This window comes from Scaptodrosophila lebanonensis, unplaced genomic scaffold, assembly GCF_003285725.1.
Source record: "Scaptodrosophila lebanonensis strain 11010-0011.00,11010-0021.00 unplaced genomic scaffold, SlebRS2 tig00000061-arrow-pilon, whole genome shotgun sequence".
In the NCBI taxonomy this organism is placed as follows: domain Eukaryota; kingdom Metazoa; phylum Arthropoda; class Insecta; order Diptera; family Drosophilidae; genus Scaptodrosophila; species Scaptodrosophila lebanonensis.
Window position 1 is genome coordinate 2,144,942 of NW_022060554.1, and position 117,241 is coordinate 2,262,182.

Here is a 117,241-nt window from a genome sequence, read left to right on the forward strand (position 1 = left end):
CGGCGCGGCAGTATTGGGAAACCACAAATGTCGTCGGACAAAAGGAGTGGCAACTCGCGCGATTGACAGCTGGCGCGGGCCGATACCGAGTACTCGTGCGTGAGGTGCGAGGACCAGTGCTACCAATTAGGAGGGTAGGAGAAGGGGAATTATCGGTTCCATGAAGAGTGGCAGGCCGTGCCCTTTGTCAAGGGCAGAAGGAAAGCGAAAGTGAAGGAAGTGACATGCAGAAAATTTTCAGGCGCAGAAAAGTGTTGAAAGTGACCGAAAATATTTACATAAGTGGTGCAAATTGGAGATCCAGGAAAGGGGAAAAGGAGAGTTTAGACCCAGGTTGTACACGCAGAGGAAAAGGAGCAGAGCGCAAAGACAGACGAGGTAAGGGGCACAGAAAATGAACCAGGCGCAAGTACTAATGGTGCTTTATTCAGTCCACCAGGCTAAGGGAAAGAGAGTGGGGGCAAGTCGCCAACGTACGAAGAGGCAAGTCGCCAACGTTCTACGAGACAAGCCGCCAAAGCGGACAGGGTGTACCGGAGGAACTGCGTGCTGGAAGCGAGAGACTGATTCTGGGCTAAGTACCACCTTTAGAATCTAAGTTTATATGAATACTCCCACTGAGACAATTTAAAATTATATACACCACATACTCATACATATTCGATCCATAAACCCACGCATATGTACCATTCAAGCAAATACCATAATTATATACAACCATACGCATATAATCCATTTAATATAAAGCCCATAATTATATAAAGCCCACCCCTACATAGTCCATTTATATACAGCAAACTCCAATATACAACACCAAAAGAAAATACACATGTATGCCATAGACAAAATTCAAAATACACACCCATTCATATACAAGTCACATAACAATACAACACACAGAACAATTAACAATTTTCTGTTACACACATAGCCCAAACGATCACAACATAATATAAAACATTAAACAGAAACACAACACCAAACAAGTAACCATATTGTAAACAAAAATTCAAATGTATACTTAAAAAAAAAAGGAAAAAAAAAAGAAGTAAAAGAAAAATGTATAAAATTTAATGTAAGTAAAGGATGTTGTAATGTGTATTGGAGCGGCGCAGTTTTTTTTTGCTTATCTCCTGGTAATGATATCCCTCATAACCACATAATCTCATACTCGAGTATAGGTAGGTTAGGAGGTTCGGAAATCCAATAAGTTAAATAGGCACAAAGAGCCAACGAACTGCAGCGTCCCAAAACTCAATGGCTTAAATATAAAAGTCTATTTTTATTGTAATAAAATTTAAAATTTGAACATGAATCTGGAGTAGAGTCCATTTATGGGGTGAGATAGAAGTCCCGGAGCAGAAGGAAAACCAAAGCAAGCATGTTAAAGGGAGCCGGCAACAAAATGCCAATACCGGCTCAAGGTAGGGAGGGCCACGCGGCTACATGACACCAAAGTAGCCACAACTCCACCCAAATTCCACAGGCGTCCCTCAGCCGACAATATGAGTAGGTGTGTTTGAAAAAAAAAAAAAATTCATTGTTGGTCTGCCGCACCCCTGTCGCGGTCGAATCTGACCCTGAGCCGATGGCTAGCCGGCGTAACGACAGGGGATGCACTGGCAAAGGCAGACATAACAAGATGTTATTATTTAAATTTCCTGTTAATTGCGTTCAAACTTCGATGGAATTATTGTATTATTGGATTCAACTATCGATATTTTGATGCTCTAGCACATAGAGCATCCGACACATGCCCATCTCTAGCATCTCAGCTGATCGCATATTTACAGCGACTTACCGTTTTAGAGTTAGCTAACAAAGCTACAAATGTATTCTGAACAAATCTAAGAGTCATTTACCGTTAAGCCTATTTTGTGAGTGTATTCATGCGATTTACAAAAGCAGAAACACACCTTTTATATTAACAACAATCATATTTGGAATTGAAGACACAAATGAGTGTTGAATTCAAAAATTTAATACATACTTATATATGTATGTATGTATATAGGCGGATAACGCCTGCATGAAAAATTTAAATGTATGTACATATCAGCGTTGCCGAACGCTCCGATTTTGGCGGGACGATCCTATTTATAAATCAAAATTAAATGTCCCGCGTCGGACTTTTCGGGGATAACTCGACCGTGCGTACAACGTGCTGAGGAAGCACACAGTTAAGTCAGGACTGGCATTCCGCCCGGTGCGTAACGAAGATATGTACATATGTATGTATGTACGTATAACCATACATAGTACTTATTGTACTATATTTGCTATTTGGAAAATGAACTCTTTAAAAAACTTTAGAGAGCGTCGAAAGAAGAATATCATATAGTAAATAAACTTATAATTATAAGCACATTTTACTTAGCCCAGCAAAGACGGGCGAGACCTGCTAGTAACTAAATAAAGTAAAATGGCATTAGCGATTTATTTGTCGTCGCCAATTGACAGAAGTGAGTCATAGGTGGCCGAGACTGTGTCGATCAGGCTTCTCAAAGCTGGCGCAGATGGCTGGGAAATCTTTTGCAGATTGAAAAGTGTCGATATGTTATCGAAAAATATTAGGCAGTCATTATCGTACACCCGCTTTAGACTTTCAATGGCTTTGCTATAATTGTCTTCCGTAACTTGGAAGGCGCGAACGGTGCCTAAAGCGTCACCAGCATAACATGATATTAGGTGATTGAATTTTTATACTCTGTACATAAAATGTGCAAGAGTATATTAGGTTTGCGGGAGCTGAAAATGTAACAGGCAGAAGGAGGCGTGGCAGACCCCACAAAGTATATATATTCTTGATAGGCATGACGAGACGAGTCGATCTAGCCCTATAAGAGGTAGAGACACCAAACTTTGCACAAAGATGCGTTATATGTGTACGCTGTGCAAGTTTGTTTTATTTTTTTGATTCCCCCCCACTTCCCCCCTATGGGCGTTTTCCTGATTTCCCATTCGTATAATCGCCTATATCTCGGAGACTATAACACCTACGGACACCAAATTTGAGTCCCAGTGATGTCCTGCCTTATGTGAATATGCAGAAAATGTGTATTTTGGAATTTCCCTTCTTCTGTATCTTTCGCTTCAATTTTGCTTTGCAATATATTTGCAGTTTCCATATGAGTTGTTAGAAGCTCTAACCTGCATTCTAACTCGATTGGCTCTAACGAAATCGAGCCTTCCTTTTAAGTTCTTCGATCAAGTCCTTACTCATATTGATTTAAGGTTTTAACCTTTGATCGAACGAAAATTGTCGAGTGACAAACAAGAAACCGAAAGTAATATGCTGTTCTCAGCAAGTGTAGTGGCTAAAAGTGGCTATGAATATTTATGTATGTATATAACAAAATCAAACAACAATAAATTTTGCACTTTAAATAAGTGCCTATAGCGGTTCACTTTTATTTAATACTAGCAGGTCTTGCCCGCCTTTGCTGGGCTAAGTAAAATGTGCTTATAATTATAAGTTTTTTACTATATGATATTCTTCTTTCGACGCTCTCTAAAGTTTTTTAAAGAGTTCATTTTCCAAATGGCAAATATAGTACAATAAGTACTATGTATGATTATACGTACATACATACATATGTACATACATATCTTCGTTACGCACCGGGCGGACTGCCAGTCCTGACTTAACTATGTGCTTCGTCAGCACGTTGTACGCACGGTCGAGTTATCCCCGATAAGTCCGACGCGGGACATTTAATTTTGATTTATAAATCGGGACGTCCCGCCAAAATTGGAGCGTTCGGCAACGCTGATATGCACATACATATAAATTTTTCATGCATGCGCTATCCTCCTATATACAAACATACATACATATGTATATAAGTATGTATTACATTTTTTAATTCAACACTAATTAGTGTCGTTTATTCCAAATATGATTGTGAATGTAAAAGGTGTGTTTCTCACTCACAAAATAGGCTTAACGGTAAATGACTCTTGGATTTGTTCAGAATAAATTTGTAGCATTGTTAGCTAACACTAAAACGGTAAGTCGCTGTAAATATGCGATCAGCTGAGATGCTAGAGATGGGCATGTGTCGGATGCTCTATGTGCTAGAACATCAAAACTATCGATAGTTGAATCCGTCGATACAATCAATAATTCCATCGAAGTTTGAACGCAATTAACAGAAAATTAAAATAATAAAATCTTATAATTTATTGAGATCAATTAGAACAAATCATATACAAACATACATATCTACATCTGCCAGCAACGCGAAGCAGAATATGCGTAGGTCTGCTTTCGGTTTCTGCTTTACTATCGCTTACGCAGTCGTTTGAAATTAACAGGCGTAAAAAATCAAAACGAAGCGCGAGCCAATGACTTGCAGTTGTTGTTTTTCGTTATTATTTATTACAATCAAACAACAGTGCTCGATTGTCCAATGTATACATACATACATACGAATGTACATGCAACATACTGTTGCTTGTTCTGTGTGTGAGTGTGTGTATAAGATGTCCCCAACTATTTGATATTTGCGTTCTTTGTAATTTGTTGTTGCTGCATAAAGTTACTAATGAAAACCCTAATGCCAAACAACGAAAAAATTACTTTTAAAAATGTTAAATAATTTTTAATTAATTAACATTTCTTGCTCTGACAGTGCAAGACGAATGAACATACATATACATACATAGATGTATACATGTACATAGATGTGTACATATGTATGTGTGTACATTCACACATTAGTGTCTCACATTTTGCTTTGGCTATTTCAATCGTTTGCACGCATCTACTGTGAATGTATACTTAGCTGTTCCCAACTGTTTGATATTTTGTATTGTTTGTTCTGCCTGCATTTGTAAAATGCATATTTTGAAAATCATTGAACGCAAAGTTGTAGATTTAGTCCCCAAATTTGAAATCGATCGGAAAAAATTTATAACACAAGCTTTTCATTTGAAGAGGTGAATAAATATTAAAATCCCAATAATTCAAGCTCCACCACAAAATTTCGAAAATCCGAGTATGCAGTTTTGTTTGTATTCTTTTATAGATAATAAAAATCAAATTTAAAGTTCAGCGGTACAGAAATGCAGAATTTTCAAATAAACTTTGGAGCTCGTTTTCCACCCTTTGGAGCTTGAGTTTTCCAAAATCCCTTCTTAATGGGCACCTACACTATGATAGGATACTTGAGTCCAAATTTCAGCTTTCTAGCTCTTACCGTTTGGGCTGTGGGCTGTTGACGCTGTTTCCTCTTGTGCCCCAGAAAAGCCCTAATAATTCAGTCTCTAAGAAAATATTCAAAAAACCAAGTATGCAACTTTCTTTGTATTCTTTTATTGATTTTAGAATCCAAGTTTTAAGTCAATCGGTTGAAAAAATACGATTTTTCAAACAATCTTTGGAGCTCTTTTTCTCCCTTTGGAGCTCGAATTTTCCTAAATCAATTTTTATTGCGCACCTACACTATGATAGGATACTTGAGCCCAAATTTCAGCTTTCTAGCTCTTACCATTTGGGCTGTGGGCTATTGACACGGTTTCCTCTTGTGCCCCAAAAAAGCCCCAATAATTCAGTCTCTAAGAAAATATTAAAAAAACCAAGTATGCAACTTTCTTTGTATTCTTTTATTGATTTTAGAATCCAAGTTTTAAGTCAATCGGTTGAAAAATGACGATTTTTCAAACAATCTTTGGAGCTATTTCCCCCCCCCCCCCCCCCCCCCCCATTGAAGCACGAATTTTCCAAAATCCCTTCTTAGTGCACACCTTAACTATGATAGGTTCCTTAAGCCCAAATTTCAGCTTCATAGCTCTTGCCATTTGGGCTGTGGGCTGCTGACGCGGTATCCTTTTGTGCCCCATTTTTTTCAGTCCCCAACAAAAATTGCAGGAAACCAAGTATACAGTTGTTCTTGGAATTTTTCTGAGAGTATAGAAACTCAGTTTGAAGTTAATCAAATAAAAATTGTAGATTTTTCATACAAACGTTGGAGCCTCTTTTCCCCCTTTTGGAGCTGGAATATTCCAAAATCCCTTCTTAATGGGCACCTACACTATGATAGGATACTTGAGTCCAAATTTCAGCTTTCTAGCTCTTACCGTTTGGGCTGTGGGCTGTTGACGCTGTTTCCTCTTGTGCCCCAGAAAAGCCCTAATAATTCAGTCTCTAAGAAAATATTCAAAAAACCAAGTATGCAACTTTCTTTGTATTCTTTTATTGATTTTAGAATCCAAGTTTTAAGTCAATCGGTTGAAAAATTACGATTTTTCAAACAATCTTTGGAGCTCTTTTTCTCCCTTTGGAGCTCGAATTTTCCTAAATCAATTTTTATTGCGCACCTACACTATGATAGGATACTTGAGCCCAAATTTCAGCTTTTTAGCTCTTACCATTTGGGCTGTGGGCTATTGACACGGTTTCCTCTTGTGCCCCAAAAAAGCCCCAATAATTCAGTCTCTAAGAACATATTAAAAAAAACCAAGTATGCAACTTTCTTTGTATTCTTTTATTGATTTTAGAATCCAAGTTTTAAGTCAATCGGTTGAAAAATGACGATTTTTCAAACAATCTTTGGAGCTAGTTCCCCCCCCCCCCCCCCCGATTGAAGCTCGAATTTTCCAAAATCCCTTCTTAGTGCACACCTTAACTATGATAGGTTCCTTAAGCCCAAATTTCAGCTTCATAGCTCTTGCCATTTGGGCTGTGGGCTGCTGACGCGGTATCCTTTTGTGCCCCATTTTTTTCAGTCCCCAACAAAAATTGCAGGAAACCAAGTATACAGTTGTTCTTGGAATTTTTCTGAGAGTATAGAAACTCAGTTTGAAGTTAATCAAATAAAAATTGTAGATTTTTCATACAAACGTTGGAGCCTCTTTTCCCCCTTTTGGAGCTGGAATATTCCAAAATCCCTTCTTAGTGGGTACCTACACTATGAAAGAATACTTGAGTCCAAATTTCGGCTTCCTAGCTCTTACCGTTTGGGCTGTGCGTTGATCACCAATCAGTCAGTCAGAACAAACTGTTTTATATATATAGAGATTAGTACGATATGCGATTTATATTTGTGTTAATTATACTCAACTACCTACCGTATTATATTATGGTCACGTATGTGCCAAAGGTTGAAAGTTGAAGGCCGAAATAAGCAATTCGCTGGTTAAATTCCACTTTCTAACTTTAGCACAGTACCTGTGAAGTCGACTTTTGCTCAGGAACTTCCCTTTGGTCGACTTGACTCATCCTCCAATAATCCAGTTGACGTGGCAGCAACACAACACAATCCGCAGTACAGCAACAACAATACGACCGACGCGGTTCCCCACAAATTAAATTATGAAAATTTATATGATTTTATATAAATTATTAAGAACAAAGAAAATGGGACGCTTGCTTTTGAACGACTTTAATGCGGAAAATTATGAAATGATTGGGCGACAATTGTTCTTGTATTTAGATCGACTTTACAACTAAACTTCAAATTCGGCTTACATGCTAAACTAAGCCTAAGGCGGGGAAAAAGAGGGCACGAGACGTCGCGACGTCCGCAAACGGCCGCTCTCGCGCTCTCTTTTCGCCCTAAACTAAAATTCAAATATTTATCTTAAACTATCCTAATCTAAAGCAGCATCTGCGCCAAAAGTATACATAAAACACCAGCATACACACACATCATCCAAAACAGCCGCACAATAGAAATGCCCCATTGGCCAAATGGAACATTACATTTTTCGAACATCACATTTTGCTGAGTTAGGTCAAAAGTTAAAAATAAAATATACAAGTAATTGACGCATTTCTTGTTTCAAATAAGTACCAAATAACTGTGTATTAATTAAACAAACATGGCGAAAATTGGGTTTCGCCGATTGGGCAAGTCTGTTTGTTAGCGAAAATGTGAATGGTCAAAACTGCCACTTAATCATTCAGTCATACCATACCATACCAGGGAAACAAATTGTATGTACATTTTTGTATTTTCTGAATTCAATTTCAAATGCTAGTTTTTCGCAAGGGAAAACATAGATTGTCACAACAGTACTCAATTTTAAATTTATGGATATCGTGCAGAATTCCAAATGATGTTATAAAAATGTTACAAATATATTTAATTGTTAAAAAGCAATATAAGTGGAATTCTTAAATGGGATCAGATGCTCTTCTCAAACATCGGTGTTGTAATTTTTCTACAATTAGTTGGTGTTTCTGATACTTTGGGCGGGCTAATTTTTATGCAAAATGGATATTTGTTTTTTAATTAACTTAGTGCGTTACAGAATTTAAACACAATTAGTCAGTCAAATGTAATAGTCGACAGTTAGCTGTTGCTGACGGCTGAGTGCTTTACAAAAACAACTGTAGCCGAAACCAGCTGAGTTTTCTGTGGCACCCCGGATAAATATAAATGAGTGCTATTAGAAGCTCTTAACTGTTTATATCATATCGGCTGTAACATATGTACTTATATATTGTCACATTTACTATTTCTATGTGTTGGCGGTTTCACAATAGTGATGCCGAAGGATAAATTATGAGCTTAAGTATGCTGGTGTCAGCCCAATTTGGATCATAAACTATGACCTGATTGTGCTTATTATGCCAATGCCAATGGTAAAACAATATGGGTGTACAGGTTTATGTGTACTTATATGTATGTTATGTGTTGCCAAGCTATTTTATTGAATGTTTGTTTGCGTCGCGTTGATGAGATGTCATATACTCATTCGCGTCGCAACAGTGCGTGTTTCTCTCCCTCCCCCCACAATTCGTAATTTTCAATACCTCCCGTAATTCTTCGAATTTTGTAATCAAATTTGGCAAATACCTCCAGTTAATACCTATGTTAATTAAGAAAGTTATAGCCATAATTATAATTGCTGCCCAAGCGCTACCCGCAGCTGTTGTTGTTGCTGCTGCTTAGGTTCAACATTGTACTGCAAACATACTCACGCAGATACGAATAGACACTCATAGACATGAATACACTCACATAGATACATTTGCTTTGTAAATGTGAAATTATACACCATTTTTTAAATTTCTATAATTATTTTAAACACGTGTACAGAGTATTTCAAAGTCAGGCCACCCGACTGTAGCTTCTCTACTTGTTTTGAATTTCACTTCTTTATTAAGTTAACACATAAAGAATTAAAAAAGTAAGTATGTCAATTACGAGTCAGCAAGACATGATTATATTAAACTATGTACATATTGCACAATAAGTTAATGGGATGCACTCGGTTTAATTCAATGAAGCACTTTGTGATAAACAAAATTTTTTATAATGCGCTAAGACAACGGTTGATTTGCCGGCACGTAAACATACCAACTGCCACGGTTTTTCTAAGTTAAGAATCAGTCAAGGATTGGTCTTGTAATTGATTTACAAATCATGGCGAATGCAACGCGAATCGGGAACTGAATTTGTTGAAACTCAACGGACATATCCGTTGAGATCATTGGAATTCTCGGAATGAGAAAAAATCGTCTCTAAATGTTCCAGTAAATATCGTCTCACGAACTATGTTACTCATCAGTTTTCTTATCACCGAGCGCATAGTTTTAGTTGGCTTAGATTTCGAGTTGGTTTAGTTGTAAATTGTGCAGGGGTACATCAGGCACATCCAAGGAGCTTAAAAAGTCAATTAGATAATTAATGGTTACATCTTCGTCTGTTACACAGTCAATAGATTACAATGTGTAACGTAGCTCAACCCCGGGTATGCTCGCAGGCCAGAGTCGTTTTAAAATTTATGTTTTGGTTCCAAAAAAAAAAGGTGAGACGGTCAATGCTGCTGGTAGGCCTGCATGGTAGGCCTGCTGTTATTGCTGCTGTTTGGCTATCGCCGTGTGGTACCCCCGCTTGAAGTTGCGCTGAGCTGCTTCCTGCATCCTCATGCCGTCGCTGGCGGTGCCTCGCGCGTGATGCGCGATGTCCACGGTCCGCCGACTCTGTGCATGTGGCATGTATGCGCCCCGCACTGGCCAAACGAGTCAACCGTTGTTGGCGCTGCCATTTCTGGTCCGTATAAGTTAGCAGTTGCCCTACGGTTGCATGCCACTGCGATGCCAACACAGCATCGGACCATCCGCTTACCCACAACTACCTCGATAACAACTCACAGTTCCATGACAGTTACACCTCGTATCTTCGTCCTGTTCTGGGAACCGTTTCGGCCGCCAGTTGAAAAGCCAACGGCATGGAACAGTGCTACCCGTCTCGTGTACTATGTTTGGGCTGCGGACTTCTGCAGCTTAATTGCACAACGCTGCACGCTGTCCTCTACATGTGTTACGACGTCACACGCGGGCACGTGTCGTTTGTGAAATCGACTTATTGTTTCGGCCGTTCCTCCTTTGTGCCTGTGCGTTTATGCAGCCTGGCCTTCTACGCATCCTGCCATGTGCAGCTTCCCGTTTAACGTCTGCCGGTTGGTGATTGGACATTAATTCTGGCCATGCCTGTAATTAATGTGGTACAAGTATAGGTTTAATTGTTCTCACCTGGGCAGAACTCTTCCGCACTGACGCTGCTGTCGTGATACAGTTGCGCACCGTCCTCCAGCCACTGGCCATAGCCATACGATGACTGGAGATATAAAAGTGCTAACTGCTCTGCGGCGTTGGACAAGTGGTACTATTTGACCAGAACTTTGTCGTCGATTCGGAGACACCCTTCACGCTTCCTCAAGTTGTATTGACGTGATTGGTCTTCACTGGCCAGCTCTTGGTGGCTTCAGATTGCGCCGTGTTAACCGCCAACTGAGCTTCTGGCAGGTGTTCGTCTAACAGAGCATGTTAGCAAGCAGCTAGCTGTACGATGATGGTTTTTATTGTTCAGTTCCTGCCCTCAGTTGGATTCTCTTGCTGATGTATAGCGCCGTCGTCTAGTGTTGAATGCCAATCTCGCGGCTTGTAAATTGTGCGCTATTGTCGGTGATGAGCTGCCTCGGCGCGACGAACCGGGCTTGAATCCGTTCTCGCAGCGCCAGTTTCACTGCCGCCGCGTATTGGAACCAGTTCTGCCCACTTGCTGAACTTATCCACGAGCACAAGAAGATATGCGTTGCCCCTTCTAGACCATGGTAATGGCCCCAAAAAGTACGCGCATATGACGTCCAAGTGCGCAGAAGTGTATGGAGTGCAGAAATTATTTGTTCGAATAATGGGTATGTATAACTGTGACTTGAATTGTGGTGGAACATTTTTAGATAACTGAGACATGACAATTTTTTTCTAGCCTCCGTGTTTGTTTGAACCACATTGTAGTTCGAAAGTGAATTATATTTAAAGTCATTCATATTAACTTATTGATAAATATTGGTTGTATTCAGAAGTCGGACAAACGTGTTTTCAGAAGTTGCGGAAGCCACTCCGCCGAAATTCGTGTTTTTTCCATAACTCCCGTAATTTTGGAAATTTTGTACCTAGATTTGGCAAATAGCTCCAGTTCGTGATTATGAGTCCATATGCCCTTCCTTACGATAGGTTAATTATGAAGAAAATTAATAAATATACTCTCTGCCGAAGGTCTGTCCACAGCTGTTGTTGTTGTTGCTGCTATGTCTTGTTCCTGTACTGCATACATACACGCATATAAGCACTCATAAACACGATGATGTATGCTGTTGAAACTGTACATAAGCATGTCATCACTTTTGTATGTACATATGTATGCATTAAATATATTTTATTTTATTTAATTTATTTATTAAATTGTTTTTAATATATATATTTTTTTTAATTTTCCTGTTCTGTGGAGAGTACAAGGTATTTTACTTTCGGGCTAGCTCGACTGTAGCGTTCACTCTTGCTTATAAAACCAATGCCAGATCAACCATATGGTAACTGTGTGGAATTATATATTTATCCGTCTGTATTGACGTTAAGCTTTTAGATTTTATAACTTCTTCGCCTATGCCTTGAATATTGATTCTATTGTCATTTTGAATGTTATTGAAATAATCAGAATTCTCTTTAAAAATTGAAATGTCTGCACCTGAATCTATTAAAAAAAACGCATTTCTTTCCTGTTCCTACATAATTAAATGATAAATGATGAGTTTCCTGAGACATTCTGGTACAATCTGATATTATTATCGTTCTTATTATTGCCCCTGTTCCGGTTATTATAATTAATTCTACTTGCGTTACCACGATCTCTATAAATTTTGCCACTATTTTGATAAATATTGTTATTATTGTAGGTATTCCAGTTAATCAGGGGTGTCTCCGGTGGTTTCGGCTACAGTAGCTTTTGCAAACTCCAAAAAATACGTTGGTGCCACAGAACTTCGTAAGATTTCATTATTTCGTACTTCTTCTCCAAGCCAGCTGTGAGACACAGCTGACTGTCGACGCCCTGTAACACACTCAGCTGTCAGCAATAGCTGACTGTTGAAGACGAGTATGTTTGACTGCCTAATTGTGTTTAAATTCTGTAACGCAATAAGTTAGGTAAGATGCCTGGTCCTTATTGTATATTTAAATGGCAGTTTACTACCATTCACATTTTTGCTAACACGCAGACCTGCCTAATCGGCGACATACAGTTTTCGTAAGTTTGTTTATTTAATACACAGTTATGTGGTACTTATTTGCGTCAATTATATATTTTATTTTTAACTTTCATTTGACTCACAACTTTAAACTTAACTTAGCAAATTGTGATGTTCGAAAAATTTAATGTTCCATTTGGGCCAATGGGGCATCTCTATTGTGCGGTTGTTTTGGATGCTGGTGTTTTAAATATACATTTAGTAATTTGCTAATTTAATAATATTTACGGGGATATGCAAATTATTTTCGATGCAGATTGTTCAGAAAATTGATAAGGTTTATATTCCAATGATTAATACATGGTCCTCTCATGCTCGCCTTTATTGATCATAGAATCAATTACTTCTCTAGTACTTAAAGTATTAGCATGTTCTTCCGTTATATCTTCATCGATAAACGACGCTTTAACCTGCTTTTGTAATAATGGGAATTTTTGTCCATCGAATTCGTGTACTGCACTTGATAGTTTTTAAGATTGACGGTATCAATATATACAAATTATATCTTCTTATGCTTATCAAAATCGATCTTATTCTAATCAAAAAATTTGAAACGTATGACCACTACATTTATTTATTTAACTTTCCCCTTGGTCGTGTACCAACGTACGCGCCTGATTAAAATATATCCTTGCATGTTTGATCAGTTACCACCTGAACAATTCTATTCTGGGCCAGACATTTATATGACCTATTGAAATTTTATTGAATTTCATTTAAGACAGAAATATTTGGCCATTCCAAAACCTGTCACATGCATTACGCAAAAGTACAGCGTGTTAATTATTACAATTTTAATTAATGGGTTTATTAAGCATAGACATAATGGTATGGATCATTAGCAACTTTATCAATCATATTTTATTCTTATGCATTTGTTATTTAAATTTTATCCAACTTTTATCCTTACTCAATTACTTATTTTTAAGTCATCTATAATGTATTTTATATATCTTGAAAAACAAGCTAGGTGACATCAGTACTACAATGATGATTAACAGCGTGATTAACAAATTTAAATCTTGTTTTCCGACTTCAACTTTATTTATGACATTCGCACAATGCCCATTTTGGCCCAATATTATAATTTTCCTTATTGTATACAATGTCTCCGTTTTGGATGTAACTTAAATATATCGTGTAAACTTACAATTTCGTTTCTACTTTTTCGTATTTATTTACAGGCTATATCAACAGGCCGATCAGCAAGATCGGGCAGAAATGGTTCCGCTCAATTTTACAATTTTTGTCTTAGTTCATCATTTATGCATTAGTCGCCGGATGTGGCACGCTAATGGTTGGCCTGGTTGGCGCATGCCACGGTATGCCTCTCGTACTCGTTGTACTCAACAGGGGACTTTTTTGTTCCTTCGTTGGCGCAAGCGGCTGTTGTTCAGCCGTGTATTTATTTCCTGCACTGCTGGCACGTGACTTCACAATGAATGGAATTTAATTTTCCGTCGCAGTCATTCGGACAACTTTTTCCGTACTTCGGAATTCTGTTTCGCGGTGGTGCGAATACCAATACCCCCAGTAAGTGGTTATGTGTGTGTGTGCCAAGTTTCACTCTGATAGACCGATTTAACAAGAAGTTATAGCCATAAATATATTTGCTGCTCAAGCGTTGCCCAAGCGCTGCCCGCAGCTGTTGTTGATGCTGGTGCTTTGGTTGACTGCAAATCTGCTTACACAGACACGAATAGACGCGCATAGACATTCATACACTCACATAGACGCAATTTCTTTGTATATGTGCAATTATACACCCTTTAAGTGAGTTCGAATACCGAAGGAAGTAAAATCGATTAAATTTTTTTTTTTTTTAATTTTCTAATCTTTTTTAGTTTTATTTATTTATTTAAATTTCTATTATTATTTTAAACATATGTACAGAGTATTTTAAAGTCAGGACACCCGACTTTAGCTTTTTAACTAGTTTGTATATTAAATGAATGAGTTGCGGTGTTGGGAATTGCTGTTTTTATACCCTGTACCCGTAGGGTAAAAAGGGTATATTAGGTTTGTTTGCAAAGTATGTAACATGCAGAAGGAAGCATCTCCGACCCCATAAAGTGTATATATTCTGAATCAGCATGACGAGAGAAATCGATCTAGACATGTCCGTCCGTCTGTCTGTCTGGATGAACGCAAGGATCTCAGAAACTATAAAAGCTAGAATAACCAAAGTTGGCATCCAGATTCTCCTAGGTCCGAGTAAGGACGAGTTTATTTTATTTTTTTTTAATTTTCCCTCCCTTCCCCCGCTACAGAATTTCGTCAATAGCGTCCACATTTCAAATGCTACTTAAACCAAACTTTGCACACATAATTTATATATAATAATCTACTGTTGTTCGAATTCAATTCGGTCAATTCTAAGAAAAGTTATTAGCAAAACAAATTCTCGCCAGTACAACCCCACCAAACTGCAGCAACAAGTTCGCTCTTCTTCTTCCTCTTTTTGCTGCTGCTATGGGCGCATATAACTCAGTGACGGAAGTTTACCTGGGTACAGGGTATTACACTGTCGGGCTTGCTCGACTGTAGCGTTCTCTCTTGTTTAACTTTAATATCAAGAAATCGAGTTCGGCTTGTAATTTTTGTACCGTTGACCCGCTGGTGGCGGTGTACTCGAGAACAATAGCCACTTTAAGTGAGCTATTCTATTATTTAATTTTGATTTCCCACCTCCGCGTTTTCCCATCACTCGCACTCTACTCACTCAGTTTTCCCATGTTTTCCTTACTTCTTACTTCCTTTACTGTTTAGTCCATAAAAGAGACTGCTTCCTTCCTTAAAAGACAGCAGGTTCACAATTTGAGCTGTTACTAGTGTTCCATTTATTTCCTGGCATGCATGTTGATAATCGCGTCCCTTATCCTTAGGATCTTTTTGTCATGGTCGCCATGTGTTAATATCAAAGTACACTAAGACATAAAGAGACTAAGACATCTTCTTTCGTTTGAATGTTAACTTACCCAAAGGCTTCGTCGCTGCTTCAGCAGAAAAGTCGGCGGCAGAGTAGCCTTATGTATATATGTATGTATGTATGCTTATATATAATATGTAAAGTGAATATGTATTGGTGAGAGTTATGCACACATGTCTCATGAGCGGGGTCAAGGCATGAGAATACTGACGCAGCTTTGATTGCGCTAGGTACTTGACTTATGCTTACGTAGCGACAAAGTGTCGTTGTTTAAATTATGTTTATGTAGCAACAAAGTGTTGCTGCTTAATATATTTGACAAGCACTGGATATAGTGCACTCTCCACATATGCGCATGCTACAGTATATTATTTCTAGCCAGGGCAGTAATTCAAGCGGTTTTAGAAGCAAACTCCGAGACAAATATAACAAATAATTTTCGCACCTGATTAACATTTGTTGGTGACAGTGATCTTACTAGTGCATCAATTTTTGTTTTACTTGTTCTAATACCGTCAGTGGACACTTCCCGCCCTAGCAACTCGATGGTCGTCTGAAGGAACTTGCAACAGTGATTTTACCACGGTATCGAGCCTTTCGATACCCTCTTCTATAGTTCTCGACGGAATGAGGACATCATCTAAATAGACCAAAGCTTCGTGACCCTTTAGTTTTCCCAAAGACCGATCAATTGCCCATTGGAATACGGCAGGTGCATAAGCAAGTACAAGTACAAGTATGTACAAATAATCAAAATGTCCGTCAGGCGTGACAAATGCAGTTTTCCCTAGTATGCCTTGAACTGTCGTAAAACGTACAATTTGCGACTTGGCCGGCATTATCGCTAGCACTCTTGTCTTCTTTTTTCCACCTAGGGCTCGCGTTTATTTGGGAGCGGTCTTAATTTCAGGGGCTCTCTCTGGTACGGCCGATGCGAAGAGAGGTATAGCTTGTTGTTCGGCTTTTCTCTAATCGACGACATACGGTCTATCAAGCTCTATACCAAAGTCGGCAAACTTTATGGAATTCTAATGCTGACCTCAGTTATGCACCCAATTACTATCTTGACTATGTTGTCATCCGGTATCTTGAAGGGTAGTCTATTGACCTGTGACAGTTTCGCCAGGAAAACGTCGGTGTACGTATCGTACTCTCGACTCTCTGAATTGGCCCCAGGCTTCTTTATTATATCGGACCCACTAGAAAACAAGTGCACCACGGAGGAACGCAAGTCCGCCCAACAATAATTGGCACTTGTTTACTCAAATACTTTCACAAATGAGGTTCGTGCCCACAATGCCATCTATTGTCGAACATGTTGACACGAACAGACGCAAGATAGTAACATTTCTATTCTTCACGAACAAAACGTCGAACACTCAAATATAATCCCATCACCTGCAATAACGTCGAACATTTCGTCGAGCCCAAGAAATTCAGGCAACTAATTCTAATGTGGATTGCCTGCTCTAAAAGTAGCGTTTATACACTCACCGTTTTTCATGCCTAATAGAAAATGTACCAGAGATTATGAAAATTTTGCTATCAAAGAAATCGGAAATATAGTTCAGGAGATATATGCAGTCAAAGTTGCCTTATTTTTAATTTGCAACAATATACTTGTTTTTATTCAAATACTTTCAGGTATAATATTAACTAAATTATGTTACGAATCATTGCTGATTTGCATTGCTAGGTGTAATAATTTATTATTGCTTTATTTAATGAAAAAATTGTCCTATTTGGCCGACATCTAATATTGTGGAACCAAATTCTGCGTAAAATTAATTTTTTACTTTTCCTGAATTACATATTCATTGATCCACTAATTTAATGGTATATTACCTACATTTTTGGGCAGCAGTGCTCCACTGTGAATAAAAATAGAATAAAAATTAATGAAAAATGCAATTAAATAATAAAAATATATATAATAAATATTTAAACGAAAATGATCGAAATTTATCATTAGCCATATCCGTTCGTTGGTAGTTACATTCAGTTAGTGATTATGTGTCCGTACATATGTATATTAAGTTTCATCATGATATGTTAATTATGAAGGACCATAAATGTAATCTCTGTCCAATCTCTGCCATGTACTGCAGGTACATGACACATAGACACGATTCTTATGAATATGTATGTACATAAACATTTATGAACATATGTTTGTGTTGATAGTTAAACAGATTTTCAAACCTGCTGAACCAGCAAATTATCAATTAGTCACTTCGCCCAATGTACATATGTACGCTTTCCCTCTCGCTTTGTTAATAGAGACGGACGCCCAGATCGTGGCTTTGATAACACCGAACCTGAGTAAACATAATTATTAAACACCCTCTGACATGATGAATGAGTTCTGCCCACCACCTGTCCAATTTCTCTATAAGATTTGCCCTGGACACGCAAATTAATTATTAATTTTCGAGGGTCAGTGTCGATCTCTTTTCCTGATGGCGCCATGGTTGTGATTGATCAAAAACAACTTCAATGCATAGCAAAAGTCTTTTGCAAACTTCAAAAAAAAGAAAAAGTGCAACTAAGATAACTGTAATTGCATATTCTCTTATTCTACACAGTTTAGTCTGCTTGTACGCAGACTTTTGCGGGTCCATTTTTCAAAAAGGTTTTGTTAAAAAATAGAAATAAAATATATTCATTGTTATATTAATATTAAAAAAATGTAGTTATTAAGAAAAATGTCGAATCTAAGCAAATCAAAAACATTTACTTCAATAAGTTGTATATATTAAAAGATATTCACATTTAAAGCTAAAATTTGTCTATTTTTTTGTGTATACGCAGAGTTATGCGGGCAAGTGTATGTATCTTCAATAAGTCTTTAATGAAATCGTAATTGTTCCTTTCCATTGTTTCAATGTTACAACTCAGTCGTTTCTATTTTGATTGGTATGTACAAAAGTTGTATAGTATTCATATGATATTTGTTTTGTTTTCAAATTTGTGTCGACGTCTCCAAATTTGTCTAATTTGTTATCGGTCAGACTTCTTTTCTTTCTGCGCACGTTGCACGCGTAGAAATTTTGGAATAATTGTTTTCAAGAAAACAATTTTTAGCTTGTGTTGGTTATAAGGTATAAACTTTAATTCTAACAAAATTGCAATGCAAATTAATTTTTGGGTAAACGCTTCTTAGTGTCGAACTGTCGCGCTGTTTATTTAAAGGCCTGTAATCTGAAGTGGAAAGTGTAGTTTTTGAGTTACAACTCAATTATTAAGTGCAACTTTGGTTAAAATATTCTAATTTATATTAAAATCGTTTATCATCTAAATTTTTATAAAATATCAATTTATACTTTTAGCATATGAAAATAGTGTTCAGATACTTCGCTCATTCTGTACATGGTTATCCTTATTTTATGTATGTATCTGTATGATTTATTGCTTTTAGTGTATTCATCGCCATAAGCCCGAAGATTTGCATTTCACATAGTCACAACCCATCAAAATACAGTCGTCATAAAGTGTATCGCAGTCGTCGTGGACCAGGACGTACTTTACAAAAATGTCGGGAGAGGAAACGTCCGCTGATCGCAATGTAGAAATATGGAAAATTAAAAAATTAATAAAAAGTCTTGAAATGGCACGCGGGTGAGTATATGAAAAACCGTTTAAATGCGTAAAGTATGTATATGGAGTAGTTGAAGTTCGACACGTGGCGTTTTGTTGTTAATTTTAAGACTGCAAATCGTTTTCTTAGCTTTGCGTATATACATATATACCTAATTAATTTTTGCTTAGGAGGTCTTAATGTGCACCTTGTGCACCTGCTTTACTTACAGAGTTAATTCAATTTTGTTGTTCAGAAATAGAGCGCGATTCACATAAAGAAAGCACCGTGACGTAAGAAATAGACTATTGTACACGACACATAACTATGCACATGCATACATAAATATAATACATTAAGAGCACATTTATTAATTCTATCTATTCAAAAACAATCAAATATAAATACATATGTATGTCAAGTTATCTTTATCTACACCGATGCTATGTACATACATATGTATGTGCATATATACCTTTCACTGTGCCTTACAACAAAAACTATTGTTCTGTGGACATGCAAGTTACATACGTACATACTTTTTACATCTTTTTTTGGTCATCCGTGGTTAACTTACTCGACAGCTATGTACAGGGTGTGCCATATTTTATGTCGGTATGGTATACATTGAATATCTTTGAAAATCAACAACCGATTTTCAAGTCTGTGTCCAACAAAAAGCAGCGAAGTTTTCACTGCCATACATAGCTCCTAAATCTGTAGTGACTGGAACATACCTCAGTAAAATTAATATTTGTGCAAAATTTGTTTTTGATACCAATATTTTAATAGAGGTATACAACGGTGGACAAAAGTATTTTGACATTAGAAAAATAAGATTGCTGCGGAAATTTTTTATGATTTATTGAATTCAGACATTTTGACGACTTTTAAATTTATAAAGAACTAGCGTTTCCGGCTTGCGTTGCCGCGGCACTTGTAGTGCTTTTTAATATTTCCAACGTCACATCTTGCCCAATACGATTACGTCCTTGATTGAGTACTCACTGTCGTCCACCTTTCGTCGTCTATACAGAGGATGTCCATCGCCCCCTATTGGTGTTTCTTGGCTTCAGATTTGGATGCCCTTTCGAGTATTTGCCAAAGCCGCCACTCCCACTCTTGTTTTGTTTCTATGGCTCTAGGCGTAGATGCAAAGAGCTTGCAAACGTTATTCGCGTTCATCGGAATTTTTTCGAATTCGATTTTACAGTGTTATTTATTTACGATTGAAACATTGACAAACAGAGTAAAAAGTGACTGTAAAACAAATTAAAATGACCAGAAATAAGCCAGAAAACGATGCTTGATTGAGTTGACGAATCGCCACAAAACTTCACAGGCTTACCAACGGGACTATTTTGAATATTGCAACAAAATTTGATCAAAATCGGTTGAGCGATTTCGGGGTCTATACGGAACATATATATATATATAAATTCAAACAATGATAATTTTTCATATTACAGTTTCGAAACTATACAGGGGTGCGACAGTAATCCCTTCCGCCCAATTTTCGCCTCAAAACCAATTCTCGGTGCCACAGAAATTGTGTCAAATCTTGTTTGCTTTGCTAGGAGTTTTGATTAAAAACACTAACGAAATTTTTCCAAATATAAATAATCATTGGAATATAAACCTTATAGTTTTTCTGAACAATCTGCATCAAAAATATTTTCACATCAGGTAACTATTATTAAATTAGCAAATTACAAGTCGACTTTTGCGTTAGAATCTGCTATCTTTATCGATTGTCCAGTGAGAATTTCTTCGATTGGATGTGAAGTTATTGCGTTTTAAGTGTCAATATGTTTGTGTTATCGGTGCGAAAATGAGCTTCGAACAAAGAGCCAATATTAAATTTTGTTTTAAAATTGGTAAAACTTTTACCGAAACGTTTGAATTGATGGAACAAGTTTATGGCGATGATTGCCTATCCCGTAGCAGAGTTCACGAGTGGTTTCAACGTTTTCAAAGTGGTCATGAGGACATAAATGACGATCAACATGTGTTCCGCACAAATTGACTGACGACCAAAAATTGCTCATAACCCGTCTCATCGATTGACGCTTGTGACCGAATTTTTGACCAAAAATCACATTTTAACCATTAACCACTCGCCGTATTCACCTGATATGGCACCGTGCGACTTCTACCTTTACGGAAAAATGCATTTGCCCATGAAAGGAAAGCGTTATGCAGACGTAGAGGCCATTCAAAAGGCTTGCACCGGCATACTGGCGGCCATACCGGCCAACGAGCTAAAACACTCGTTCGACATGTTTTTGGATCGTGCAAAAAGCTGTATTGAAGCAGAAGGAGACTATTTTGAATAAAATAAATTCATTTTGGCGAAAAAACCATTTCTTCTGTTTTTTTTAGAGTCTTGTTTACTTTGGAACGCACCTTGTACTAAATGTATACTTAAACCATTAGCATTCAAACATAGCATCCAAAACAACCGCACAATAAAGATGCCCCAATGGCCCAAATGGAACATAAAATTTTTCGAACATCACAATTTGTTGAGTTGAGTCTAAAATTGTGAGTCAAACGAAAGTTAACAAGATAGAACGCTATAGTCAAGCAAGCCCGACATAAAATAGCCTGTACTCTCCACAAAAAAGAAAAATTAAAAAAATAAATTTTTTTAAAAATTAAATTATTAAATGAAATGAATGGATGAATTAATTAATTAAATTAAATTAGAATACATGTTTATGTTCAGTTTTAACAGCATACATTTACATCACGTACCTATGCGTGTTTATATGCGTGTATGTATGCAGCACAAACCAAAGCAGCAACAACAACAGCTGCGGGCAGCGCTGCCGACAGAGCTGCAGGCAGCGCATGAGCAGCGATTTTACTTATGGCTATAACTTTCTTCAGAATTGACCTATCATGATGAAATTTGGCACACGGACACATTAGTACTAACTGGATGTACCTACCAAAATTGATTTCAAAATTCCGAGAATTACGAAAGTTATAAGAAAAAACACGAATTGCGGGGGAGTGGAGGGGTGCATCAGAAAAAAAAACACAAACTCGTCCTTTCTCGGACTCAGGAGAATCTGGATACCGAGTTTGGTTATTCTAGCTCTTGTACTTGCTGAGATCCTTGCGTTCATACAGACGGACGGACAGACGGACATGGCTATATCGACTCGCCTTGTCATCCTGATCAAAAATATATATACTTTGTGAGGTCAGCCACGCCTCCTTCTGTGTGTTACATACATGCGCACAAAACTAGTATAGCCTTTCACCCTTTTGGTACAGGCTATAATAAAAACATGAAAGGAATGCTAAAGTCGAGCGAGCTCAACTCTTAAATACCCTGTACATCCCACCAAAAAGCAAAAAACCACAAAAGGAAATTTGTTTTATTAATTTAAAAAAATTATATTAATTAAATTATTTCATTAAATTAAATACAAATTATTCAATACATATAAACAAAATTGGATACATGTTCATGTACAGTTTCAAGAGCATACATTTATATCAGAATCGTGTGTCTGCGTGTTTATATGCGTGTATCAGTGTTGCCAGCACCTCGCTACAAAATAAGGATAAAGAAACATAAAAAAGCGAAAAAAAAGGGATAGAAAAATTTAAGGACAGAAAAACAGGACAGCTAGTTTTTTCATATTAATTTTGCCTTTTATTGTTTGAATGTCAGGGCGTCGTTACAAAAAATTATTATTCTTATTAATTCGTCAATTATAGCATCATTGACGCCTGCGTCATTGTCGTATGACGCATTTGTGGTAATTTTAAGATATTTTTCTGGATATTTATACGTATTGCAGCATGCACCATACCGATGTAACCTGAATCTAGTAAATGGTTAAAATTAATTAAAAACATATCTACTTATATGTAGTAATATCTAAATGTTACCTGATGGTCTAGCTTTGTTTTCATCAAATTGACCTGGCTGAACACACGCTTAACTTCCGCATTTGACCAATGCAATGATAACAAAGTAAGGGCAAGTTATGCCAATTCTAAAAATTGATAATTGCCTGCTGAGTCCATATCTGATTTTGCTTCCGATCAAAACTTAACGGTGCTGTCAACATTTTGCCATTTTATAGGGTAATAAGATTTTTTATACCCTGTACCCGTAGAGTAAAAAGGGTATATTAGGTTTGTGCAAAGTATGTAACATGCAGAAGGAAGCATCTCCGACCCCATAAAGTATATATATTCTGAATCAGCATGACGAGAGAAATCGATCTAGACATGTCCATCCGTCTGTCCGTCTGGGTGAACGCAAGGATCGCAGAAACTATAAAAGCTAGAATAACCAAAGTTGGTATCCAGATTCTCCTGTGTCCGAGAAAGGACGAGTTTATTTTATTTTTTGGAATTTCGCCCCCCTTCCCCCGCTACAGAATTTCGTCAATAGCGTCCACATTTCAAAAGTTAGAATAACCAAACTTTGCACATATAATTTATATATAATTATCTACTGTAGTTTTTATATATATATTTATATATAATTATCTACTGTTGCTTTTATATATATATATTTATATATAATTATCTACTGTTGATTTTATATATATATTTATATATAAATTTTATCCAATTCGGTCAATTCTAAGAAAAGTTATTCGCGAAACAAATTCTCTCCAGTGCAAACCCTCTAAAATTAAAAGAATAGGCTCTTTGATTGTTCGTAATTCATTTTCGACCGAAAACTGATCAATAGTTTTTAAAATTCCAAAGTTTTCCGGTAACCTTAAATTTAAGAATACATAATTGTTATATTGAGGTATAAACAACAACAAATCCCATACCTTTGTTTCAGCTGATTAATTAATTCGGTAACAAAATCAGTGCAATTCAATTGGATATTATTTTCACTGATATCATCGATCTTATCCTAAGTATACATCCCTTTTTATGTGCATTTCAAAATCGTCTGCAAAAATGTCTAATTGACATCGGGCGTAATAATTTTGGATTTAAGTGAGACAATTAAATATTATTTACATAAATTCTAGCTTTAAAAAAATGCTAAGTCAGCCCAAAAAAAGGATAGATTTCCGGATAGGGGCTGTTTGATATTTTTTCAGGCTGAAGCAATTTTAAAAAGGACAGATCGAATCAGGGGAACCTGATTACCAAGCTTGGTCAAGTTTAGCTCTTGTACCTTCTGAGATCCTTGCGCTCATACAGACTGGCATGGCCATATCGACTCGGCTTGTCACCCTGATCAAGAATATATATACTTTGTGGAGTTTGCTACGTCTCCTTCTGCCTGTTACATACATTTGCACAAAACTAGTATAGCCTTTCATAATTGACGCAATTCTTGTTTAAAATAAGTACCACATGAATGTGTATTAATTAAACAATTATAAAAAAATTGAAATGATATAAAAAATGTACAATAAATTTAATTTTTAATAATCAGCATTCTTTTGTGGGATCAGATGCGCTTAAACATTCGTATTGTATTTTTTCAACAACTATTTGGCGTTTCCGCTAATGCTCGCGGGCTAATATTAATCCAAATGGCACATTTGTTTTTTATTTAACATAGTCAAATGCATTCGTCGACAGTCAGCTGTTGCTGGCAGCTGAGTGTCATTATTAGTAATATTAGTAAGTCATATGTGAACGTCGACAGTCAGCTGTTGCTGACAGCTGGCTTGGAGAGGGGAAGTTAAAAAAAAATGAAATCATTCGAAGTTCTGCACCGACGTATTTCTTCAGTGTTTTCAAAAACAACTGTAACCGAAACCACCGGAGTTTTCTGTGGCACCCCTGATAGTCTATCTTTTATAACTGTTGCTGAAGAAAAGTATTTTGACATTTCAATATTGTTCAACTAAATGTGAGATAATGTTAATATTGGTAAAAATAACAAAAAAAATATAAAATAAAAAATAAACCCTTCGATTTTACGAAATTTTTTAATGTTTCCTTGAACTTCAGCAATCGTCTCATCGCACGTCCTTGATAAGTTTGAACATAGTTTTCTTTTTATATAAGCCCACACATCCCCACTCGCACATCGGCCTCATTTCTTGGCAAACATTCTTTGGCAACGACCAAATGTTTGGGGATCATATGTTCTGCACTTTTTTCCATAAATCGTCTCTGTTTTTGGACTTAAGCCCAAAAATATTCTTTATTAATATACCCCATAGGTGCTCTAAGGGATTCAGGTCGGATGTTTGTGAAATCTGTTCCATCAAAGAACGTTTGATTTCATGGAACCTTAATTTTGCAAACTGCCAAGTGTGTTTAGGGTCATTATCTTGAAAAAACTCCCACATTACCGCCATTTCTTCTTCGGAATATGGAAGCAATATGCTGTTAAGTATATTAACGTAATCCATGGCGCAATTTCGTCCTTATACCAAAATATTTGACCAACACCCAAACGATGAAAAACATCCCCATAGCATTATGTTGACACTTCCATCCTTAATAGTTTTTATAGTGTATTCCGGATCATGAGCTTGATTTTGGGGTCGTCTCGCCATCAGATCCCAACAAACTTAGCTTAGTCTGGTCTATTCAAAGCAATTTGCTCGCACTAAATGCCTTTTGGAAATATAATACGTCCTCAGAATTTTTGTTTTTATAAGTCGTGGAACTCTACTTGCAGAATGAAAACTTTTAAACATTAAAAGAGCACAAGCTTCCGGGAAAACGACTATTAACTCTTTAGCAACTGTAGCGCCAAATTCGACAAATTTTAAGTCGCTTCCAACTGTTTCAGTTTATTACTTCACAGACAGAGAGTACGCTCTCTACCTGGTGTTATTTTCCCCAACACCTGCATCGAGCACTTACCTCACTTTTTCTTCTTCATGCTGAAGATCTTCCAATGCACTATGGTTTTTTCCCTGTTTTTTTTGGCAGAAAGTCCAAAGAAAATTTTGTCCAAATATAAAAAATTTTATTTTTATTTTATTATAAATTGTTTAATTAAGCGAAAATTAGATTAATTCCTGCTGATATGGCGCGCAGTCAAAGTTACCTGATTGTGTGAAACACAGGTATTTGTGATTTTGGCAGCAATGTTTGGTAAACTTTCAGAGCTTGCAGAATTAAGAAAATAACCTACAAAAGTTAAGTTATATAAGTTATATAATGGAATAGTACTTTTGAATGGCAAAGAGTTGCAAAAAGATATAAATGTGAAAATCTAACTAATATATGTTTATTATGGAATTACTAAAGAACTTCGTCCCAATTAGCACGTTTTCTGTAAAATTGCGTTTGTTGCAGGAAAACTACTGTTTGGGCATGCAAACATTGTTGACATTTGTAGCAGCAATAAAGGCTCACAATACGCATTTAAGCAGAATATATTACAGAAAATAAACGTAAGCATCTTAGATGAATACAATACTATGATAATGTCTTTAAAAGTAAAATCCTTCTCCAATTATATTAAAAAACACATGTCAAGTTGTAATCAAACTTTAAGCCATTCAAAAAAAAAAACAAATTGTTTTGCTTTTAACATGATTGTTGATGTTGATGGCGATTTTGAGCCGTGATAGAAAACGCTATAGTCGAGCAATCCCGACAGTGAAATAACCTGTACCCAGACAAACTTCAAGCACTGAGTTATATACGCCCATAGCGGAAGCAAAAAGAAGAAGATGAGGTAACTTGATGCTGTGCTTGTGGGCGTAGTACTAGAGTGAAATGTTTTCGCTAATAACTTTTCTAAAAATTTACCGATTTGATTGAAATAAAACAAAGATATATGATTCTATATAAATTACATGTGCAAAGTTTTGTTTATGTAGCTTTTGAGATGTGGACAGTATTAACGAAACTCTGTAGCCTGGAAGAGGGGGGAGGGGGGAAATCAAAAAAATAAAATAAACTAATATTAAATTATTTATATTTTGTGAACTAAAATATATTGCATGGGAGCAAAATATAGGCCAGTTTCTGGTTCAATACAGTTAAAAATACCGAAGTTAGTAAAAGTCGGCCATATCGGTTATATGGCAGCTATATGAAATAGTGGCCAAAACTGAACCAAACTTGGTATGTCGTCTTGAGGTACCAAAATATGCGTATAAACTAAATTTGGGGTAAATATCTTAATATTTCGTTTCTGCCAAAAAAAAAACGGGCAAAAAAACCATAGTGCAATGTATCTTTCTCTCAAACTCTCCAAAAAATGATGCTTCAGTCTGCGATATAACGCATGTTACTGGGAGTGTTCACAGTTAATTCTATTATTTGGTAGACGTAAACATATAAAGTGATTCTTAGAAAACAAAAACCACTTGTAGGACAACATATAGTATTCTGCCTTTTGTATGCTAAAAACGTGAAACTTTTCTGTGGAAATATGAGGAGTGATTTGACAGTTCAATAATTTATAATCCCCGAAATATAAAAGCAACCTATGTTGTAATTCAAAAACAGCTATTTTGTTGAGAATCTAGTTTACCTTCTTAGCAAGAATGACTTAAGCCCTTTCTAAGCGAAATTGAATAATAATCTTTCTTAACAGAAGTGTCAGACTTTTTATACCGTGTACCCAAATGGTAAAAGGGTATACAAGTTTTGTGCGAGTGTATATATAACACAAAGAATATATATATTTTTGATCAGCATGACAAGATGAGTCACCGACAAACACATAAAATTTGGATTCCTCGCTAAAAATAATAGAGTTCCACTGCCTTAGTACCCAGTCTATCCTCTTGCCCATAGCAGTCATTTTTTATTGGCAAAGCTGTGAGCAAACGTTTTTCTTTGGCCTCAAAATTTAAAATTATTTGTTATGTTCAACAGGAGCTGTAATCATACCTTATAGAAGTCATATTAAGTTCGTTTCATTTTCTGTCGCGTCCATTCATGTTTTACTGTTTTCCCAATATTTGTTGACCACTTTGCTGCTATATCTCTCACAGTAAATCGCTGATTTTGAATTATAGTCGACAAACTTCTTTTGTCACGTGAAGTAATTTTTGAGACTCGACCTCTGTTTGCTGTATTACTGTGAATATTGTCAATCTTTCTATACCTTTACACTTTATTTTGTACCGTAGACTTCGAAAGCATACGATTTTTTCATACTATAGCTGTTGTCCAAATTGAAATTTTCCATATTTGAGGCTCGACCGTACTCACAACCTGGCTTACCTCGTGCCATCATGCTCAAAAATTATAAAATATATTAAAAACTAGCAGGTCTTGCCCGTCTTTGCTGGGCTAAGTAAAATGTGCTTAAAATTATAAGTTTAATTACTATATGATATTCTTCTTTCGAACGCTCTCTAAAGTTTTTTAAAGAGTTCATTTTCCAAATAGCAAATATAGTACAATAAGTACTATGTATGGTTATACGTACATACATACATATGTACATATCTTCGTTACGCACCGGGCGGAATGCCAGTCCTGACTTAACTGTGTGCTTCCTCAGCACGTTGTACGCACGGTCGAGTTATCCCCGAAAAGTCCGACGCGGGACATTTAATTTTGATTTATAAATAGGAACGTCCCGCCAAAATTGGAGCGTTCGGCAACGCTGATATGTACATACATTTAAATTTTTCATGCAGGCGTTATCCGCTTATATACATACATACATATATAAGTATGTATTAAATTTTTTAATTCAACACTCATTTGTGTCTTCAATTCCAAAATGATTGTTGTGAATATAAAAGGTGTGTTTCTGCTTTTGTAAATCGCATGAATACACTCACAAAATAGGCTTAACGGTAAATGACTCTTAGATTTGTTCAGAATACATTTGTAGCTTTGTTAGCTAACACTAAAACGGTAAGTCGCTGTAAATATGCGATCAGCTGAGATGCTAGAGATGGGCATGTGTCGGATGTTCTATGTGTTAGAGCATCAAAACTATCGATAGTTGAATCCGTCGATACAATCAATACTTCCATCGAAGTTTGAATGCAATTAACAGACAATTTAAATAATAACATCTTATAATTTATTGAGATCAATTAGAACAAATCATATACAAACATACATATGTACATCTGCCCGCAACGCGAAGCAGAATATGCGTAGGTCCCCTTTCGGTTTCTGCTTTACTATCGCTTACGCAGTCGTTGCCTAGCGACGGTAACTGTAAGCTTTTGACATTTTGCCTTTGAAAAAAACAGGCGTAAATGATCAAAACGAAAGAAGAAGCGCGAGCCAATGACTTGCAGTTGTTGTTGTTTTTAGTTTTAAAAAATTGATTTAAAACCATAGAACATTATTTATTACAATCAAACAACAGTGCTCGATTGTCCAATGTATACATACATACGAATGTATGTCTGCCTTTGCCTTTGAAGCTTTCAGCTTCCTAGCTTTTAACGTTAGGGCTGTAGTTGATCACCAATCAGTCAGTCAGGACAAACTCTTTTATATATATAGAGATTACAACCCAAAGGCATATATGTTTTTTATACAACGTTAGTTTTACAATTTTTGTTGACATTTTATTTTTTACAGTCCTATTTATAAAAAATAATACTGCCGTACCAATTATTAAGGGTCACAAATAGTTCGTATTATAAAAGTTGATTTATATAAAAAGGAAGGTGTTTCTTTTCGCTAATAGTTTTGTTGTATTCTTTAATTTATATGTATATAAGTTAATTAGTCACTCCGAACGTTATGATTAAAACCGTCGCTGGTCGCAGGACGCTGCATTAAAACACGGAGTGAGTTTTATTTTGGAGTTTATTACTGCGCAGTGATGCGGCAGTCAAAATCGATTATTAAGAACTAAATTACAAAATATAAATCTTACAAGATAGAGCCCAAATGTGGCTGCCTACGCCGCCGATGTGCTGAGCTTGCGCCTCGTGCAGCGTGTCACATTACCGCGGCGGATGTCGTTGACCAAGCTGCTGCACATGGGTATGCTGGGTCAGCTACTTGGGTGCAAATGCCTGGCGGTGAATTTGCTCAAGCATTTGCTGGTTGGGGGGCTGAGCGTTGTGGGTTAACTACTCCCCCCTTCAAGACGCGGCCGCTCTCGGCTGTGCTGATGCTTGCCACCATCTCCTTTAGTTCGCATGTGTTTTTTCTTTTCATCATGTATTGTCTGACGAAAACACAGCCGCAGATCGCCAGGCAGCCTCCAAGTCCCATGGAGATTCCCACTGCCAGTTTGGCATTGAAACTACCCCATCCTTAACCTCCTCAATAACACGTATGTTATTTTCGTTTAGTCTGTGGAGGAAGAGGAGGCTCAGCACCGGATCTTGTGTACTGATGTTAAGCAACGGAGACTTGGGAACTTGCTTTGCTCGCCATGCGATCGTTGACGATGATGATCCCGTCATCGACTAGCGTTACCGGCTCCAAGTGGCTGGGTCGAGACTGGCAATGGGCCACCTCGCCAGCGTACAAGCCTCGAGCGCAGGTGTCGCGATTTGCCGCCTCACAAAATGTTGCTCCTGTCGTGGGCATGCAGTTAGTTACTGCGGGAACCTTGCTGCGCAGTCTGCTACGACGTTGTCGTCAAGTCCAAGAACTACTCCGTTGTGCGCCACCGGAAATATGGTTACTTTCTTACATGCTAATTTAACTCTAGGAAACGTTATTATAAAATGAATTACATCTAGTGATTGCAATACCTTAGTACTAGATACTTCCATTAAATTAGCCACAGTAGTTTCTGCGAGCTGCTCACTCATAATTGACCTTAAATCCGCGTGATCTAAAATAGTTGGATTAATAATTTTTGCCTTGGCGAACGTTATTGTGAGCATGAGGTTCTGAATCTCGGTTATTGTCATCCTATTTCTTGCCAAAAGTGTTTCGTACAGATGAGCCGTGCTCCCTTTTGTGGACTTAAGGATTATATTAACCGTGCTAGTCAAGCGGTTTATCTGATCTTGTGTTTTGGTATTTATTACCATTTGCCTATTATTTGAACCTACGAGCTGTCCGGTTATTTTTATTTTTTCTAAATCGGAAGCATCAGGGGTACCTGCGATAATCTTCAAGGCTGCACCCAAAAAGTCTAAGCTTCTCGATATTCTATGGTGCACATTCAAAGCGGACAACAAATTTCTTACGTGCTCGACATCCAAGTCCAATAGTTTTCGCATGTGAGACTGAGGAAACAGATCTGACATTCCGGCAGTCTCGTCTGTCATGCGTGCAAACTCGGTCAAATTCGCAGAGTGCCTCACATAGTCGTGTTGATCCCACACCAAAACGCTTCCGTCTAATATCGGCACATACTTGGAATGGGAGTAGTCGGTACCGCTAGCAACAGAAGTATCGCGCGTCCAAGTCTGGAAATAAAGTTTAGAGTCGTGTCAGTCCAACAGAAATTATGTGTGCTTCATCTGATTTTTGGTCCCCGAGAGGTGGCTATTCAAGGCTACCCTGGTTACTACCTTAGGTTGTCCTTGTGGACAACTCTGCCCTTAATTAGAACCGTCGTTCCTAAGTCTGCGTCCACCCTCCGCTCAACGCATAAAGGTGTCGATTTGTTGTCCAGCCTTCTGTTAGTTTTTTCAAGGACCCTTTCTCCTAATTCGAATACTCTATTCTGTCTGCGCTGGTTCTCCCTGTTGTGCAGGAGGTTCTGGGCTTTTTCCACCCAGCCCCTCACCACCTCCAACAATCCCGGGTCAGTATGTCAATAGGTCTTTTGTCTGTGATCGAGTGTACCGTACGATTACATTCCGCCGTGGCCAGATACATTACGTCGGTCGTGTCCTCGATCCCCCTTTCGATTTTCAAACACCTTGCCATCTCTAAGAGTGTGCTGTGAAAGCGTTCCACTTGTCCATTTGACGTACTATGTAGCGGAGGCGCATTCTCCATAGTAACCCCAAAATTGTTGGATAAAAGCGATCTCACCGTTTCCGACTTGAGCGCCGGTTCATTATCACAGTAGATCGCGCGGGCGTATGGAAAGATGCTCATTGTATGAGGGGTGCTTTCACATCCTCTATTGTCCGTGATGCAATTGGTTGTACCACAGCAAATTTAGAGAACTTATCCACACATGTCAAAAAGAATTTCTTATCTGTTGAGAAGATATCTATGTGAAGTCTCTGACCCGAGTGGGACGGAATTGGCGTCTAGCCCAGTTTCTGCTTCCTTGGGTGCCTGTCGTACTTTGCCCTGGAGCAGACCCTACAGTTTGATACAACTTCGTTGGCGAGCCTGGTCATCCTAGGGAAATATTAGTCAGACAAGACTTGTTTTACGTTCTCTTGAGCGGCCCTTTGAGCTCGATTATGCTCAGTTGTGAGGATATCTCTTCTTTCATTGATGTCGAAGATGTCCGCCACGAATTTCTTGCAGTGCCAGAACTTCGTGGCCGGAAAATTCCGAACCAAGTCGTTCTAAATGTATGCTAATGTGGGCAGGTCGCAGTATATTCCATTTACCACGCCTGTGTTAACCACTTCTTTCACTTGCTCGAACAGATTTTCTTTGTCCGTGAAATCTATTATGTGGCGAGCTTTTTCACCAAACAAAATAAAATTTCGCTTTAGTGGGAGGCGCGCCTCCTCTAGGACAATCTGATTCCTGAAGCAATTTAAGGGCTTGTCCGTGTATTCGACCGTGTAGGTCAACGACAGCTCACTGTGCATAGTGGCTGCGTCTGATTCAGGGTATTGGTCTTCCAATGTATTGACATTCTGTCGCGACAAGGCGTCGGCAACATGATTTTCTTTGCCTGGTTTATAGAATACCTTGGCGTTAAGCTCGTCTATGCGTGCCTTCCAACGCTTAATTTTTGCGTTAGGGTTTTGCTCCGAAACGGCAAACGTCAGCGGTTGGCGGTCGGTAAAAATATTTATGTCTTTAACTCCGTAGAGGTAATGACGAAGTTTTCCAAGAGCCCATACTATGGCAAGAAGCTCTCTTTCATTTGTGGCATAGTTCATCTCCCTGTCTTTCAATGTCCTAGAGATCATCGTAATCGGACGACCACCTTGGGAAAGAACTGCCCCTATGCCATGACCCGAAGCGTCGGTCGTTAGATCAAACGGTTTTTTATAATCAGGGTAGATTAGCATAACATCCTCAGATGCGAGAATGTTTTTCAATTTTTCAAACGCATAGCGCTGAGTTTCGTCAAACTCAATAAGAACTTTCCTCGACTTGTGCTTGCTGACTGACCCATTTTCTCCTTTAAGAATGCTTGAGAGGGGCCTTGCAATTGAAGCAAAGTCTTTTATAAAGCATCTATAGTAGCTCGCCAACCCCAAGAATGATCTGAGAGCGAACAAATTTTTTGGCTCAGCAAATTCCCTTATGGCTTTCACCTTTTCAGGGTCTGTTCGTGCGCCTTCGCTGGTTACAATGAAACCGAGATACTTGACGCTTTTTTTGAAGAAACGCGAGTTTTCTTGAGCAACTCTCATGTTTGCATCATATAAACTTTTTAGGACTTAGTCAACGTGTTGATCTGCCTCATTTTCAGAAAAAACTAACATCATCGACGTAGACATAGCAAGTCTTGCCGATCTGCTCGCGCAAAACGTCATCGATGGCCCTTTGAAAAATACTGCCCGCATTCTTTAGACCAAACGGAAGTCGGCAAAATTCGTACTTCCCCCCATTTACCGAGAAGAAAGTTTTCTCACGATCACGCTCAGCCAACGTGATCTGGTGGTAACCAGGTTTTAGGTATAATGTTGTAAAATATTTGGCTTTACCCAAATTAGCCAATATCATTGAAATATTTGGCATCGGGTAAGTATCTGCCACCGTCTTCTCATTGAGCTTCCAAAAGTCGATTACCAGTCGTTTCTTTTTGTTGCCCAACTCATCGGTGTCTTTTTTGTCAACAACCCAGATTGGGTTGTTGTACGGTGACCTGGATTTTCGGATTATACCGTTCGCTAGAAGGTTCCGTATTTCCATGGTCACGAAATCAGCCACACCCATGGGGTGGGGGTACAACTTAGAATATATTGGCTGAGTGTCCGTCGTCCTTATGGTTGCGACGACCGAAGTATTATATGGCAGAGCCTCGTTTGGGTCTGTGAAAGCCTTTATTCTATTTTTCAGCATTTTAATAAAGTTATTTTTTACCGCTTCTGGTGCTTCAATTTCGTCAATGTTAGTAAAATTGACATTAGAGCACCTGTGGTACTCAATCTTTTCCGATTTGGCACCACATTCCAATTCACCCTTCTGTAAATTTAGGACCACGCCCACTTGCGTTAGCAAGTCAAGGCCAATGATCCCATCAAACGTTGAGGGGCTGTTGAGCAAAAAAAAATGGTGCTTTAACACCAAACATTCTCAAAAAACATTTTTTCTCAATACTGCTTGAACCGTGAAGTGAGTGAATTGAAAAGGGGTTATCGACCGGGACGACATTCCTCATACCCGTGCAGGGTTTTATGTAGTTTTTGGAGGCGCCCGTGTCGATTAAAAACTTCATGACTACTCTTCGTCTGATAAAGGGCAGCAGGGAGCTTCCTGTAACAAATTCGCGAAGTCACTCTCGCAATCGGGCCCGATTTCATCGGCAATTTGGGATACCGCGTCGAGTGCGGCCGAATTGTAAGTTACACACTCTTGGTCATTCCCCTGCGCAATGTGATTGACCCTTTGCCTTCTTTGGCCGGTCATTCGCTCAGATTGGTTAGGTTTTTTGCCTTGCTGGAAATCCCCGTAGTGCCTCCTTGAGTTCTGGTTCTGCCGTGAAGCAGTAAAATGTCGAAATTTCGACGGGGTCTACGTCCATGGGCTCGCCAAAATCCCCCTGGGTCTGTTCATTTTGTGTTTGATCCGGCTGCTGCAGGCCGCCCTGCTGTCGGCTAAAGAATGGACTTTTTCCTTGGCCTGTTTGAGACCCGCCTTTTAGCCCTTGCTGCCTCATCTGTTGTCTACCGTGTGGCTGCAGCTCCACACTTTAAGTGATTCGCATCCAACTCCTGGGCCAATGCCAAAGCTGAAGGCAAATCGGGTGGATGGGCTGCGAAAAGCACATCCGTTAGATTTCGCTTGAGCCCAGATATGAACACCCGAAGGGCATCCCCTCTAAACTTCTCGCACATGCCCCTTGCTAGGTCTGTATCGTAGGACATGTTGACCTTATTTATTAGTAAGGTCAACTTCTCCACCTCGTCATAGTATCCTAACAGCGAAAGTTTTCTGAGCGTACCTAGCTCCTGTTCGATGAAGTGTATCTGTCTCTTGTCACTGTACGTAAAATCGAGTCTACCTATGATGGCCTCGAAATTCATAGGAGTGTTGAAAGATGCGAGCACAGCATCTGCTGGACCCCCCCTTATCTTACTCCTCATTATGATAACCGCCTGGTAATGGCGGGAGCTGCCATTGTAAGGCTTAAAAATTCTGTAGGCGGCGAGTGCCGCTTGACGCCAAGACACGTATGTCTCCTGTGTGTCGAAGAACTCGGCTAAGCACTTTACAGCATCTAAGGGCTCATCACAGTGGGCACCCTCCACTATTTCTACATCTTTATAAACTTCTACCTCCGGAGGCGCTATTTGTACAGTTTGTATGCGCTGCGAGAGTTCGTTAATTTTGCGGTTGAAGTCCCCCTTAAGGGTTTCTGTTCTCTGATCATACAGTGCTGCCAAAGCGGAGGTTACCGCCGCATCGATAATGACCCTTAATTCCTCAGCGTTCATTTTCCTTTCTGCTCGGTCGATTTGGCAATTACTTACGCCCTCGATCAACCCCTGCAGTACACTATCGTCGCTGTCGTAGATTTCTGACCGCACGGATACGTTACTAATCTCGTCTGAACTATCGCCACTCATCAACAACCAGCAGCCCCTTCTGGCAAGAAAATATACTTATTTTATATAATAAGGCAAGAGTTGTATCAAACAGGGAACATTCAATAAGAAAACTTTTGCGTTTAAAGTTTAACTCCGTTACTTTCGGAGCTTCTATTATCTCTTTTTTTATTTAATTAAATGCAAGAATTTCACCTCACTCAGCACAACCCTGCTCACAAGTTTTATTAATTTATTTCATAACTATAATGGGCCGTTTACGTAGCCGAGAAAAAAAAAGGTAAATTTAAGAGTAGCAACACACTAACATGCTCTCTTATTTTACTTATTATATGTACCATTTCTTTCATGTAAGAGCCTTTACTAATTTTAAACCTTTGGTATAATTCTAAATCCTACCTTCTTCAAAATCAATTAAGAAGGTATAAAATATATTTGACCAGTGCGAACCATTAAGGGATTTTTTTTATATGATTTAAGGATTTATATTTATGCAGAAAGGGAAAGAAAAAAAAAATTTTTTTTATTTATTTACGTATTCTCTTTTGAAAACCAGCAGCTGGTTTAACCCTTTTACCCTGGAGGGTCCTTCTTTTTTTAAAAAGGATTCGCAGGATTGGGTGTGTTATACCGTCCTTTGTCGGGAATTTAAAAGTTCCGTTTCAAAGGCAGTCTTGACGTAGTAATTTATATTTTTACGATATTTTATGTAATCGCTTTTGGTCTCACTACTCACTTTTACATTTAATTAAGTTTTTTTTCTTTCACATAAATAGCCATCAACACACAGACACAAAATATTATTTCACCTTAAGGTTTTAGGATACATAAAAATTTCTTAACTGTGTTCGATTTTTATTAAAATATTCGCTTATGTTTTCTATTCACTCAATTCTACTTACATTACTATTAAATCCATCCTATTCCAAGGCCGAACTGCTGTAGACGTGGCGGTGGCTCGATGGTGGTGGTGCGGCAGCGACGTGGCCGTGGTCCGGTCGTTGATGATCAGATTGATGATTGTACTTCTCTCTCGACACTCAGTGCCGGGGTTCTTTTTTTTTTATCAACTCTCTCAGCACCTAGTGCTGGGATTTATTTTTTCCTGTTTTTTTTATGTGTTTTCACACAAAAAGTTTTCCACAAAACTATTTTTATTTTGGGCACAATTTAAAGACGCAGCGTTGGCACGACGGTGTTGTTTTGTTTTAATTTCTTATTAATTTGAACACTAAATACGTTTTCACGGCGTTGGCACACCGATGTATTTATTAAATACATTTTAAAACGCGCACATTACCGCGGCGGATGTCGTTGACCAAGCTGCTGCCCATGGGAATGCTGGATCAGCTACTTGGGTGCAAATGCCTGGCGGTGAATTTGCTCAAGCATTTGCTGGTTGGGGGGCTGAGCGTTGTGGGTTAACTTATACATACTTGTATATGAAGTTGCTATTGAACCAATAGCCTAAAAAACAATGGAAAATGCTAGTACACGTGCACGCGCCAATATCATTGCTCGATTGCCATGACTCGAGAATTACCCAAACTCTAACGAACATTTCGGTCTTGCGGGCATGATTGTAAATACGACGTTCGATCATTGCTTGCACGCAGGCAATAAGTTTCGGTCACAACCGCTCATTCTGAATCTACCGTTTTGAGTCGAACTGACTAACCAGTCAGCGCTCGTTCACAACCGGTCGTTGCTTGCATTCATGCCAGAAGTTTCGGTCACAACCGCTCACATCTGAGTTTTTGCAGTTGTGAGTCGAACTGACTGGTTGGTGAGGGTTCGTTTAAAACCAATCATTGCTTGCATTCATGCAAGAAGTTTCGGGCACAACCGCTCACTTCTGAGTTTTTGCAGATTTGAACTGAATGTTCGTTGAGAGCTCGTTCGCAACCAGTCATTGCTTGTCACTATACCCAAATGAAATAATCATACCGAGTATGGGTAAATACTCGAGTATGACCGAAAATGTAGTACTCGTTGCAGTTCTCTGGTGTGTATGTATACTAAGTTGTCCCCAACTGTGTGATATGCATTTTATGTTGTTTGTTCTGCTTGCATTTGTAAAGCGTTGTTATAGATTTTAAAATCCAAAGTTGATTGGTAGAAAAATGCGGAGTTTTCAAACAAACTTTGGAGCTCATTTTCCCCTACTTGGAGCTCGAATTTAAAAAAAAAAGTAGTGCTCACCTACACTATGATGGGATACTTGAGCTCAAATTTCAGCTTCCTAGCTCTCACGGTTTGGGCTGTGGGGTGTTGATTGTGTTTCAATTTTTCCACGGGAAAACCCCCCTTTTTCATGCCCCAGGAAATACGGTGAAAACCCAAGTATGTAGTGTTTTTATACTCTGTACATTAAATGTACAAGAGTGTACTAGGCTTGCGTGAGCTGAAAAATGTAACAGGCAGAAGGAGGCGTGGCAGACCCCACAAAGTATATATATTATTGATCAGCGTAACAAGACGAGTCGATCTAGCCCTGTCTATCTGTCTGTCCGCCCGTATGAACACCTGGATCTCAGAGACTATAAGAGCTGATTATAAATCCAAATACTAAGTTTCATAATGATAGGCCGATTTAACAGGAAGTTATATATATGTACATATGTACATGAGACCAAGCAGTGTTGTTGTTGTGCATGCATAAATATTCTACACATATGTACAGAGCATTTCAAAGTCGGGATACCAGACTTTAGCTTCTCTACTTGTTTAAATTCCTTATAGATTACACAAACCCAGTTTGAAGTCAATTAAATGAAAATTGCAGATTTTTCATACAATCTTTGGAGCCCGTTTTCCCCCCTCTGGCGATCGAATCTTCCAAAATCCCTTCTTAGTGCTCCATAAAGACATATTGTGTCCAAATTTCAGCTTCCTAGCTTTTACCGTTTGGGCTGTGCGTTGATTGCACATAGCTTTTCGTGTCCCGATTTTTCCACGGAAAAATCCCTATAATTCTGGCCCCAGGAAAAATAGCGTATAAACCAAGTATACAATTTGTCTTGTATTCTTTATGAGAGTATACAAACTAAATTTGAAGTAAATCGGATGAAAATTGTAGATTTTTCATACAAGCGTTGGAGCCCGTTTTCCACCACTTGGAGCTCGAATTTTCCAAAAATCCCTTCTTAGTGCTCACGTTCACTGTGAGGGAGATCTTGTGTCCAAATTTCAGCTTCCAGCTTCCTTTCTTTATATATATAGATTGATCAGTATGGCAATACGAGTCGATATAGCCATGTCAGTCTTGTCTGCAAGGACAAGAGCTAGTATAACCAAACTTGGTATTGAGGTTCGCGTAAGCTCTACGCATATCGAGTTTTTTCATTTTTTCTAATACACCCTCCCACTCCCCCGCTACTAGTGATTTTCTATAAGTCCCGTAATTCTTCTTAACTGTCGGACTTGCTTGACTGTAGCGTTCTCTCTTGTTTATTTCCGTTATGAGCTGCAAACACACATAATCATCTACAACGTCAAATATTTTAGTCGTGAGCATGTGAGTTGTAGTAGTATTTGGAATTTGGAACTTTATTTTTACATTCACTTTAAAAAAAATATATAAATATTTTCACCTATATCGACATCGACTTGGCTTTCGATCACCAACAACTACACTGAACTACATAACTTACTACACTTAATCAATAATTAATTTACCGCCGTCAGCCATTTTGTTTTATAATGCATTATTTATTCCTTTAACTTTTATTTTATTATTTAACAAGAGAGAACGCTACAGTCGAGCAAGCCCGACAGTGTAATACCCTGTACCCAGGTAAACTTCCGTCACTGAGTTATATGCGCCCAAAGCTGTAGCAAAAAGAGGAAGAAGAAGAGCGAACTTGTTGCTGCAGTTTGGGGGGTTGTACTGGCGAGAATTTCTTTTGCCAATAAATTTTCTTAGAATTGACAGAACAACATTAGATAATTATATATAAATTATGTGTGCAAAGTTTGGTTTAGGTAGCATTTGAAATGTGGACGCTATTGACGAAATTCTGTAGCGGTGGAAGGGGGGGAAAATAAAAAAAATAAAAAAAAATCGTCCTTTCTCGGTCCTAGGAGAATCTGGATGCCAACTTTGGTTATTCTAGCTTTTATAGTTTCTGAGATCCTTGCTTTCATCCAGACGGACAGACGGACGGACATGTCTAGATCGATTTCTCTCGTCATGCTGATTCAGAATATATATACTTTATGGGGTCGGAGATGCTTCCTTCTGCATGTTACATACTTTGCACAAACCTAATATATATATAATATAATGTATAAAAATCACCTAGCTGTATCCTATCCCTATATCTTAGTGCATGTTTTAGATAGTTTATTAACGCAGTCTTTTTTGTTTCGTTCAGGAGCTTGTTTTTTCCGTATTTGTTTGATTTCTTTATATATGCTAAACCTCTGCCTCGCTTAGAATTGGACATACTTTACAGATTAGAAATATCTCTGCAATACTATATTTATCGTTGAAATAGTTTGCCTCCCCGAGATTTTTGTTTAGTACTCTATATGTTGAACAGGTGTGACTTTGATTTGCTTGAAGAACATTCTATCAGCAACCTTCATATGTGTTTATATCCTGTACCCATAGGATAAACTAGTTTTGTGGGAATTTATGTAACACAGAAGGAGGCGTTGCAGACCCCACAAAGTATATACAGGGCGCCATCTTTTATGTCGGTATGTAAACATTGAATATCTTTGAAAATAAACAACCGATTTTCAAGTATGAGATATTTTTATTTAATTTGGTTCTGTACAATTTCTTCAGACTAATTTTTGAAAACAATATCAATCAAGTGGCCGCCTTTATTGGACACAGCAAAATGTGCCCTTTTTGCTGCATTTTCCATCACTTTCTAGCATCTCTGGTGGTATAGCGATGATTTCTGAACGAATATTTGCCTTGAGCTCGTCAATGGGTTGAGGCTTACTGGCGTAAACTTTGCTTTTCAAATATCCCCACAAAAAGAAGTCCGGAGGCGTCAAATCTGGAGATCTGGGTGGCCAATCAATATCGCCTTTTTTTGATACCAGACGTCCAGGGAATTTTCGTTGTAAACACTGAATTGTTTTATTTGCGGTATGGCATGGCGCACCGTCTTGTTGAAACCAGTAACCGTTCAAACCTTTTTCACGTATTTGCGGGCAGACATAATGAGCCACCATCCACCGATATCGATTCCCATCAACTGTTTCGCCTTCTTTGAAGAAAAATGGCCCAATGATGGTTTTGGCGCAGACAACGGCCCAAACAGTCACTTTTTGATTATGCAATGGTATTTCATGAATCTCGTGAGGATTTTCCGTTCCCCAAATGCGGCAATTTTGCTTGTTAACGCCGCCAGAGAGTGTGAGATGGGCCTCGTATGTCATCAAAATTTGCTTCCAAAAATCAGGTTCAGTGTCAACCATTCAAGCAACTGTTTGGCCGTATTCCAAGCGACGTGGACAGTCTGTCGGCACAATTCTTTGAGTTAATTGCACTTTATACGGAAACAAATGCAAATCGTCCTTTAAAATGCGCCGCAAAGTGGTTCCACTGACGTTAAAATGCTAAGCACGGTGGCGATACGACACATTTGGGTCCTGGGCAACACTCTCTCTTACCATTTCAATCAGTTCATTGGAACGTCTTGGTCGTTGATGAACAACATGTGGACTATCTGTCCCGTGCTCAACAAAATTTGAAAACAAACGACGAATAGTGTTGTCAGATGGTGCCTGTTTGTCGCGATATTTTCGACGACTATTTTCAATGTAAAGCGTCACTATTTCAGCGCGTTCTTTCGGAGCGAAGCGATTCATGATTAAAATTGTGCTGAACTGAGGTTTTCAACACTGGTCTACTCAATCGGTCAATCGGTTCACTAATGACAAAGTTATTCAATATGTTACATGCCGACATAAAAGATGGCGCACCCTGTATATTCTTGATCAGGGTCACAAGTCGATATAGCCATGTCCGTATGTCCATCGATTTGTATTGAACACAAGGATATCAGAAGGTACAAGAGCTAGAATTGCCAAACTTAGTATCCAGGGTCCCCTAAGCCCTAGGCAAGTCAAGTTTGTTTTTAGTCCTTATCAGAGGTGCCAGAGAAATGTTTTCCGTCCTAATTTCGCTTCAAAACCAATTCTCGATGCCAAGAAATCCCTTTTGAGAGGTTTCCCTTGTTGTTTTGCTGGTACGTATTGTATATATAAATGGCAGTTTATTACCGTTCAAATTTTCGCTAACAAACAGACCTGCCCACTCGACGACCCACAAGTGTCTTTAATTAACACACAGTTATTTGGTACTTATTTGAAACAATAATTGCATCAAATATTTTATTTTTAACTTTCGTTTGACTTACAAAATACGACTATTTCGGCCAATTGGGTATCTATTGTGCGGTCGTTTTGTATGCTGTGTGTGAATGCTAGTGTTTTAACTATAATTTTAGTAATTTGCTAATTTAATAATATTTACATAGAATATGCAAGATATGTTTGAAGCAGATTGTTCAGAAAAACTATAAGGTTTCTATTCTAATGATTATTTTAGTGAGGAAAAGATTTCTGTGGCACACCTGATAATTTTGTTTTGTAAACGGCTATAGATATCGCTATCCACCGTCGAGTATCCGCTTCTAAAGCCACATTGAAATTCACTGAAGACGTTGTTACTGGTCTCCCTTTTTGTGAGCCTCTCTAGAATAATCGACGTGAAAGCTTTTGATAGAGTATTTAGGCAAGAAATTCCTATATAGTTTCATTTAAAGTGGGAAAAAATATATATTTTTTTATTCGAAATTTCAAAAGTTATGGAAAATCACTAATAGCGGGGAAGTGAGGGGTGCATCAGAATGATAAAAAAAAAAAAATTTCACCTACCTAGGGCTTATGGAATCTGGATGCCAAGTTTGGTAATTCTATCTCTTGTTGCTTCTGTGTGCTACATACATTCGCACAAAAATAGTATACCCTTCACCATTGGGTACAGGTTATATAAGTTGAGCAAAGTATTCACGGAAACGGTTTTTTTTTACCGGATAAAACGTTTCCCACAGCAAAAGAAAAGACCGTTCCGGGCCGAAAGATGTCAAAGAAAATAATCACATTTTTGTACCCTGTACCCGAAGAGTAAAAAGCCAGAAGGATGCATCTCCGACCCCATAAAGTATATAAGTTTTTCATCAGCATGACAAAACGAATCGATATTTATATCCGTCTGTTTAGATGAACGCCTGGATTGTGGAGACGGTTGGATACACGTTCACCAAACTTTGTATGTAATCTCTTATCAAATCTAGGCAACACGAGCTTATTTTATTTGTTTTATTTCCCACCACCTCCTCTCTCTCTGGATTTCTTCCTGATGTCTTATTTCCTTTAAATGCTTTACTAATAGACGAGTGGTGTAGCTGTTATTTGGGAGAACAATATGATCGTCATTAGGATTTATTCCCTGTGTTCTACCTTAGACTCGCATCAATTCTATCTCGTCAAGGTAAACATTCAACCCGATTAGCTTACTTGGTTGAAGGATAATTCCCTTGGCATGGAGGTCTGCTAATTCTATGTTGAAAGCTTCCTGTTTTGCGTTTTCGAGGATTTTTTAACTCCCCTGTAAGCGTCTTCGCTAGCCTTTTTCGGTATACCTGGCTCGAAGGATCTTCAAGTATAGTAGAATCCTCGCAGTTGCGCTATACAACCTTTTCCAGTCGGATATCGAATGCTTGATATTGAGCTGCAGTGGTACCATGTTATTATTTTTTTTTTTTTTTGTCACCATAACATGTTTGCGAATCCTGTTGCTGACATCATTATTGACGCGTGCACCTTGTTTCGGCCATTCACTTTGTGGCCGTCGAAGGAAATTCGGTCCGTCAGTCCAGTTTTCCACATTTGGCTTTGAAATAAACTTTGTTGCAATATCTGCAAGGCTTTATTCCGTTGGCATCCAACGCCATAGTGTCACGTTAGTGCTCTTCAGTATTTCAGCAACACTATGCATCATAAAGGCGTGGAAGTAACGGGGATCTATTGTTAGCCAAGAATGTACAGTTTTTCAGTCGGTCCAAAAAAGTCGTTACTAATTTAAATTGCGCACCTATTGAGCCATAAGCTCCATTCTTGGAGGGGGATCCTGTATCGCCGCTGCTTGCAAGAGTTAGTTTTTCCCAGAACTTTTAGTGTGCAAGCTGCATGCCAGTCTATTCCCAAACGCCAAACATACTGAAGTAGAATCTTCAGACCAATTGTGTAGCACGAGAATATGCCCAATGGGTTGAAGATTTTTATTTATTTACTAGCAGGTATTGCCCGTCTTAGCCCGGCTCAATATAATGTTTCCAATTGTATTTATTTTGTGTGTGCATAACCTACCCATATGTTTTCACCTTATAAGTTACCAGTAGGAAGGCATTTAAGGTATTTAAATGAACATTTTCTGTTCTTGACAAAAAATTGTTCAGTAGTCCGTTACATTTTTGTTCTTGCCAAACTATTTCGTTAAACGAACATGACCACTATAACTAATATTTTTTAAAGCTCGTTTTCCCCCCGTTGGAGCTAGAATTTTCCAAAAGCCTTTCTTAGTGTGCTCCTACACTATGATGGATACTATGAAACGATACTTGAGTCCAAATTTAAATTCACATTTGAGTCTTTTCGTGCCATATTGAGTCAATACGGCCACGCACAAACTCGGAATATGAATCACGGCACTCGTGTCAATGCCGTGCAGCGATGAGCCACGATCAAAAAGCACTGGCACCGATACCATCAAAATATCGAAGTTTGAATGCAATAAGCAGAATATTTAAATAATAAAATCTAATTATTTATTGAGATCAATAAGAACAAATCATATACATACATACATACATCTGCCCGCAATGCGAAGCAGAATATGCGTAGCTCCGTTATTCGGTTTCTGCTTTACTATCGCTTACGCAGTCGTTGCCTAGCGACGGTAACTGTAAACTTTTGGCGTTTCGCCTTTGCAATTAACATTAAATGGTCAAAACGAAAGAAGAGCGAGCCAATGACTTGCAGTTGTTGTTGTTGTTTTGTTATGTACATGCTACATACATATACAGTCATACATACATATGCATGTACATATGTATGTATGTATGGGCACACATAGACGCGAACTGTTGCTTGTTGTATGTATGTGTGAGTGTGTGTATGTGATGTCCCCAACTATTTGATATTTGATATATGGCAAGTAAAAAACATATTGCTATATTTTAATCGTTGAATGCCAATTTGTTGATATAGTTATGTTGATTACATTACCCAAATTTGACATCGATCGGACAACATTTATAACACAAACTATTCATTTGAAAAGGTGAATAAATATTAAAACCCCAATAATAAAATTAAATGCGATATATCGAAAATATCGATACTTGTGTTGATATATCGTAATACATGTCGAATACAAATACATCGAAAAACATCGTTTGAGAGTTATTGATTGTAATACTGTATTCGATTGTTCACTGTACACATACATACATACATACAAATGTATTTGTATGTGTACGGTAACTGTAAATTTTTGGCATTTTGCGTATGCAATTAACAGCCGTAAATGATCAAAACGAAAGATTGCGAGCCAATAACTTAAAGTTGTTGTTGTTGTTTTAAAAATTTTGATTTGAAACCATAGAACACTGTTTATTACAATTAAACAACAGTGTTCGATGGCCCACTGCATACGTACAAAACCTATATATGTATATAGGAATGTATGTACGTACATACATACTTATTGATGTACATATGTACATACTATACATACAGACGTATGTACATATGTATGTACGTATGTAATACATATGGTGCTGGTGTAATTCATAATTCTTTCTAGGGGGAACAATGTCCCCCCTGCTCAACCTGCGTACGCCCTTGTAGTCCGTTGTCCTAAAAACCCCTTATGCCAAATGTACTAAATAAAGAAAAAATAACATAAAAATGTTTATGTTATAATGTTAATAATTTTTAATTAATTAACATTTCTTGCCCCGTATGCAGTTTTGTTTGTATTCTTTTATAGATTATAAAAACCAAATTTAAAGTTGATCGATTCAGAAATGCAGAATTTTCAAACAAACTTTGGAGCTCGTTTTCCCCCATTTGGAGCTCGAATTTTCCGAAACCCCTTCTTAGTGCTCACTTTCACTATAAGAGGGATCTTGTGTCCAAATTTCAGCTTCCTAGCTCTTACCGTTTGGGCTGTGCGTTGATTGCCAATCAGTCAGTCAGTCAGTCAGGACAAACTGTTTTATATATATAGAGATTTAGTAAATCAACAAATTGTGCTGTCGATACATATACAAAAACTATGATTTATATTATCATATATTATAAAATAAAATAAAGATATTTAATAATACAAGGTTAAAATTTCAACTTAAAAGATAAGAAACCCTAAAGAAACAAGTAAAAAAGGTAGTCGGGTGTCCCGACTTTGAAATACTCTGTACATATGCTTAGAATAATTATAGAAATTAAAAAATTAAGAGAATTAATAAATAAATTAGAGACATTAATTTAAAAAAATGTTGATCGATTTTACCTCTCTCGGTATTCGAACTCACGTAAAGGGTGTACATTTACGTAGCAATTGCGTCTATGTGAGTGTATGTATGTTTGTGCGCGTCTATTCGTGTCTGTGTAAGCATGTTTGCAGTCAACCAAAGCATAAGCATCAACAACAGCTGCGGGCAGCGCTTTAGCAGCAAATATATTTATGGCTATAACTTCCTGCTAAATCGGTCTATCATGATGAATCTTGGCATACGGACACAGAATCACTAATTGGGGGTATTTGCAAAATTTGAAATTCCAAGAATTACGGAAGTTATGTGAGATCACTAATTGCGAGGGAGAGTGGGAGGGAGGGAAATTCCAAAAACAACATAACACATAAGGCATCTTGGACTAAAATTTTGTGTTCCAAGGTCTTATAGTCTCCGAGATATATACGAATGAAAAATCGGGAAAACCCCCATGGGGGAAAATCAAAAAAATAAAACAAACTCGTATAGTGTGCACATATAAGGCATCTTTGTGCAAAATTTGGTGTCTCCATCTCTTATAGTCTCTGAGATCCAGGTGTTCATACGCACGGACAGATAGACAGACAGGGCTAGGTCAACTCGTCACGCTGATCAAGAATATATAGTATAATTTGTGTGGTCTGCCACGCCTCCTTCTGCCTGTTAAATTTTTCAGCTCCCGCAAACCTAGTATACTCTTGTATATTCATGTAAAGAGTATAAAAACTATACACATCTACTAATGCCTCCGACCCGTTGGGGGAATTTAATTTACCATTTGGCCAGCTATGCCCCGAATCACGGCCATATGGGACAAGTAAAAGTAATTCTACTTAACAGCTAATTAAGTAGAGTAAAAGGAGTAAAAGTTAAATCTCCAATCCGGTGGGGGAAAATTTGAAAGCCAGTCCGGCAAGCTATGCCCCGACTCACAACAGTAAGACAGAGAGTTCTGTCGAAAGCAAATAATAAAGATCATTGTAATTAGAACAAATGACCCGAAAACGATTGTGCAAAGCGTGGTCCACAAGGAACTGAAAAGTTGAGGCGACCTAAAAAGTCCTTTTAAAGAAGTTTGGTAGTATAAGGGTGTGTAAATTCCTTGGACTATCGTCTTAATAAATAATGGTCATTAATAAATAATGTAAAGGGCCAAGAGGGCTACCTTGAGGCACACCTGATGAAGCAAAAACGGGCTTAGAGATATGCGACCTGAGCAAAATTCGTTGGGTCGTGTTTTTTAAATAGGACGAAATCCAACACAATAAAGCAACCGGAAATCCTATGCGACTAAGCTTAAAGATCAGAAGATCATGGTTTACAGAGTCAAATGCTTTACTGAAGTCAGTGTAAATGACATCAGTCTGCATTTTTGAAATGAATGCTTCATTTACCAAGGAAGTAAATTTCAGCAAATTGGTCGTAGTAGACCGTCTCTTAATAAAATCATGTTGAGCAGGAGATATGATAGATTTTCAGATGTGCTGCAAAGTGGCACACACTATTTTTTCAAATAGTTTTGGTATAGCGGACAACTTTGCAATACCTCTGTAATTCGAAATATCAGACTTTTTATATAAAGGAATTATAAGAGATTCTCTTCATATATCTGGAAAGAATGAAGAATCAAGCGACCGATTAAAGAGTATAAGCAATGGTTGTAAGAGGGATCTAGAACACTCCTTGAGTACACAACTTGGAATATTGTCTACCCCAGGAGAGTAAGAGGATTTTAAAGACTTGATAGCGGACAATAGACAGCTATCACTAATAATGGGTGCGTAAGTAGAAGTGAGAAGATAAAGAGGTATGCAATAAAGAGGTATTACTAAAAGAAGTAGAAGAATAGGTTGATTGAAAGAAGGTGGCAAACAACTCAGCAGCTTCAGAATCATTGCAGGCTTTTATGTCACCAAGGAAAAATATTGAAGGAAGGAAAGAAGTTCTACGTTTTGAGTTAACGAAATTATAGAACTGTTTAGGGTCCTGAGCGAATTGTAACATGCATCGGGCAAGATAATTGTTATAACATTAAAAATTAAGAATAAGTAAGTTTGATTTGGCTATGGAGTATTTAGAAAAATGAGCCCGACTGCTTATACTTCTTGAAGCACCTCGATTTAATATTTCTTAAATTTGAAAGTCTTGGTGAAAACCAGGGAGGTTTTGATGAAGCAGACGTTATGACACTATTGGGGATACAGACATCAAAAAGAGAATTAATAGTGTCATAGAAAACTTGACGGCTATATTAATATCAACCGCATTATACATAACGGACCAATTAGTTGCTAAAATAAGTTCATAGAGCAAAGAAAATTTTCCTTTGCGAAAGCAACGACGTGTTTTATTAGAATTAATTGTAGGAATAAAGGTGTGATCTGAAAATGATAGGGAGATTTCTAAAGTAGGAATGTAAGTATCTTCAGGCACTAACAGGGGTGAAGACCTAGAGACAACTGCGCTACTATGAACAATGACATAGACAAGATCAAGCATTTTGCTTAGGTGATTAGGTATAGAATTAATTTGAAACAAAGAAAGTTCTATCAGGCAATCCAAAAATTCATGCTCTGCTGAGGGCACCCAATAATTGGACTCCCTGAAAAAAGACCATTCTATGTTAGGCAAATTTAAATCACCTGGTAAAACAAACGCGTCACTGTCACGGAGATGAGTGGAAATTCCTTTAATACTAGTCATATAAACCTGAATACCGGAAGAGGGAGGTATATACGAGCAAGTTATGTTTAAAGCAAAAGAAGAAACATATTATATGGCTATAACTTCCTATTAAATCGGCCTACCATGATGAAACTTATTTGGACTTATAATAAACAAATTTGAGTCAGAAATTCTAAGAATTAGGGGAGTTGCGATTTGCGTGGGAGAGTGGGGGAGAGAGGGAAACTCCAAAATACACATTTTCTGCGTATTCACATAAGGCATCTGGGATTGAAATTTGGTGTCCCTAGGTTTTATAGTCTCCGAGATATATGCGATTATACGAATGGAAAATCGGGAACACCCCTATAATCGGGAAGTGGGGGGAAAATCAAAAAATCAAATAAAACAAACTTGTACAGCGTACACACATAAGGCATCTTTGTGCAAAATTTGGTGTCTCTAGCTCTTATAGTCTCTGAGATCCAGGTGTTCATACGGACAGACGGACAGCCAGACAGGGCTAGATTGACTCGTCTCGTCACGGTGATCAAGAATATATATACTTTGTGGGGTCTGTCACGCCTACTTCTGCCTGTTACATTTTCAACTCCCGCAAACCTAATATAATCTTGTACATTTTATGTACAGAGTATAAAAACGAGATTGAATTGAAAGAAACCTCCCAAATTTGTTGGATAGCAGACTGATGAAATACCCCAATTGCTCCTCTTAAGATTAATATTCTTAACAGGTGCCGGACGAAGATAGCCTGACTTTAATTGGATTAGTCTATGGTCCGAGAATGAATGGTCTCTCAAGACTTTCCATGTTAGTAGCCTATCATTGAGAAAGTCAGACGCTAGTGTAACGTATAACACCTCGCTGCGGATCTTGGTTATGAAGGTGGGGTTATTCTCTATGTTACATATAAGTACATTAGTACTTATTATGTAGTCATATAGAGACTCACCCCTCTCATTGATATCGCTGCTACCCATTGGGTGTGGTGAACATTGGCATCCCTTCCAAGGATGATGCCTAACCTTTTTCGTCTACTGTCTTCCAGTAAGAATTTCAGCAGGGGTTGAGTACCTTGGTAATCGTGGGCGAGATAGAATGACGCTATTCTTATCTCGATGTTTCCCACTTGGCGTTGATGTTCAGACTGGCTGCTGTTATGTCAGCATCGCTGTATTGGGAGAGTAATATAGCGTTAAGTTGCCTCTTTGCTAGGATACATGTCCGCGGTTTACCATTGCCATAAGTACGGAACACAAGGTAAACTGTGATGAGCCAAGACCCCGGATAGTATTATTACATACCCATGGTTCCTTTATTAGGACAATGTCTACTTCGCCTTGTTGCCAGACGAAGCTGTAAGGCATCGCTTGCTGTCGCCGGATACGCCTCTCCCACCTTATCGATCGCTATTCTGTACAAGGTAACTGACCACTTGTCTTCCCATCCGATCCGATCCAATAACTTTGCGTCCTTTAGCCACCTCCGCAAATGATCGTGACCATGATTTCCCCTAGGTCTTTTGATTCTTCGGCCCTATATTTGTATAAAATTAGGCAGCACCCGCCTTGCCCATTCAATATCCTCGCGGAATTTTGCGAGTCTCCGATGCTTGTCCTGCCCCAATAGGCTCAATAGCATGGCGTCTAAGAATCCGAGCTTCCGTGCATCGCTCGCTAAAGCCCATTTTATATTGGGCCTGGCTCTGGCTGATTGGCAGACCTATTCTCCACCGGATTCCCCACGGGACTTATCCTTGCCGGTCCATGAACTGCCGGCTTTGCCTCTGCTCCAGACCTAGCGGAACCATAATTTCCTTCCAGCCGGTCTCCTTTTCGTTTGATGTTGATGCCGATGTAGTTTTTGTTTTTGATATGAAATATTGCCTTATGTGTCCCACGAGTGTTAAAGAATGGGGTGAACACCCTGTCTACGCTAGAATAATTGGGGGGGTCGGAACATCTGTAAACGACTGGGCTATTTGAGAGGGTCACCAGCCAGGATGCTCATGACCATTGCCAGACAACGCAGCTATGGAGGAGTTGGGTTGTGTGGCTGTGGTACCTGATCTTAGCTGGACACCGTCAACCGCCAACGCACGGGAGAATTGTAGTGTCATTTCCAGTCGGCACCTTCTGAGAAAGTTCAGCTAGAGGTTTTTAAGTTGAAGGGAAAACATCGACGCTGGAGTTACGCATTTTAAGCATACTCAGTGGTACCACAAAAATCTCTTCCGCCGAAGTTTCGCCTCAAAACCAATTATCTTTTGGGAGGTTTCACATCTCGTTCGTCTTGTCTGGAGATTTGATTAAAAACACTGACAAAGACATTTTTTCTACATAAAAATATTCGGTGGAATATAAACCTTATAGTTTTAATGAACAATCTGCGTCAAAAGTATTTTGTATATCCTATGTAAATATTATTAAATTAGCAAATATTCTATATTTGAAGCTCGGCCGTACTCACAAACTGGCTTACCTCGTGCCATCAAAAATTATAAAATATATTAAAAATTACAACTCAAATGCATATGTTTTTTATATAAGGTTAATTTTACAATATATGTTCACACTTTACTTTTTTACAGCTTATTTGAAAAAATAATAATGGTCAAAAATGTCTTTTTTAAATTATTGTTTTGCACTATTTTATACGTGAAACGTGTGCAGAGTTACACTATCGAAAAAATCGTAGCCGTACCAATAATAGTGGTTAGGGGTCGTAATCCAAAATACGACAATAGTCTCTCCAGTAAAACTGCTTCAACACCTGAATGCTTCTACTATAACTCTTTCAATTTTTTGTTCAACTTTGCCACTGTTTACCTTAAAATTTATTTAAATTAAATAAAGTTGAAGTTGAATCCGCTTACTTAATTTGCTACACCATGCATCTCTTTTATATTTTATATTCCAATACACACAGACAGGTGGTGCGTTCTTCTTCTTAGTCTTCTTTACTTCGTTGTCTTTTGCATACAAGTCGCACGTGGCCGTGCGAAGTGCCACTGAGGCTGTTTCGCCGTCTGCTGCTTTTTTCTACCATGCTTTATAGATTGGTTGCTTTCTCTTTTCCTTAACGCTCGCAGTTCTTTCGTTCGCAGTGCACGTAAACCAAAAGCGTCGCTCACGTCTTCTTTGCTCTTTATGTTCGTAGTTTGTTGCTTTCCTCTACGTTCGAAATGCGGACGCAAAACGAATTACGTCGTTAAAGTCTTCCTTACTACTTTGTAGATTTGTCGTTTGCTACTTTTCCTTTACTTTCCAGTGGAATTGACCTGTACATACACACATTCGATGCTTCATTTGTATAAGAACGTAATGGTAATGCTATGCTAATGCTAATTTGCACATTCACTTGTGGTTCTATCCCGGACGAGTGTCCAAAATTATAGCGATCTTTAATGAGTTCCCTACGAGTGAATAAAAATCTGCTGCAGAAACTCCGTAAATAATAAGTACATCACACTACAATATTTTTCTTTGTGTAAATTAAATCATATTAAAGTAAAGTTTATTCATAACTTGTTTACAACGTCTTCTCGCTTCCGAAGTCAAACTCTTATGGCTATAACGATAAACCTTCCTAGCCTACCCTGGATTAACCATAGCGATAGGTCGATGATTATCTGCTGGTTAAAGAGCTGCCAACCCTACATATATATTCTGTGTGTTACATACATTCGCACAATACTAGTATACCCTTTGGGTACCGGGTATTTAAAATTAATAAATAATTTTAATAATTAATTTTTAAAAAATATAATTTTTTGTAATAAATTTATCAAATTAAATTAAAAATATTAAGTACATACATACGTAAGTGGAGACATATATTTATGTACAGTTTCAACAGCATAATTTACATTAGAATCGTGTCTGCGTGTATATGTGCAGAAATAAGTCAAAGTAGCAAAAATAACAGCTGTGGGCAGAGATTACATTTCTGGCTATATCTTGCCTTCAAATTAACCTATCAAGATGAACCTTGGCATTCGGATACATTATCACTAACTGGAGGTTTTTATATATATATATTCTTGATCAGCATGACGAGATGAGCCGATCTAGCCCTGTCTGTCTGTCTGTCTGTGTGTCTGTCCGTCTGTCGGTATGAACACCTGGATCTCTGTAGAGACACCAAACTTAACACAAAGATGCGTTATATGTGTACGCTGTGCAAGTTTGTTTTATTTTTTTGATTCTCCCCCCCCCCCCCCCCCCCCCCCCCACTTCCCCATTTTCCATTCGTATAATCGCATATATCTCGGAGACTATAAGACCTACGGACACCAAATTTTAGTCCCAGATGCCTTATGTGAATACGCAGAAAATGTATATTTTGGAATTTCCTTCCCACCCCCCTCTACCATGCAAATCGTGATTTTCTCTAATTCCCGTAATTCTTGGAATTTCGTACGCAAATGCCTTCAGTTAGTTATTATGTGTCCGTATGCCAAGTTTCACTATGATAGACCGATTTAACAAAAAGTTATAGCCATAAATATATTTGCTGCTCCAGCGCTGCTCAAGCGCTGCCCGCAGCTGTTGTTGATACTGGTGCTTTGGTTGACTGCGAACATGCTTACACAGACACGAATATACGAGCATATACACACACTCACATAGACGCAATTGCTTTGTATATGTGCAATTATACACCCTTTCTGTGAGTTCGAATACCAAAGGAGGTAAAATCAATCAAAAATTTTTTTTTTAATTCTCTTACTTTTTTTATTATTTATTATTTATTTATTTAAAAAAATCCACTTACAATTGCAAATTGCAAGTAGCTTGTGGTTTTAAGCTATAGCAGCTAAGGCCTTAAGCTTATCAGTGTCAACTTATTTACAATGTGTTTACTTAAGTCTAGATTTATTTACAATTATTTACATTTCTTATTTTTATTTGTTTTATATCTGGTGGTAGAGATTCGCAGATTTAAGGAAAGCAATTGTTTGATAAATGTTTTTGGGTGAAGTTATTTTTTCTATTGTTGTTGCCAAGAATTTTGTTCTTTCTTGTTGTAGCTTGGTGCAGTCTAGAAGTATGTGGTTGATGGTTATTGTGGTGTTGCAATTTGGGCATGTGGGTGGTGGGGATTTATTTAGGATAAAGCTGTGGGTAAGGTTCGTGTGTCCGAGTCGGAGTCGCATAAGTTTTATTGTGTCTAATCGTGATAAATTCGAGCTTGGTATATTGTTGTTTGTAGTTTTCTCAGGGTTGACAATCTTATAATGTTGGGAGGTGTGGTTCCATAGCGTGCTGCTGTGGTTATTCAGTTCCTGTTTGATGTATTTTCGTATGTCTGATTCGTTGAAGTTCTGTTCTGTTTTAAGTGGGTGTTTAAAAGCATTTTTTGCGATTTTATCTGCCATTTCGTTTCCCAATATTTGACAGTGTCCTGGGACCCAGATAAGTAGAAATTTGTTTTTGTAAGAGCTCAAGATATTTCTTATTGTAGTTGAGTAGTAGTTTTGGTTGTTAATGTTGTCTATTGCTATTAAAGAGGATATGGAGTCGGAACAGATTGCGAATTTACCAGTTTGTTTGGCTGCATATTTGCATGCTGCGAGTATGGCTGAGATTTCTGCAGTAAAAATGGAGGAGAAGTGGGGAAGTTGTTGGTAGGTGATGGTTTCCGTCGACGTTGTGACGCTATACGATACTCCGGCAGTCGATTTTGACCCATCAGTGTATAGGAATTGTCGGTAATTTAGAGATTCTTTGAGTTCATAAAATTTTTGTTGGTATTCGACTGGTTGGGTGTCTTTTTTTAGATTAAGGTGTAATGTCAAGTTAATGTATTTGTGATGGAAGGACCAGGGTGGAGTTATTTGTTTTGAGTTTTTTACAGGTGAAATTTCAATTTGTAGTTTATGGCATTGGGTTATTGTGTCTTTTAGTGATGATGGGATTTTGAGCTGCTTTTTATTTTTCTTCAATTTGTTATATATATCCTCTAAAGGGGAGTTATTTGCTGTCATTATGGTTTTAAAGTTTTTAAGTGTAGCGTGGATTGTTCTGGATTCTATTGGTTGAATGTTTGTTTCGTACAGTAGGTTATTTATTGGGGTGGTTGGAAATGCACCCGTTGCTAAGCGCAATGCCGAGTGGTATATTGTCTTTAGTTTGCTGAGTGTTGATTTAGGTGCTCTTCCATATAGAAAAAGGGCGTAATCTATTTTGGATAATATGAGGGATTTAATTATATTTATTAGTATGGTGGTGTGGCAGTTAAATCTTTCGCTTGATAGGCATTTAATAATATTGAGTCTGTTTGTGAGTTGTAGTGCGACATTTTCTATGTGTAGATTCCATTTGTAGTTTTTTGTGAATGTGACTCCTAGTATTTTGAGATAGTTTTCATTTTTTAATGTGAAGTTGTTGGATTGCAATTGAAGTACGCATTCTTTTTTCCGGCAAATATGTAGATGTTTGCATTTGGTGATAGAGAGTGACGCACCCGAGTAGTTGCACCATTTTATTATGTCAGCGAAAAGATTGTCAATATTGAGAGAGTTTTGGGTTCTGTGGATTTTTTTAACTATTGTGTAATCGTCAGCGTAAGCGGAGAAGTGAAATGTTTTGTGTATGGCTATTGTTTTGTTTAATTTATTGAATGCTATTGAGAAGAGAATTACTGACAATGGTGATCCCTGTGGTATTCCGTTTATTAGCGGTTTTGTTGTAGAGCGGGCATTATATGTTTGGACTATTATTTTTCGTTTTGTTAAGAAGTTTATTACGTATTTAATTATCTTTGGTCCTATTTTCCATGTGGTGAGTTCGTCGACTATTGTGTGGATTCCCACTCTATCGAAGGCTTTAGCAAAGTCTAATGAGATCACAGATAGATGATTTTTGGTCGAGAGAGCCGAGGTGATCTGAAAATCTAGCATGGCTAGTGGGTCAGACACCGATTTTCCCTTTCGGAAACCCATTTGCCGACTGTCGAGTAGCTGGCTGTTAGTAGCTAGCCACCAAAGTCGGTTGGATACAATTTTATCGAGGACTTTTGAAATGCAGGAGTTTAGTGATATCGGGCGGTAAGAGTTTATAGAGGTTTTATCAGTGTTTGGTTTTGGTATGGGTATGACGCTGCTGATTTTAAATTGTTGAGGGATATGCCCATTTAGAATTTCATTAAATAAATTGAGTAGTCGACTTTCAACGGTGGGGGACAAATTTTTAAGCATGGGGTAGCTAATACGATCTCTTCCAGGTGTTTTCCCTTTAAGTTGATTAAGTGCGGCTTTAAACTCAAGAAGAGTCACATCGTTTTCAATTTTCATGGCTACGGGCGATGGGGTGTGGCTTATAGTATGGCAGGAGTTTGTTTTGTGGTATCTAAATTCTGGGTGGAAGTTGTTATCTGAGGATGCGGTTGACCAATATTCGCATAAAGTATTGGCTATTTCGGTTTTGTTTACTATTGTTTGTGTGGAGTTGTTCGGATTGACAAGGCAGTGGATATCGTGACGGGTATTTAGGCCACAAAATCTGTTGATGTTGGACCAAATTTTTGATGTGGAAGTGGATGGATTTATTTCTGCTGTAAATGTTTGCACCGCGTTACGTTTTTTAATTTTAAGCTCACGCTTGAGCTTGGCATTAACTTTTTTGTAGGTAAGGATGTTTTCCGTACTAATGTTCCTTTTGAGGTTTAGCCAGGCTGTATTTTTTTTAATTTTGAGCTGTTGTAGAGTTTTGTCCCACCATGGGACCTCTTTTGCATGATATATGTGTGTCTGTGGAATGGATTGATATGCACTTTGTAAAATTATTCTGACTATGTTTGCTGTTTCTTGGTTAATTTGCTGGCTGGGTTGTTTTGCATTTGAGTATTTGTCTGTGAGTTTTTGAAACAGTGACCAGTTAGCTTTGTTTAAATTAAATTTGGGTTTGAAGGTGGGTTTACTTGGGCTATTTTCTTGGAATATTGTTAAGTGGATGGGGAAGTGGTCGCTTCCTGAGAGATAGTTGCTTATGTTCCATTTTATGAATAGAGCGAGGTCGGGGGATGCTATGGTGAGATCGATGTTTGTGAATGTGTGATGTGTTGTGAAGTGTGTAGGGGAGCCATCATTGAGAGTAGAAAGGGAAGATTGGTTTATAAATTTATAAATTGTGTTACCTCTGAGATTGTTAGTTTGCGAGCCCCAGCTTCTATGCCAGCTATTGAAATCACCAGTTATTAGTAATGGTGGTGTGATATTGTTGAAGGTATTTCTAAGGTTATTTATTGAAAAGGGCTTATTTGGTGGAATGTACGATGAGATTATTGTGAACTTTATTTTAGAATGTATTGTTACTGCTACTATGTCGAAGTACGAAGTGTTGATGTTGATTTGTTGTTGTTCTATGGAGTTGTGTACAAGAAGTGCCACTCCTCCGTAACCGTTTGTCAATGAGTTTTTGTGGTAAAGTGTATAGTTAATTGGGATGGGTATGTTATGTGTAGTGTACAGGTGTGTCTCTTGTAGAGAGATTATTTTAGGGTTTTGGTTTTTTATGAGGATTTGCAACTCATTATAATTATTTAAATAACCATTTAAGTTCCATTGCAGGACTTTTAACATTTATCAAAAAAAGAAAAAAAAAAAAAAGAAAGAGAAAAAAAAAAATGTATGTGTTGTTTGAGAAATAAGATAAATTAGAAGTTTTTATGCTTTTGTTCGTTTTTATCCTTGGATTTAAGAGGTTTGGAGAGAGAGTTTTGCTTATTACTATAAATTCTAAGTTTAAGGTCTTCTGTGAGTTGAGTGGAGAAGTTTGCTGTTGGTTTTTCGGTTGTGGATGGGATTGTATCCATGATTGTATCATAGATATCTTCGTAGGATGTGGTACTTCTTTCTATTGGGCTGTTTTGTTTTTGTTGCGAAGACAAGGTGTGATTCGATGGTTTGATGATTTGGGTAGATGTAGATGGTGTTGTATGTGTGGGCTTCGAGCAATGGTTTGTGGATGGTTTAGATGGTTGTTCTGTGACGACTTTTGCATATGGTGTAGGTTGATGAGTGTGGCGGGAATTATATATTGTGAGGGCGGTTTTGTGGTCTACCTTTTCTATTGTTTTTATTGTTGTAAGTTCTTTTTGTTTTACAAAGGCTGGGCATGTTTTATCAAACGGACTGTGGTTGTTTTGGTTAGTAGGTTCATATTTGCAGTTTATGCAGAATTTTTCTTTGGTACAGGATTCGTCTTCGGCTGTGTGTTGTTCCGCAGAGCAGTTAGTGCATGCTGTAGGGCTCTTGCAATTGGTAGATGAGTGTCCAAATTTCAGACAATTGCGGCATCTGAGAGGGAGAGGTATGTAAGGGCGAATTTGGATTCTTTCATATCCTATCCTTATAGTTTCCGGAATTGTTAGGGATGCAAAAGTTAGTATGATGAGGCCGGTTTCTTTAAGTATGAAGTTCTCCTTTTTCATTATTTTCCGCACTTCTACAATATTTTGTGTTTTTAACTCTTCTAAAATTATTGCTTCATCGATGTTGCGAAGTTCGTTCGAATAAATTACACCTTTAGAGAAGTTTCGTGTTTTGTGCTCGCTAACTGTGACAGGGAAGTCGGTGAAAGATGTCAGTTTCAATAGTTTTTGTGCTTGCATAGTGTTTTTTGTTTTGATTAACAACGTTCCCGCTCTTGTTTTTTTACAAGTGTCAACTTCTCCGTTGCACTGGTAGTCCATCACTTTTTTAATTACAAATGGATTTACTTTTTCAAATGTTTGGTTGTCGGTTCTAGTGATTGTGATGAATTTTGGGTTATTGTTGTTGTTTTTGTTCGTCAAAAGACTATTTAAGTCTGGTGGTCGAGACATTGCTAGTGTAACAGGGCAGGAGCCCTACTGAGTTTTTGGTTTTTGTAACTGTTCTGCTGTATTTTTGTTTTTGGATTTTTTTTTTCAAATTTTGTTTTGTGCGGTTGTTTGTTTGTTTGTGAAGAATTGTTTTTGGCTTTAACTGATAAGCACACGGTTCGCTCGCGGTTGGTAGTTACACGTCTTTACTAGTTGAAGCTAAGAGTGGTACTGTACTTTTTTTAATTTCTATAATTATTCTAAACATATGTACAGAGTATTTCAAAGTCCGGATACCCGACTTTAGCTTTTTTACTTGTTGATTCATACTGACAGACAGACATGGTTAAGTTCGATACGCCTTGTCTTGCTGATCAAGAATATATATATGTACTTTGTGTGGTCTGCCATACGTCGTTCTCTCTCCTCTCATGCAAAATGGGGCTACATTTCACGCATTAATCGAGGATCCAGATCATCAGATTTATTTAAACAAAAATAATTTTGTTTGTTTTAGAAATGGAACCAGTATGATTTCATTAATAATTCCGCCTAAGGATCAAATCTCAAGGGTCAGCAAAATGTTGGCGGACGAGTTTGGTACGGCGTCAAATATAAAGTCACGTGTGAACCGCCTCTCCGTACTGGGCGCGATAACATCCGTACAACATAGGCTTAAGTTGTATACGAAAGGTGAGTATTTATGCCGACGTATTTAATTTATTTATTCTTTGAACATTTTTGAATATGTTTTTTTACAGTGCCTCCCAATGGTTTGGTTATATACTGTGGCACAATTGTTACAGAGGAAGGCAAAGAAAAGAAGGTTAACATAGACTTTGAGCCATTCAAGCCTATAAATACCTCACTATATCTTTGCGACAATAAATTTCATACTGAAGCACTAACTGCACTACTCGCTGACGATAATAAGTTCGGCTTTATTGTAATGGACGGTAACGGTGCACTCTTTGGAACGTTGCAAGGAAATACACGCGAGGTGCTTCATAAATTTACTGTAGATCTACCTAAAAAGCATGGTCGCGGTGGTCAATCAGCGCTGCGATTCGCTCGTTTACGCATGGAGAAGCGCCATAATTATGTACGCAAAGTTGCCGAAGTGGCAACCCAGCTGTTTATCACAAACGACAAGCCAAACATCGCGGGACTAATTCTTGCCGGTAGTGCGGACTTCAAAACTGAGCTCAGCCAGTCTGACATGTTTGACCCTGTAGGTTGCTGTGATTTTGTCTAAAATTTTACTCATAAATTGTTATTATTACTTTGAAGCGTTTACAATCAAAAGTAATTAAATTGGTGGACGTCTCTTATGGTGGTGAAAACGGTTTCAATCAGGCTATAGAACTTGCTGCTGAGTCTTTGCAAAACGTTAAATTCATACAAGAAAAGAAGCTCATTGGGCGTTATTTTGATGAAATATCTCAAGTAAGAAATTTAAAAATTGTGAAAAATATGACTTCAGATTTGCTTTTGTTTTGGCAGGATACAGGTAAATATTGCTTTGGCGTTGAAGACACTTTGCGTGCTTTGGAACTGGGGTCAGTTGAAACTTTGATTTGTTGGGAGAATCTAGATATACAACGCTATGTGTTGAAAAACCATGCTAATTCAACATCGACGACAGTATTGCACTTGACGCCCGAGCAAGAGAAGGATAAGTCACACTTCACGGATAAAGAGGTATTTCGCGCTCATGATTAAACCTATATACATACTACATACATAGATTTATACATATAGTATATAGGTAACTAGTAATACCCGAGACCCAAAAGTAACTCTTAAGGGAGCTGAAATGTTGACACAATGAATTCCATGTCCAGGTCGTGGTTAGAATGGAGTGCAAAATGAGCCCAACTATCAAATATCCCGTCATTCGAAAAACAAATAAACGAGTTAACTGGAAATGTGACACGCAGTTAACCACGGGAAACTGGGAAGTGGATCAGTCCACGCGGTATCACAATGGGCCAATCTTCAGGGCCTAAGTGGGTCAGGGTACTTCACCCTGGCTGCCGCATCTAACCTAACCTAACTGGAAATGTTGAATTCTATTGAAATTACGGCTACTGAATTATTAACAAGTAAAAAAGCTAAAGTCGGGTGACCCGACTTTGAAATACTCTGTACATATGTTTAAAAAATTTATAGAAATTAAAAAAAGTAAGAGAATTAAAAAAAAACAAGAGAGAACGCAAACTGCAGCAACAAGTTCGCTCTTCTTCTTCCTCTTTTTGCTGCTGCTATGGGCGCATATAACTCAGTGACGGAAGTTTACCTGGGTACAGGGTATTACACTGTCGGGCTTGCTCGACTGTAGCTTTCTATCTTGTTTTATTGTAAAATACTTGCCTCATATAATTTGTTTACCCACCTCTGGTAACGAAGATAAAATCGGACAAATTAACGAAATTATGCTCGAAAATAATCGTGTTGGCTTTAGAGAGATAGCGTGAATATAACAAGCGTTGGTCTAACCGCTTATCATTAAACGTTGTTTTCGTGCTTCCTCGACTCCGGATTGATACTCCCGTGAGCCGCGCATTGGATAACTGGGTAGACAGTACTCGCTAGATCCTACCTGCTTCTGTGGCAATTACATTATTATTGCGCGTTGCGATGATTATATTGTTTTCTAACAAGATAGACTGTTCTTAGATTCGGTACTCGCTGATAGCTCAATTCGAAAGAAAGTTATAGCCATACATGTAATTTCTGCCGACACCCTTTGTTATTACTGCTAGTTAGTTGCAGTTATATACCCTTTACGTGAGTTCGAGGAGGTATAACCGAATACAAATTCGTTTTTAATACCTCAGTAAAATTGATATTAGGGCAACTTGTTTTCATAAGTTTATTAGAAATTCTTGCATGTTAGATTTTTACTTTTATTATAGCCTTTTACCCTTTGGGTACGGCTATACTAGTTTTGTGCGAATGTATGTATGACACAGAAGGTGGCGTGGCAGACCCCACAAAGTATATATATTACTGATCAGGGTGACAAGCCGAGTCGATATAGCCATGTCCGTCTGTCTGTATGAGCGCAAGGATATCAGGACGTACAAGAGCTAGAATAACCAAACTTGGTATCGAGATTCCCCTAAGTCTTAGGCAAGTTCGGGAACTCCAACTTTAGGTTCCTTACTTGTTTTTATATACGAGCCCCGACCACTATTAATTCGTACGTCATGCTTTTTTAGCCATATGCAATGTTTAACAGACGATATTTTCAATACTAATGTATATAACACATGCAATTATATTTTTTTCTGAAAGACAATTTTATTCTCTTAACTTTAGAAGAAAAAAATGTTGCAACTATAACATTAATTTAGTTAAATGCTTTGAGTAACTGATGAGAAAAGTGTGACCACTATTAATTCGTACGCTACGTAACATATTTATTATTTAATTAAAAATACAAATATTTTTGAATATTAATATTGGGTAACATGGCCTTTGGCCTCTGCAACACATCGCTGATAGCTCAATTCGAAAGGAAGTTATAGCCATACATGTAATTTCTGCCGACACCCTTTGTTATTACTGCTAGTTAGTTGCAGTTATATACCCTTTACGTGAGTTCGAGGAGGTATAACCGAATACAAATTCGTTTTTAATACCTCAGTAAAATTGATATTTGGGCAACTTGTTTTCATAAGTTTATTAGAAATTCTTGCATGTTAGATTTTTACTTTTATTATAGCCTTTTACCCTTTGGGTACGGCTATACTAGTTTTGTGCGAATGTATGTATGACACAGAAGGTGGCGTGGCAGACCCCACAAAGTATATATATTACTGATCAGGCTGACAAGCCGAGTCGATATAGCCATGTCCGTCTGTTCGTATGAGCGCAAGGATATCAGGACGTACAAGAGCTAGAATAACCAAACTTGGTATCGAGATTCCCCTAAGTCTTAGGCAGGTCAAGTTTATTTTCGTGTTTTTTCCATAACTTCCGGATTTCTTGGAATTTTAAAATCAATTTCGGCAGTTATATCCTTTTAGTGCTTATGTGTCCGTGTGCCAAGTTTCATTATGATAGACAGATTTAGCAGGAAGTAAAAGCCATAAATATACAGTTGTGCTCAAAATAATAGTAGTGATATTTTTCTCTACGTTCTACCGTTCGTATTTTTGTGTTTCCTTTCATTTTTAATCCATTCTTTCTACCTATTTGATCTACAACAAGAGCACAATAAAATGTCGCGTTACTTTAGCTTTTTGCGCACTTGTTGTTGTTATTTGCATTTTCCACAGCTTGTCCCTATTCTACGCGCTCAAAATAATAGTAGTGCTTGCACAAACATTCCAAAAATATTAAGTGTCGCTCCTTAAGCTCACGAAAATTTGCAAATAGTAAGTTCTATTATTTTGTAATAGTTTTCAATAGTTTCCAATACACATTTCAAAAATGGATATCTAAGGGAAAAACTTACAATGAAGTTCAAAATATAGGAGGTTGTTCTCCTACAACGGTGTGTAATGCTATAAAATTCATCCCAGGCCCTGAAACACGTGGAGGACATCGCGCTATGTCAGATAAATTGGCGAGCCGTGTAGTGAGATACTTTAGGCAGAACCCATTTGCGAGCTATACCGATATAAGAGATGAATTAAATCCATATTAGTACACTAATAATACGGAGATGCCTACTGCAAAATAATTTGGCTCAGAGTCCAAGGAAAGTGCCCCTTTTCACAAAAAAACATCTGGACAAGCGAATTAAATTTGCCCAAGACCACATTGATTGGCCAGTGCAGTAATGGAGAAACATTTTATTGTCAGATGAATCAAAAATCGCGCTTTATGGTGGAACTGGGTCTCGTCAGTATGTTAGGCGACCACCAAATACTGAATGGCACCCTCGATTCACAACGAAAACCGAAAAAAACACGGAGGAGCTCGTATTATGATCTGAGCCAGTTTTTCATATTACGGCGCGTTGCCTTACATATATTGGATCCGGAATGTCATGGATCGCCACCTTTATGTGCATATAATGCAGAATATTATGCTGCCATATGCCACTAATTTGGGTATTCTAGCAGGATAATGATCCGTTGCCAATAATGTTGCCAAACAATGGTTTCAAACTAACAGGATCAATGTACTAGAATGGCCGGCACAGTCTCCAGATCTCAAGAATTTGTTGTTATTTCTTTATGATTTACTTGTTAATATACTACAAGGTGCAATTCGAAAGTTCCAGGACTTTTTGAAGCTAGCGCCCCCTGGTGGCGCTATCTATATGTCGACTGGTGCGTTAGAATCTGCTATCTTTATCGATTGTCCAGTGAGAATATTATGACATTTCATCGATTGGAAGTGAAGTTATTGCGTTTTAAGTGTCAGTATGTTTGTGTTATCGGTCGGAAAATGAGCTTCGAAAAAAAGAGCCAACATTAAATTTTGTTTTAAAATTGATAAAACTTTTACCGAAATTGATGAAACAAGTTTATGGCGATGATTGCCTATCCCGTAGCAGAGTGCACGAGTGGTTTCAACGTTTTCAAAGTGGTCGTGAGGACATAAATGACGATCAACATGTGGGCCAAACAAAATTCGTGATCACCAAAAATGCCATCAAAACAGTGCGTGAATTCATCAAAAATCAGCCGAAATCATCATTGAAATTGATGGAAATGGAATTGAACATCTCCAAAACATCGATTTATCGGATTTTGACCGAACATTTGGGCTTACGAAAGGTGTGTGCACGGTTTGTTCCGCACAAATTGACTGACGACCAAAAATTGCTCAAAAATCAACCGATTGTGACCGATTATTTGATCAAAAATCACATTTTAACCATTAACCACTCGCCGTATTCACCTGATATGGCACCGTGCGACTTCTACCTTTTCGGAAAACTACATTTGGCCATGAAAGGAAACCGCTATGCTGACGTTGATGCCATCCAACAGGCGGCGACCGCCATCCTCAACGCTATACCGACAAATGACCTAAAAAAGTCGTTCGATCACCTTCTTGAACGTGCAAAACGTTGTATTCAGGCGGAAGGAGACTATTTTGAAGGCGACCAATAAATTTTTCAAAAAAAAAAATAGTTTTCGTTTTTTAATAAAAGTCCTGGAACTTTTGAATTGCACCTTGTATACTTAATAATACAAATTATTTTAAGTTCATTAAAACACCATTTCACTACTATTATTTTGATCACAGCTGTAAGTGCTGCCCAAGCGCTGCCCGCAGCAGTTCTTTAGTTGGTGCTTTAGTTGACTGCAAACATGCTCACACAGACACGAATAAACACGCATAGACATGCATACACTCACATAGTCGCAATTGTTTTGTATATGTGCAATTATACACCCTTTACGTGAGTTCGAATACCGAGAAACGTAAAATCGATGAAATTTTTTTTAAAATTCTTAATTTTTTTTTTGCTATAATTTTTGTAAACATATGTACAGAGTATTTCAAAGTCGGCACACTCGACTTTAGCTTTTTTACTTGTTTTTTTAATATTTCCGTTTTTCTCAAAATTTATTACAATTTCTTGAACTGACGACTTAGCCAGATTGAATTGTTTGGCTATTTCACCAAAAGTATTCCCAGATTTATAATATTCGATGACTAAACATCGTATATTCTGTGCATATTGTCTTACCACGTGCCATCGTTGCAAGACTTTGATTAACTTTAAGTCCAAATTTTGTACATTCTGCATTGTATTATCATTTCTAGATTCTGACTAGATAGTGATTAGGTAGCACTCTATGCTGTTGTTTGATGATTTAAATCCGAACTAATCACAGGCCACTGCATTAAGGGGATATTTCTTGTCTCGAAAAACGTCATGCTATAGCACGTTTCACGAAACGTGTATTGGAGCGTTATTCCGCTGAAATTTCCAATTCTCCTCATGGAAATCTTTTGAATATGGTATAGTTCGCTGCCCAGGAGATCCGTATATATTTGCGCATGCAAACGACATGGAAACAGCTCTTTCCGGTGGTTTTGAGCATATTTTTGCGGAAATTTTAAAAAGTTTGAGACGGTATTCCGTAGCTTGATTATTGCTTTAGTAAAAACACCGACTTTAATGTTACAATCAGCCATAGTATATATAGTCTTGATCAACATGTCAAGGGGAGTCGATCTATGTCTGTCTGTCCGTCCGTATAAACATCTGGATCTCAGATACTATCAGGGGTGCCACAGAAATCTCTTCCGCCCAAGTTTCGCCTCAAAACCAATTGTCGGTGCAACAGAAAGAGAGAGGTTTCTAATCTCGTTTGTTTTTAGAGCTTTTATTAAAAACACTACCAAAGATATTTTTCCTAATGAAAATAATCATTGAAATATAAACCCTTTAGTTTTTTGGTACAATCTGCATCAAAAATATTTTGCATATCCTATGTAAATATTATTAAATTAGGAAATTACTAAATGTATACTTAAAACCCTGTTGTTGAAATCGGTCGTGTTTATTTTGAGCTCTGTTATTGTTTTTTAAATATTATCTGAACTTTATCAAGTTTACACATTGTGACTGTTTGCCAGCGAATGCTTTGCATAATCGATTGTCTCTAGTAAACGCTAAACCTCCAATTGCAGTGAACAAGTGACTTTTTGTTGTTGCTTACCATCAGTGCATTCACATTTCGGTGCTCTTTTATACGAACAACAAAAACAAACTTTTTTCCTTACCGACTGTGCTCTTATCCTTGATCAATAAATTCAACTTTTAGAGGTGACGTGTTGAAATTCTAAAATTGAAAACATACCTGTTCCCGAATTTTGTGAATAAAATCTTCGTTTTAAATCAATTTAAAACATTGTTGCTAATTTCTTTGAGTGCGTGTGTTTATTCCATTTATAGAGCGTTTCAATGAACATTTTTTAAAGCATACGTTTAGGCTCTAATTAAATCTCACCAATATGTTTTCCTGCTGTTTTAAGTCCTGTGAGTTTGGCCATAAGCTTGGTTCAATGGACCCTACAGTGCAGTGCTGGTTGTATGACGTCGTTAGTCACGCGAAATGTGCCGGGTTAGTTGACAGGGTAACTGACTACTTAGCCAAAAACAATGACTTAATCTGGTTTTGTAAAAAATGTTGTAGTATTGCTACCGAAATGCGTCAGTTTATAAAGCAGACGCTTAAAACTTCGTGCCGAGTTTAAAGTTTTCCACGAAAAATATGTATCGCTGGAAACGACGTTTCTTGGTCATAAGCTACTGTCCGAGTCCCCAAAAAGGAAGAAACGAAACTTAACTATATCTCAGCCTAACAAACTTGCAATCCCGGATAACAACACAAATTGTGTTTCACCTTCTACACCGGCTAACTCTAACCCTATCCTTGAAACATTTGCTACATCTGCTGCGTCTTCTCTTGGAGAGAGCGCTTCATCTTCGCGATCTCTTGCTGTTTCTATGACCAGCGAGGAGGTTGTTCTGAGTGCTTCTTTAGCCACGTCAATTGCCAATGCTATTACCGACGTGACTGCTGCTGTTGACGCCAATGGATCCATCGCGGATATTCCTGTTATCGCTGCCTGTTCTGCGGCGGTTCCCATCGCTGCTGCTCCAACACGCCCGACTTATTCTTCTGCTCTTCACGATCCTGGTACTACTCGTGCCTTAGTTGGTGTCCCGCCACGCCAGTCGATTTTTGTATCCCGGCTAAAGCATGATTTTTCAGAGGATGCCATCAAACTGTACATTTGCCAAAACGTTCCTTCTTGCCTAGCTGGTGACGTTTTGGTTTCGAAATTCATGTTTAAGTATAAGCGTAACATTTCTTCTTTCAAAATTTGTGTTCCTGATAACATATTTAAAATAATCGTTGACCTTGCTTTTTGGCCAAAGCATGTAGTTGCTCACAAATTCACCCAAAAACGCAATAATGCAAATACCAACTCTTCTTCCACAACTCCACCTCCTGCAAAAAATTAAATCGTTCCTCTTCCCTGATATTTCATTATCAGAATGTGCGGGGAATGCTCACTAAACATCAAAAGCTTTACTCAAACAATACATCATTCGTAGCAACTGTTATCATATTTACTAAAACGTGGCTTAAACCTAAAGTGTCAAATTCAGAAATATTTATTCAAAAATATTCTATTTTCAGACAGGACCGTATACACCGCAAAGGGGGTGGTGTTCTTATCGCTGTATACTCTTTTTTTTCGTCTGAAATAGTCTCTTTTGAAAATCCGTTCTCAATAGAGTTTATATGCGTAAAGCTTGTATTTGTTCTTACATTCCACCAGCATCCGATAATGAAACTTACTTACAGAACAGTGAAGAAGTTCTGCAATACAATGCATATGCAGTATGCTTAGAGATAGAGACTATATGATAGTTTTTGGTTTTTGGTCAGTATTATATGATGCAAATTTCCTTCTTCTGCTTGTCAATTTTTAGATGGTATGCTTGATGTACCTCTTTATACCCTGTACCCAAAGGGTAAAATGGTATATTAGTTTTGTGCGAGTGTACATGGAACACACAGAAGGAGGTGTGGCAGACCCCACAAAGTATATATATTCTTGATCAGGATGCCAAGCTGAGTCGATATAGCCATGTCCGTCTGTCTGTATAAACGCAAGGATCTCAGAAAGTATAAGAGCTAGAATAACCAAACTTGGTATCTAGATTCTCCTGAGCCCGAGAAAGGACAAGTTTGTTCATTTTTTCTGATCCACCCCCCACTCCCCCCTATTCGCGATTTTCTATAACTCCCGTAATTCTGGGAATTTGGTAGTCACATTAAGTTAGTGATTATATATCCGTATACTAAGTTTCATTGTGATAGGTTGATTAGAAAGAAAGTAATAGCCATATAACCAGGCCCAATGCACACATACATACATATGTACAAGTACACAAACACGCATAGACACGATTCGTAAATGATGTGTCAAATATGGTTTTAAACAGAACACTGACGTCATCCCTTCCCGAAGATGTTCACCATCCAACCTTAGAGTTGGTTGTTAATATTGAAATGTACTCCGCCGTGCCTCGTATCAAAACACGCGCGTGCTTTAAAAAAGCTAATTTTATGAAATTGAATTATATTTTAGCCCAGTTATATTGGCCTCATTTATATGCGTGTAACGATATGGACGTAGCCATTAATATAGTTTATGGTGCTCTTAACTTTGCGCTTGACGCTTGCGTTCCTATTTGTACTCTACTGCCTTCGCGTGGTGTGCCTTGATTCACTAAAGAGCTTTCCAATTTACAAAATTTTAAGTCCAGGTTATATATGCGTTTTAAAAACCCTGGGTCCATTTCCGATTCTTATAAATTCAGCGTAACTCGTACACAATTTTTAATATTAAACAATCAATGTTAACACGATGCAGACTTAATTTTAGTCAAGACCCAAAACAATTTTATAGTTTTGTTAACTCTAAAAGAAATGCGACTGTGTTTCCATCAATGTTGTCTTTTAAAGGACTTTCTGCTAACACAGATGCTGGTATTGCTGACCATTTTTCCACTTTTTTCCAAGATACTTACACAACAAATTGTTTCTGGTCTTCCAACATCTACTTTTACACCAATATTCCTGAGGCTAACTGCATATTCATGCCTGTTGTTGATTAACTTTCCATTTTGTCAAAACTTCAAACACTTAAGTTCTGCACCCGGTCCGGATGGTATACCAAGGTGCGTTTTGAATTTCTGTACTGTTGCCCTAATTAAACCACTTTTCAAGCTTTTTTCCTTGTCACTTGACAGTTGCTGCTTTCCCTATATCTGGAAAGGATCTTAGATTTGCCCTCTCTTCAAAAAAGGATCTAAATCTGATATTGAAAATTACAAAGGAATTGCTAAACTTTCAGTTATCCCTAAGCTTCTGGAAAAACTGATTCTTTTGATTCTGCCAATGAGCTATTGACCCACAATTTGGGGCGTTTGGGATTTCCCAAAAATCTTATTGTATGGATATCTAGTTATTTGTTTGGCAGAACACAGCGTGTAATTTTTAACGGCGTACCATCAAAAGTATCAAAGTAACTTCGGGGGTTCCACAGAGGTACGTCCTCTACTGTTTACTCTTTTTATAAATGATCTTCCATCATCCTTAACTCACTCTCGTGTCCTAATGTATGCCGATGACGTAAAACTTTGCCTTTTTTATAATGATGTTCAGTTTTATAATAATTTACAGTTTGATCTCGATGCCCTCGAATTGTGGTGTTCTCGGAATCTGTTGAACATAAATTTTGTTAAATGTAAGCTAATGACGTTCCACCGATGCAAGCCTTACTTCGTTTCATATTATTTAAATAACATTCCTTTATAACGGATTTACACTGTTAGCGACTTATGTGTACTGTTTGATGCTAAACTTTGTTTTGACGATCACATCTCCACCATTGTAAATAAAGCAAAGGGCCCTCTAGGCTTTATTAAACGTTGGGCGATGGGCCAGCAATATGCAATTCATAAAGATCGCATTGAATCTGTTCAAAAGCAATTTCTTTTGTTTGCCTTACGTGGTCTGGTAGTAGAACTGACCCTTTACCACCATATTTTCACAGGCTACAATTGTTAGGTCTTCCATCACTTGCGAATCGCCGGATCTTATTAGCTGTTGTTTTCATACATAAATTAATTTCTGGCAAAATCGAGTCTTCGGTGCTTGTCAGCCAAATTAACTTTACGGTTCCTCAAAGACCTACAAGATTTGTTGCTCCCTTAAGCCTTAATCGCTGTACCACGAACTACGCTTTGTACAGTTCGTTTCGGGTCTATGTAGCAACTATAATCAATTGAGCCATCTCTTTGGCCATGAGAGCTCTGTTAGTTCGATTAAATCATGCATAATTAATTTCTTAAGGTCTGAATAATATTTTGGTTGCTCTTTAATATCTTTACTTTTTTTGTGTTTAAATTATTGTAATTCTATTTATTTAAAATTTTTTTTTGTTTCTATTGTTTTTTTTTTAATATCTGAATGCATATCCCGAATGTTTTTATGTTATGTTGGTTGCTTATGATATTGACAGATATTTGTCAGAAATAAATAAAAATAAATAACACCAGCATTCATACACAGCATCCAAAAGAACCGTACATTAGAGATTACCTATTGACCCAAATAGAACATTACATTTTTCGAACATCACATTTTGCTGAGTTAAGTCTAGAGTTGTGAGTCAAACAACAGTTAAAAACAAGTAAAAAAGGTAAAGTCGGGTGTCCCGACTTTGAAATACTCTGTACATATGTTTACAATAATTATAGAAAATAAAAAAATTAAGAAAATTGAACAAAAAAAAATTGGATCGATTTTACCTTTCTCGGTATTCGTACTCACGTAAAGGGTGTATAATTGCACATTTACATAGCAATTGCGTCTGTGTGAGTGTATGTATGCCTATGCGCATCAATTCGTGCCTGTGTAAACATGTGTGCAGTCAACCAAAGCACCAGCATCAACAACAGCCGCGGGCAGCGCTTGAGCAGCGCTGCAGCAGTAAATATATTTATGGCTATAACTTCTTGTTAAATCGGTCTATCATAGTGAAACTTGGCACACGGACACATAATAACCAACTGGGGTATTTTCAAAATTTTAGTTCGAAATTCCATGAATTACGGGAGTTAGAGAAAATCGCGATTTGCATGGGAGAGGGGGGAGGGAGGGAAATTCCAAAATATACATTTTCTGCGTATTCATGATTATACGAATGGAAATCGGGAAAACCCCCATAGGGGGAAGTGGAGGGAAAAATCAAAAAAATAAAACAAACTCGTATAGAATACACACATAAGGCATCTTTGTGGAAAATTTGGTGTCTCTATATCTTATAGTCTCTGAGATCCAGGTGTTCATACGGACGGACAGACGGACAGACAGACAGGGCTAGATCGACTCGTCTTGTCACGCTGATCAAGAATATATATACTTTGTGGGGTCTGCCACGCCACCTTCTGCCTGTTACATTTTTCAGCTCCGGCAAACCTAATATAAGGTGCGCGAAATAATTAACTGGGACACTACGTTTTAGAGTATAACAACTAAACCGTTCAATTTATTTTCATGAAACAAATTACTGCTTAAACTTAATAAAATTATGAATAGACTTCAACTAAAATAAAACAAATAAAACTTAAGAAAATATATTTAAAAAATTAAACAAAATATTTTCAAACGAAATAATTAACTGGGACAATTTCATTATTTGTATCTTATAACTGAAAATGAGTAAAACAAAGAATTTTAAACTATGAATATATTCCAAATGGAACACCCGTTGTTGTTTAACACCTTAATTATTCGCCCTGGCATTGAACTGACCAAGTTTTGGAGCATTTGAATGTCAAATTTTTCCCATTCCCTAATTATGGCTTCTTTTAACTCTTTTAGAGTTCCAAACTGCCTTCCGTTGGCATAAACCCGTTGAGATAAAGATTCCCCAAAGATTTTCTATTGGATTTAAGTTCGGGCTGCGTGCTGGCCATTCTAAAACGGGAATTTGTGAGTCTCTAAGAAAGCTCTGGTGAGATGTGCAGTATGAATTGGTGCATTATCCTGCTGAAAAATCCAGGAATCACCGAAATAAGTTTCTTCAAATTGCACTAAAACACTCTCCAACAGCTGTACATAATTTTGTGCATTCATTTTATGCGTTATAAAACATGCAGTGCCAATATTTTTCCACGTTCTTTATTGCTTAAACGGGCGAAACTCGACATTTCTTAACAAAAAAAATCAGTTTGGAATTGCTACAAATAATAATTTTAGTTGAAACTTACTTATTTTTAATTAATATAATAGATTAAACAGAATTCTGTATAAAAAGTTTAAATTTTACGTCATGAACTATTTGCAAATGAAAGCAAACTAATCTGTCCCAGTTAATTATTTCGTTCACAAGCGTCAACATTTGGAAAATTCTTTGCTTACAGCTCAAGCATACTACAACCAAAATATAGGAGGAAGAGGGAAAAAAAAGAATTGCATTTTTTGGACAATATAATGTGCCAAGTCTTTGTCCCAGTTAATTATTTCGCGCACCTTACTTCTGTATATTTCATGTACAGAGTATAATAAAATATATAATTGACGCAATTCTTGTTTCAAATAAGTACCAAATAACTGTGTATTAATTAAACAAACTTGGCGAAAATTGGGTTTCGTCTGGTCATAAATTCCCATTTAAATTTACAATGCGAACCAGGGAAACAAAATGTAAGTACATGCTTGTACTTTCTGAATTCAATTTAGTTTCTTACAAGGGAAAACATAGATCAACTTGACACAATTTTAATCCAACTCCTTGATGTTAAAAAAAATGTTACAAAAAAATTAAATTTTTAATAAGCAATATAATTCTTAAATGGGATCAGATGCGCTTCTCAAACATTGACGTTGTAAATTTTCAACAATTAGTTGGCGTTTCTGCAAATTAGCGTGGGCTAATTTATTAAAATATTAAAATATTAATTTAACTGTGTTAGGTGCGTTACAGAATCTAAACACAATTAGTCAGTCAAATGTACCCGTCGACAGTCCGCTGTTGCTAACGCTGAGCGTCGACAGTCAGTCTTTTAATTCCTTTCTTGTTTTGTATTCTGAAAGTGGACAAGCTGAGTTTGAAGTTAAGCAGATGAAACTTGTAGATTTTTCACCCAAACGTTGGACGTGTTTTCCCCTTTAGAATTCGAAATTTCCAAAATTGCTGCTTGGTGCTCACTTACACTGTGAAAAGAAACTTGTACGTACATTTCATCTTCCTAAGTCTTGCCGTCAATCAGTCAATCAGGATAAACTGTTTTATATGTATAGAGATTTTACATTAAATTGTTCATTAGGGCTAGGATTTCCTTATCCTTTCCGTTAATTAATATGTAGCTTTCTTCTAGAGTGGTGTCGAAATGGAGTTGATTGAGTCGCAGCCGCTCTTGGAATGGCTGGCGAATAACTACAAGATGTTTGGTGCTACTCTTGAAATTATTACCGACAAGTCTCAAGAAGGCAGTCAGTTTGTTCGAGGATTCGGTGGAATAGGCGGTAAGTGAAAAACATATTATAACAAAATTAGTTATACTATATTATATACAGTATCATTTAAACAAAAATGAATTAACTCTCACTTTTCTCCTGTTTTCATTCCTTCTCCATGCTGCTTTTAATAATATCATGGCTAACTTGATGATGCTATTTGCTCTTCCTGTGTACCCTATTGTGTTATGTATAGGCATTTTACGCTATAAAGTAGATTTTCAATCGTTACAAGCCGACGAGCCATTGGAAGACGTCGATCTTGATGACTACTAAATCTACATGTTTTTTATGATAAACTGCATCGTTTTATAATATTATAATGCTTGTAACGCACAGAAATGTCGGCATTCACGTTTCTTTTTAATATGTTGTAAAATTTTGTTCACGGATTTTGTAGAATCGTTCAAAATTAGTTCAATGGAACTACTGACACAACTAATTGGACCAACTAATGGCCGGGTTCCTCTGATATTTATCGATTTAATTATAATTGAAATGTTTTTATTTTGCTCCTAAAATGTCAGTAGCTTATCATAAAAAACGAGTTCATTACTTTTGAAACTATTCTCCATGAAGATCAATAAATTTTGTAATCGCTTCAACCAATTTTTTTTTTGTATACATAATACACCATCGACAAACCCTATACTGGTATAGTGCTGATTTATGGAGTACACAAAAAAAGGTTTGGAAGTCCCCCTAAATTATATTCTTGATCAGTATGACAATTCGATATAGCCATGTCCGTCTCTCTGTATGAACGCAAGGATATCAGAAAGTGTAAGAGCTAGAATAAACAAACTTGGATGGACTCTAATGCACCCTTCGATCTCCCGCTTTAGTGCTTTTCCACACGCACACCGACATACACACTCATACAGGGATGCCACAGAAAACTTCCAAAAAATACGCCGGTGCCACAGAACTTCGAAAGATTTCATTTTTTTTGTAACTTCCCCTCCAAGCCAGCTGTCAGCAACAGCTGACTGTCGACGCTCACATTTGACTGACTAGTTTTGTAAAAATCCTGTAACGCACTCAGCTGTCTGCAACAGCTGACTGTCGACGCTCACATTTGACTGACTAATTTTGTAAAAATCCTGTAACGCACTCAGCTGTCTGCAACAGCTGTCTGTCGACGAGTATATTTGACTGACTAATTTTGTTTAAATACTGTAACGTACTATGTTAAATTAAAAAAATATTCCATTTGCATTAATATTAGCCCGCGAGCATTTGCGGAAACGCCAATTGTTGAAAAAATACAACTCAAATGTTTAAGAAGCGCATCTGATCCCACAAAAGAATGCTGCTTATTAAAAATTAAATTTATTTTACATTTTTTATAACATAATTTCGATTTTTCGGATTAGATGCGATTCTTAAACATTTGTGATGTATTTGTACAACAATTAATTGGCGTTTCCGCAAATGCTCGTGGGCTAATATTAATGCTAATGGTATATGTTTATTATTTATCATAGTGCGTTACAGAATTTAAGTGCAATTAGTCAGTCAAATGTAGGCATCGACAGTCAGCTGTGTCTCACAGCCGGCTTGGAGACGTATTTTTTGGGACTTTCAAAAACAACTGTAGCCGAAACCACCGGACGACTAAAATTGAGGGTATTTTTCGACTCTCATAATAACTACAGTTGAAATCAGATCTATAGTTTAGGTGATATGCACTCAAAGTTAACCCTTTTTTAGTTGGCAACGATATACTATATTTTATACAAATAATGATCCTTTTACGTTTAATATTAGCTAAATAATCTGAGGAATTATTGTGCAAATATAGAAAGGAATGCTAGAGTTGAGCGGGCTCAATTATTAAAATAATAATAATAATTAAAATATTAATTTCAAATAAATTAAGTTGTAAATAAATAAAAAATATTCAATACATACATAAATAGAGACATATGTGTGCAGCACATAATTAAGTCAACAAACAACAACAACAGCTGTGGGTACAACCTGGTTCAGATATTACATTTATGGTTATGGTTTGGAATTGGTCAAATATTCAATTTCACATACAAAAAATGAAATTCTGCGAAGAACGAGTTTTGAAAACAGCTTTTAAATCATGTACGATAAGTACTACTCTCCCCGCTCGATAATACTGTCCACATTTCAAAAGCTACAGTGGCTCACAGCTTATTTTATACAGTACTAGCAGGTCTCGCCCGTCTTTGCTGGGCTAAGTAAAATGTGCTTAAAATTATAAGTTTAATTACTATATGATATTCTTCTTTCGAACGCTCTCTAAAGTTTTTTAAAGAGTTCATTTTCCAAATAGCAAATATAGTACAATAAGTACTATGTATGGTTATACGTACATACATACATATGTACATATCTTCGTTACGCACCGGGCGGAATGCCAGTCCTGACTTAACTGTGTGCTTCCTCAGCACGTTGTACGCACGGTCGAGTTATCCCCGAAAAGTCCGACGCGGGACATTTAATTTTGATTTATAAATAGGAACGTCCCGCCAAAATTGGAGCGTTCGGCAACGCTGATATGTACATACATTTAAATTTTTCATGCAGGCGTTATCCGCTTATATACATACATACTTATATAAGTATGTATTAAATTTTTTAATTCAACACTCATTTGTGTCTTCAATTCCAAAATGATTGTTGTGAATATAAAAGGTGTGTTTCTGCTTTTGTAAATCGCATGAATACACTCACAAAATAGGCTTAACGGTAAATGACTCTTAGATTTGTTCAGAATACATTTGTAGCGTTGTTAGCTAACACTAAAACGGTAAGTCGCTGTAAATATGCGATCAGCTGAGATGCTAGAGATGGGCATGTGTCGGATGTTCTATGTGTTAGAGCATCAAAACTATCGATAGTTGAATCCGTCGATACAATCAATACTTCCATCGAAGTTTGAATGCAATTAACAGACAATTTAAATAATAACATCTTATAATTTATTGAGATCAATTAGAACAAATCATATACAAACATACATATGTACATCTGCCCGCAACGTGAAGAAGAATATGCGTAGGTCCGCTTTCGGCTTCTGCTTTACTATCGCTTACGTAGTCGTTGCCTAGTGACGGTAACTGTAAACTTTTGACATTTTGCCTTTGAAATTAACAGGCGTAAATGATCAAAACGAAAGAAAAAGCGCGAGCCAATGACTTGCAGTTGTTGTTGTTTTTCGTTTTAAACATTTGATTTAAAACCATAGAACATTATTTATTACAATCAAACAAAAGTGCTTGGTTGTCCATTGTTTACATACATACATACGAATGTACATGCTATATATGTACGTACACAGGCATACATATGCATGCATATGCACACATATACACGAACTGTTGCTTGTTCTGTGTGTGAGTGTGTGTATATGATGTCCCCAACTATTTGATATTTTCGTTCTTTGTTCTTTGTTGCTGCATAAAGTTACTAATGAAAACCCTAATGCCAAATGTACTAAACAAAGAAAAAATTACTTTTAAAAATGTTAAATAATTTTTAATTAATTAACATTTCTTGCTCTGTCAGTGCAAGACGAATGAACATACATAGATTTGTACATGTACATAGATGTGTACATATGTATGTGTGTACATTCACACATTAGTGTCTCACAGTTTGCTTTGGCTATTTCAATCGTTTGCACGCAACTACACGAACAGCTGCTTGTATGTGTGTGTGTGTATGTATACTTAGTTGTACATACATATGTATGTGTGTACATATGCATGCATGTTTCTCTTTACATTTTCATACATATACCCGAACTGTTGCTTGTTCTGTGTGTGAGTGTGTGTATATGATCTCCCCAACTATTTGATATTTGCGTTCTTTGTAATTTGTTGTTCCTGCATAAAGTTACTAATGAAAGCCGTAATGCCAAATGTACTAAACAAAGAACAAATTACTTTTAAAAATGTTAAATAATTTTTAATTAATTAACATTTCTTGCTCTGTCAGTGCAAGACGAATGAACATACATACATACATAGATGTGTACATGTACAGGGTGCGCCATCTATTTTTCGGTATGTAAATATTGAATAACTTTGTCATTAGTGAACAGTTGAAGAAATTGTACAGAACCAAATTAAATTAAAATATCTCATACTTGAAAATCGGTTGTTTATTTTCAAAGATATTCAATGTTTACATACCGACATGAAAGATGGCGCACCCTGTACATAGATGTGTGCATATGTATGTGTGTACATTCATACATTAGTGTCTCACATTTTGCTTTGGCTATTTGAATCGTTTGCACGCAACTACACGAACAGCTGTTGTATGTGTGTGTGTGTGTGTTTGTATGTATACTTAGTTATGCCCAACTGTTTGATATTTTGTATTGTTTGTTCTGCCTTCATTTGTAGAATGCATATTTTGAAAATCCTTGAAGGCAAAGTTGTAGATTTAGTTACGTAGATTACAGTCCCCAAATTTGAAATCGATCGGAAAAAATTTATAACACAAACTTTTCATTTGAAAAGGTGAATAAATATTAAAACCCCAATAATTCAAGCTCCACCACAAATTTCGAGAATCCGAGTAAGCAGTTTGGTTTGTATTCTTTTATAGATTATAAAAATCAAATTTAAAGTTGATTGGTGGAAAACTGAAGATGTTTCAAACAAACTTTGGAGCTCGTTTTCCCCCCTTTGGAGCTAGAATTTTCCAAAATCCCTTCTTAGTGCGCACCTACACTATGGTTGGATACTTGACCCTAAATTTCAGCTTTCTAGCTCTTGCCGTTTGGGCTGTGGGCTGTTGACGCGGTTTCCTCTTGTGCCCCAAAAAGCCCCAATAATTAAGAAAATCAAGAAAATATTCAAAAAACCAAGCATGCAACTTTCTTTGTATTCTTTTATTGATTTTAGAAACCAAGTTTTAATTCGATCGGAAATTAGGATTTTTCAAACAAACTTTGGAGCTAGTTTTCCCCCCATTGGAGCTTGAATTTTCCTAAATCCCTTCTTAGTGCGCACCTACACTATGATAGGATACTTGAGGCAAAATTTCAGCTTCCTAGCTTTTACCGTTTGGGCTGTGCGTTGATCACCAATCAGTCAGTCAGTCAGTCAGTCAGGACAAACTGTTTTATATATATAGATACTTTGTGGGGTCTGCCACGCCTCCTTCCTGTTACATTTTTCAGCTCGCGCAAACCTAGTATACTCTTGTACATTTCATGTACAGAGTATAATTACTTTTAAAAATCTTAAATCGTTTTTAATTAATTAATATTTCTTGACATGTGTACTAGACAGCTGCATGGCTTCACTCATAAGGTATGTTGAAAAGAATGGAATCGAATTGATCTGAGTTTAGTAAGTGGAACATTGAAAATGAAATGAATTTGTATGAATATGAGTGCGTCTTGTGTTTCATAGCATACGACATTCATTGAAATGAGTTAGAATAAATGAAACGTAAAACGGAATGAAATAATTGACATCTCGGAAAACATTCGATTTATTCGAGTTACTCTAGTTACTCTACTCCAGTTATTGTAAAATCTGCGCACTTTGATCCGATAAAGGCCGAAATTGTGGAATATAAAGACATGGATATGCCATCACCAGTGATATATGGGCAGATAATTATTTAAAAGCGTCGTATTTGTCCTATACAATTCATTATATGAAGGAGGGAGTTCGTCTGTTGCACAAAACAAGCTGCAAAATATTTTGCATTCCAGTGAGTATCGCGGCTTGGCAACGCACATTTTCAAACGCTAGAAATTTAGTTACAGAAAAGCGTTGTCTATTAGCCACCAATCCTGACAAAATTAACCAGATATTGTTTTTAAATTCTAATATAAAACAAGTAAAAAAGCTAAATTCGGGTGTTCCGACTTTGAAATACTCTGTACATAGGTTAGGTTAGGTTAGATGCGGCAGCCAGGGTGAAGTACCCTGACACACTAAGGCTCTGAAGATTGGCCCATTGTGATACCGCGTGAACTGATCCACTTCCCAGTTTCCCGTGGTTAACTGCGTGTCTTTGCCTATATTACATCCATCCTGGATGACTGGATGAATTTGAAAATGTCCCTAGGGTTCTTTTCAGATAGTTCCGATAAGTCCGGGAATGTGCTAGCCCCTAGAAAACGCTGTCTCGTCCTTAATAGGGCTGGACAGTCTCAGAAGAGGTGGGTACCAGTTTCCTCCTCTTCTACGTCTTTACAACTTCTGCAGAAGTCTTTGTGATATCATTGTGAGCATTGGATTTTGCTTAAATTGCAGAGGTCTGAGGAGCGTTTTTGTTGCGAATTGGCCACGTTAGACGCGTAATTCTAGAGTCTGAACAGTAGGTCCACATTTGATCTGCTACAGATTCAAAGTGGGCCATTGGTATACCGGCACTCTCCTTGTCCGGAAGGAGAGAGACAGTGGTACCATGTCTTGCCAGCTCATCTGCTGTGCAATTTCCCTCAACGTCCTTATGTCCTGGAACCCAAATGAGGTAAACAGAGAACTGTGCTGCCATCTCGTGAAGAGATTTGCGTCAGTTCTGCATCGAGTTCGATGTGATGGAGCTTATGGATTTTATTGCCGCTTGGCTATCCGAGCATATACAGATTTCTGCTGAGAATTGCAGTGTGAGAAGAGCTTCCTTTATGGCTAGAATTTCTGCCTGGAACACACTACAGTGGTCCGGAAGTCTGAACGATTTTTTAATACCTAGTTCTTCGCATTAAACGGCACCGCCTACGCGATTGTCTAGCTTAGAACCGTCTGTGTATATTTTTATGGAGTTGTAGGGACCCGGTGGGCCATAATTCCAATCTTCCGAAAATTAGATGGTCACGTCATCTGCATAGGCTACAGCTTGGCATCCCCCTATTCCCTCCAAGGATCGGAGAAGTGTGTTGACCGCCACTTTCCAAAGGAAGGGTGAGAGAACGCCGCCCTGAGGTGTTCCGCAACTTACGTATCTGGATATAGTGGACGACCCCAGCGTAGCCTTGATAGACCACTTGGTGAGTAGCTGTCTTATCAATTCTGCGAAGGAGTTGACTATTCCCAGGTCCGTAAGTGAGTTCATGATAGCGTTTGGGGACACGTTATTAAAAGGTGCTTTTCTATGACTAGGAAAGCAGTGATGCTGAAGTGTTTGATATTGAGAGATCTCTCAATATTCGAGATAACGGCATGGAGTGCCGTTTCTGTTGATCTGCCTTTGCAGTAGGCATGTTATGAGCGTGAGAGGTCAGAAAGCGGGATCTTGCTTCTTAGGTTTTTAGGAGAAAGATGAAAGGCTAAGAGGTCTAAAGTCATTCGGGGTAGTATGCGTGGCCTTACCCGCTTTGGGTATGAAGACCACCTTTGATCTAAGCCACGTTTCTGGTATACTTCCTGTTAGGAATATTTTTATTAAAGATGTCGGTCAGCTATCTGATGGCTGTATCTCCTGCGTGCAAAATCTGTGCTGGAATAATTTTTTTCGGTCCTCGCTGATTTGTATGGCTTGAAGCTTTTAATTGCCCAGCTAATATGATTTTTAGATAATACGTCAGAGACCATGTGAGATGGGCCCGCACTTGGCGCGCTGCTGGATGGTTTAACGCTGGTGGAGCTGGGAAAATGGGTTACTAGAAGCAGACCAAGTGACTCTTCACTTGAAGTTGTCCATGACTTATCTGGCTACTGAAGGTAACCAAGCGTTGAAGGTGTTTTCGATAGAACCTTTCGAAGCCTTGCGGCGTCAGTGGTGCTCTCAATGTCAGAGCAGAAGTCCTGCCAAGACGACCGTTTAGCCTGTCTGAGTATTTTCTTATACTCGGACAGACTTTGTTTGTACGCACACCAGTGTAGCTCCCCTCCCTGGGATCTGGCTGCAGTGAAAAGTTTCCTGGCCTTTTTCCTTGACTTATTTACTTATGGAGTCCACTAGGAAGGCTTGAGTTTGCCTCTTGGTTTCCCAAGAGGGCATGACTTCTGCAGCGCTATTCCGCATGCAGTAGTGAATGTGGTAATTAGAGTCGAAGTGAACTCGACTGTGTTTGGGCCCGAAGGTGGGTAATCTGGTAATAGCTTACCTATTTCATTTGAATAAGAGGACCAGTTTATGCGTCTAGGATTTCTTGTCACTACTGATCGTTCGTTCTTAAAAGATACTTCGAATTAAATGTATCTGTGGTCAGAAAATGAGTGTTCTAATAGAACTCTCCATTTTGAAATACGATTATAGAGCGCGTCTGACGCTAGTGTGAGGTCGAGAACCTGGCTTCGATTCTTAATCACGAAAGTGGGATCTGAACCCATGTTACATGGCAATATGTTGGTTGATAGGATGTAGTTAAAAAGTGACTCACCCCGTTCGTTTACGTCAGTGCTTCCCCACTGAGTGTGATGTGCGTTGGCATCGCATCCAATGATCAGATCAATTTTATTCTGCCTGTTGTCATCTATGACTTGTCTTGTCAGAGGAGGTGGAGGATTCATACGCCATATACGTCGAGCATACTCTCAGAGACTTTGGCTTTGCCTCTATGCATGCCGCTGTGTTGTCGCCATCGCTAAAATTGGGTAGCAGAAAAATATTTTTGTTTTTCTTTGTTAGAATGCAGGTGCGGGTCTTGCCTGTGTTTACTGGTACAGTTAGCTTGTACTCTTTCGTCCTCAACCCAGAAACTTTGCCTCTACAGATCCAAGGTTCCTGGATGAGGACTACATCGACAGATGCTGCTTTGCAGTGGTGGAGATTAATCTGCAGAAACCTCAGAGGCATCTACATCCATCCCCACCACTGTCTTGTCGGCGTCCTCATCGTCCAGGATGGAATCGTCATCCTCTTGGCCGAGCGTAGCGAGCCCTCTAGCAAGCTCTGACGTTTCGGGGGAATACCCCTCTAGGATATTCTCCTCTTCTTCAGACGCCACTTCCGTGTCTGGAACGATTGGTTTCGCGTCCATTAATTCGGCAGCGTCTTGAGTGGTGGTCTTGCCAATCGCAGCGTCGGATCGGTAGACCCGTATGGCTACGGATTTGTAGCCATACCTGGCCAGTCCACCGTTCCTGGTCAACTCATCTGCCCACTCTTTGCTTATTGTGAGGACGATCTGGCGAAGGTACCCTTCTGCCTCCTCTACCTTGACCACACCTGACTTTTTGTAGGCTTCGGCCGACCGCTTGTCATGGCAAGCGATGGCCTATATTCTGCCCTGGTGCCAGCCTGCATCATCGCATCGGTGGTGGTCCTCCACATGTGGCCAGATCCAACAGAAAGCGGCCTTGTAGCTCATTTTCGACCCCTGGCTATCAGTGCCTTGGGATAAGACCCTCCTTGCTGCCCATGGCTAAGACACCAATGAGGATCTTATCCTTCGCCACTTCTGCAAATGTTCGGTGTAGGAGCTGTGATTCGCTTCGCTGGCTGTGGCGGCGTTTATTCTGCCGACCTCTGCCTTTTCGGGGCATTCCTATTACGTTTTATCGGAATTGCTTGAATTCCGGTAAAATTTATTTGGCCAATTCTACCATCCTTTGACCGTCTGGCGACGTCTCCGGAATGGCATCAACAACAGCTGCGGCCAGCGCTTGGGCAGCAAATATATTTATGGCTATAACTTCATGTTAAATCGGTCTATCATAATGATACTTGGCATACATAATAACTAACTGCAGGTATTTGCAAAATTTGAGTTCGAAATTACAAGAAATATGAGAGTTATGGATTGTGTTGAGAGGAGGGAAATTCCAAAATACACATTTTTTGCGTATTCACAAAAGGCATCTTGGACTAAAATTCCTAGGTCTTATAGTCTCCGACAAAATCGGGAAAACCTCCATAGGGGGAAAGTAAGGGGGAAAAAAATTGCACAGCGTATACACATAACGCATCTTTGAGCGAAGTTTGGTGTCTCTAGCTCTGTGGCATACCCCACAAAGTATATATATTTTTGATCAGGATGACAAGGCGAGTCGATATAGCCATGTCCGTCTGTCCGTCCGTCTGTATGAACGCAAGGATCTCAGCAAGTACAAGAGCTAGAATAACCAAACTCGGTATCCAGATTCTCCTGAGTCCGAGAAAGGACGAGTTTGTTTTTTTTTCTGATACACCCCCCACTCCCCGCAATTCATGTTTTTCATAACTCCTGTAATTCTTGGAATTTGAACTCAAATTTGGCACCTCCAGTTAGTGATTACGTGTAAATAAAATCGCTGCCCATGCGCTGGCTGCTGGTCTGCCCGCAGCTGTTGTTGTTATTGCTGCTTTGGTTCAAATTTGTGTTGCATACATACACGCATATAAACACGCAGAGACACGATTCTGATGTAAATTTATTCTATTGAAATTGAATATTGTGTTGAATATTTTATATTTAATTTCATTAATTAATTAAATATAATTTTTCATACAAACGTTGGAGCCCGTTTTCCACCACTTGGAGCTAGAATTTTCCCAAATCCCTTCTCAGTGCGCACTTTCACTATAAGATCTTGTGTCCAAATTTCAGCTTCCTAGCTGAAGCAACTAGATTTAGATCCGAACTTATTACAGGCCACTGCATTAAGGGGATATTTCTCGTGAAACGTGTATTGGAGCGTTATCTTGCTGAATTTTCTCCATGGATATGGTATAGTTCGCTGCCCAGGAGATCCGTATACATGGTTGCATCTGTTGCATCTGTCGGGGATTGCTTGTGTCGCGCCAATACTTTTGGTTTCTATCTTGGCCATCTAATTTAAACATTTTTCATCGCTGAAGTTGACTTCCCTGTCCCAAAAATTGTATTTTTCGTAAAATGTCGGTGCAATAGCATTGGTTTATGTACTTTGGCGTCATATTGGACACTCATTTCCTTTCTGCAAATTTGTTGTAACTGTAGCCTGTAGTTATTGACATCTTTAATTCTCCTGGTTACGGCGCAGCGCACTTTGGTGGTTACCAAAGCTCGAATATGCCTTTTAGTTAGGTCACCAACAACCCCTTTCCGGTGGTTTTGAGCATATTTTTGCGGAAATTTAATAAGTTTGAGACGGTATTCTAATGTTTAATTATTGCTTTAGTAATAATGACGACTTTAATGTTACAATCAGCCATAGATCTGATTTTTTTTTATTTTCTGTGTTTAGCTTGTTTCTGCGGGGAATTTTAAGTTATTAATTTTGAATTCGCCAAAACACAACGATACGGATTTTAAGAAGCCTCCAATAAATCTGCTTGACAATTCCATTTTTATACTCTGTACATGAAATGTAAAAGAGTATATTAGGTTTGCGCGAGCTGAAAAATGTAACAGGCAGAAGGAGGCGTAGCAGACCCCACAAAGTATATATATTCTTGATCAGCATGACAAGACGAGTCGATTTAGCCCTGTCTGTCTGTCTGTCCGTCCGTCCGTATGATCACCTAGATCTCAGAGACTATAAGAGATAGAGACACCAAATTTTGCACAAAGATGCCTTATGTGTGTATTCTATACGAGTTTGTTTTATTTTTTTGATTTTCCCCCCCACTTCTCCCCTATGGGTTTTCCGATTTTCCATTCGTATAATCGCCTATATCTCGAAGACTATAAGACCTAGGAACACCAAATTTTAGTCCAAGATGCCTTGTGTGAATACGCAGAAAATGTATATTTTGGAATTTCCCTCCCTCCCCCCTCTCCACCGCGTAATCATATAAGGCATCTTGGACTAAAATTTGGTGTTCCAAGGTCTTATAGTCTCCGAGATATAGGCGATATAGGCCGCAAACCTAATATACTTTTGTACATTTTATGTACAGAGTATAAAAATATCGAGAACAATAGTGTTGCGACTTCTTACTGCAAAACAAATTTTTGAGTTTTTTAATGGCTGCACCAAGGAAGATGTCAATTTAAAAGTATTGGTATACACAAGTATTCAAAGTTGTGTGAAATTTATGTGTATCGTCAAAAAAACCAATAATCAATATTTGGCGAGCTCACCTCAGATCTCAGAAAGTATTAGAGCTAGAATAACCAAACTTGGTATCAAGATTCTCCTAAGTTCTATAACTCCTGTAATTTTTGGAATTTTGTACTAAGATTTGGCAAACACCTCCACTTATTGATTATGAGTCCGCCGAGTTTCATTATGATATGTTAATTATGAAGAAAGTTATACCGATTAATATATTGTCTGCCGAAGCCCTCCCCGTAGCTGTTGTTGCTGCTGCTTTGACTTATTCTGCATACATACATGCATATAAACACGCATAGACACAAAATTTGCTGTTCAAACTGTACATAAGCATGACTTCACTCTTGTATGTATGTACATATGTATGGATTAATTAAATTTTTTTTTAATAATTTTTTTTTTTTAAATTCTTTTTTATGTAGAGTACAGGGTATTTTACTGTCGCGCTTGTTCGACTGTAGCGTTCTCTCTCGTTCTCCATGGAAATATTAAATCATGGTGAAAATCAAGTGCTACAGCTCCCAAAAAAAAAGTATTATGTACATCAAAAACAACTGATTAGGCTAATACCAATTCAGTTGACAAGCCCGTAATTAAAGTAATAGAGTTTCATACACACACTCAATAGGGAGTCTCTGGTGTTGTTTCTTACAAACACATATAAGTATTTAAATATTACTAACAAAATAATTTAATCTAGAACACTTTTATCTTATCGTGAAAAATCTTTTTCCAGGAATTTTGCGCTATAAAGTGGATTTCCAAAGCATGCAGCTTGACGATTTGGACAATGAAGGCTTTGACTTAGATGATTATTAGATAATTAAATTGAGCATCAATATACCATTATTGTCAAAAGAACGCTAAAACTATAACAAAAGAAATGAAAATAAATTATGTTAAAAAAATGAGATTTTAATCTTTATATTATTTTGGTGAGCAATACCATTCTATAAATTTTAAGTATTTTCACAATGTATAGAGATGTTGGGCGTGTACTCTACAGACAATGCACATTCTATGGGCTGTTGTTGGGGGAGAGGGTCGGTGCGGGATACATTGACTGCGGCTAGCAAAACAGCCTGTGGGAGGGTTCTTGACCATGCACTCCATCAACACCTACCTCAGTAAAATCGATATATGTGCAACTTGTTTTTTTAAGTTTCTTAGGAACTCTTGAATGTGTTGAAGGTGAAGAGGGTCGAGCAAATCAAACACAGAATGTCGTTGCAGGGTTTGTTTCACACGTTTTATTCTTTTGATTGTCCACTTAAGACTAAATTCATCGCTGCTCGCAGGCAGCTCTCTTGCAGCTCGCAGGCTTGCATTACACACGAGAGAGTATTAACCGTTACAGTAGTGAGAGACTGCGGCATGAGAGAGCTGTGCTATAATATGAGAGGCCGCAGGCCTGCCACAAATGTTAGATTTTTACTTTTTTTTTTTTTATAGGTATAGATATTGATAATTAAAAAACCATAAATATATTTAGTATTTAATTATTTGATCAATAATAAGTTAACGCAAAGAAATTTTTCATAGAAAGTTGATATATGTGCAAATGAAAACGAATTCAAATTATTTACATTTTGAATACAATTTACTTATAGTTTTAAAAGGATATGGTGTTTCCCTTTTGCTATACGGCCTGTTGCAACAGTCAGGACATGGATGGATTGTCGCCATTACTGGACAAATTGTTTTCCACCCCTAAGAACATTGCCTGATGCCCTAAAGGTCCTCATTTGGATTTAAACCCGTAATTTTTGCATGACATGATTAAGGGGATATTTCTTGTCTAGAAAAACGTCATGCTATACCGTGCAACGTGTATTGGGGCGTTATCCTGCTGAAATTTCCAATCCTCCTTTTGGAAATGGTATAAGTTCGCTGTCCATTAGATCCGCATACATTTCCGCATCAGCCGATCTCGTATAAAACATATTGGTAACTTCCCAAGGGAGTAGCCCAGTTATTTGCATCTTTAATCCTGCCCTAATTTGGACTCAGCTCATTACTTTGGTGGCTGCCAAAGCTCGAATATGCCGTTAAGTGCGGTCACCAACTTTGGTAACTTCCCTTTTCCGGTTGTTTTGAGAATATTTTTGCGGATAATTTAAAAAGTTTGAGACAGTATTCCGATACTTGTTTATTACTTTAGCAATAAAAAAGACTTTTATGCCATAGTTTTAGTAAATATTTTATTTTCTGTGCTTAACTCGTTTTCGCGGGGCATTTTAAATAATTATTAATTTTAAGTTCGCCAAAACACAACGATACGGCTTTTAATAAGCCTCCAATAAACCTTTTTAACAATTCAATTTTTTTTTTTGCCGCTCGCAGCGTCGGATCGGTAGACCCGTATGGCTACGGATTTGTAGCCATACCTGGCCAGCCCACCGTTCCTGGTCAACTCATCTGTCCACTCTTTGCTTATTGTGAGGACGATCTGGCGTATGGTACCTTCTGCCTCCTCTACCTTGACCACACCTGACTTTTTGTAGGCTTCGGCCGACCGCTTGTCATGGCAAGCGATGGCCTATATTCTGCCCTGGTGCCAGCGTGCATCATCGCATCGGTGGTGGTCCTCCATTTGTGGCCAGATCCAACAGAAAGCGGCCTTGTAGCTCATTTTCGACCCCTGGCTATCAGTGCCTTGGGATAAGACCCTCCTTGCTGCCCATGGCTAAGACACCAATGAGGATCTTATCCTTCGCCACTTCTGCAAATGTTCGGTGTAGGAGCTGTGATTCGCTTCGCTGGCTGTGGCGGCGTTTATTCTGCCGACCTCTGCCTTTTCGGGGCATTCCTATTACGTTTTATCGGAAATGCTTGAATTCCGGTAAAATTTATTTGGCCAATTCTACCATCCTTTGACCGTCTGGCGACGTCTCCGGAATGGCATCAACAACAGCTGCGGCCAGCGCTTGGGCAGCAAATATATTTATGGCTATAACTTCATGTTAAATCGGTCTATCATAATGATACTTGGCATACATAATAACTAACTGCAGGTATTTGCAAAATTTGAGTTCGAAATTACAAGAAATATGAGAGTTATGGATTGTGTTGAGAGGAGGGAAATTCCAAAATACACATTTTTTGCGTATTCACAAAAGGCATCTTGGACTAAAATTCCTAGGTCTTATAGTCTCCGACAAAATCGGGAAAACCTCCATAGGGGGAAAGTAAGGGGGAAAAAAATTGCACAGCGTATACACATAACGCATCTTTGAGCGAAGTTTGGTGTCTCTAGCTCTGTGGCATACCCCACAAAGTATATATATTTTTGATCAGGATGACAAGGCGAGTCGATATAGCCATGTCCGTCTGTCCGTCCGTCTGTATGAACGCAAGGATCTCAGCAAGTACAAGAGCTAGAATAACCAAACTCGGTATCCAGATTCTCCTGAGTCCGAGAAAGGACGAGTTTGTTTTTTTTTCTGATACACCCCCCACTCCCCGCAATTCATGTTTTTCATAACTCCTGTAATTCTTGGAATTTGAACTCAAATTTGGCACCTCCAGTTAGTGATTACGTGTAAATAAAATCGCTGCCCATGCGCTGGCTGCTGGTCTGCCCGCAGCTGTTGTTGTTATTGCTGCTTTGGTTCAAATTTGTGTTGCATACATACACGCATATAAACACGCAGAGACACGATTCTGATGTAAATTTATTCTATTGAAATTGAATATTGTGTTGAATATTTTATATTTAATTTCATTAATTAATTAAATATAATTTTTCATACAAACGTTGGAGCCCGTTTTCCACCACTTGGAGCTAGAATTTTCCCAAATCCCTTCTCAGTGCGCACTTTCACTATAAGATCTTGTGTCCAAATTTCAGCTTCCTAGCTGAAGCAACTAGATTTAGATCCGAACTTATTACAGGCCACTGCATTAAGGGGATATTTCTCGTGAAACGTGTATTGGAGCGTTATCTTGCTGAATTTTCTCCATGGATATGGTATAGTTCGCTGCCCAGGAGATCCGTATACATGGTTGCATCTGTTGCATCTGTCGGGGATTGCTTGTGTCGCGCCAATACTTTTGGTTTCTATCTTGGCCATCTAATTTAAACATTTTTCATCGCTGAAGTTGACTTCCCTGTCCCAAAAATTGTATTTTTCGTAAAATGTCGGTGCAATAGCATTGGTTTATGTACTTTGGCGTCATATTGGACACTCATTTCCTTTCTGCAAATTTGTTGTAACTGTAGCCTAGTTATTGACATCTTTAATTCTCCTGGTTACGGCGCAGCGCACTTTGGTGGTTACCAAAGCTCGAATATGCCTTTTAGTTAAGTCACCAATATCATAGATCATAGACCATAGATCTGATTTTTTTTTATTTTCTGTGTTTAGCTTGTTTCTGCGGGGCATTTTAAGTTATTAATTTTGAATTCGCCAAAACACAACGATACGGATTTTAAGAAGCCTCCAATAAATCTGCTTGACAATTCCATTTTTATACTCTGTACATGAAATGTACAAGAGTATATTAGGTTTGCGCGAGCTGAAAAATGTAACAGGCAGAAGGAGGCGTAGCAGACCCCACAAAGTATATATATTCTTGATCAGCATGACAAGACGAGTCGATTTAGCCCTGTCTGTCTGTCTGTCCGTCCGTCCGTCCGTATGATCACCTAGATCTCAGAGACTATAAGAGATAGAGACACCAAATTTTGCACAAAGATGCCTTATGTGTGTATTCTATACGAGTTTATTTTATTTTTTTGATTTTCCCCCCCACTTCTCCCCTATGGGTTTTCCGATTTTCCATTCGTATAATCGCCTATATCTCGGAGACTATAAGACCTAGGAACACCAAATTTTAGTCCAAGATGCCTTGTGTGAATACGCAGAAAATGTATATTTTGGAATTTCCCTCCCTCCCCCCTCTCCACCGCAAATCGCAATTTTCCCTAACTCCCGTAATTCTTGGAATTTCGAACTATTATTTTGGAAATACCCCCAGTTGGTTAATATGTGTCCGTGTGCCAAGTTTCACTATGACCGATTTAACAAGAAGTTATAGCCATAAATATATTTGCTGCTGCAGCGCTGCTCAAGCGCTGCCCGCGACTGTTGTTGATGCTGGTGCTTTGGTTGACTGCACACATGTTTACACAGACACGAATTGATAACTTAACTTTGTTTATTTTCTATAATTATTGTAAACATGTGTACAGAGTATATACATATATATACTTGTATATCTCTATTAAAATATCGGTAATATCAAAAACAAATTTTGCACAAACATCAATTTTACACGTGTTACCTTTATGCGCAAGTCTGCGAGCCAATTTTCAACGGCTGCAATATGATCTTGCAGAACTGATGTGGATATTGTGAGCAACTGACAACTGCTGCCTCATCGGCAAAAGTATAAGTGTTTGTTGCAAAATAAGTGTATAGTAGATACAGCATTGGACCAAGAATACTTCCCTGTGGCTCTCAAGCTATAATCACTCGGTCATTTGACGTGCTAACATTGTACCTCACTGCAATTTTACTCCCATACAGGTAATACCTTAGTAGCTTGTGGATGTTTTCGGCAGTGGTACTTTTATTTAGTACAAAAGGCCATCTAGCGCCACACTCTGTCGAATGCCTGAGCAACGTCAAGAAATATTATATATTCTCTGTTTTCAAACGCAGTTCTGATCACAGATGTAATGCGGCCTTGCTCGGTCGTTCCGTGATTTTAACGAAAGCCAAATTGGTGAGATGGTATGATGCTGTTTCCTTCCAAATGGGGTCGTAAGCGCTTAATAAAGAGTTCAAACAGCTTTGACAAACATGATAACAGACTTATGGCTGCGTTTTATCTTTGCATGACTACAGCACCATTACTTTGATTAACTTTTTCCACTGTTGAGGGAAATGTCCATGCTTTGTAATATAACCTTTGCCACCTCGGCTGATTGGAAACGAAACTGATCATATTGTACCTCGTTCGTCATAGGTTGCAGCATAAATCTATTCAATGGTGAGTTTGGCTGAAAGACGTTTTGTAAGTGTGTGGCAAAAGCGTTTGCCTTATCCTCGTCGCTACGTGCCCATTTGCCCGTATAGTCTCTTATTGGCATTTCAGTCTCTATTGACGCCTTCCACAATTGGCAGTTGGGGATAGGTGGGTACGTGTGGCCGCTTTCATAGGTTGTTTTGCAGCAGACGATCTGCAACTCCCGAGGAAGGCGTCGCTTTTCTGCTACAAGTAGCTCCGTGTGGGGACGCCATATCTTGTTTGTTTCACCTGTAATTTTTGAAATGCAGAATTGCATACAACTGTAGTGATTATAGTTATATAATGATTAGGGTTTTTGACGGAGCTATCAATATTGGCCGCAGTGTCTGATTTTGCGCTTTTTAGACTGCGCCAGATTTTCCGCATCACTGCAAAGTTAAATAGGTCCGGCAGCTTACGAGGGTTAGCTGGTACATAGGCTGTTCCATCCTATCGAGGTCCTAAATAAACGTAAATTTATTGATAATTGTGCAATGATGTTATTAATCCGAGTAACAAGCTTAGGTATATCTTCCCTGCAAGGTCTATGTCATGAGTGGAGCAGGATTGGTGCGAGGACCTCATAATAATACGAGAGAATGTTTTGTGGATGAATGAACAACGTCGATTGCTCAACAGTTTTATTTATATATCAATTCTTATCCTAGTTCTTATGCTATTGCGATCGATCTATATTCACTTCTAGCATGTGTGGGTATTTTATCAGGTAGCTCATGTTAGACAGTCGCAGAATACTCATCCGGCGCTGTAGCGATTCTGAGTTAATAATTTATGTACCTACATACCCTACATACCTACATACCCTTATACAGTGAGTCACAGCTTCTTTCGTGCAGGGGTTGTATACATCTTTAAAACCCCGTAGCAAGTAAATTGAAGTGAATTTCGAGCATTGCTTTATTTTTCAACAAAACAGAAATGGATCATATTGCATTCAAAAAGAAGGTCAAAGCTTTTTTCGTGCAGTGACTTACATTCGCTTGCAATGTCGAATGGTTAACAAAAATCGAATATAAATATTTTAGTTTTTTCATAAATGGGTGGCCTATTGAGGCGTTTATTGGTGCTCATGCATTATAAAGAGGGAATGAGCCAACGGAAAATAGCGGAACTGGTAGATCTGAGTACTAGTACAGTGCAGACGCCAGCTCAATATATAAAGAGTTCCATAGATTCATAGACACGCACTCTATGTTAGTGTGCAGTTTTAAACCCTTTACGTGAGTTCGAATTCCAAAATCGATCAAAATGCATTTTGATTTTAATACCCTGTACCCAAAGTGTGAAAGCGTATACTAGTTTTGTTCGAATGTATGTATGTAACGGGCAGAAGGAGTCGTGACAGACCCCACAAAGTATATATATTCTTGATCAGCATGACGAGACGAGTCGATCTAGCCCTGTCTGTTCGTCTGTCAGTCTGTCCGTATGAACACCTGGATCTCAGAGACTATAAGAGGTAGAGCCACCAAACTTTGCACAAAGATGCGTTATGTGTGTACACTGTGCAAGTTTGTTTTATTTTCTTGATTTCCTACCGACTCCCCCGATAATGGATTTTTTCCTTAACGCCGTTCGTATAATCACCCATAGACCACACCCGGAGACTTTTTGCATGTGTTTAGTACCTAGGGCACCAAAATTTTAGTCCGAGATCCTTATGTGAATACGCAGAAAATGGGAATTTTATAATTTAATGTAATTAATTTAATTAATTTAATTTCTTTTTTTATGGGGTGGTACAGGGTTTTTAACAGTTGAGCCTGCTCGACTTTAGCATTCCTTTCTTGTTCCTATTTTATTATTTCTATAATTCTACACATACGAACAGAGTATTTTAAAGTCGGGACACCCGATTTTCCAAGAATTACGTGAGTTACGATTTGAATGGGAGAGGAGGGAGGGAGGGAAATTCCAAAATACACATTTTCTGCGTAATCATATAAGGCATCTTGGACTAAAATTTGGTGTTCCAAGGTCTTATAGTCTCCGAGATATAGGCGATATAGGCCGCAAACCTAATATACTTTTGTACATTTTATGTACAGAGTATAAAAATATCGAGAACAATAGTGTTGCGACTTCTTACTGCAAAACAAATTTTTGAGTTTTTTAATGGCTGCACCAAGGAAGATGTCAATTTAAAAGTATTGGTATACACAAGTATTCAAAGTTGTGTGAAATTTATGTGTATCGTCAAAAAAACCAATAATCAATATTTGGCGAGCTCACCTCAGATCTCAGAAAGTATTAGAGCTAGAATAACCAAACTTGGTATCAAGATTCTCCTAAGTTCTATAACTCCTGTAATTTTTGGAATTTTGTACTAAGATTTGGCAAACACCTCCACTTATTGATTATGAGTCCGCCGAGTTTCATTATGATATGTTAGTTATGAAGAAAGTTATACCGATTAATATATTGTCTGCCGAAGCCCTCCCCGTAGCTGTTGTTGCTGCTGCTTTGACTTATTCTGCATACATACATGCATATAAACACGCATAGACACCAAATTTGCTGTTCAAACTGTACATAAGCATGACTTCACTCTTGTATGTATGTACATATGTATGGATTAATTAAATTTTTTTTTAATAATTTTTTTTTTTTAAATTCTTTTTTATGTAGAGTACAGGGTATTTTACTGTCGCGCTTGTTCGACTGTAGCGTTCTCTCTCGTTCTCCATGGAAATATTAAATCATGGTGAAAATCAAGTGCTACAGCTCCCAAAAAAAAAGTATTATGTACATCAAAAACAACTGATTAGGCTAATACCAATTCAGTTGACAAGCCCGTAATTAAAGTAATAGAGTTTCATACACACACTCAATAGGGAGTCTCTGGTGTTGTTTCTTACAAACACATATAAGTATTTAAATATTACTAACAAAATAATTTAATCTAGAACACTTTTATCTTATCGTGAAAAATCTTTTTCCAGGAATTTTGCGCTATAAAGTGGATTTCCAAAGCATGCAGCTTGACGATTTGGACAATGAAGGCTTTGACTTAGATGATTATTAGATAATTAAATTGAGCATCAATATACCATTATTGTCAAAAGAACGCTAAAACTATAACAAAAGAAATGAAAATAAATTATGTTAAAAAAATGAGATTTTAATCTTTATATTATTTTGGTGAGCAATACCATTCTATAAATTTTAAGTATTTTCACAATGTATAGAGATGTTGGGCGTGTACTCTACAGACAATGCACATTCTATGGGCTGTTGTTGGGGGAGAGGGTCGGTGCGGGATACATTGACTGCGGCTAGCAAAACAGCCTGTGGGAGGGTTCTTGACCATGCACTCCATCAACACCTACCTCAGTAAAATCGATATATGTGCAACTTGTTTTTTTAAGTTTCTTAGGAACTCTTGAATGTGTTGAAGGTGAAGAGGGTCGAGCAAATCAAACACAGAATGTCGTTGCAGGGTTTGTTTCACACGTTTTATTCTTTTGATTGTCCACTTAAGACTAAATTCATCGCTGCTCGCAGGCAGCTCTCTTGCAGCTCGCAGGCTTGCATTACACACGAGAGAGTATTAACCGTTACAGTAGTGAGAGACTGCGGCATGAGAGAGTTGTGCTATAATATGAGAGGCCGCAGGCCTGCCACAAATGTTAGATTTTTACTTTTTTTTTTTATATAGGTATAGATATTGATAATTAAAAAACCATAAATATATTTTGTATTTAATTATTTGATCAATAATAAGTTAACGCAAAGAAATTTTTCATAGAAAGTTGATATATGTGCAAATGAAAACGAATTCAAATTATTTACATTTTGAATACAATTTACTTATAGTTTTAAAAGGATATGGTGTTTCCCTTTTGCTATACGGCCTGTTGCAACAGTAAGGACATGGATGGATTGTCGCTATTACTGGACAAATTGTTTTCCACCCCTAAGAACATTGCCTGATGGGATGCCCTAAAGGTCCTCATTTGGATTTAAACCCGTAATTTTTGCATGACATGATTAAGGGGATATTTCTTGTCTAGAAAAACGTCATGCTATACCGTGCAACGTGTATTGGGGCGTTATCCTGCTGAAATTTCCAATCCTCCTTTTGGAAATGGTATAAGTTCGCTGTCCATTAGATCCGCATACATTTCCGCATCAGCCGATCTCGTATAAAACATATTGGTAACTTCCCAAGGGAGTAGCCCAGTTATTTGCATCTTTAATCCTGCCCTAATTTGGACTCAGCTCATTACTTTGGTGGCTGCCAAAGCTCGAATATGCCGTTAAGTGCGGTCACCAACTTTGGTAACTTCCCTTTTCCGGTTGTTTTGAGAATATTTTTGCGGATAATTTAAAAAGTTTGAGACAGTATTCCGATACTTGTTTATTACTTTAGCAATAAAACAGACTTTTATGCCATGGTAGGTCGGGTAGGTCGGAGCGGCAGCCAGGGTATGCACCCCGACTCACTTAGGCCTTGGAGATTGGCCCGTTGTGGTACCGCATGGACAAGTCCACTTCCCAAAATACCCGTGTTTGGCTGCGTGTCTGCGCGAGTATTACGTCCATCTAGCTGCCTGGATGAACTTGAAGATGTCTATCGGCTTCTTGTTTGCTAGTGCCGATAGATTTAATAGGAGACTGTCTCCTAGGAATCGTTGTCTTGTTCTTGACAAGGCCGGGCAGTCGCAGAAGAGGTGTGTTACCGTTTCCTCCTCTTCCACGTCTCTGCAGCTTCTGCAGAAATCGTTATGGTGGAGTCCTAGTCTGGCGGCATGGGTGCCCACCAGCCAGTGCCCTGTGATGGCTCTGATTACGACTGAGCATTGGCTTCTGCTCAGTTTGCAGAGTTCAGAAGATCGTCTCTTGTTGAGGGTTGGCCATGTTTGGCGTGTGATTTTACAGGAGTCTGTGTCGGTGGTCCACATTTGATTGGCGACCAAGTCAAAGTGGTTTCGGACTGACAGTTTACAGCTGGCCATCGGTATACCGACGCTCTCCTTGTCTGGAAGGAGGGAGGCGGTAGTACCGTGTCTTGCCAGCTCATCGGCTATGCAGTTTCCCTCGATATCCCTATGGCCTGGGACCCAAATGAGGTATATAGAGAGCTGTGTTGCCATCTCGTGAAGAGATTTGCGACAGTTCTGTACTGACGTCGAGTTCGACGTGATGGCGTTAAGGGATTTTATAGCCGCTTGGCTATCCGAGTAAATGCAGATTTCTCTGGTATGTGTGGCTGGGCTTGGCAGTATAAGAAGAGCTTCTTGAATGGCTATTACTTCCGCCTGGAACACACTGCAGTGATCCGGTAGCCTGAAGGCTTTTCTGATTCCGAGTTCTTCGCAGAAGACACCCCCGCCTACGCGGTTGTCCAGCTTAGAACCGTCTGTATATATTTTGATGGAATTGGTTGAGCCTGGCGGGCCGAAGTTCCAGTCTTCCCTAGAGGGAATGATGGTGTGGAAAGGAGTATGTGGATACTCCTCTGCGATACAGTGGTCAGTGACTAATGGGATATTGTCATTTCCCCTCAGAATTTTGGCATGGCCAAAGCATTCTTCTGACCACTGGTTTGTTTCTCTCATGCGAAGAGCCGCCAGCGTGGCGTTCATTTTTCCCATGAGATGTATTGGGAGTATTCCCAGAATTGCATCTAGTGCATCATTTGGAGTAGTGCGTAAAGCGCCCGAGATCGTTAGTTCAGCCTGTCGCTGAACTTTGTTAAGTCTCTGAAGAGATGAGTTTCTCATAAGTGATGGCCACCATATGGAGACACCATATAAAAGTATGGGTCTGATTATTGCAGTATATAGCCAGTGGACCACATGGGGGGCCATGCCCCATTTCAGTCCAATGGATTTGCTGCAGGTATAGAGTGCGATTGTGGCTTTCCGCACTCTGTCTTCAATGTTCAAGTTCCAGTCCAGCTTCCTATCTAGTATCAAGCCTAGATATTTGGCTGAGCTGTTGAAAGCTAATGGTACCCCATTTAGTAATGGGGGACGAAGAGATGGGATTTTGTATTTCCTCGTGAATAGTACCAGCTCAGTTTTGCTGGGGTTTACACTTAGGCCACTTAACGTTGCCCAAGTTGAAAGTGTGCTTAATGCGTCAGTCATTCGTTCGCACAAGGTTTGGGGAAATTTACCCGAGAAGGAAATGGTCACGTCATCTGCGTAGGCTGTCGCGCGGCATCCCCCTATCCCTTCTAAGGATCGTAGGAGTGAGTTAACTGCCACGTTCCATAAGAAGGGTGAGAGCACCCCACCCTGAGGCGTTCCGCCACTCACATATCTAGATACCGTGGACATCCCCAGTGTAGACTTAATGGACCGCCTAGTGAGGAGCTGTCTTATCAGTTCCACAATGGAGTTGTCCATCCCTAGATCGGTGAGTGAGCCTGTGATGGCGCTTGGAGACACATTGTTGAAAGCACCCTCTATGTCTAGGAAGGCGATTAGTGTATAATGTTTGACTTTAAGAGCTTTTTCGACGCCCGAAGTGACAGCATGGAGTGCCGTTTCTGTAGATCTGCCTTTGCAGTATGCGTGTTGAGAGCTTGAAAGCTCTGAGAGGGGGATCTTACTTCTCAAATAGAGACCCATTAATCTCTCGAATGTCTTTAATAGAAAAGATGAAAGACTTATCGGCCTGAAATCTTTCGGGGTAGTGTGCGAGGCTTTACCTGCTTTGGGTATGAAGACCACTCTTGATCTCAGCCAAGCTTCTGGAATATTCCTTGTCAGGAAGATCTTGTGAAAAATATCTGCCAACCATCTGATGGCAGTATTTCCTGCGTGAATAAGCTGCGCCGGAATGATATTATCCGGCCCTGCAGACTTATAGGGCTTGAAGCTTTTTATTGCCCATCTGATATTATTTTCAGATAGAAGATAGGGTGGCGTTTGAGATGGACCAGCGCTTGCTGAACGGCCGGTTGGTTTGATGCTTGTAGAGCTGGGAAAATGGGTGCCTAGAAGCAGCTCTAAAGACTCTTGACTCGAGGTCGTCCAAGTCTTATCTGGCTTCTGAAGGTACCCTAGCGTTGAGGGAGTTTTAGAGAGGACCTTCCTTAACCTTGCGGCATCGGAGGTGTTCTCAATATCTGAGCAGAAGTTCTGCCATGAAGATCGTTTGGCCTGTCTGAGTATTTTCTTGTACTCTGACAGGCTTTGTTTGTATGCATACCAGTGTTGGTCTCCCCCTTGGGATCTGGCTGCATTGAAGAGTTTCCTAGCCTTTTTTCTTGCCTCACTGACCTGTGGAGTTGGAGTTTTATGCCATAGTTTTAGTAAATATTTTATTTTCTGTGCTTAACTCGTTTTCGCGGGGTATTTTAAATAATTATTAATTTTAAGTTCGCCAAAACACAACGGTACGGCTTTTAATAAGCCTCCAATAAACCTTCTTAACAATTCAATTTTTTTTTTGCCGCTCGCAGCGTCGGATCGGTAGACCCGTATGGCTACGGATTTGTAGCCATACCTGGCCAGCCCACCGTTCCTGGTCAACTCATCTGTCCACTCTTTGCTTATTGTGAGGACGATCTGGCGTATGGTACCTTCTGCCTCCTCTACCTTGACCACACCTGACTTTTTGTAGGCTTCGGCCGACCGCTTGTCATGGCAAGCGATGGCCTATATTCTGCCCTGGTGCCAGCGTGCATCATCGCATCGGTGGTGGTCCTCCATTTGTGGCCAGATCCAACAGAAAGCGGCCTTGTAGCTCATTTTCGACCCCTGGCTATCAGTGCCTTGGGATAAGACCCTCCTTGCTGCCCATGGCTAAGACACCAATGAGGATCTTATCCTTCGCCACTTCTGCAAATGTTCGGTGTAGGAGCTGTGATTCGCTTCGCTGGCTGTGGCGGCGTTTATTCTGCCGACCTCTGCCTTTTCGGGGCATTCCTATAACGTTTTATCGGAAATGCCTGAATTCCGGTAAAATTTATTTGGCCAATTCTACCATCCTTTGACCGTCTGGCGACGTCTACGGAATGGCATCAACAACAGCTGCGGCCAGCGCTTGGGCAGCAAATATATTTATGGCTATAACTTCATGTTAAATCGGTCTATCATAATGATACTTGGCATACATAATAACTAACTGCAGGTATTTGCAAAATTTGAGTTCGAAATTACAAGAAATATGAGAGTTATGGATTGTGTTGAGAGGAGGGAAATTCCAAAATACACATTTTTTGCGTATTCACAAAAGGCATCTTGGACTAAAATTCCTAGGTCTTATAGTCTCCGACAAAATCGGGAAAACCTCCATAGGGGGAAAGTAAGGGGGAAAAAAATTGCACAGCGTATACACATAACGCATCTTTGAGCGAAGTTTGGTGTCTCTAGCTCTGTGGCATACCCCACAAAGTATATATATTTTTGATCAGGATGACAAGGCGAGTCGATATAGCCATGTCCGTCTGTCCGTCCGTCTGTATGAACGCAAGGATCTCAGCAAGTACAAGAGCTAGAATAACCAAACTCGGTATCCAGATTCTCCTGAGTCCGAGAAAGGACGAGTTTGTTTTTTTTTCTGATACACCCCCCACTCCCCGCAATTCATGTTTTTCATAACTCCTGTAATTCTTGAAATTTGAACTCAAATTTGGCACCTCCAGTTAGTGATTACGTGTAAATAAAATCGCTGCCCATGCGCTGGCTGCTGGTCTGCCCGCAGCTGTTGTTGTTATTGCTGCTTTGGTTCAAATTTGTGTTGCATACATACACGCATATAAACACGCAGAGACACGATTCTGATGTAAATTTATTCTATTGAAATTGAATATTGTGTTGAATATTTTATATTTAATTTCATTAATTAATTAAATATAATTTTTCATACAAACGTTGGAGCCCGTTTTCCACCACTTGGAGCTAGAATTTTCCCAAATCCCTTCTCAGTGCGCACTTTCACTATAAGATCTTGTGTCCAAATTTCAGCTTCCTAGCTGAAGCAACTAGATTTAGATCCGAACTTATTACAGGCCACTGCATTAAGGGGATATTTCTCGTGAAACGTGTATTGGAGCGTTATCTTGCTGAATTTTCTCCATGGATATGGTATAGTTCGCTGCCCAGGAGATCCGTATACATGGTTGCATCTGTTGCATCTGTCGGGGATTGCTTGTGTCGCGCCAATACTTTTGGTTTCTATCTTGGCCATCTAATTTAAACATTTTTCATCGCTGAAGTTGACTTCCCTGTCCCAAAAATTGTATTTTTCGTAAAATGTCGGTGCAATAGCATTGGTTTATGTACTTTGGCGTCATATTGGACACTCATTTCCTTTCTGCAAATTTGTTGTAACTGTAGCCTAGTTATTGACATCTTTAATTCTCCTGGTTACGGCGCAGCGCACTTTGGTGGTTACCAAAGCTCGAATATGCCTTTTAGTTAAGTCACCAATATCATAGATCATAGACCATAGATCTGATTTTTTTTTATTTTCTGTGTTTAGCTTGTTTCTGCGGGGCATTTTAAGTTATTAATTTTGAATTCGCCAAAACACAACGATACGGATTTTAAGAAGCCTCCAATAAATCTGCTTGACAATTCCATTTTTATACTCTGTACATGAAATGTACAAGAGTATATTAGGTTTGCGCGAGCTGAAAAATGTAACAGGCAGAAGGAGGCGTAGCAGACCCCACAAAGTATATATATTCTTGATCAGCATGACAAGACGAGTCGATTTAGCCCTGTCTGTCTGTCTGTCCGTCCGTCCGTCCGTATGATCACCTAGATCTCAGAGACTATAAGAGATAGAGACACCAAATTTTGCACAAAGATGCCTTATGTGTGTATTCTATACGAGTTTATTTTATTTTTTTGATTTTCCCCCCCACTTCTCCCCTATGGGTTTTCCGATTTTCCATTCGTATAATCGCCTATATCTCGGAGACTATAAGACCTAGGAACACCAAATTTTAGTCCAAGATGCCTTGTGTGAATACGCAGAAAATGTATATTTTGGAATTTCCCTCCCTCCCCCCTCTCCACCGCAAATCGCAATTTTCCCTAACTCCCGTAATTCTTGGAATTTCGAACTATTATTTTGGAAATACCCCCAGTTGGTTAATATGTGTCCGTGTGCCAAGTTTCACTATGACCGATTTAACAAGAAGTTATAGCCATAAATATATTTGCTGCTGCAGCGCTGCTCAAGCGCTGCCCGCGACTGTTGTTGATGCTGGTGCTTTGGTTGACTGCACACATGTTTACACAGACACGAATTGATAACTTAACTTTGTTTATTTTCTATAATTATTGTAAACATGTGTACAGAGTATATACATATATATACTTGTATATCTCTATTAAAATATCGGTAATATCAAAAACAAATTTTGCACAAACATCAATTTTACACGTGTTACCTTTATGCGCAAGTCTGCGAGCCAATTTTCAACGGCTGCAATATGATCTTGCAGAACTGATGTGGATATTGTGAGCAACTGACAACTGCTGCCTCATCGGCAAAAGTATAAGTGTTTGTTGCAAAATAAGTGTATAGTAGATACAGCATTGGACCAAGAATACTTCCCTGTGGCTCTCAAGCTATAATCACTCGGTCATTTGACGTGCTAACATTGTACCTCACTGCAATTTTACTCCCATACAGGTAATACCTTAGTAGCTTGTGGATGTTTTCGGCAGTGGTACTTTTATTTAGTACAAAAGGCCATCTAGCGCCACACTCTGTCGAATGCCTGAGCAACGTCAAGAAATATTATATATTCTCTGTTTTCAAACGCAGTTCTGATCACAGATGTAATGCGGCCTTGCTCGGTCGTTCCGTGATTTTAACGAAAGCCAAATTGGTGAGATGGTATGATGCTGTTTCCTTCCAAATGGGGTCGTAAGCGCTTAATAAAGAGTTCAAACAGCTTTGACAAACATGATAACAGACTTATGGCTGCGTTTTATCTTTGCATGACTACAGCACCATTACTTTGATTAACTTTTTCCACTGTTGAGGGAAATGTCCATGCTTTGTAATATAACCTTTGCCACCTCGGCTGATTGGAAACGAAACTGATCATATTGTACCTCGTTCGTCATAGGTTGCAGCATAAATCTATTCAATGGTGAGTTTGGCTGAAAGACGTTTTGTAAGTGTGTGGCAAAAGCGTTTGCCTTATCCTCGTCGCTACGTGCCCATTTGCCCGTATAGTCTCTTATTGGCATTTCAGTCTCTATTGACGCCTTCCACAATTGGCAGTTGGGGATAGGTGGGTACGTGTGGCCGCTTTCATAGGTTGTTTTGCAGCAGACGATCTGCAACTCCCGAGGAAGGCGTCGCTTTTCTGCTACAAGTAGCTCCGTGTGGGGACGCCATATCTTGTTTGTTTCACCTGTAATTTTTGATATGCAGAATTGCATACAATTGTAGTGATTATAGTTATATAATGATTAGGGTTTTTTACGGAGCTATCAATATTGGCCGCAGTGTCTAATTTTGCGCTTTTTAGACTGCGCCAGATTTTCCGCATCACTGCAAAGTTAAATAGGTCCGGCAGTTTACGAGGGTTAGCTGGCCAGTACGTACATAGGCTGTTCCATCCTATCGAGGTCCTAAATAAACGTAAATTTATGGATAATTGTACAATGATGTTATTAATCCGAGTAACAAGCTTAGGTATATCTTCCCTGCAAGGTCTATGTCATGAGTGGAGCAGGATTGGTGCGAGGACCTCATAATAATACGAGAGAATGTTTTGTGGATGAATGAACAACGTCGATTGCTCAACAGTTTTATTTATATATCAATTCTTATCCTAGTTCTTATGCTATTGCGATCGATCTATATTCACTTCTAGCATGTGTGGGTATTTTATCAGGTAGCTCATGTTAGACAGTCGCAGAATACTCATCCGGCGCTGTAGCGATTCTGAGTTAATAATTTATGTACCTACATACCCTACATACCTACATACCTACATACCCTTATACAGTGAGTCACAGCTTCTTTCGTGCAGGGGTTGTATACATCTTTAAAACCCCGTAGCAAGTAAATTGAAGTGCATTTCGAGCATTGCTTTATTTTTCAACAAAACAGAAATGGATCATATTGCATTCAAAAAGAAGGTCAAAGCTTTTTTCGTGCAGTGACTTACATTCGCTTGCAATGTCGAATGGTTAACAAAAATCGAATGTAAATATTTTAGTTTTTTCATAAATGGGTGGCCTATTGAGGCGTTTATTGGTGCTCATGCATTATAAAGAGGGAATGAGCCAACGGAAAATAGCGGAACTGGTAGATCTGAGTACTAGTACAGTGCAGACGCCAGCTCAATATATAAAGAGTTCCATAGATTCATAGACACGCACTCTATGTTAGTGTGCAGTTTTAAACCCTTTACGTGAGTTCGAATTCCAAAATCGATCAAAATGCATTTTGATTTTAATACCCTGTACCCAAAGGGTGAAAGCGTATACTAGTTTTGTTCGAATGTATGTATGTAACAGGCAGAAGGAGTCGTGACAGACCCCACAAAGTATATATATTCTTGATCAGCATGACGAGACGAGTCGATCTAGCCCTGTCTGTTCGTCTGTCAGTCTGTCCGTATGAACACCTGGATCTCAGAGACTATAAGAGGTAGAGACACCAAACTTTGCACAAAGATGCGTTATGTGTGTACACTGTGCAAGTTTGTTTTATTTTCTTGATTTCCTACCGACTCCCCCGATAATGGATTTTTTCCTTAATGCGTTCGTATAATCACCCATAGACCACACCGGGAAACTTTTTGCATGTGTTTAGGACCTAGGGCACCAAAATTTTAGTTCGAGATCCTTATGTGAATACGCAGAAAATGGGAATTTTATAATTTAATGTAATTAATTTAATTAATTTAATTTCTTTTTTTATGGGGTGGTACAGGGTTTTTAACAGTTGAGCCTGCTCGACTTTAGCATTCCTTTCTTGTTCCTATTTTATTATTTCTATAATTCTACACATACGAACAGAGTATTTTAAAGTCGGGACACCCGATTTTCCAAGAATTACGTGAGTTACGATTTGAATGGGAGAGGAGGGAGGGAAATTCCAAAATACACATTTTCTGCGTAATCATATAAGGCATCTTGGACTAAAATTTGGTGTTCCAAGGTCTTATAGTCTCCGAGATATAGGCGATATAGGTCGCAAACCTAATATACTTTTGTACATTTTATGTACAGAGTATAAAAATATCGAGAACAATAGTGTTGCGACTTCTTACTGCAAAACAAATTTTTGAGTTTTTTAATGGCTGCACCAAGGAAGATGTCAATTTAAAAGTATTGGTATACACAAGTATTCAAAGTATTGTGAAATTTATGTGTATCGTCAAAAAAACCAATAATCAATATTTGGTGAACTCACCTCAGATCTCAGAAAGTATTAGAGCTAGAATAACCAAACTTGGTATCAAGATTCTCCTAAGTTCTATAACTCCTGTAATTTTTGGAATTTTGTACTAAGATTTGGCAAACACCTCCACTTATTGATTATGAGTCCGCCGAGTTTCATTATGATATGTTAATTATGAAGAAAGTTATACCGATTAATATATTGTCTGTCGAAGCCCTCCCCGTAGCTGTTGTTGCTGCTGCTTTGACTTATTCCTGTACTGCATACAAACATGCATATAAACACGCATAGACACCAAATTTTCTGTTCAAACTGTACATAAGCATGACTTCACTCTTGTATGTATGTACATATGTATGGATTAATTAAATTTTTATACCCTGTACCCGTATTGTAAAAAGGGTATATTAGGTTTGTGCAAAGTATGTAACATACAGAAGGAAGCATCTCCGACCCCATAAAGTATATATATTCTTGATCAGCATGACGAGAGAAATCGATCTGGACATCTCCGTCCGCCTGTCCGTCCGTCTGGATGAACGCGAGGATCTCAGAAACTATAAAAGCTAGAATAACCAAAGTTGGCATCCAGATTCTCCTAGGTCCGAGTAAGGACGAGTTTATGTTTTTTTTAATTTTCCCCCCCTTCCCCCGCTACAGAATTTCGTCAATAGCGTCCACATTTCAAATGCTACCTAAACCAAACTTTGCACAAATAATTTATATACAATTGTCTACTGTTGTATAAAATTTTATTCAATTCGGTCAATTCTAAGAAAGGTTATTAGCAAAACAAATTCTCGCCAGTCCAACCCCCCCAAACTGCAGCAACAAGTTCGCTCTTCTTCTTCCTCTTTTTGCTGCTGCTATGGGCGCATATAACTCAGTGACGGAAGTTTACATGGGTACAGGGTATTACACTGTCGGGCTTGCTCGACTGTAGCGTTCTCTCTTGTTTTTAAATAATTTTTTTATTTTATATGGAGAGTACAGGGTATTTTACTGTCGCGCTTGTTCGACTGTAGCGTTCTCTCTTGTTCTCCATGGAAATATTAAATCATGGTAAAAATCAAGTGCTACAGCTCCCAAAAAAAAAGTATTATGTACATCAAAAACAACAGATTAGGCTAATACCAATTCAGTTGACAAGCCCGTAATTAAAGTAATAGAGTTTCATACACACACTCAATAGGGAGTCTCTGGTGTTGTTTCTTACAAACACATATAAGTATTTAAATATTACTAACAAAATAATTTAATCTAGAACACTTTTATCTTATCGTGAAAAATCTTTTTCCAGGAATTTTGCGCTATAAAGTGGATTTCCAAAGCATGCAGCTTGACGATTTGGACAATGAAGGCTTTGACTTAGATGATTATTAGATAATTAAATTGAGCATCAATATACCATTATTGTCAAAAGAACGCTAAAACTATAACAAAAGAAATGAAAATAAATTATGTTAAAAAAATGAGATTTTAATCTTTATATTATTTTGGTGAGCAATACCATTCTATAAATTTTAAGTATTTTCACAATGTATAGAGATGTTGGGCGTGTACTCTACAGACAATGCACATTCTATGGGCTGTTGTTGGGGGAGAGGGTCGGTGCGGGATACATTGACTGCGGCTAGCAAAACAGCCTGTGGGAGGGTTCTTGACCATGCACTCCATCAACACCTACCTCAGTAAAATCGATATATGTGCAACTTGTTTTTTTAAGTTTCTTAGGAACTCTTGAATGTGTTGAAGGTGAAGAGGGTCGAGCAAATCAAACACAGAATGTCGTTGCAGGGTTTGTTTCACACGTTTTATTCTTTTGATTGTCCACTTAAGACTAAATTCATCGCTGCTCGCAGGCAGCTCTCTTGCAGCTCGCAGGCTTGCATTACACACGAGAGAGTATTAACCGTTACAGTTGTGAGAGACTGCGGCATGAGAGAGTTGTGCTATAATATGAGAGGCCGCAGGCCTGCCACAAATGTTAGATTTTTACTTTTTTTTTTTATATAGGTATAGATATTGATAATTAAAAAACCATAAATATATTTTGTATTTAATTATTTGATCAATAATAAGTTAACGCAAAGAAATTTTTCATAGAAAGTTGATATATGTGCAAATGAAAACGAATTCAAATTATTTACATTTTGAATACAATTTACTTATAGTTTTAAAAGGATATGGTGTTTCCCTTTTGCTATACGGCCTGTTGCAACAGTAAGGACATGGATGGATTGTCGCTATTACTGGACAAATTGTTTTCCACCCCTAAGAACATTGCCTGATGGGATGCCCTAAAGGTCCTCATTTGGATTTAAACCCGTAATTTTTGCATGACATGATTAAGGGGATATTTCTTGTCTAGAAAAACGTCATGCTATACCGTGCAACGTGTATTGGGGCGTTATCCTGCTGAAATTTCCAATCCTCCTTTTGGAAATGGTATAAGTTCGCTGTCCATTAGATCCGCATACATTTCCGCATCAGCCGATCTCGTATAAAACATATTGGTAACTTCCCAAGGGAGTAGCCCAGTTATTTGCATCTTTAATCCTGCCCTAATTTGGACTCAGCTCATTACTTTGGTGGCTGCCAAAGCTCGAATATGCCGTTAAGTGCGGTCACCAACTTTGGTAACTTCCCTTTTCCGGTTGTTTTGAGAATATTTTTGCGGATAATTTAAAAAGTTTGAGACAGTATTCCGATACTTGTTTATTACTTTAGCAATAAAACAGACTTTTATGCCATGGTAGGTCGGGTAGGTCGGAGCGGCAGCCAGGGTATGCACCCCGACTCACTTAGGCCTTGGAGATTGGCCCGTTGTGGTACCGCATGGACAAGTCCACTTCCCAAAATACCCGTGTTTGGCTGCGTGTCTGCGCGAGTATTACGTCCATCTAGCTGCCTGGATGAACTTGAAGATGTCTATCGGCTTCTTGTTTGCTAGTGCCGATAGATTTAATAGGAGACTGTCTCCTAGGAATCGTTGTCTTGTTCTTGACAAGGCCGGGCAGTCGCAGAAGAGGTGTGTTACCGTTTCCTCCTCTTCCACGTCTCTGCAGCTTCTGCAGAAATCGTTATGGTGGAGTCCTAGTCTGGCGGCATGGGTGCCCACCAGCCAGTGCCCTGTGATGGCTCTGATTACGACTGAGCATTGGCTTCTGCTCAGTTTGCAGAGTTCAGAAGATCGTCTCTTGTTGAGGGTTGGCCATGTTTGGCGTGTGATTTTACAGGAGTCTGTGTCGGTGGTCCACATTTGATTGGCGACCAAGTCAAAGTGGTTTCGGACTGACAGTTTACAGCTGGCCATCGGTATACCGACGCTCTCCTTGTCTGGAAGGAGGGAGGCGGTAGTACCGTGTCTTGCCAGCTCATCGGCTATGCAGTTTCCCTCGATATCCCTATGGCCTGGGACCCAAATGAGGTATATAGAGAGCTGTGTTGCCATCTCGTGAAGAGATTTGCGACAGTTCTGTACTGACGTCGAGTTCGACGTGATGGCGTTAAGGGATTTTATAGCCGCTTGGCTATCCGAGTAAATGCAGATTTCTCTGGTATGTGTGGCTGGGCTTGGCAGTATAAGAAGAGCTTCTTGAATGGCTATTACTTCCGCCTGGAACACACTGCAGTGATCCGGTAGCCTAAAGGCTTTTCTGATTCCGAGTTCTTCGCAGAAGACACCCCCGCCTACGCGGTTGTCCAGCTTAGAACCGTCTGTATATATTTTGATGGAATTGGTTGAGCCTGGCGGGCCGAAGTTCCAGTCTTCCCTAGAGGGAATGATGGTGTGGAAAGGAGTATGTGGATACTCCTCTGCGATACAGTGGTCAGTGACTAATGGGATATTGTCATTTCCCCTCAGAATTTTGGCATGGCCGAAGCATTCTTCTGACCACTGGTTTGTTTCTCTCATGCGAAGAGCCGCCAGCGTGGCGTTCATTTTTCCCATGAGATGTATTGGGAGTATTCCCAGAATTGCATCTAGTGCATCATTTGGAGTAGTGCGTAAAGCGCCCGAGATCGTTAGTTCAGCCTGTCGCTGAACTTTGTTAAGTCTCTGAAGAGATGAGTTTCTCGTAAGTGATGGCCACCATATGGAGACACCATATAAAAGTATGGGTCTGATTATTGCAGTATATAGCCAGTGGACCACATGGGGGGCCATGCCCCATTTCAGTCCAATGGATTTGCTGCAGGTATAGAGTGCGATTGTGGCTTTCCGCACTCTGTCTTCAATGTTCAAGTTCCAGTCCAGCTTCCTATCTAGTATCAAGCCTAGATATTTGGCTGAGCTGTTGAAAGCTAATGGTACCCCATTTAGTAATGGGGGACGAAGAGATGGGATTTTGTATTTCCTCGTGAATAGTACCAGCTCAGTTTTGCTGGGGTTTACACTTAGGCCACTTAACGTTGCCCAAGTTGAAAGTGTGCTTAATGCGTCAGTCATTCGTTCGCACAAGGTTTGGGGAAATTTACCCGAGAAGGAAATGGTCACGTCATCTGCGTAGGCTGTCGCGCGGCATCCCCCTATCCCTTCTAAGGATCGTAGGAGTGAGTTAACTGCCACGTTCCATAAGAAGGGTGAGAGCACCCCACCCTGAGGCGTTCCGCCACTCACATATCTAGATACCGTGGACATCCCCAGTGTAGACTTAATGGACCGCCTAGTGAGGAGCTGTCTTATCAGTTCCACAATGGAGTTGTCCATCCCTAGATCGGTGAGTGAGCCTGTGATGGCGCTTGGAGACACATTGTTGAAAGCACCCTCTATGTCTAGGAAGGCGATTAGTGTATAATGTTTGACTTTAAGAGCTTTTTCGACGCCCGAAGTGACAGCATGGAGTGCCGTTTCTGTAGATCTGCCTTTGCAGTATGCGTGTTGAGAGCTTGAAAGCTCTGAGAGGGGGATCTTACTTCTCAAATAGAGACCCATTAATCTCTCGAATGTCTTTAATAGAAAAGATGAAAGACTTATCGGCCTGAAATCTTTCGGGGTAGTGTGCGAGGCTTTACCTGCTTTGGGTATGAAGACCACTCTTGATCTCAGCCAAGCTTCTGGAATATTCCTTGTCAGGAAGATCTTGTGAAAAATATCTGCCAACCATCTGATGGCAGTATTTCCTGCGTGAATAAGCTGCGCCGGAATGATATTATCCGGCCCTGCAGACTTATAGGGCTTGAAGCTTTTTATTGCCCATCTGATATTATTTTCAGATAGAAGATAGGGTGGCGTTTGAGATGGACCAGCGCTTGCTGAAGGCCGGTTGGTTTGATGCTTGTAGAGCTGGGAAAATGGGTGCCTAGAAGCAGCTCTAAAGACTCTTGACTCGAGGTCGTCCAAGTCTTATCTGGCTTCTGAAGGTACCCTAGCGTTGAGGGAGTTTTAGAGAGGACCTTCCTTAACCTTGCGGCATCGGAGGTGTTCTCAATATCTGAGCAGAAGTTCTGCCATGAAGATCGTTTGGCCTGTCTGAGTATTTTCTTGTACTCTGACAGGCTTTGTTTGTATGCATACCAGTGTTGGTCTCCCCCTTGGGATCTGGCTGCATTGAAGAGTTTCCTAGCCTTTTTTCTTGCCTCACTGACCTGTGGAGTTGGAGTTTTATGCCATAGTTTTAGTAAATATTTTATTTTCTGTGCTTAACTCGTTTTCGCGGGGTATTTTAAATAATTATTAATTTTAAGTTCGCCAAAACACAACGGTACGGCTTTTAATAAGCCTCCAATAAACCTTCTTAACAATTCAATTTTTTTTTTTGCCGCTCGCAGCGTCGGATCGGTAGACCCGTATGGCTACGGATTTGTAGCCATACCTGGCCAGCCCACCGTTCCTGGTCAACTCATCTGTCCACTCTTTGCTTATTGTGAGGACGATCTGGCGTATGGTACCTTCTGCCTCCTCTACCTTGACCACACCTGACTTTTTGTAGGCTTCGGCCGACCGCTTGTCATGGCAAGCGATGGCCTATATTCTGCCCTGGTGCCAGCGTGCATCATCGCATCGGTGGTGGTCCTCCATTTGTGGCCAGATCCAACAGAAAGCGGCCTTGTAGCTCATTTTCGACCCCTGGCTATCAGTGCCTTGGGATAAGACCCTCCTTGCTGCCCATGGCTAAGACACCAATGAGGATCTTATCCTTCGCCACTTCTGCAAATGTTCGGTGTAGGAGCTGTGATTCGCTTCGCTGGCTGTGGCGGCGTTTATTCTGCCGACCTCTGCCTTTTCGGGGCATTCCTATAACGTTTTATCGGAAATGCTTGAATTCCGGTAAAATTTATTTGGCCAATTCTACCATCCTTTGACCGTCTGGCGACGTCTACGGAATGGCATCAACAACAGCTGCGGCCAGCGCTTGGGCAGCAAATATATTTATGGCTATAACTTCATGTTAAATCGGTCTATCATAATGATACTTGGCATACATAATAACTAACTGCAGGTATTTGCAAAATTTGAGTTCGAAATTACAAGAAATATGAGAGTTATGGATTGTGTTGAGAGGAGGGAAATTCCAAAATACACATTTTTTGCGTATTCACAAAAGGCATCTTGGACTAAAATTCCTAGGTCTTATAGTCTCCGACAAAATCGGGAAAACCTCCATAGGGGGAAAGTAAGGGGGAAAAAAATTGCACAGCGTATACACATAACGCATCTTTGAGCGAAGTTTGGTGTCTCTAGCTCTGTGGCATACCCCACAAAGTATATATATTTTTGATCAGGATGACAAGGCGAGTCGATATAGCCATGTCCGTCTGTCCGTCCGTCTGTATGAACGCAAGGATCTCAGCAAGTACAAGAGCTAGAATAACCAAACTCGGTATCCAGATTCTCCTGAGTCCGAGAAAGGACGAGTTTGTTTTTTTTTCTGATACACCCCCCACTCCCCGCAATTCATGTTTTTCATAACTCCTGTAATTCTTGAAATTTGAACTCAAATTTGGCACCTCCAGTTAGTGATTACGTGTAAATAAAATCGCTGCCCATGCGCTGGCTGCTGGTCTGCCCGCAGCTGTTGTTGTTATTGCTGCTTTGGTTCAAATTTGTGTTGCATACATACACGCATATAAACACGCAGAGACACGATTCTGATGTAAATTTATTCTATTGAAATTGAATATTGTGTTGAATATTTTATATTTAATTTCATTAATTAATTAAATATAATTTTTCATACAAACGTTGGAGCCCGTTTTCCACCACTTGGAGCTAGAATTTTCCCAAATCCCTTCTCAGTGCGCACTTTCACTATAAGATCTTGTGTCCAAATTTCAGCTTCCTAGCTGAAGCAACTAGATTTAGATCCGAACTTATTACAGGCCACTGCATTAAGGGGATATTTCTCGTGAAACGTGTATTGGAGCGTTATCTTGCTGAATTTTCTCCATGGATATGGTATAGTTCGCTGCCCAGGAGATCCGTATACATGGTTGCATCTGTTGCATCTGTCGGGGATTGCTTGTGTCGCGCCAATACTTTTGGTTTCTATCTTGGCCATCTAATTTAAACATTTTTCATCGCTGAAGTTGACTTCCCTGTCCCAAAAATTGTATTTTTCGTAAAATGTCGGTGCAATAGCATTGGTTTATGTACTTTGGCGTCATATTGGACACTCATTTCCTTTCTGCAAATTTGTTGTAACTGTAGCCTGTAGTTATTGACATCTTTAATTCTCCTGGTTACGGCGCAGCGCACTTTGGTGGTTACCAAAGCTCGAATATGCCTTTTAGTTAGGTCACCAACAACCCCTTTCCGGTGGTTTTGAGCATATTTTTGCGGAAATTTAATAAGTTTGAGACGGTATTCTAATGTTTAATTATTGCTTTAGTAATAATGACGACTTTAATGTTACAATCAGCCATAGATCTGATTTTTTTTATTTTCTGTGTTTAGCTTGTTTCTGCGGGGCATTTTAAGTTATTAATTTTGAATTCGCCAAAACACAACGATACGGATTTTAAGAAGCCTCCAATAAATCTGCTTGACAATTCCATTTTTATACTCTGTACATGAAATGTAAAAGAGTATATTAGGTTTGCGCGAGCTGAAAAATGTAACAGGCAGAAGGAGGCGTAGCAGACCCCACAAAGTATATATATTCTTGATCAGCATGACAAGACGAGTCGATTTAGCCCTGTCTGTCTGTCTGTCCGTCCGTCCGTATGATCACCTAGATCTCAGAGACTATAAGAGATAGAGACACCAAATTTTGCACAAAGATGCCTTATGTGTGTATTCTATACGAGTTTGTTTTATTTTTTGATTTTCCTCCCCACTTCCCCCCTATGGGGGTTTTCCCGATTTTCCATTCGTATAATCGCCTATATCTCGAAGACTATAAGACCTAGGAACACCAAATTTTAGTCCAAGATTAATTAAATTTTTTTTTAATAATTTTTTTTTTTTAAATTCTTTTTTATGTAGAGTACAGGGTATTTTACTGTCGCGCTTGTTCGACTGTAGCGTTCTCTCTCGTTCTCCATGGAAATATTAAATCATGGTGAAAATCAAGTGCTACAGCTCCCAAAAAAAAAGTATTATGTACATCAAAAACAACTGATTAGGCTAATACCAATTCAGTTGACAAGCCCGTAATTAAAGTAATAGAGTTTCATACACACACTCAATAGGGAGTCTCTGGTGTTGTTTCTTACAAACACATATAAGTATTTAAATATTACTAACAAAATAATTTAATCTAGAACACTTTTATCTAATCGTGAAAAATCTTTTTCCAGGAATTTTGCGCTATAAAGTGGATTTCCAAAGCATGCAGCTTGACGATTTGGACAATGAAGGCTTTGACTTAGATGATTATTAGATAATTAAATTGAGCATCAATATACCATTATTGTCAAAAGAACGCTAAAACTATAACAAAAGAAATGAAAATAAATTATGTTAAAAAAATGAGATTTTAATCTTTATATTATTTTGGTGAGCAATACCATTCTATAAATTTTAAGTATTTTCATAATAAAGATAAATGGTTAACGTCTCAACGGAATGGTTGCTGTAATGTACAGTGAAACAAAGGTGAGATTGCACCTTAAATCCTGCAATGTATATAGATGTTGGACGTGTACTCTACTGACAATGCACATTCTATGGGCTGTTGTTGGGGGAGAGGGTCGGTGCGGGATACATTGACTGCGGCTAGCAAAACAGCCTGTGGGAGGGTTCTTGACCATGCACTCCATCAACACCTACCTCAGTAAAATCGATATATGTGCAACTTGTTTTTTTAAGTTTCTTAGGAACTCTTGAATGTGTTGAAGGTGAAGAGGGTCGAGCAAATCAAACACAGAATGTCGTTGCAGGGTTTGTTTCACACGTTTTATTCTTTTGATTGTCCACTTAAGACTAAATTCATCGCTGCTCGCAGGCAGCTCTTTTGCCAAAGCTTGCATTACACACGAGAGAGTATTAACCGTTACAGTAGTGAGAGACTGCGGCATGAGAGAGCTGTGCTATAATATGAGAGGCCACAGGCCTGCCACAAATGTTAGATTTTTACTTTTTTTTTTTTTATAGGTATAGATATTGATAATTAAAAAACCATAAATATATTTAGTATTTAATTATTTTATCAATAATAAGTTAACGCAAAGAAATTTTTCATAGAAAGTTGATATATGTGCAAATGAAAACGAATTCAAATTATTTACATTTTGAATACAATTTACTTATAGTTTTAAAAGGATATGGTGTTTCCCTTTTGCTATTCGGCCTGTTGCAACAGTCAGGACATGGATGGATTGTCGCCATTACTGGACAAATTGTTTTCCACCCCTAAGAACATTGCCTGATGGGATGCCCTAAAGGTCCTCATTTGGATTTAAACCCGTAATTTTTGCATGACATGATTAAGGGGATATTTCTTGTCTAGAAAAACGTCATGCTATACCGTGCAACGTGTATTGGGGCGTTATCCCCAATTATCCAATAAACCTTCTTAACAATTCAATTTTTTTTCTGGAGATAATAAATGTGGTTCAGACATAAAATGTAAAAGGATAAAATGCACATTTATCAATTTGCTATGAAATGCATGACCTGGGATTCTTTTAACTGCTAACGGTACTTGAGATAAGAAACTAATGTATGAGAAAGGTTTAGAAACCAAAAAAATTTAGAAAATTGAAAAAGAAATTGGGATCAATTTTACCTGTCTCGGTATTCGACATCACGGAAAGGGTGTATAATTACATATTTACGTAGCAATTGCGTCTATGTGAGTGTATGTATATTTATGCGCGTCTATTCGTGTCTGTGTAAGCATGTTTGCAGTCAACCAAAGCATCAGCATCAACAACAGCTGCGGGCAGCGCTTGGGCAGCAAATATATTTTAGATATAACTTCCTGCTAAATTGGTCTATCATGATGAAACTTGGCATACGGACACAAATTTACTAACTGAGGTTATTTCCCAAAATTCAGTTCGAAATTCCAACACACGAAATTACACATAATGCATCTTTGTGCAAATTTTGGTGTCTCTACCTCTTATAGTCTCTGAGATCCAGGTGTTCATACGGACAGACTGACAGACGAACAAACGGGCAGACAGACGGACAGACAGGGCTAGATCGACTCGTCTCGTCATGCTGATCAAGAATATATATACTTTGTGAGGTCTTCCACGCCTCCTTCTGCCTGTTACATTTCCAGCTCCCCCAAACCTAATACACTCTTGTACATTTTATGTACAGAGAATAATAATTGTATACACAAAACATTAAGATATCTATTAAAATAAAAATAAAATATCAATGAAAAACAAATTTTGCACATACATATATCAATTTTAATGATGTATAACACATAATTAATATGGAAATCCCTATGCCTGGAGCATAAAAAAAAACTAGTAAAAAGCTAAAGTCGGGTGTCCCGACTTTGAAATACTCTGTACATTCGTTTACAATATTTATAGAAATTAAAAAAGTAAGAGAATACAAAAAAAAAAAAATTTGATCGATTTTACGTCTTTTGGTATTCGAAATTACGTAAAGGGTGTATAATTGCACATATACAAAGCTTGAGCAGCGCTTCAGCAGCACTGCAGCAGCAAATATATTTATAGCTATAACTTGTTAAATCGGTCTATCATAATGAAACTTGGCGTACGGACACATATTTACTAACTGGGGGTATTTCCCAAATTTGAGTTTGAAATTCTAAGAATTGCGGGAGTTAGAGAAAATCGCGATTTGCATGGGAGAGGAGGGTGGGAGGGAAATTCCAAAATGCACATTTTCTGCGAATTCACATAAGGCATCTGGGACCAAAATTTGGTGTCCGTAGGTCTTATAGTCTCCGAGATATAGGCGATTATACGAATGGAAAATTGGGAAAACCCCCATAGTGGGGTAGTGGGGGGAAAATCAAAAAATAATACAAACATGCACACCGTACACACATAACGCATCTTTGTGCAAAATTTGGTCTGTCTAGCTCTTATAGTTTTCAGCTCCCGCAAACCTAATATACTCTTGTACATTTTATGTACAGAGTATAAAAAGAGACAGTGTGTGGCGGCAGTCGAAATAGGTAGACAGTCAAAGAAAGATTAGGAAACAGCAATAGCTTCTTCAAAGTTAACCAGCTGGTTAACTACCAATGCCTACCAATGATTTGTCCATTGTGCTAACGCACAGAAGAAAAATCCCAAAAAGAAGCTTCTTCGCCGACCTTATCCCTTTACATTACGATAGATGTATTTTAAATTTACAAAGCCCTAGTTATTTTATTCAATACTAGCAGGTATTGCCCGTCTTAACCCGGCTCAATATAATGTTTCCAATTGTATTTATTTTGTGTGTGCATAACCTACCCATATGTTTTCACCTTATAAGTTACCAGTAGGAAGGCATTTAAGGTATTTAAATGAACATTTTCTGTTCTTGACAAAAAATTGATAGACTATGTGCAAAAAAGGGGAATAATTATAAGGGTATATCCTAATTTTAAATTCACATTTGAGTCTTTTCGTGCCATATTGAGTCAATACGGTCACGCACAAACTCGGTATATGAAACACGGCACTCGTGTCAATGCC

The 117,241-nt window shown here is 38.5% G+C and overlaps 1 protein-coding gene across 2 annotated transcripts; it reads left to right on the top strand.

The window, feature by feature from the left end:
• Positions 1-18,455: 18,455 nt before the first annotated feature.
• On the top strand, positions 18,456-86,708 carry LOC115624558 (eukaryotic peptide chain release factor subunit 1). Of its 2 annotated transcripts, none has more exons than XM_030519285.1 (8): positions 18,456-18,570; positions 18,888-19,087; positions 59,372-59,547; positions 59,616-60,085; positions 60,145-60,300; positions 60,358-60,555; positions 73,745-73,892; positions 86,532-86,708. In XM_030519285.1, exons 2-8 carry the CDS (start codon positions 19,002-19,004, stop codon positions 86,612-86,614), a joined length of 1,317 nt encoding a protein of 438 aa, XP_030375145.1. In that variant the 5' UTR covers positions 18,456-18,570; positions 18,888-19,001; the 3' UTR covers positions 86,615-86,708. The 2 variants fall into 2 exon arrangements, with proteins under 2 accessions (XP_030375145.1, XP_030375146.1); XM_030519286.1 differs by lacking the exon at positions 86,532-86,708 and adding an exon at positions 74,080-74,492.
• The last annotated feature ends 30,533 nt before the right edge of the window (positions 86,709-117,241 follow it).

What these genes read in the sequence shown, in the direction of transcription:
- LOC115624558 (XM_030519285.1), top strand. Translation starts at nt 19,002, where the DNA reads ATGTCGGGAGAGGAAACGTCCGCTGATCGCAATGTAGAAATATGGAAA. An exon ending in GCTTAAGTTGTATACGAAAG is followed by an intron (nt 59,548 to 59,615) that starts GTGAGTATTTAT and finishes GTTTTTTTACAG; the next exon opens with TGCCTCCCAATGGTTTGGTT. An exon ending in CACACTTCACGGATAAAGAG is followed by an intron (nt 60,556 to 73,744) that starts GTATTTCGCGCT and finishes GCTTTCTTCTAG; the next exon opens with AGTGGTGTCGAAATGGAGTT.